The following is a 144,179-nucleotide window of genomic DNA, read 5'->3' as shown; positions in this document are numbered from 1 at the left end:
ATATGACCAGCCTTATCAGCTGGATAGTAATTAGTTAACTAGAGTTAATTATGAGCATTTCTATCAAGCTATCCATGTGTCCGTTGAACCATGGAAGTAATATTTAAATATTACCTCCATGGTTGAACCAGTACAGTAATCTGTTAGAATTACGGGCTAACACTGACCGGTTCTTTTTCTCATGAATGCTATGTAACACGTATTTGTAGTGTAGTGTAGTGTATGTATGCTCTTATTGTCTTTTAAAGTTATGTCGTATTTATTCTTGAGAAAACTTCTCTGATATTTGCTACATGTGCACCAATCTCTCAATTTAAAGCCATTTGTGTAATTTTAATAAGACGCACACCACCTATTCTTTGTCCCATTGCTTTCTTCGTTAAATTTTTCATTTTCAAAAAATTATGGGAACGAGGTCAATGCACGCTTCAGTGTGATTGTCGGGCTAAATTATAACAGTACATGCTTGATTTCTTTGCCAGATTTATTTACTGATATTACGCCATGGCTTTGTTCTTCAGTTCACAGTTCTGGCGAAATTGTCAGTTTGTAAAGAACAACGATCAAACTGGTGTTAGGGATCATCTTAAACTTGCAGTGAGGGGAGAGTTTTTTGGCTCCGTGTTGAAGAACTCACTGTGACTGAGATGAAGAACAGCAATCAATGCGCTGTTTCTTTGCTTTTTTGTGTTTTTTGCTGTGCACTTACTGATTTTGTGTTATGGATGGATCCCCCATATCCTTTCTTTTCTATTATGTAGTTTAATTCAGGCTATCATAATCTTTAATTAAACATTATTTATCCTTTAATAAACAAACAACTAAAAAAAGCAGCGTTTCCACATTAAACCTTCCTTTTTTTCATTATTGAGAGTTTTGTAAATGAAAAAAAGGTGATGTATATGTTTAAAAGGTACAGTGGACAACTTCTTCCTTTGGACTATGTGTATAAACTTTCAACTTGTTCGCTAATATTTGTCACATCAATCGGAACAATGCGTTTCCAAAATAATGGAGGTAAATATGTCTTTTTGTGTGAACTTGTGCTGTTGGGTTTTTATCCCAATAACCTTATCTTGAATTGATATAATTAAAAGGAGATGTGAGATTTATACACCAATAAGACGGCGTTCCAACACCGCAAATCTTGACACTTAGAGGTCAAGGTACGACCATTCTGAATTTTACTTTAAAATTACGATTTCTTATATTTTCACAGGTATTATGATTCAAAAGTTCTACGTGATATTGTTAATTTATTTTTGTATTGAGCAACAATCGTCCCAAAACGAATTTAGACAAGCTATTTAGGATTACGTCCAAAAATATTTGTTCTGGTTGATAATGCCCTTCTGATACAATTGTTTGGATAAATACTCAAAATTAGTCAAAATGTGTCAAAATTGCTGTTTTAAGCTTCCTTCAGGTGTTTGTTCACCTTGTTATAAATGAGCTCTTATATTATTAGAACCTAAAGGTACACACATGAAGCTATTATACTGCATGTGAATTTAAGTAAATGTTGAAAGAGCTTAAATTTGACTTTTTGAAAATGGCCTTAGTGCGAAATAATGTCTTTCTGGTGTATCATACATTTACAATGTGATTATGTTGGTGTAAAAAAAACGGAAATTCATTTAATCTTTTCCCTCTTTAATGGTAGCAATGAATTATGACAGGAACAATGATAATTTAATGCAACGGATTATATAACGAAAACATTTTGGACGATTTTATGCTAAAAAATCATGTAAATCGTGAATTCGAAAAACATGATATGATATTTTTTTTGGCGATCAAAGGGGGCGTACGCCCTCTATGCTCTCCTTTTGAATCCGCCATTGTATGTATGGTGTGTTATATTTGTTATATCTGAATAATTTTCATAGTATAGAACAATCACTGAGTCGCTTTACTCTACTGTTGTTTCAACCATGAAAGTATTGTTTTAATATAATACCGGAAGTCCATTTATACTAGGAGAACGCTATACGGTATACACGATCACGATGTCCCCGTACTTCCATGATTGAAACGGGATTCGAGCGAGATTTCTTATAAATGTAACAAAAATCTTAACCCGAATAATTCAGTCGTTATATTCCGCTGCACTAAGATGGCTACATTACATCCCTCGCGAGAGGGAGAGTCGATCACGGGGAGGGACTGAATTATTCGGGTTACAAAAATCTATGAACATTTTTTTTTTAACTATGCATTCTGGGTAGAGATAATTTGTGCAAAACGCTATATAACTTAATTAGCACACAGTTGAAAATAATGTAATACCATCGACGTGTTAATAAATGGCAGATCCTAGATGCTATATTATAACGGTGTCATGAGTTATGGTAGTTTTGATATTAGATAATAAAAATGTTAGTGTTTATCAATTCAAAAACTATTATTACCGTAGAAAAAATTGTCAGAATAAAAAAAAGCTTATACTTCTTAATACAATTAACACTTAGTTTCAGAGTAAATTGTGCAAAATTTGCCATTAAAAAGTTGACAAGAAAAAAAAGATCGGAAAATTGTGCATCCATATATAGATAGTACTAACACTTGATGAGAAATTTAAGAATTTGATAGGAATAAACATCCTATTATATTTATTTTAAGTATGCATGTTACGTTATACAATTTTTTTAGAAAAAAAAGAGTGTTTTTTTTTTAAAGTTGCACGGATATTCAATATTCATGCTGCAGATATAACCATTTTTGGCAAAATAACAAATTGTACCCTCAATTTGGAAAATAAAAAGAGGGGAAAATAATGTTTTGCCCTTTTCTCAATTTCGAATATCATCAATTTTGAGTAAGATCTCGGCGGTAATGCTGCCTCGGATAATGGTGTGGATGGACAAACGTTATCATTTCATTTGGATATTGTAACATTTATCAGTTAAAATACACGTTAAAAAATGCAGTTCGCAACACATGTGTTTGACAAACAAGAGTGCACACGCTGAAATGTCTCGCCTTCTTTACTAATCATTGATATTATGTTGATAGTCCTAAATATAAAGCTTTATTACAACTGTCACATAAACTTAACATTAACCAAGAAAACTAAACATTGACCAATGAACCATGAAAATGAGGTCAAGGTCAGATGAACCATGCCAGGCAGACATGTACAGTTTAACAATTCTTCCATATAACAAATATAGTTGACCTGTTGCTTATAGTTTAAGAAAAACAGACCAAAACACAAAAACTTAACACTGAGCAATGAACCGTGAAAATGAGGTCAAGGTCATATAAAACCTGCGCGACTGACATATAGATCATAAAATATTTCCATACACCAAATATAGTTGACCTATTGCATATAGTATTAGAAAAAAAGGCCAAAACTCAAAAACTTAACTTTGACCACTGAACCATGAAAACGAGGTCAAGGTCAGATGACACCTGCCAGCTAGACATGTACACCTTATAATCATTCCATACACCAAATATAGTAGACCTATTGCATACAGTATAAGAAAAACAGACCAAAACACAAAAACTTAACTATAACCACTGAACCATGAAAATGAGGTCAAGGTCAAATGACACCTGCCAGTTGGACATGTACACCTTACAGTCCTTCCATACACCGAATATACTAGACCTATTGCTTATAGTATATGAGATATGGACTTAACCACCAAAACTTAACCTTGTTCACTGATCCATGAAATGAGGTCGAGGTCAAGTGAAAACTATCTGACGGGCATGAGGTCCTTGCAAGGTACGCACATACCAAATATAGTTATCCTACTACTTATAATAAGAGAGAATTTAACATTACAAAAAATGTTAACTTTTTTTTCAAGTAGTCACTGAATCATGAAAATGAGGTCAAGGACATTGGACATGTGACTGACGGAAACTTCGTAACATGAGGCATCCATATACAAAGTATGAAGCATCCAGGTCTTCCACCTTCTAAAATATAAAGCTTTTAAGAAGTTAGCTAACGCCGCCGCCGCCGTAGCCGCCGCCGCCGCCGCCGGATCACTATCCCTATGTCGAGCTTTCTGCGACAAAAGTCGCAGGCTCGACAAAAACAGATATAGTTTGAAATTGTAGGAAGAGTTGCGATCACTATCTTTGTAAACAATTAACACTTAGAAATAAATTATATATAATCTTTATGTAAGTATACTTCGTACTGAATATGAACAAGTTTTAGTTCAAAAAACAATTTGATTTGATTTGATTTGTTTAAGTACTAAATCAATCTCAAAGGTTGAATTGGGTATAGAAATATGGTAATCCCTAGAAATGTCTGCCGCGTTCCAACAGTAAAACCTTTTCCTACGAGTTGGATGTATAAATTATCAGCCACGTCAGGTCGGAGGAGGGACGTAAAATTCAGTACCTCGCGTTTACAGGATTTGAATATAATTTCTTTGATGAAATAATTGCCACTGAACTTAAAGCGAGTAACACTCAATCAATAAAAACATAAATTTGCATGATATGCAAGTGTCCTCATGCTTGCGTTTATAAAAAGACATAAAAAATCCAGACTATATGGACGTTGTGCACAACGGTGACTAACGTACATATCATGAGGGCGAACGTAATGACGGACGGACAGGAGTAAAGTATGCCCTTACTTTGAAATAAATTAAAAACAAGAGACTTCTCAAATTCGAATTGTTTATTAACTATCTTAGCCAACAAATGTTCAGTTATTTCTTACAGAGGTATTTCTGAAGAAACAAAATAGAACCCCTTTCTTCGCTTATATATCACGGTATATAGCTCCCTTAAGCTTGATGCCGTAATTAACCGAGATATAATTCATCAACACAACGTTCTATTTAAAAAAGGAAGCAATTATGACTATATTTTGACAAAAACAACTATATCTTTTAAAAAGACGATACATTTTAGTCACGGCGGATTTAATATAATTTTAAAGTTCTCATTTGCCAGGCTTTGCGCAATCTAATGATAAATGGTACTAATGTATTCTTTTATAAAATCTTTTTCTAAATGTTGATAATGATGTTTCAAATAATTGGCAATAAGAAATCCACTGCACTAAGTCGACTCGCTTTAATTTCAACAAACTCACCCCGTATAACCCTGATACAAATGAATCCGGATGTTGGCGCGTTCGAATCGAACACACCGTGTACCACGGAGTTCAGACAGAGAAGAATTTATAATTTTAAGGAAATTCCAAAATTTATTCTCGGATATTTCTTCGTAAATATATTCTTTGCTGTATTACTCATCTCTTACTGCAAGGTTTTTTTTTTTAAACATTTTATATCTTTATAGACAAATATAAAAAACGCACGACCTTGCCACTGATAAAAGCATGCTCACTTTTTTTTATAGTTAAAAATTTCTGGTTACCCGTGCCTCATATCTTAAAACACATACATTTTTGATAATATAATAGTTAAGACTCATCAAAATTGTAAAGACTGTAGGTTTATGTGTTATCTAGAAACAAAAAATGCATGGTTTCACATGTTTTTATTTTCAAATTGTGTACGCTTCGTTATCTGTACACTTTTTTATACTGTACGATTCGTTGCGAAAACATTGTATTTGTCATACGAATTTTGCATGTATTAAAACATGTTGTCATATGTGGATAACAATATACATGTTAAAAAATGATTTACCACCATAAGCCAACATATAATCTCCGTCGCATAGTTGAAATACACTTGGAAGTCATAAGAAGTATTTGATTTTTTTTTGTACATGTAAGAAGTGTCATAACCATTAGAAAGTGTAAATTGGTTAAAAAATACAATCGCTCGACAAATTACAGATATCACTGGCTAAGCGAACAGATAGACGTGTGCGACTTCCCATTTAATAACATATTTTTAAACGTATAACCGTACGACATTCAGCCATAAGCAAATCCCCTACCGTATAGGATGAATAAACGTGAGCTAATTATAAAAAACAAGAGGCCTAATTTATACTACAACAAGAAATGAAAACAATTAAAACATGTCAGACAGCAATTAAAAAAACCGATCAAAACATGTCAAACAGCAATTAAACAAACAATAGATTATAAGCTCTTGACTTGGATCAGATTTTTTTTTACTTTTGCGCAATTTCCATAATAGGTAACGCAGGTAAATATATAGATAATTCATGATAGATTTGCCTAATGTTTTTAATATTAAACATAATTTATTTCTCAAAAATCATATTAAGTGATCAAGAGAAATCCCGTTATATCTTAAGACATACATGAATATTTATTGCGACGTACGGTGGCCTATAAAAATCTAACTCAGCTGTGTGTTTGTTTATTTCACATTGGCTAGTTAGGGGGTGGTTGAGATCTCAGAAAACATGTTTAACCCCGTCACATTTTTGCGTCTGTCCCAAGTCTGGAACTAGCCTTTGTTAGTCTTGTGTGTTTTATTAGTTTTGGTTCATTTGTATGATTCGCACTTAAGTGATGCGTTCATTTCGCTGAACTAGAATACATTATTGTTAATGGGCCAGCTGAAGCATCATGGTGCGAGATTTACCCGCTGCGTTGAAGACCCATATGTGGCCTTGGGATGTGTTCTGCTTTATAATCGGGTTGCTATTTCTTTGACACATTCCCTGTTTCCATTTCCTTTTCTAATTGCGAATATTGTATTCTGTTTCCTAATTTTACTGAAAATAAATTAAGTCAGTGTGTGTATTTGCGTCAGCGCACACCTTAAAAAATATTGTTATGATATTGTAATTATTATATTTATTTATCTTGGACTAATTTGTTTTGTGTGGCCTTATAACATGTATAATATATAGATATAAGAAGATGTGGTATGAGTGCCAATGAGACAACTCTCCATCCAAGTCAAAATTTATAAAAGTAAACCATTATAGGTCAAAGTACGGTCTTCAACACGGAGCCTTGGCTCACACCGAACAGCAAGCGATAAAGGGCCCCAAAAATCACTAGTGTAAAAACATTCAAACGGGAAAACCAACGGTCTAATCTATATAAAAAACGAGAAACGAGAAACACTTATGAACCACATCAATAAACGACAACTACTGAACAACAGATTCCTGACTTAGGACAGGTGCAAACAATTGCAGCGGGTTTAAACGTTTTAATGGTACCAAATCTTCACCCTTTTTCTGAAACAATAGTGTAACATCACAACATAGAAAGACACACTATTAAGTATCAACTGAAATGGCTTAACTCAATCAAAGGACATATTAACACCAGTGAACATACACTGAACAAATAAATTTGACCTATGATACAATGTAAATACAAAATAAATAAACTAAGGGAAGAATAATAAAAGTAACATGTTATACCGCTATGAAATGTTAAACAATTTAAGAAAAACAATATGCTAAAATATCAGCCATTTGCAATTACTTTAAACACAGGTAAATGAAAATAATTTTGTTGTTAGGTGTACGTGTACAGTTCAAATAGAGAAAGGAAATATTTTTACAAAATAAATAATTTTGATGTTCATAGTACGAAGTGAAAATTTATAGTAATACCAAACACTTATCAAAGCTGGTATATAGACCAGATATAACCCTGAATAACATTAAATAACAAAAAAGCATTACAATAAGTATCAACAGGTCAAATAAACAAGAAAGTACGATTTGAGAGTACTCGCAGTTACTGACAGCTAGTTAAAAGCCAAAAACAATTAATAATAAAAAATCATGCATCAGAGACTAAAATCAACTAAAACACATCCCAGGGATTTAGTATTTTAACGTCATGGACAGTCAAAGAAGACATGACTTGTGCAATGCCAAAAATAAATGTATCGACAGGCAGTAGGATAGTTAGGAGTTTAACCTCTTTATAGATCAAAATGAACGTGGTTGTGTCTTTATACATCCCGTTTGAAAAGAATACAAATTTAGTTATGTTTTAATTTGCTGATGACAAAATCGATATTAGTGCCAATGTAAACTACATTCAAAGATCTAATTACAACATTGGTAAGATAACCTTTACTAATAAGTTTGTTTAAAGGTTCGGTGAGTCTACATGGATCATATAGTGATTTCCGCGCTTTAAGTACAATATTACCGTAATATGTTTACATAATACTTATAGTTGTTTAAAAAATAACTGTGCAATTTAGAAATCACTGGAAAAAATCATAGATACTGATGGAATGATTAGAACTTTCAATTTGACTTACATAATAATTCTGGAATGATCATAATCTACGATGTGTAATTTAAACTTCTACCGTAGTCTAGAAGTTTCCGTTCTATAGTTTTCTAGGAGTTTCCCTTCTACAGTGTTCTAGAGATTTCCGTGACAACTATATATATACAGACACTAAAGTTAGACTTTCGGATTAGACATTAACATTCTTGGATTCTCAAAAGTTCTCTGCAGTTGTTGGATTGACACTTTTATTTACGTTAATTACATCATACTAGATTGTGACTTATTGGACGTAATATTCTGCTTGGATTCCCGCAACAGTGAAGAGAAGAATTTAAGATAAAGAAAAGACAGATGATCGGACATATATTTTAACAGTTAAGTTGACATTTCAATTTGTATAATATTCTTGTAAACTTGCGTATAATAAATCTGGTTAAATATTATTATTGATTTGTGTCTTTTGTTGGCTACAATTTAAAGGTGATTTCTGACCGTAACAGAAATTGGGGGCTCGTCCGGGAGAACGTTAATATCTTATTAAATTTGTTCAGTATTTTTATTAGAATTAGCCAACAAAATTCAACAAAATGGCATTTGATGCCGGTAAATTTTGAAAACGCCAGACCTGGAGAGGTTGGATAAATCAAAGAAAGAGGAATTAGTGTTGCTTGTTAAACATCTGAAATTAGTTTTTAGAGTATCTATGAGAAAAAAAAATAGACAAATTAGTTGATACAGAAATTTTAGGTGAAGAGGCTCTTGAACTTAAGGTCAAAAATGTTGATGCTATCAAATTAAAACAGCTTGAATTAGAACATGAATTTAAATTAAAACATTTTGAAAAAGAAGCTGAATTAAAACAATTGGAAAAAGAAGAAAGGTTAGAGATGGAGAAAAAAGAAGAAAGTTTAGAGATGGAGAAAAAAGAAAAAGAAGAAAGGTTAGAGATGGAGAAAAAAGAAAAAGAAGAAAGTCTAGAGATGAAGAAAAAAGAAAAAGAAGAAAGGTTAGAGATTGAGAAAGAAGAAAAAGAAGGTGAATTTAAATTAAAACAGGCAGAACTTGAAATGAGGGAAAGGTTAGAGATGGAGAAATGAAAATTGAAATGGTCAAAGAAGAAAACAAAACTAAAGTCCAGTCAAAATCAGAACATTTTGATGCAGAAAAAATATACGTTTGGTTCCCAGATTTTGAGAAAATTGCTCATAATTTGAGATGGCCAAAGCCTTATTGGTCTACGATGCTGCAAAGTGTTTTTGAGGGCAAGGCCGCTGAGTTTACTCAGCACTTTCTTCAGAAAAAAGTGCTGATTATGACACTGTTAAACAGGAAGTTTTGAAAGCTTATGAGCTAGTGCCAGAAACATATAGACAGAAATTTAGGTCTTATAAAAAGTTTGAATCACAAACCTATGTTGAATTTGCTCGGGAAAAAGAGGATCTATTTGATAAATGGCTTACGTCAAAGAAAATAGGTAACAATTTTGATAAAATAAGACAATTAATGTTATTAGAAGAGTTCAAGCAGTGTGTTCATTTAGACTTAAAAACACATTTAGATGACAAAACTGTTGAGACATTGCAAGATGCAGCTGTTGTTTCCGATAATTATACCCTTTCACATAAAAGAAGTTTCAAAGGTCAAAATTTTAATACTTGGAGCGGAAATTACAAAAATCAAAGTACTGAGCGTACTGATAGTAAGCCTGTTGCACAGAATAAGAGTCAGTCTAGTTATAATATGTCTAGTCTAAATTTGATACATTTGAGAAGAAGTCACTAACTTGTGCTTTTTGTACGAAAAATGGTCACCTGATGGCTGATTGTTTTAGACTCCATAAGAAGAATGAAAGAGATAATAAGCCCAAGTCCAGTGCTTGTACGACACCCCTTGTTACCAATAAGTTGGAATGTCCTGCGAGTCAGGCTTGTAAGTCCCGTTTTTGTGATTACATGGAAGATTATAAACCTTTATGTCTGATGGGTTTGTTTCTATTGTTGATAATACTACTCCTTAGCCTATTAAGATTTACGGGACACTGGAGCTTCTCAGACTTTATTGTTAGAAGGAGTGTTGCCTTTGTCCGAGGAGACTTCTGTTGGTGCCTCCGTTTTGATACAAGGTGTGGAGTTAATTTGTATAGATGTTCCCCTCCATCGTATTTATCTGAAGTCAGATTTGATTACTGGACCAGTTGTTGTGGGTGTTCGTCCTAATCTCCCTGTTGAGGGTGTTTCATTATTGCTAGGACATGATCTAGCTAGGAACAAAGTGGTAGCTGAACCAATTGCTACGAGTGAACCGTTGGTGGATGTTAAATCACCTGAAGATGATGCTGAACTGTATCCAGCTTGTGTTGTTACTAGGGCGATGGCAAGAAAACAACAAAATGAGGATTTACAAGAAGATCAGTTTGATTACATGAACCTTTCTGACACTTTCTTTGCCGACATTGACGGTTCCTGTAGCTCAGAAAAGGCCATAATAAGACCACCTAGTACTCACAAGCATGTAATTATGCCATGGCCAGACGTGAACAGCCATTCATCAGACAGAAGAAAATTTGTGGAAGAACAAAATAAAGACCCTGAGGTTCTTCAGCTCCGTAACAGGGCTTAACCACAGGAGGAAGTAGACAAAGTGGCCGAATGTTACTACCATCAAGACGGCATTTTAATGAGGAAGTGGAGGCCCCCTGATGCTACCCCAGATGAGGAATGGAGAGTAATATACCAAGTGGTGGTGCCTAAAGTCTATAGGCAAGAAATTATTGGTCTTGCCCATGACACCCCCTTGGCTGGACATTTAGGTATAAGGAAGACTTGCCTTACGATCTTGCTACATTTCTACTGGCCCAGACTTAGAAATGATGTCACAGAATATTGCAAATCATGCCATATATGCCAGGTTGTTGTTAAGCCTAAACAGAAAATACCACCAACACCACTTTTGCCAATTCTAATTGATTGCGTTGGACCTTTACCAAAGACCAAGACTGGAAATGCGTATTTATTGACGATCATGTGTACATTCACTCGCTCTCCTGAAGCTATTCCGTTAAGGAATATTAAGACACCAACTATTGTCAAAGCTCTTATCAATTTTTTCACGCTAGTAGGACTTCCGAAGTCTATACAGTCCGACCAGGGTTCAAATTTCATGTCAGGTTTATTTCAGCAGGTCGTTTACCAGTTAGGAATTGCTCAGTAAAAGGGTGAGGTGTTTCGTTCTTATGTGCTTTAATTCCCAAAACAAACAAAAAACCATCCTGCGTAAACTAAGAAATGTATGACATAACTTTACAAATTACACTTGAAGAAATAATAACAAGTGTTCTATATGTCCTTTTTGTCATATCACTCATCCTAGATAACAGACGGAAAAAAGATTTACGCCAGACATGCTTTTTGTCTACAAAAGACTCATTAGTGACGCTCTTTAACTTATACTCATTTATATCATTATTCATATCATTTTAAATGTCTTTTTGGAACATTTAGAGCATTTTTTTAGCTGGTCTTATAAAAATCTAATTTAGTTTCAGTCATAAAACTAATAAGAGTATTTCGATGATAAAAATTACTTTATCTTGGTTAGGCGGAGACGCTTACCCTGTCGATGCACCCGGTATCGCTCCTTTTGGAGGTCATGGAATTCCAATCGTAGATAGACAAATTAGGCAATGGACCAAAAGAAAAAGACCAACAAATGTTCACACCTTATCACACAATACTAAACAGAAAATACACCCAATTCTTTCAAATGCATAATCTTTGTTGTTGTTGTTGTCTGCGTTCGTCATTACTTTAAGGCTTTAACTAATTTTAAGATTTTGCAACCGTTCCTCAAGAAATGTTTCTTTTTATAATAAACTTGTAATAGCGACTGGTATATTCAACTTACAAGATACAAGATGCATACCAGATCGACGTTGTCAATAGATGGATAAAAGATAAATAGGAAAATACCAAAATGAGATCCTTAAAGACGGGTAAAGCAAAGAGTTACATGTAATCTCAAAGACATATGCACATGTAGAAACAAAATTTGTAAAAATCAAACACTTCAAAATACTTCGGCATGAAGAAAAAACTCGCAAAAACTGATGTTACTATGATACTCATATTCCGCACCGTATGCTACAGTCGTTGTTTTGCGTATTATTGACCCCTTTACTTTAAATATCAGGCATTGAGTCAAACCGTGTGTGAAAAACGCGGAGCATTTTATAAGGAGAAAAATCTTCAGTCGTTTTGGAGAACTGACTGTGTAATAGTTCTCCAATTCACAATAGAGACAAATTTTTAATATTTAGAATCATTATTATTTATTAAAAATAAGTGGATCTCTCCTGTAAATGTGCTTTACACTTTGGTGTGTCTAAATGACCTAAATATGAACAACAGTATAGATGTACATTGGGGATCCAGAAATTTTTAAGGGGGGGGGGGTAAGGTCCTCCCAGGTCCCCCTCCTGGATCCGCCTCTGGTATAGCTTGAAAATGGTATATCCCAATATACATATGACATTGTATTTACGTGGGAAAGACTTCCATAACGAATTTGTCAACAATTTGGAATCCCCCCTCCTGGATCCGCCTCTGGTTTATATGTAAATATATATTAATTTTTTTGTTATTAGAAAATAAGATATAAAACCTACATTTTAGAAATATCAGAGCAATAGAATTATTAACATACTATATAACAAAATATTAATTTTTCTGTCCACCGCGCGCGGAAGTAGACAAGAAGACATCATTATTTTTTCAGGGGTTGACAGGATACACGTCATCGTTATAAATTTTAACTTCACGCTTCTTATGCAAGCAAATTTAATAAACAATGATTTTATACAGTTGGGTTTTTGTCGAGCCTGCGACTTTTGTTGCAAAAGCGAGACATAGCGATCCTACATTCCGTCGGCGTCGTCGTCGTCGTCGGCGGCGGCGTCCACAAATATTCACTCTGTGGTTAAAGTTTTTGAAATTTTAATAACTTTCTTAAACTATCCTGCATTTCAACCAAACTTGGACAGAAGCTTGTTTATGATCATAAGATAGTATCAAGAAGTAAATTTTGTAAAAAAAATGTCCTGTTTATCCGTATTTTACTCATAAATGGACTTAGTTTTTCTGCCAGTTCACATTACATTAACTCTGTGGTTAAAGTTTTTCAAATTTTAATAACTTTCTTAAACTATCCTAGATTTGTACCAAACTTCGACAGAAGCTTGTTTATAATCATAAGATAGTATCCAGATGAAAATTTTGTAAAAAAAAATCCTGTTTATCCGTATTTGACTCATATATGGACTTAGTTTTTCTGCCAGTTAACATTACATTCACTCTGTGGTTAAAGCTTTCAAAATTTTAATAACTTTCATAAACTATCCTGGATTTGTACCAAACTTGGACAGAAGCTTGTTTATGATCAAAAGCTAGTATCTAGAAGGAAATTTTGTTAAAATTTATTTCCTGTTTTTCCGCATATTACTTATAAATGGACTTAGTTTTATTCCAGTTAACATTACGTACAGTCTGCAGTTAAAGTTTTTAAAACATTTATTAGATTCATAAACCTTCTTGGATTTTTACCAAACTTGAACAGAACTTCTTACAATCAAGATAGTATCTAGAGGAAAATTTTTAATAATTTTCTCCCCATTTTTGTTGAGACTGCGACTAACAGCAAAATTAGGCGAGACACTGGGTTCCGCGGAACCCTTACGAATTTTTTTGTTTTCACCTTACATAGGGCTTTATCTCTGATCTTATTTCTGTGTACACAATTCTAAATCTACATATTTCACCTTTATCAATATAAGGAAATCCGTTTGGATGATTCCATATACCATTATGTTTTAGGGGTTTTTAGCTTCAGTGTCGAGTTGCATTGGTGTATAGTATTAAGGGTTGTCTGCGAGAAATAAATCATTTTTCTGATAGATTAACTAAATTCAAAAACCAATATAAATATAGTTAACATAATTATATATTTTATTTAACTGTGTAAACTGATCGGAATGTGAATGATACATAGACCTAAAATTCTTTTTGGTCTATCCCAGTCATGACATTTGCGTGGGAATTTCTTCCATTGACATCGTAATATAATTTACTTTGGATTATTGTTATCTTTAAATGTAATGTGATAGGATCTGTTTTTCCTTTTTTTTAAACCGCAAAATATCCCTCATTTTTTTTTGGAGGGGGGGGGGGGGGGGGGGGGTTTCCAACCTGTTTATTAGTGGAATTGTGAATCAGGCCATTACTCCTCAATTGTATTGATGCATACTTTTCATGTCAGGACAGTTTTCCTCATTTTTATACGACTGCAAAAATTTTTGCGGTATATTGGTATGACGTTGGCGTCGTCCAGCGTCGTCGTCGTCCGAAGACACATTGGTTTTCGCACAGTAACTTTAGTTTAAGTAAATGGATCTCTATGAAATTTTACCATAAGGTTCAATGCCACAAAAGAAAGGTTGGGATTGATTTTGGGGGTTATGGTACTAACAGTTAAGGAATTAGGGGTCAAAAAGGGGCCAAAAATAAGCATTTTTGTAACTTCCAGACAATAACTTGTGTGTTAGTGTATGGATCTCTCTGACATTGTACCGCAAGGTTCCATATCACAAAGGAAATGCTAGGATTGATTTTGGGGGTAATTACCTCAAAATTTTAGGAATTAGGGGCCAACAAAGGGGCAAATAAGCATTTTTCTAGTTTCATGACAATAACTTGTGTGTAAGTGTATGGATCTTTCTGAAATTATACTACAAGGTTCCATATCACAAAGGGAAAGCTGGAATTGAGTTTGGGAGTAATTGCCCATAACTTTTTGGAATAAGGGGCCAAAAAGTGGCCAAAAATAAGCATTTTTCTAGTTTCCAGACAATAACTTGTGTTCAAGTGTTTGGATCTCTCTGAAATTGTACTGCAAGGTACCATACCACAAAGGGAAGGCTGGGATTAATTTTGGGGGTAATTGCCTCAAAATTTTAGGAATTAGGGGCCAAAAAGGGGCAAAAAACAAGCATGTTTCTAGTTTCAGGACAATAACTTGTGTGTAAGTGTATGGATCTTTATGAAATTGTACTACAAGGTTCCATATCACAAAGGAAAAGCTGGGTTTGAGTTAAGGGGTAATTGCCCTAAAAATTTAGGAATTTGAGGCCAAAAAGGGGCCAAAAACAAGCATTTTTACAGTTTCCAGACAATTACTTGTGTTCAAGTGTATGGATCTCTCTGAAATTGTACTGCAAGGTACCATACCACAAAAGGAAGGCTGGGATTGAGTTTGGGGGTGATGAATCATAAGGGGGTTCAAAAATTTGGGGGGGGGGGGGGTTTCTTTTTCCCTTTTTTCCTTTTTTTTTTCTTTAAAATTTTTCATTTTATGTTGGTTATTTTTTATTTATATATAAAAGCAAATAATAATGATATGGTTTGATTTCATCAAAAATTGAAATATTGGGGTTCTTTGATATGCTGAATCTAACCGTGTATTTAGATTCCTTATTTTTGGTCCCGTCAAATTGGTCTACATTAAGGTCCAAAGGGTCCAAAATTAAACTTAGTTTGATTTTAACAAAAATTGAATTCTTGGGGTTCTTTGATATGCTGAATCTAACCGTGTATGTATTTAGATTTTGGATATTGGACCATAATAGGTAAATAAAAAATTTTTAAGTTCTTAGACCACATTCATTCTGTGTCAGAAACCTATGCTGTGTCAAATATTTAATCACAATCCAAATTCAGAGCTGTATCAAGCTTGAATGTTGTGTCCATACTTGCCCCAACTGTTCAGGGTTCGACCTCTGCGGTCGTATCAAACTGCGCCCAGCGGAGCATTTTATTGAAGGCTGTATGCATGGTTGCCTATGATTGCTATGTCATTTGAACTTCTGTAGATAATTGTCTCATCATGCTCTGACATTGGCAATCATATATATTACATTCATGTATTGTAATTTTTATATGTACAATGTTTCCATCTTTTAGAAAAGTTGTTTCGAATGTAATGAATCCCCTCCAGATCCCCCTTTATAAGTTGAAAAGGCTACATCTTCTTTTTATCTTCTTTAGAACTTTTTTTTTGGGGGTGGGGGTGTGGGGTCCCAACCTGTTGTTTATGAGTTGTAAATCAGGCCATTACTTTTCTCAATTTTGTTGCATATTTAACATGTCTGGACTGTTTTTTTCTCATTTTTGAAGGCTGTATGGCTGCCTATAATTACTTTGTTATTTGAATCTCTGTAGATAGTTGTCTCATTGGCATATGACATATACTGATTTTTATATGGATTGCAGACCTGAAAAAGATGTTCAAAGTTGAATATGCTGCAAACTTCAAACAACCTATAACAACTTATTTACCATGAAACTGTTGATCAGAACTATATATAATTGATTTCATCCCAGTCCTCATACATGTACCACTATCAATCAACAGAACAAATGCAAATAATTATGATATTATGAAAGGTTTTTTTTTAATAAATCTTGAATCTTTATATCAATATAAACTGAATCCCAATATAAACATGTTGGGCGCTTTACAGCAGAATATACAGTATGGGGTTTTCTCATTTTTATACGCCTGTTTACGGGACGTATAATGGTATACCGTTGTCTGCCTGTCTGTCCGTCCGTTGTCAACATGTCAGACATAAACTTAAAAACGCTTTAATAAAATTGCATAAAACTTTGGTGAATTGTTTATATCTATTGACGTGAACTTCCTTTCTTTTTTTATAAATTTTAGATTTTACGTTTCCGAGTTTATTCTTAAAAAAAGGGGGATTTTCCAGTTTTCAGACTATAACTCAAACATCTTTCAGCAGTTCTCATGAAACATTGGTGAACTGTTTATATCTAGTGATGTAAGCTGCTGCCTTTAGAATTTTATAAATTTTACATTTTCAAGTTATGGGATTTTATATATTAAAAAGGGGGTATTTCCAAGTTTCGGATAATGCTTTCAGCAATTCTCATTAAACCTTGGTGAATTGTTTATATCTATTGATGTAAGCTCCCTTTTTGATTTTCATAAATTTCTAATATGACATTGATGAGAAGTAATTGAACTTTATTCTTTGTAAATGTGACGAGGGTATCATGCGCTTATGGCGCAGCTGTTTATTGAAGGTGGTATGCATATGGTTGCCTATAATTTCTTACATCCATTTTATTTGAATTTTAGGGAATAGTTGTTATTTATATAAACAAATCCCACGTTGATATATTACATGTACAACAATCAGACATCAACCCACGCCAACCTGGATGTAATTGAAAGACATCTAGAGGTCAATATAGAGTCTTATATATGTATACATATACATGTATTATTGATACCAGACTCAAGCTAGCGAACACTAAACCAGCGAACAATAAGATGCATCAAGCTAGCGAACAATAAGCCAGCGAACAATAAGAAAACGCGCCAACATGATCATGCCTAAAAACAGAAGACTTGCAATAACACAAAACGTCCTTTTAATTCTAATGACACTAATTTCCAGTAGGAGAACGAAATGCAATTCCATTTTAACACAGACAAAGTTAATTAGTTATTCGTGTATCTAATACAACTGTTTTTTAACCGGACATCTAAAATTCCTATTAGGTAATCCTTTCTCTTTTTAGTGCTCTCTGATTAGAGATGGGTTTGTTGTTTTTATAATAATGAAACTATTAATAACAATAGTTCACACTGACTAAACTAGTGTACATGTAACGATACAAATAAATCTTCTACTTTACATATGCGTTTGAAAAGAAAAGAAAAATAAATCATCTGATTTTGGAACGTCCAGTATTTTTTGTTAGATTTTCTTTAGAAATAAAAGCATTATACGCAGTTTTCTTCTTTTGTCAAAGAACTAGTTCATTTTTCTAATTATTCAAAAGTATGTCGTCACTCTGGTAATGTATTTACTATATTTCAATAGGAAGAGTGATAAGTGTAAGAGAGGCACCCAAATAGAACGAGAAAAGAATTTACATAAAGATTTTGGTCCAAAGTTGGGGTAGGGTGACCTTACCACCACCCAATTTTAATTCATAAAAAAGTCCCTACGGCAAAGGTTTTGTCCACACTAGGTACAAATGATAGGCAATTGCCTAAGGTTGCCTGGACCCAAAGACCCAGGTGGGTAAAGTTACGGAACTTTTTTAAATGAGGTCCAAAGTTGGGGTAGGGTGACCCAACCCCCTCCCTTCTTTAATTCATAAAAAAGTCCCTACGGCAAAACTTTTGTCCACACTAGGTACAAATGATAAACAATTGCCTAAGGTTGCCTGGACCCCAAAGACCCAGGTGAGTTAAGTTACGGAACTTGTTTAATTGAGGTCCAAAGTTGGGGTAGGGTGACCCTACCCCACCCAATTTTAATTCATAAAAAAGTCACTACGGCAAAGCTTTTGGCCATACTAGGTACAAATGATAGGTAATTGCCTAAAATTGCCTGGACCCAAAGACCCAGGTGGGTAAAGTTGCGGAACTTTTTTAATTGAGGTCCAAAGTTGGGGTAGGGTGACCCTACCACCACCCAATTTTATATCATTAAAAAGTCCGTACGGCAAAGCTTTTGTCCACACTAGATACAAATGATAAGCAATTGCCTAAGGTTGCCTGGACCTAAAGACCCAGGTGGGTAAAGTTACGGAACTTTTTGAATTGAGGTCCAAAGTTGGGGTAGGGTGACCCTACCACCACCCAATTTTAATTCATAAAAAAGTCCCTACGGCAAAGCTTTTGTCCACACTAGGTATGAATGATAGGCAATTGCCTAAGGTTGCCTGGACCCAAAGACCCAGGTGGGTAAAGTTACAGAACTTTTATAATTGAGGTCCAAAGTTGGGATATGGTGACCCAACCCCCTCCCTTCTTTAATTCATTAAACATTTCCTTCGGCAAAGCTTTTGTCCGCGCTAGGTACAAATGATAGGCAATTGCCTAAGGTTGCCTGGACCCCAAAACACAGGTGGGTAAAGTTACGGAACTTTTGTAATTGAGGTCCAAAGTTGGGGTAGGGTGACCCTACCACGACCCAATTTTAATTGATAAAAAAGTCCCTACGGCAAAGCTTTTGTTCACACTAGGCACAAATGATAGGCAATTGCCTAAGGTAACCTGGACCCAAAGACCTAGGTGGGTAAAGTTACGGACTTTTATTATTGAGGTCCAAAGTTGGGATATGGTGACCCAACCCCCTCCCTTCTTTAATTCATAAAGAGTCCCTCTGGCAAAGCTTTTGCCCACACTAGGAACAAATGATAGGCAATTGCCTAAGGTTGCCTGGACCCAACGACACAGGTGGGTAAAGTTACGGAATTTCTACAACTGAGGTCCAAAGTTGGGATATGGTGACCCAACCCCACCCAATTTTAATTTATAAAAAAGTCCCTACGGCAAAGCTTTTGTCCACACTAGGTACAAATGATAGGCAATTGCCTAAGGTTGCCTGAACCTAAAGACCTAGGTGGGTACAGTTACGGAACTTTTATTATTGAGGTCCAAAGTTGGGATAGGGTGACCCGACCCCCTCCCTTCTTTAATTCATTAAAAATGTCCTACGGCAAAGCTTTTGTCCACGCTAGGTACAAATGATAGGCAATTGCCTAAGGTTGCCTGGACCCAAAGACCCAGGTGGGTAAAGTTACGGAACTTTTGTAATTGAGGTCCAAAGTTGGGGTAGGGTGACCCTACCACCACCCTTCTTTAATTCATAAAAAAGTCCCTACGGCAAAGCTTTTGTTCACATTAGGCACAAATGATAGGCAATTGCCTAAGGTTGCCTAGACCCGAATACCCAGGTGGGTAAAGTTATGGAACTTTTTAAATTGAGGTCCATAGTTGGGGTAGGTTGACCCTACCACCACTCAATTTTAATTCATAAAAAAGTCCCTACGGCCAAGCTTTTGTCCACACTAGGTACAAATGATAGGCAATTGCCTATCATTTGAACCTAGTGTGGACAAAAGCTTTGCCGTAGGGACTTTTTTATGAATTAAAGAAGGGAGGGGGTTGGGTCACCCTACCCCAACTTTGGACCTCAATTAGAAAAGATCAACTTTGGACCGTTTCCCCGATTATAATTCCAATGTTAAAATGAAATAGTTTGTATTGTTGTGATTGCATCCTCTTCTTGTTGATTGAAATCAGTGTAAAGAAATTGTTCTTCTGATTTCGGTTTTTCCGTCTGTTTTCCGAGTTGTTTTTTAAATATGCCTCCTTGAAAAGCTTTGATTTGAAAATTTTGTCTGTTAAAGTAGCTAAAATCTTTATATCCATTCAGATATCGTGTCACGTGTGTCATTGTCACATAAAACACATTTCCTATTGAAATGTAATAAATAAATTGCCAGTTTTCAATCTTTCCTAACGAAAACTGTGGATATTTATTAGCTTTTATTTCAACTTATAATTCTGACTGCAAAATTCTGTACTTTACGTTCCAAAATCGATATTTTGTTTTCTTTTAAAAAAAATATAAGCATGTGGATTTAATTTTATCTTTACACTAGTTAAGTATGGTCTATTTTTTTTTATTTATTCACTATTATCATGATTATAAAGACAAACCGTTTCTACTCAAAGGTAATCAAAAAAGGGAGAGGAGAACCTAAAAGGAATTTTGAAAATCCTACAAGAGATGTCCTGTGGTCAAGAACAATTATGTTGTCTTGAATATATAAATAAATAAATAAATAAATAAATAAACAGTTTTCAATTAATAGACTTTTTGAAAATGTATTGCATTTCGTCTTCCTACTGGAAATGATTGTCATCAGATTTCAAAGAAGGTTTCATGTTATTGCAAGTCTTCGGTTTTTAGGCAAGATCAGTTTGGCGCGTATTTCTTATTGTTCGCTGGCTTATTGTTCGCTAGCTTGATACACCTTATTGTTCGTTGGCTTATTGTTCGCTAGCTTGAGTCTGGTTTATTGATTCAGTGGTGATGGTAAATAGACACTGACAAGTCTAATAGCATTTTATAGTTTTGAATGTTTCTTGATCAGTTAAATAAAATTAGGTGGAGGTATGTTCTTATTTCCGACAGAGGGGCACTCAACCTATATCAATTTGTGCATGAAGCAATTGATAATAGTTGCTAGATACTGAATGCTTTTACCACAAATTTGTGAAAGTTTTAACCGGTAAATACGATAATAAAATTCATGTCTTTTTCATGACTTCTGATCCAACCATCATGACCATGTAGTATGGCATGTTATTGAGATATGGTTTTGGTCGATGGATGTTCATGAAGGACCTGTAGTACAAAGTATATCACTGGATTGAGCTCTTTGTCTAAGTGTATTATGAAAGTGCTTTGCTTTGAGCTCAGTTCATTGTTATGCAATTCATTCTTTGTGAAATAAAGATTTGACAGAAAACTCTCATGTACAAGGAATTGTCAAAGTAGTATCCATTCTATGTACAATGTAAGTAATAGGGAGATAAAAGCATTTTATTTAGATTTGAACCAAACATTTTTTGTCCATTAGCCAAATTAAAAAAAACCCACAAATTTACCAAACAATGCTACTTGTGCTAGGTTGTTTTGTTACACTTTATTTTTATACATCTGTACTGCGTACTGACGACTCAGTCCTGAGTGTAAAGGGTCATTCAGTATGTTAAAAAAAGACCAAAATTCATAAGGCCTATCTGGCCTAATTGATTTCTAAAACTATATTTTATTGTACATGTTCAATATTTATCATTCATTTGTTTTTTTCTTAATTTGTGTGGATTAACAGTAAATGTTAATTACTACAGTACACTTTCATACCACAACAAAACTGCCTTACTGTATTGGTATCACTTATATTTGTATCCATATAACAAACAAAAAAATGAAAAGAGAATATTTTTGCAATACCTTTTTCATATTGAATACTACTACAACTTTTTAGATCTTTAGACATATTAAGTAGATGTTCATATCCACTTTAAATTTTATCAGATGACTTCTGTAGCAGTTATGAGTCTTTGAATCATACATGTACTCACAAAGGTTCTTTTGTTGATATCATTTTCATACTGGTCAACACTTTTTTTTGCTTTGACCAGCTTTGGAGGAGATATTTTCAAAGAATTAATAAAAAATAACACAGAGGTTTACTTTCTAGCTCATCTAGCCCCAAGCATCATGTCAGGCATTGTCATTACTAAAAACCATTAAATGTCTTCTAATCTGAGAAACAATTTCGACATTTAAACAGAATCTTTTACTTATGATACTGATGATCCACCACAAAGTAATATAAATAGAACCATACAAATAGTAAGCAAATACATGTTCTCAGATACCATCTCCCGTATGAAAAAAATCACATCATGGAAAAATGAACCTATTATGTGTTCCTCTCCTAGCTACAAAATATATCCAAAATCAAAGATGTGGAACATATTCTATCATCAATATTTGGTAATTAATCCAATTAGTGTCTCTTCCATGCCCGTCTTGAACATAAAAACTAAATATTAAATAAACAACACTCCTAATGCTCAGGTTGGTTGTCATTGTGCAACACAGTTAATAATATAGAACCCTATAGGAAAACATAGAACTTCCTTTGTCATATAAAACACAGTCAAACATCCAAACATACTATCCACACTGATCTGTGTCCACACTTGTTATATTATCAACATGCATATTATCATGTGTACTTTTCACAGGTTTGCACACTTCACACAACACAATGTGAAATTGTTTTTAATTTTCTAGAATTTACGAAAGGTAATTAGGAGAACGAACAATAAAATAAATTCACAAAAAGCACTCATGCTACAATATGTCTAGGTTAGTCTATGGAAAGGTATATACTATGAAATTTAGAGCGAGGGGCTTGCCCCGAGTTCTTAATTTCATAGTATATATCTTTCCATAGACTATCCAATTTAGCACATATTTACAACTCGAGTAATCTTTTAATTGGTCTATTGATAGTTTATTTTGGCTGACTACTTGTATCACAGGTGTTTGTAAAAAGGAGCTCATTAACGAAGTTTTGTAAATCTACTCACTAGTATTATTGTAAAATATGTGATTTCAAAAGGCCCTTCACTCCAGAATGAAAAGATGGTAGCTGCTGGTGTAAGTATGTATACTGATATAAAGCGGTGTTTTACTATACATGTTCTTCTTACATGGCAAGATGACAAAATAAATTGACCAAAAGCAGGCAATAATTAAATTGCAGTGGAAGCTTTACATGTTTTGAAAACATTTTTTAATTTCACAGTAAAACTAAAGCTATAATAAATTTGAAACATAGAGATAGTTTGTCCCCATAGATATAGTCTAGCAGATAGGCATTAAAAAGCAACTACCAATAGATCAGAGATTATAGGTTTTCTGTTTTGTGTTTTCTTTTTTTATCATTTCAAAGTAAAAACTAAAAGATTTATCAGAATATGTTTATATATGTATATAGGTGGCACATTATCTTCAGACATAATCACAGTTTTTCAATTCATGACATCGTCCTGAACATGCATGAAATATTTGCCACTGGACATTAAGCAACCAATAATCAATAAATCAATCAATTCATGACGAAATAGATCACCTTCCTTAAGAAAGTTTATCACCAAGTTGCTTTAATTTTCCTGCACAAGGTTTCATAGTACACACTTTTCTGTGTACAAAGTAATTGCATGGATGATACATTATCATAATTTTAAGATATCGTTGTACTCTAATCAAGGTATAAAGAACCATATGTATTACCCTTTATTTAAATGATAAAATTTGCAATTGTCAAAAACAATTTTTAGATCCAAAGATTTTAATAGCAGGATATTTAAAAATCAACGTGAAAACTAATTACAAACTATTTAATTTAATTTGGAACACAGCATTTTATTTCAATATCTTGAAATCTTACCCTTGTGGTCATTCATGCGTAGTTACTTAGTACACAGGAAAAGTATGTACTATGAAAATTAGAAGGCAAATATAAGCAATTTGATTGGACGAGAAGTTGTAAGTATGTGCTAACGGTATAATGGACTACAAAATACACAGGTGAGTATTCGTCACCTACCATTTTTGCTATAGATCTAAAAAAAAAATTTCCCAACAATATTATTGGGGCATTTCTGGTATCATTTTAATCAACTTTGTGCCAATAGAAGCAGAATTGTTACAGGTGTATTGTGTTTATTTGGTCTGTTGAGAAGCGTTCTCATTTTCTGATGATATAAATACAAGTTTTATTTTTTGTCCAGAAATTTGTTATATATTTCATTTACATTAAAATGTAAAAATTGTTATATATTTTCACAACTGGAGAAAATAAAAAAACAACTGACGAGAAATCTATTACCAAATAAACAAACATAATCCAGACAATTCTGCGTCTTTCAACATGTGGTTTGTTAAAATCCAATCATAAATGCCTTAAAATTCTTTTTGAAAAAAAACGTAGTTTTGTATGAAATATATAGCAAAAAATTGTAGGATACGAATACTTATGGCCATGTAATGTACATGCAACCGTTCCTCGATAAATGTTTTTTTTTTTATAATAAACTTGTAATAGCGACTGGTATGTTCAACTTACAAGATACAAGATGCTTACCAGATCGACGTTGTCAATAGATGGATGAAAGATCAATATGAAAATACACGAATGAGATTAAAGACAGATAAAACAAAGAGGTACATGTAATCTCAAAGAAATGTGCACATATAAGCACAAAATATGTAAAAAAATCAAACAACTTTTAAAAATATGGCATGAGAAAAGAAAAGTAATCGCCCAAAGCTGAAAGTGATACTCGTATTCTGCTACAACCACCGTTTTGTCTAATCTTGATCCCTTCAAGTTAAAATATCTGGTATTGAGTCGGAATATCTGTGAAAACGGGTAGCATTTTATAAGGAGAAATATCAAGAGTCGTTTTGGAGAAATTACTATGTTATGGTTCTCAAATGCACAGTATGGACCGTTTTTCGCTCATTTGTTCCTAATAATCAATTATTGCCAGGCATTATTAAAACGATCTCTTATGCAGATTTTTTGGATTTGGATATTAATAGGATTTTGAAGCTGCCTAATTCTTAGGCTCATGTTCAAATTATGCCGGTATAAAGGTTAAATTTCTCAGCAGTAGACTGCAACAAAAGGAAAATATCCTCTGCGTGAAATGAAGAAAAGATGATAACCGAAAAACCAATTAAGACAACTCACGAACACGAATTTGACTTTTAAAAATTGATAAGCTTAATTACATTTATCAATTATTGAATACATATTTCCACCGATAGATCTTTTTTCGATATTTTATTTTTCCAAGTAAGTGCATGTTATTTTGTTTTGATTTAAGGTGGATCATCGGTATATATTTCCTCAGATAGAAGTTTCTTATACTTTGCCAAAATGAAGATTTCACTATGCTTTTTTCAAAAATATAATAAAAATTATGGGTCACCGTGCTATTTTTCAAGCTACAAGTCGTGCAAAATTGCCCGAATTTGCATAGATTGTTCATGAAAAAAACACATTTTTGTGAATAAAAAGAAATCTATGGGATAGAATTTTGAAATAAAATATGAGAAGATAGGTTTTATAATATGCTTTAAGAAAATAAAAAGAAAAAATGGGGTCATCGAACTTGTTTTCTTGCTACAAGTATAAAATTTTTATTATACGAGTTATTTCCCCTTAAATGGCTAAGTTGAAAAATTGATTCTAAAAAACACAAATATTTGTTATTTGCTTAAACCTTTTGAATAATGCAATAAATCACTTATTTTCTTTATGCAAATAAATAGTCTTACACATTAATTGCAAATTTGTCTCAAAATTTGCAAATTAAGGCAAAGAACTAGACTGATAGTGTACTGCTATTGTACAATCCAAGATGGCGGTATACCTTAAAGCATACAATTAGGCACCTAATTCGGAAACTCCTTCAACTCTTAGTAAGCCAAACGGTTTTAATCTCTCAAATGATGTTATTTGAAATTTTATTTCATACATGTCATAGTTTATTCATATCGTTTTGCAGTAAGAAAAAACTATTTTCTAAACATTAGAAATTGATAAACAGCGCTCACAAACATGTTTAACTCCGCCACATTCTTTAAGTGTCTGTCACAAGTCAGTTGTCTGTAGTTCAGTGGTTGTCGTTGGTTTATATCTGTCATATTTGTTTTTTGTAAATTGTTTTGTTATAAATTATGTCTTCTCAAAGTTAACCACAAAAGATATTCCGGTAAAGAAATTAAATACGAGGTGCAAAGGTGCCTCATGTGAGCAAGATCCCGTGAAATGTTCACAAAATTATGTCCAGCGGATCAGGAACAGTTGCCAATACAAAATTTTAACAGAAGTACGAACAAACGAACGAACGGTAGAACGAACAGACAGACGGACTTCCCCATCGCTATATTCCTTCGGGAAGTATAATGATTCCGCAGAGAATTCTTATAGTCAAAAAAGCGGTTTAAAATTACTTTACAGCCTGCCTTTTAATTAACAAGCTGCATTAACTCTTATCTTAGTAATTCATACAGCTATATAATAAACGTAATACAAAGTAAACAGTGTTTGAAAACAATAAATTATGAAATGTCCAGAATAGATTTGACAAGAGTTTCAATGCAGGATTGTTAAAAAAACACATTTTGTTCTCTTAAACTACAATTTAGAATATTGAAGGTAATCGTATTTCCTACGCATTAATTTATAATCAAGGGTATGATTATAACCTCAAGACCGGTGACATACATTTCGTAATTTTCTTTTGGTTTGAGAAATTAAAAAAGAACCAAACAAAGGTATCAAATCTCTCAGTTACAATTGACCTTAGATCATCTTGGCTTTTCATATAAGGCCCATTCTCGTCATATTGCTCATCCGTGTTTGTGCAACGTTGGCTTTCAAAGTTTGGTTTTGAGGGTTTCTGTTTAAAGTTTATTCAGAAAAGCACTTCAGACAGAAAGAGTATCTTTAGAATTACTTCACTAGGAACGCCAAACCCAAATATGTGATGAACATTAAATGAAGTAACTTTTTTTTTATTGAGCGCTTTTCTGGATTTACCACCATGAGAAATATTTGAAAGCCTGGGATGCGTAAATACGATGCAACGTAATGAGCTATATGATCAAAAAGAACCTAAACAGAATAACCATATATATTAAAGGTCAACTTTGCTCAGTCTTTAGTTTTCTATGTTGTGTTTTGTATACTGTTGTTTGTCTTTTGGTCTTTTTCTTTTATTGCCATAGAGTTGTCATTCTATTTTCGACTTATGAGTTTGAATGTCCCTTAGGTATCTTTCGGCTCTCCTTTGCCTGCGGGAGTTGGAATTTTAGTTTCTAAATGATTTCTTAATTCATGAAAGGAGAATTTTGAATACGTATATGTGATTAATCATATTAGTACCGAAGCACTGAATACTGAGCTAGTGATACCATCGGGGACTAACAGTCCAATAGCAGTATTGACCCAGTATATACTTTATAAATCGGTAAAGAATTATTGTTATTATCAATACTTCTGTTAAGTAAAAAAAGAAAAAAAGAAATACAATTCCTTTACTTGTTTACTTTACAAATAGTAAAACCGTAAAAGTGTCTTAGGAAATGTCGATTTTCCTGCGGTTGGAATCATAATTCCACAATAAACTTTAAAATTAAACCAAAAAATAAAAAAAGCTTTCAAAAACCCTTATAAATCTTGGTTTTTGAATATCACATTTACTGTTTGGGACAGGAATATCAATAATGGCAAAATAGAGACATGTATATGTTGATAAATTCTGAATAGGCTTCATCAAAAGATCTAAAGCTTATGTTTATTTCTGAAAACCTAAGGGATGTAATGCTTCAAAAAGCCAAGGTTTAAATGTCACTTTTAGAAGATTAGCGGTAAGGAGTCAAAATACATTAGTATAGGATTTTGCTGAATTCTTTCCACATCAAATCGATGATCACGATTTAAGGTGTTGCAGCAGATTTTAATTATCATGTTTGGTCAGTATGCAAGTCAAATAGAGTTTGGTATGCAATTGATTCCCTAAATATAAGCTTAAGCAAGGTGATACCAAACTACTTTGAACGACTTGCAACAGTTTTATTACATTAAATGCTGTAGTCACGTCTTTGTTTATGTATGCTGCAAAGAATTGTCGCATCAGGCAAACGTTATTGAATTAGTTTGATACACGTAGTCCATACCAGTTATCAAGAACTTCCTTTTCGTGGATTTGCAAGTAGTTATCCGTAATATATAAAAATATGCGTACATATTTTCGTTCTCTATATTTGTGAAATTAAATTCAAATAGATTTTTTAAAATGATAATGCTACGTCAATTGAAATCTAAGACCTCACTGAAACCTTTTTTTTTTATAGCTGAAGTAAATTTAGAAAATATTTTAAAAAAAATGAGAATATTAACAAATAAGGTGCAGACAAGTGATTAGAGGGACACTATTGGTATCCTTCTATACACACAATTGCACTGATAGTTCCCTTAGTCTAGGTACACCAAATCTCATATGGTATTGCATATGTTAGAAAAATGGTGCTTCCAGATTCATGTGTGCTTTGTTTAAATACTGGAAATCAAAATTTAAAGGGTGGATAGTTTGTATCCTCCCAATGATACATGTAGGCAGTATTTAATGGATTCAAATGGTTTACTTTTATAAATTTTGACTTGGATGGAGAGTTGTCTCATTGGCACTCATACCACATCTTCTTATATCTATCTATGCACACGTTACCAATTTATCAAAAGATTTATTGTTAGTCAAATAATGCATATTCATACAACGAGATTGACCAACTGAATATCTGATACATATACATATTATCTAGTGACGTTAATACAGTCGATACTGCAACGAATGTTAGTCTTGCTATTAGGTCAGGAGACATGCAGTTCATTCCTTTAGAGTTTGCTTTTTTTGGTTTGGTATTCGTTTTATACAGGTGAGTTAATCATCATCACTTGATTGCAACGCATATACTTTTATTACATTAATTAAATTAATGAAATGGACTACCCTCAATTGTTTTGTTATTTTTTAACCCTTTGTTCTACTTCTATATTAGTAGTTATACTATGCATATTATTGAGATGTTTATGAATTTGTTATTTCTTTTTAACGGAGAGACAAGATTGCTGAATAAAGACAATATTACTACATACTTTTACCAGTAGTTGTGCTCATACAAAACACTATCATACCTGCACTATTTCAGCTCGCTATCTAATGTAATGATGTGAAATCGATAATTTCAGTTGAAAGAGATGTACGCCCTTTTGGGCGGATGAGAAAGATTCCATAAATCAAACGTGCAAGTAGGATAATATTATATAAGTAAATTAAAGTACATGTATGTATGCTCTTTGTGCTTTTTTAAAATTTAAAATGTGAATTCTGCTTATATCAATGACAGTAAAATTATAAAATCTTTCGTATAAATTTCAAAGGAAAGCAAAAGCAGGAAAAAGGTAAAATTTAAAGTTAAAAACATCAATAAAGTTAAAAATGCTACATGTTGAGAAACATAAGTGGTACCAATTTTACTGCACCAGATTTCGATATTGAACATGCAACTTTATCCTGATGTCGTGAGCTGTTACAGATGATGATAGTCTTGCGTGCCTACATTGTCAGATTATATTACACATTGCGATTTGATTTTATTTCTCTAAAAATTCGAATTTCTTCTAAGATAAAATGTTTTAATTATTGCATGATTTGTTTTGATAATAATAATAAAAATAATTAAATGAGATCACACTTGTACGACTATTTCAGAAAAAAAAGAAGAAAAGAAAGATCGATTTACTTTTGACTACTTTTCAGAATTGATTATTACAAAACTTCCCTATGAAACTTTCTTTAAAGCACAATATTGAAATATTTACTCACTAAATTTATTTATCATCTATATTTTCTCTTTGTCTTTGGGGGAATGTGCACACGAAGTTGAACTTGTTTAACCTTCCACATGTTGTGTTTATACAGGCTCTAAACATGTATAGGGGTTAAACAAATTTTACGGGTGCCCAACCCCCTTGCCTATCGAGGCCCTATGTTTTAAAGGTAAAACGCACAATACAAACTTCACAGTCCAACAGTTGAGGAAATTATTATCAACATATTTGAAAACAAAGCACTTTTAAAAAAAAAATACTGCATAACTTCCGTTACTTTTATAGTAGTGCGTTAACTGAATAGTTTTTCTTAGTCATTGCACTATCCAATCCCGCCATTGACCGCTTCTCATATGAAAAGCAATTGCCAACGCTCAGTACAAAGATATTGACAAATACAAGGCTTACATATGTTAAAATGAGCATGGAATGGCAGAATTATATCTTAAATAAAATAAAATGTTTTATCTCTGATAAATAGGCAAGACCCTAAAATTATTGTTTAAGGGAGAACATGTCCTCGTTTTTCCCTCCCTTTTCTAACGACCCTGCCCAGTGTATTTAAAAATAGAAGAAGACATTCACATCTGGTTTTAAACATGTTTCTAAGAGTTTCATGGTTTTTTATATTGTTTTGAAAATATTTTCAGATGGACGCATTTTCTTTTTTTTTCATTTCAATCTAACCAAATTATTTGTTTTATTACAAAGTCGAAGCAGAATACCTTTTCAATTATCAAAAAGTAAAAGGTGTGTACATTCCTATAAATATAGTACTATAAATTTGTTTTAATATGACATTTGACAGGACTTAAACACCTTATTTTTAATGGTATAAACATAATCCTTAGAATATCTTTTAAACATAGGGTTTACAGGGGTGGATCCAGGGTTAGAAGAAGGGAGCGTAATTGTCCGATATGAGAAAAAATACTGGCGAGTGCAGCGAGGCGAATTTTGTAATCAAAGGAAATATGGTCACTTAGTTTTTCTTCCGACCGGCAGTAAAAACCCTTGCCAAAGTAGGGGCGTCCGTTTGGCTGTGCGGGATGTACAAGTACGTAGCCACATCCGGTCAGAATGGAGACGTTAAATTTATTATTAATTTGTTTTCGTCCTTGACATGCATGAACTTTTTGCCACTGGACGTTAAGCAACCAACAATCAATTAATCAATTAATCATTCGCTATTAACACACCATCTTGAAATTATTACGTAACAAAAGTAAGTTCTGATTGGTCTATTGACAATGTTGATTACATTCTATTGGTTTAAATGGGTTATAGAATTGTGAATACCTAATGGAAAGTAGAAGATAAATTACAATAGTATAAAATTATGGTTTTTCTAGACAAGGGTACGCGCATAAGGTGGGGCGGGAGGGGGGTGGGGTGGGTGTGGTGGTATTTGGTTGGGGGGCTCTTTATATATATAGTTTAGAATGTCAAATATATAAATGGGGTGCAATTACACGGAGGCAATATCTGGGAAATATTAATTGATGGGTTTATGATTTTCCTATGAAATATTTGTATGGGTAGGGATTTTCGAATAATTCAATACATGAATTGGGGTGGATTTTAAACCTCGGTCGGACATCTGTACCCATATTTTTAATATTAGTTCACAAATTGAATCTTCTCTGCATATATATCAGGATAGCGATATAGGGTCATCCAAGGAATCTCTAATCCGAAAAAATACTCTTTTTATAAAACAAAAACAAATTATATCCCATTAAATTGTTCACTTATTACATTTTGAAAGACTAGTAGCTTTATCTCGTCAGTTTATATTTCTAACTATTTATATATCATAGATCCATTAAAAAATGGATAAGGCAAGTTCAAGCGTATTATAGAAAACAATAGAACACTTTTCGCACAGCCTTTATTTCAGTGGTACAGGTATACGTACGCATTAGTGCAACATAAAAAAAATAAATTTGATAAAGTCACAATACGATTGTGTCACCAAGACTACTACCCTATTTTCTAAAAAAAAATCCGTTTGATAAGAGGATACTATTTTTTATCAGTCCTAATATCATATGGATTTCTTTTTTCGTAAACTTATGAGACCAAAACGTACATCATACGTTTAAAAAAATGTCGACAAAAATGGTGATTATCATAATGCTAATACTCTTTATTTTAGTGAAGGACGATGTACAGGGAATTACAGGATTAGTTTTCCCTGTTACAGAACACAACAGCAGAGAATAACACACTATCGTGCATGTGGTTGGCTTTGGCGAAAAAGATGCCAGAGACATGTGACGTAAGTATATAGTGCAGCTATAATATCAAGTAATTCAGTGCAATGCACATAAATTATAATTCTTCAAATCTATTGAGAAATTTAATACGGCAAATACAAAGTACACTAAAAAAGTCGTGGCTAAATTTTATCAGGGTATATTTGCTCGTTTGAGATATTCAATTGTTAAATAATACTAAAGTCACATCAGTTTTTTCCATGATTCATTGACATATTCCAAACCAATAACTCGTTCATCTTTCTTAAAACTCGGATAATCCAGGTTTGTTCCAACATTATAAAATCCGGTATATAAAAAGGAATGTAGAAAAAAAGTCACAGAAAACAAAGTCACAATAATAAAAAAAGAAGAAGTAAATCTGGTATATATATTAAATTTTTGAGTATCCATATTTTCTAAATAGATTTTTATTAAGATGTAGGCAGAAACATATAACTGTATTATATGACTCTAATGTATAGAACAAGTCACAGGGAAACTATTTGAAATTATATGTAGTTAATATCAACTGAATAATAATTGAATGATAATTCTCATGAGTTTTTAATTGTATTTAGAATGATGAAACAATACTTGTATAAAATAGAAATAAACTAAAAAAATGCAAATTTGCTGGTGATAAAACTTGAGCAGTAAAAATAAACCTAATCTCCTTTCTCTTTGAGTCTTTCACTCTTACCTTTTTATTTAATGCCTCTCCATTTAAAACAATGCTTAATGTAATGAATCAATAAACCATATTTCTTTCTTTTCTCTTTTTTAATGCAACATCCTGTTTTGGAAATCTAAATTTTGTTTATGACTTATAATCTCAACTCTAATTATAAGTATTACCTACTATAGTATTTTTATTTCATATCTGCGTTACAATAAAAATTCGTATTCAGTTAATATACTATATGCTTTTTTTTTACATAGAAATTGTATTCTAAAATTAAGGCAACATTAGTTACCCGATGTTCAAATCTCGTAATTCGATTAAGGAGAGACATTTAACAGATACTTTACATTATGTTATGATATATTTGTTTTGTTAAATAATTGTTTGTGTTATTGTGCTACGGTCAATTTTGCATTCTTGTCTCATTTTTGCTTATGCATTTTGTCTATAGAGTGTCTGTATGCCAATTTGTTTTTCTTTGTTGAAATAGTTATTTGTTTTTATTGTGATTAGAATATATTACAATGTGTACTGCTGTACCCCAATTTTTGACATCTTTACCTATTATGTCTTTTTGTTTTGCGCACACGTTGTTGTCAATATAATGGTATTCTATGCAACTGTCATACAAGTGAGAGGTTTAGCTAGCTATAAAACCAGGTTTAAATCCACCATTTTCTACATAAGGAAATGCCTGTACCAAGTCAGGAATATGACAGTTGTTTTCCATTGAATTTTCCTTGGAGTTCGAAATTTTTGTTATTTTACTTTTGATTATTGAAAAAGTACTCTGTGTCAAATTGGGAGTTAAAAAAAAAGTGTTAAATGATAATTGATGAAAAATAAAAACACATTGATCTTGTTTCTGTATGTTATTGAAAATGAACTAGTATGTTCTTATTATAGCCGAAACAAAAGTTAATACCAAAAAAAAAAAAACCCATAATTATGAATAGTTTAAAAAAAATAATTATTCATTTCAATCAAAATGATATTTGTATCATACCAAAACGGCATATGCGAAAAGCAATAAAATATTTTAATATATTTTTTTCAATCTAAATTTATAACACAATTTAAGATATTTCTAGACAAATTCAGGATGTCAACAGGGAGCTATAAAACGAGGAGTTTCAAGTGGACAAGTTGAAATCATCCCATCGAAAATTTTACGGACGCAATCACGAGTTGGTTGACCGTTACGGAATACCTGTTTCGTTTCGCAGATGACGATGTTTCAAATGTCGTAACCATAATCTTGTTCTTTTTTCCTCGAATGTAACCTACCGAAGTAGACTTGTCACCGGGTACTTGCAACACGACGGGTGCCACATGTCGAGCAGGATATCTGCTAACCCTTCCAAAGCACTTGAGATCACCATCGTTTTTTGTTGGGTTCGTGTTTATTTAGTCTTTAGTTTTCTATGTTGTGTTTTGTGTACTGATGTTTGTCTTTTTGTCGTTTTTCGTATTTTTGCCATTAAATTGTCAGTTTTTTCGAATAATACATTTGAATATTCCTTTGGTATCTTTCGCTTCTCTTTCTATGATCTGTTAAGACATATCTATAATGTTACAAAAAAATCAAAATGTTATGGATATGTTGGGACAAAATCAGAATATTAAGAATCTTTTAAACAAAGGGACATTAGCTGTCAAATTTAGCTTCACCGATTTGATTCAAATTTTGACATTTAATTTATAACATACTAAAACGTATATCCAAATTACAAAAAATCGAGAATAAACAATAAACAATGCATGGACTCGATAATATGTATCAGCATTTCGTGTGTATTTTAGTGTAGACGCCATCAATTAACCATTGATATGACCCCTAAGGACTACCGACAGTCATATAATCCGATATAAACATAAACATCGATATAAAAAGATAGCGAGCACGTGCAATTTGATTTTTCTAGGTCTGTTTGATTTCATGGTATTGGTTAAAAGAATATGCTAATCATCGTTTTATCTGTATAAGAATCATTCCTTTGTGGATCGCATCAGTCAACGAAACGGTTCACCCTTGTTTCTCTTTCTATGTTGACATTCTTTTCTTTTTCATAACTGAACACGCCTAGTACATTCGTAACCCATCTCCAGCTAAGGGGTTAAATTGAAGGTCACATGAATACGAATTCAAATGAGGTTAAATTATTCACTTGCAAGTCAATAACACCTCAGCGATGATTTTAATCTTTTTTACTTTTTTGCTAGACTTGCATTTGTCATACGATTAAAAAATATCAAATAGTAAATTTCAAATCAAGGAACACATCAAAAACTGTTCGTACTATTCATCGCTTGTAGGGATATTGTTACTTATTGATAAATGTCAAATATCATTAATGAAAAAATGAGAAGATACCAAGGTGACAATGAAAACCTATCAGTCAAAGTCAACATCAGTCTTGAGAAAACAAAAAAGACGAACAAACCAATAGTCCATAAAACACTACACAAGGATACAAACAAAAACCTAGGGTGGATTCAGGTCATACAGAAGAATCATCGACTCCTACTCCATCAATGACACCGCCCTGTTACCCCAGAACAACTACGTTGGTAAGTACCTCGGTACTGGCATGCGCATATAGATAATGTTACATTAGAATTTGCTGTTATAAATTTGGAATCGATCTAAAATGAAGGAATATATCTCGATCATGCAAAGTTCTGTTTGACTTGTCCGAATTAGGCTATACTTTAGATCCTTTTTGGTTTGATCAGCTCTTCAACGTTTTAAATAGATTTTTTATTTTCAAATATTCGGCCTCTATACAAAAATTATACAAAAGCAGTTCGGTAAATTTCTTTCGCCTAACCATACGACAACACCAAATAACCAACGATCAATCAAAAGCCTTTGATGCATCTTAATGATTTAACCCTTAACATGACCGAAAGTTTGAAATAAATACATGTTTTCGATGACAAATTAAATGATAAACTAGCACATAAATACAACACTGAAAACTTAAACTGAAAAGAAAACACAAACCCGTTTAAAACAAAAAAGAGGGTGCTTTGGAAGGAAAAGCAGTTCTTCATGTGTCCAAATTGTATTTATTTTAATATTTTTTTTCAAATTGCATTCCCTGTTTAATTTATCCAGTTGCACTTCCATGCCAGATTGAGATAATACTACATATGCTTTAGTCACCAAAATAAAAAAAAAGATTTGCATTTTGAAATTTAAATGTATGTGAAGAAAAAGGTATCTGGTCATTAGTTCCAAAAAGATTGAAGTCCCCGTTTCATCAGCATAGGGGATATGTGAGATATTAAACAGCGATAATTTCAAAAATTTGTTGAGAATTAACCATGTAACTATCATTCATCTTGTAATGGCAACGTTAAACCTTGTGACGTAATAATATGAGTGTTCTTCCTTATTACATTTTTTAACTGCCTTTATGTAAGAATATAATCAGATAGTGACATTGCAATAATTGAAATAAGCGCTGGAATATAGTTCTATCGGATATATATATAGAAACAGATGGCTTTGATAGAAAGTAATTTACAATATAAGAATCAGAAGTTGACAGTAGGAAAATGAACTTATGAGTTTGTCATAGAACATAGTGTATTTATTTTTTACTGCAGTGCAAATTCCAAGAAAACGATCTAGATACGAAAAGGGTCTTTTTCCCACCGTAGTATTTTTCATTTCAAGTTCATACAGAGACATGCAATGTCATCAATCACTGGGAAAGGAAAGCAAAATGACATAATTAACTATATATCTGAAATCAAAACTAGATGAGTATGTTGGATATATTCTTGTTGTGTTTAATGATCTTTTTTTTTTATTGATTCTGTTAAATATGAGTGCAAAAACAATCCGACTTATAAAGAAGCACAATTGGTAACATCGGGAATATAACTTTGTATTCGTATTGTGCAAACCAAAAACGTAAGCTTGCATTATTTTTGTAAACAGCGAATATAGTGCTTTCATATTTCAGCTACATCAACAAATATACCAAGAGTACTTGCTACAAATTGCAATCGTGTCCAAGTAAGTTAAAGATATTTTTTCACTGCATTGGATTATCGTACGAATCAATGGCCTGTCTATCTTTCTCCATATGTTATTCTTAAATGTTATAGTGAACTGTGTATCATTGCTATACTTTGTTATTTTTTGTGCATTTAATAGTATTATGTGTGTGAGAACGGTTTAAAAAAGAAGTCACATGAAAACAAACGATAACATAAAAAATGAAAATATATCCGATGAGAAAAGAAAAAAAAAATAGTCTTCAATCTTTTTTTGATGTTTTTGATAAATAACAATACAACGATTAATAAATCTAAAAGAGGAGATATGATAAAAGCCATAATATGGCATCTGAAAATGTATAAATAGTATAATTGTTCAAGACTTTCAAAATTATATTAATTTCATTGATAATTTGAAAGGTTATTATAGGTTACTATTATAATCTAGATATTTTTGTGCAAAACGATTACTTGTGATGTCAAAATGACATTTACATAGTTTTCGGACAAAATATTGCTATTAAATGGATAAAAATACTGGATTTAACAATCAACCCAGTTACAGTAATGTAAACGTTCAATTCCACCGACCGTGGTGATTCCGAACCTACTATCGAAATCAGAATCTCGGAGCTCAACTATATAAAATGATAAAAAAAAAAAAAAACAAAGAACAATAAAAATAATCTTTTGTGTTTCATTCAGATGAATGCGGAACTGAAGTTAAAGAACTTGCTTGCAAAATTTCAAGGCTACACACAAGAGGAACAATAAAACTGGCGTCTGGTCATCCATCTAAAGTGCAAGATAATGCTTTTGCTATAAATAATATCGAAGACTCATGCAATGGGGGAAAAGCTAAAAGATCATCGTAAGTAGTGGGGTTTCATTGATGGGGATGAAAATCCCTTGCATGTACATTGAATTTCTTAAGTCTTCTAATTTTTCTTCGTTGTTGTTATTATCCAAATACCTCAAATTTAAAATCCTTCTTTCTATCTTTATTACTTATTCTTAACCATCAAATTTTCTTCTAGCTAATAAGCATCATTTATATGCTTTTGGCCTTTTGTCAAGTTAAAATTATTGTCTGATTGGTTGTCAGGGAAATTTCCGAAGGTTCATCACTAAAAAAATATATTTGACTATTTTGTGAAAGGGAAGAAATCTTACATAGATACAAAGATTTGGTTAAGATTGGCTGTAGAATTATTATCAAAAACGGGATATCACATCCTAATTTTTTACGGTGGTGTTTTTTAAACTATAATATTTAGCCCGTAAATTTAGATACGATCCATGAAAAATTCACTGATTTAAATAAACATATTTTTAAAGGTTATCAATTTAACACCATAGCAAAATCTTTCAAATATTGTTTTTTTCGATATTAGTCAGTTTATTTTCGACTTGTGAGTTTGAATGTCCCTTTGGTATCCTTCGCCTCTCTTTTAACATTGATTTTGTTTTTGAAAAATTAAAACATAACTAAATATATATATATATATTTACAGTTATGAAAACTCATGATCTTACATCTTGTCAGTGCTGTTTACTTCTATTTTGACATTGTACAAGGTCATGCATTTATCAGACTGTTTATGACGTCTTTACACTAAATCCGTTGGAAGTGTACTTATTAATACTTAATTTGTGGAAGAACATGGATTATTCAACAATTGTATTTGGCTTTGAACTAGCTTTAAGTATGAACTAGCTTTCAGTAACTGCGAGTACTCTTATATCTGACTATACGGTATTGGTTTTTCTCAAAGTTGTAGGCCGTACAGTAACCAAAACTGGTTATATTTTCGTCATTTGAACTCTGGTAGATAGTTGTATAATTGACAATCATACCTTTTATATAAAAATCTGCAAAGATCGAAGATTACTGACCCTTTACAACATGCACAAAAGGATTTTTTTCAAAGTTATACCTTTTTAAGAGCCAAAAGTAAAGTCTGTCGTCAAGGGTTTCTGACAAAAAATTAATGGTGTGCACGTTAACGATGTACCCGAATTTTCTTTTTCTAGTACATTTTCATGAAAAAATAATTAATACGCCCAAATCTTGACTTAAAAATTAATGGAAAATAAAAGAAAAAAAATACAAGTAAGAAATACACTTAAATTTTAACCTTTTTTTGTTTTTTTGTTTGTTTTGTTATTGAAACACGCCTACTCTGTTGTGATGACTCATTACGCACTTATTTTACTTGCCCATTCAGTTTGATATTAAGTGCTGTGAATATTTTATGTTTTTGTATCAATATGTAGCCTTCAAGTTAAAGGGGCATTAGCTGTCCAATTCGTGTTCACCGATTTGACTCAAATTCTAATATTTGATTTATAACATACTAAAACGTATATCCAAATTACAAAAAGCATAAAATAAACAATTAACAATGCATGGACTTGATAATATGTATCGAACTTTTGTGTGTATTTTTGTCTAGATGTCATCAAATTACCATCGAGATGACCTCCGAAGACTGTCGACGGTCATATAATCCTATATAACCATAAATATAAATAGATAGCGACCACGTGTAATTGGATTTTTCTAGGTCTGTTTTATTTCATATTGGTTGTTAAAAAGTATGTTTACCATCGTTTTTACCTGTATAAGAATGATTTTTTTGTAGATTGAATCAGTCAACCAAATGGTTCATCCTTGTTTCACTTTCAATGTTGACATTCTTTTCCTTTTAATAGCTGAATACATGCGTAACCCATCTCCAATTAAGGGGTTAAATTGAAGGTCATATCAATACGGATTCAATGAGGTCGAATTATTCACTTGCAAGTGAATAATTCATCAACGATGTTTCTCGTCTTATTTTGACAAAACTTAACCAAATTGGATGCTCAAAACGAATTATTATTCCACTTTCATTAATGATTGCACCAAAAAAAAAAAAAAATTTTTTATATCTCGTAGCCAATGTCACTTTAATATGTAAAAATAATGGAATCTGAAACGAGATGATAATTCATATGATAATATTTGGTTTTTTTTATACGGTTTTTGAACAAAACAGTCAACTAAAACACATCTGAACGTAAAGATGTATCCGACTTTCTATTTGCGATAAGATTATTGCCCATTTTTATGATTTTAATCAAAAGGTCAATTTATTATCTTTCTTTTGATTTTTTCAGTGAAATTAATGCAGTCTTTGAACTTACCATCGTTTCTTTTTAATTGAAAAAAAAATATCTCGTAGCTCCATACTATAATTTGAGTATAAATAAGTATATAAGATGCAAACAATCTTTACTTATACACCTACATTAATAATTTTAAAGGCCATAGAAAACAATCGAAATATACAAACTTGGCCATATTTACCTTCTGTGATCGAGATGTGTATTTCTTTTGTTTAATATCAACTGGATATCCACCCTGTTATGTGTCGTATCTCACTTTCTTCTCCGATCTGTTGGATTACCGAAAAAATCTGCAGTTCAATTGAATTATTTACCATATTCATACATTATATCTCGCCAAGTTATATAACAAATATGTTGATCTGTACCGTTGTTGATTAAATGTTCGTGTTTTGGTTTTTCTATAATGATATTGTCGGACAAATTATTTGAAATTTGTTTGATTCGTTCCATTCCGTTACTCGTTGTTGTTTGTTTTTGTTGATATCACCACTCATCTTGTTCTTCAATCACAGGAGTAGTGTGATCAACATCAATCAACGGATTTCAAACGTAGGGACCGTCTGAAACTTCTAGTAAGTTGTGAGATTTTGCTCGATTTTGAATACCTTGATTTAGATATGAAGAACAGCAATACAAGTAGTGTTCCTTTGCTTTTGATTTTGTCAAATTTGTGTGATGAAGTAATACACCATATCCCTTTTTTTCCATTGCGTCGTCCTACAAACCGCTTTTCAGATCATACAAATCGAAGTAATATACATGGATAATATCAATCACAGTTATATGATTTATTTTGTTATATACGTTTTCAAATTATGCGTATAAGTTTGAAGAAGAAAGCCAAAAATGAGTTAAAATGTGTTTGCTTTTGTAGCTATGATTGTAAAAATGGACATTGGGCGCCTGGTGACTCTGTCTGCCTAAATCCAATTCTGCTAAGATATATTTACAACATAGGTAGCAGAGGAAATGTTAAAGTGAGTATCAAACAAAAGAAAATATTGGATAAACGTCCATTGACTCAGCTTTTCAACAACACAAACACAAATACGTCTTTTAACGAATGATTATACTTCCGCTCTAAAGAAGTGGATATACTGGTTTACGTTTGTCTGTGTTTTCCATAAAATTTTAATCTCTCTTTTTACAGGAAATGCACATCAGAGCTTCTTTAAATTTGGTATCAAGCGTTATGGGACATTGCTATACTATGGATTTCAGATTCATCGCCCTTCAACTTCCTGTTTACCGAATTCTTCAATATTCTTACACATAATGGCTATATATGAAAGTTTTGTCGCATTTTCATCAAGATCTATAAAACAAAGGTTTTTAAAATTTATCATCAAGCTTCATGTGAGCATGCTATACCATGCATGTGATGCTTTTTTTTTTTACATTAGCTACTCATTGAATTCCTGTTTACCGAATACAAATTGCGGGGATAACATAAGTGAGCATAGCTCACAGTTCAAGTCATTTTAAACATTAATGAGATAAGAGAGCATAGATAAATTCACAAAAAAAAACCTAAAATGCCTAGGAACAGTAACAAAAGGTATATACTAGTATAAACTTGACTAAGTTATGGCAGATTGATTTAACAAATCGTTTTATGCATTGATTAGCTCAAGGTTCAAGAGTTTAAGATGTTTATATATATAAATGCATTTGTTGTACAAGTCTATAAATCTAAGATTTGTTTTAAGATATTGTTTACAAATAGATTCATCGAATATGGATTAAGATATTCGTTAACTAATCAATTTTCTAAATATACTGCCGAAATTTACACAAAGAAACTTACTTTAAATGAACCAAATATAAACGGTAATAACTGTCTTTTCCTAGATCTGGATATTTCAATTTTACACGGGAAACTCTACACTAAAATTTACGACAAAAGGGACGATTGTTCGTTCCCCATTGTTAATTTTCCTTTTTTGGACGGTGATGTTCCTTTGGCACCATCTTACGGTGTTTATATATCACAATTTGTTCGCTATTTAGATGTGATCCGGATAAACTTTTCGACACTTTAAATAAACTTATTCTTAAAGGTTACCAATTCAACACTATAACCTAGATCTTTGAATATTGTTTTTATTGGTATTAATATTAATTTTGTTATCAGTAAATTAAGATCAAACTAAATATTATTTTTTATGAACATTCTTGGCTCTACAATCTGTTTTTATAGTGTATTCTTATGTCGTACTGTTACACAACTGTCCCAGGTTAGGGGGAGTGTTGGTGCACCTTCAAACTAGTTTAATCCCGTCGCATTCTGTACGTGCCTGTCCCGAGTCAGGAGCCTGTAATTCGGTGGTTGTCGTTTGTTGCTGTATATCATATTTGTTTGTCGTTCATTAATTTGTTTATAAATCAGGCCGTTAGTTTTTCTCGTTTGAATCGTTTTACATTTCGGGGCCTCTTACGTCAAGTATGTACCGACCTACTTTAAAATGAGAATTACCACAGGGAATAAAAGCCGTACAGTTGATTCGGGACTTTGCTGCGTAGTGAATAATGGCAAATAGATTAAACGTCCAAATATTTATATTCAAAGGCTAATATTTAAGTAAAAATAAGTATTTAATGTTCATGAAAACAAAGTAGACTGTTTCCTGGCAAGCATATTAGTGTTCTATTTCTTATTTACATGAACACCAATCATGTATTTTATACAAGAAAAAATCATAAAACGCACGGTCACATTTAGTTTTCGACTGCATCAACCATGCTTTAGGTAGCAATATATAAAGTCAGTAAAAAAAAAAATTTGCCCTCATAAGTTTTACCATCCCTTTTTCTTTGCTTTCTTACAAATTAAGCTTACTGTTTGTGTCATAAGTGTGCATCAGTATCTTCCGTAGATTTGATTTCCGGTAGTTCAAATAGTTAAATATAATTTCTTTTTGATGTATCCATGGCAACAATCTGTATTTATTTGTTGTAAAATATTGCAAAAAGGGGTGCGAAGATGTCATATATCTCCCCAAGTTTTGGCCAAAAGTAAAATATTTCAATCCCTTAAAATGATACCTTTTTAAAAACTGGTACCATAAATCTATCATCAGATCAAATAAAAATTATATGTCTTTCGTCTAATTTTTTCGTAAAATCGTGTCAAAAAGTTCGTGTGAAATAAAATGTTTGTAATTATAAATATTACAATAATTTCAGGACCAATGGCCGGGCTGTATATAAAAATACAGACAGTCAGCCAGAAAATAGTCAATATAACATGTAAACTAATTTTGATGTTCCTATAAACCCACTTTGAAAGCTTAATTAGTCATCAGCTGTATAAAAACTAATTTTATTGCACAATAACTTTCATATTTTAAAAATCCACCGGGGCCAAAAAGAGGAACTACACTCGCAACTGTGTATTGCTACCTTAATAGTAATTTTTTTTCCTTCAAATTCCTCCTTTTGATCAATTATCTGTGTTTTGAGAGCTAAAACGGGTAAAATGGCCTTTTTCAAAATTGGTTGAGTAATAAGTATTTTATAAAGGATAGCAGTTGACACTGAAATGCCATAAAAACTGATTTAAAGAAAAGTGCCAAGTCAAAGTGTAAACGCTCATATCTGCCTCAATATTTAGTTAGTTTTTAAAAAATTTACCTCTTGTTTCTTTTTTCTAATATTGGAAATTTTAATAAGATGCAAAATTGTACAAAATTAAGCAATATAAAGCACAAAAATGTATTTTTTTTAATGTCTATTGCATACCAAATGTTTGATTAAGGAACTTGGCAAGAGGGAATCAATTTCTAACAGCAAAAACAACTATACATTTAGTTTATGCCAAAACGTAACATGACACCTTGCTAGAAATAATAATTTGTTGTTTTCGCATGAAAAAATACAAAGCGTTTAATACTAAGGGTATTACATACAGCGCAATCCTTCGGTAGCGAAGTTTAAGCCAATATAGTACAAATATAAGCTTTGTGTCAAAATGTATATCTTTTGTTGCTAAGGACAATTAATAATAAAATTGACATGTATTGTCATTCTAAAACACTTTAATTCCCTCAGAAATTGATTTAGAATCTAAAAATCAATACATTTGTGGTATGAATAGATTTTAATAATGGAATTCTGTAAGCCATAAGGTAGCAGTATACAGTTAGGAAAAAAAAATCAAAATTTGCCCTCATAAATTTTACCATCCCCTTTTCATTGCTTTCTTACAAATTAAGCGTCCTGACCATGACTTTTTTATCTTTTGAATTTGGCTTATGATATTTGGCATGAACGGATATTGCCGCAAAACGGTGTGACGCATATCATCCTCATCTTCATGTGACCTTGACCTTTGACCTAAAGAACAAGTTCCGGATTTTTTGGGGGCCTTTTCAAGCCCGGAATAGAACCTTTTTTTATCCTTTTGACATGTGTCTTTTTTTATTTGACATATGATGGCACCACCTCAAGACGATTTGTCATGCACTGTGGAATATTATCTTTCACCTATATGTTCTTCCAAAAACAAAATGTATTTTTGCCTGCCATTACATGATCTTTTCAGTTCAAATAAGGCTTTTTCAACTCTTTCAATACATTTTAAACAGTTACAAATACATATCAAAATGTCATATACATATGTTTTCAATGAACTAAAGACATAAGAATACTTAGGATTCGCTCCAATCACCACTAGTCATGTTTATTAAATGTTTGGTGACGTTTAAACCACCGTGAAAGCTCAAGTAGTGGGTTTTGTTATCTGTGTGTACATCGCTAGAACAAGAAACAAACTCCTTCTGCTTTACTTTATTTTGATTCAGTTTAAAAACCTGCCATTTTCGTTCATTCCTGCAAAAGGTCATATTTTTCTTTCCAAATTGATTTGCCTTGATTGTCCCAGAGATCTAAATGACTAAGAGCTATTCAGCATCTTTACATTAAGACATCATATATAATCTGGGTTATGTGTAGAGAGTGTCTAGCCTGGTAGGTCTTACATTAGGGTTAAGGTTAACCTCATAAACAGGACTTGGCATTTTACCGAGGACACTTCTGTCAGACACAGCCAAATTCATTTTGGAATTTTCTGGATCGTATACTCATCTTATGTATCATCACTTATAATGCTTTACTTTTAAGACTTTTCAATACTTCAGTCCATTATTTTTCTTCATATATGATATCAATTGTAAGTCTCCTTTATAATCAGGACTAATTGGTTTATTATATACTTAGTAAGTAGTAAATACAGATAAATTGTATGTGTAATATGATCATTGGCAATCGATATCAGTCACGGTTGCAAAGGCTTTATCACACCCTTAAAAGAGGGACGAAAGATACCAGAGGGACAGTCAAACTCATAGATCGAAAACAAACTGACAACGCCATGGCCAAAAATAAAAAGACAAACAGACAAATAATAGTACAGATGACACAACATAGAAAACCAAAGACTAAGCAACACGAACCCTACCAAAGACTGGGGGTGATCTCAGGTGCTCCGGAAGGGTAAGCAGATCCTGCTCCACATGTGGCACCCGTCGTGTTGCTTATGTTATTACAAATCCGGTAAATAGTCTAATTCGGTAAGTCACATTCATGAAAAGGGAGGGTATTGTAGTTACGACATAAGGAACATATCCGATATCATCTGTGAAACGGTTATTCCATAACGGTCAACCAACTCGTGATGGCGTCCGTAAAATTTACGAAGGGGTGACTTCAACTTCACCATTTGGAACTCTTGGTTTAATAGCTTACTTGTGAGCAGCAATCCTCTATCAAGGAAATCATGATAGGAAACACAAGCCCGGGAATATCGTATCAATTGGGAGATATATACTCCGTATGCAGGCGCTGCTGGAATGTTGCTACATAGAAATGGAAAGTTCACAATTGGGAAGCTGAAATCATCTCTTTTGTCGTAAAGTTTTGTTTTCAACCGACCCTCATTGTCAATTTCTAGATGTAAGTCAAGATATGAGGCAGACTTAACTGTATCTGTAGTATCCTTTATCTCTAGTTCGATGGGATAGATTCGTTCAACATAGTCACCAAATTTTGTATTATTTAGTGAGAGAACATCATTTATGACGTCACGTTATCGATATCAGTCACGGTTGCAACGGCTTTATCAAACTCCTAATCTGTATTACGTTATGTCACGTGAAAAACATCTACCAGGAGTATATAATAAAGTGTATATGATATGGCTTTTCAATATCTCACACCATATCAACCCTCAACCAATATAATCCCTCGAGCAGAGCTCTTTGGATTGTATTGGTGTCTCGGGTTGATACGAGTGCGATATTGGAGAAGCCATATGATATTCTCTATCTATTGACATCAAAGGACGAGTTAAGGCAAAGATGTATCATATAATGGTCAATTTCTACTGAATATATTTCACACCAGGTCGTTTTCAAAAAGTTTGTCAATCTCTACAGTATTTATTGTATTATAGCTCTATGCATGTGCTTTAATGTTTTTATAATATCATTTGGCTAATTTTTTTTATATGTAACCAAATTATAAACGCCTGAAGGTAGCACAAAGCCGCTATTTTGACAGATTTGGGAAAACTTTTAGTATTTCTTCAAAAAGTGTAAAAGAAGTACATCGTTAATCAAGTCTAAATTTCTGTTGGAAGTAAAGCTATGTATTGGCTTTCTGATACAATTAATTCATTTTTGTTATCGATGTCCTTCAATACAATGTTTTATAAAAACATGTAAAATTTGCAATTTTTGTATCAAAATGCCTTCAACAGGAACATCTAGCCATGGAAAATATTTTGAGTTTATGAAATATGTCATATTGTTAACAAATGATATGAAGTCTTTGATGTAATAAAAAAAATATTCAATTTCAAGTAGTGTTAGGCACTTTTAGATTTGGTTTTGAGAGTGAAATAAATACAGGGGAAATTGGCCCTACCTTTTCAAAACTAACCCACTGGTCAACGAGGAATATATACTAAGTCTATACAACGAACTCTTAAAAATAAATAATTGCGGCAGTGTCTCTTTGAATTAATTCTGCTTCTCTCACCAACTCCCATTAGCGCCATGTGTCTCTTAGGGCACCAATTTTAGTCCGTATAAAAATAAGGAGATGTGGTATGATTGCTAATGAAACAACTTTCCAGATGGATATAAGCAATTATGGGGGCCACCGTACAGCCTTTAGCAATGAGAAAAACCAATACCGTATAGTCAGCCAAAAAGGCCCCGACATGAAAAATTGTGAAAAAGTTTACCAAAAAAAACAAATATGACAGATTTGAACTATCGACAACCGCTGAATTAGAGGCTCCCGACTCGGGACAGACACATAAAACATGGGACGGGATTACACATGTTTGTGATCGCTCAGCCCTCCCCTTACCTTGACGCATAAATATTTTGCAAATTATCATAAATATCATGCCAATCTTTTGATGTGCAATGCGCTTTGGGGCTTTAAAGATCCCTATCTTTTTTGGGCCGGAACACTAGGTTGAAGTGAAAGATCAGAGCAACTAGAGAGAATAAAAATGGTACATCATTTTGGTTTCCAGATGATTTCTTTTGAACCATACGACCAACCGTCTTCCCACTTAGCTTAAAATATTTTTTGAAAAGACCAAAAACCATATCAATGTTTTGGGTAAGTTGGTCAAAGGTCAACGTCACAGCACCTATGAATAAACATAGGTTGAAAAAATTCCGTTTCGGGATATCTTTACAGCCATTTGGTTTTCCCGTTTGGATGGTTTTACATTAGTAATTTTTGGGGCCCTTTATAGCTTGCTGTTCGGTGTGAGCCAAGACTCCGTGTTGAAGACCGTACTTTGACCTATAATGGTTTACTCTTATAAATTTTGACTTGGATGGAGGGTTGTCTCATTGGCACTCATACCACATTTTCTTATATCTATTTATAAGATAATAACACGACAGGCTATACGCCGCTAAAGGGGGCAAAATTATTCGAGTTACTACAAACTGTGTATTTAAAATCAACCACGCCCACTGACCGTGTATTAAAATTGAAACACGCCCACTGACCTAATATCAAACATACACGGTTTCCACGTGTTCGATTTTAACCAATGATATTCCTAGAAGTGTATATATGTGGTAAGATCATTATATCTATGAACAACAGCAAAAAAAAAACCCACACTTTTTAATTAACAGTTAATTAATTGCAATCTAAGACTATTACAGCAGTGAAATTGAAGAAAATAGAAATAACCCAAAACAACTTTGGAAAAGTTTTAAAAATTTAGGATATCAAAAAGATCCTAAATCAAATCCTAATATAGTATTAAATATTGATGGGCAAAACTGTCACGATAACAAAAAAATATCAAATAATTTTAACATGTTTTTTACAACCATAGCTGCAAAACTGGTAGAAAAACTACCAACTGCAAAGGGTTTATATAGTGCCACTACAAATATTGTTAGATCCTTTTATGTTCAGAGAAGGAAATCAGATATTTTTTTTAACCTAAAGCATGTAACAGAGGAATTTGTGTATAAAGAACTATGCAGTTTAAATATAAGTAAGAGCATGGGCCTAGATGGTATTCCAGCAAGGTTTCTTAAGGATGCAGCCCCAATTCTGAAAATACCCATTACTTTCTTGATAAATTTATCTATCTCTGAAGGTACGGTACCTGACGATCTGAAAATGGCTAAGGTCAAGCACCTATTTAAGAAAAATGACAGACTTAAGCCTGAAAATTACAGGCCTGTTAGCATTTTAAGTATTGTTTCTAAAATTCTAGAAAAAGCTGCCTATTAGCAACTTGAAAAATTTTTGATTTCAAATAATTTATTATTTGAGTTTCAATCAGGATTTAGAAGTTCATATTCAACTGATTCTTGTCTCATTCACTTGATAGATCACATTAAAACTCAAACAGCCAAAGGTCTTTTTACAGGCATAGTCCTATTAGACCTATAGAAGGCATTTGAGACAGTAGATCACAAGATATTATGTGACAAATTAGAAGTAATTGGGGTAGATCTATACCTTGGTTTGAGTCATATTTGACAAACAGAAAACAGGTTGTAAATATAAATGGGGTGATTTCAGAAGTATGTAATATTACATGTGGTGTCCCTCAAGGTAGCTTTCTGGCCTGGGTCCACTATTGTTTTTGATCTATGTCAATGATGTTCAAACTAGCATCGACTCAGATTGTAAAGTTTTGATATATGCAGATGATACTGCAATTTTATTTTTCCATATAGACCCTAGGGCCATCTCTCATAAATTATCCAGAATGCTGGAATCATGCCATGAGTGGTTAACTGACAATAAATTGTCCCTACATTTGGGAAAGACGGAGAGTATAATTTTTGGTCCTGGTCGAAAACTTCGGTCTTTAATACCAGGTGATTTTGCTATCTCCTGTAATGGTATTAATATTGAATCCAAAACTTTTGTAAAATATTTGGGAATAATAATTGATCAGTTTCTAACTGGTGATTTTATTGTCAACTCTATAGTGAAAAAAGTCAATCAAAGGCTTAAATTTTTATATAGAAACAAAGAGTGTCTAAATTTTCAATCTAGGAAAACATTGTGCTCTTCTCTGATTCAATGTCATTTTGACTATGCATGTGCATGCTGGTATGAAGGTATATCAAAACAAATGAAGAATAAACTTCAAGTGGCACAAAATAAGATTGTGAGATTTATTCTGCAATTACATCCCAGAAAGAGTGTGACATATATTATATTTTTAAGAAATTGGGCTTTTTAAATATTAGTAATAGAGTCAAATAACTAAGACTCAATCATGTTTTCACCATTTTTAACAATATATGCCCAAATTATTTACATACTAATTTTGTTAGAAATGAAACAGCTTTCAATACAAGATCTAGTAGTAAAAACTTTTATATACCAGGAATTAAAGGGTATGAATCCACCACTTTCTTTTATAATGGAATAAAAGACTGGAATTCGTTACCAGACATGATTAAAAAGTGCTCTAAAAAATATAATTTTAAAGTACAAGTGAAAAAGTTTTTGATGGATAAATTTAAATCAATCTTTGATAGTGAATTTGTTTTTTTATTAATTATACTTGGGCTTTGACCATTTATCTGTGATAAATTCTAAATGATTTGTGTTTGTATTTCCTATGTGTCAACCCTTGGTGTAAACTGGAAGTATCGTCATAAAAGGACCCCACTGGAAATAAGTTTTAATAACTTTTGTGGGTCATCCTAAGATATTATGCTACAGTGAAAATCTAGTCAATTTAAATTTCACTCATTATTTAATCTAGTCTAATCATATTATCAAAATACCATGAAAATTTTCATAATTTTATTTTTTTAAATTAAAATTTTTAGTAAACATGTAAATCATTTTAGTGTCTATAAACTATGTCTAGTGCTATATCTGTGTCTTTGTAATATATTGTATCTGTCAAATTCATGCCTTTTATCTTGAATAAATATATATATATATATATATAACAATTAACAGTTTCACAAGCTTTAAGGTGAAAAGCATTTCTAACATTTTCATGATGTTTGGTTTAATTTGAACGAACTTATATATGTTCTCATAACCAAGTATGACTTTAAATTATTCCGATTTAAAATATATTTACAGTTCATGAATAAATGGTAAACGTTTCCTTTGAAGGTGAATGAAATTGCTGGTGCATGCCACAGCAAAATTACTTCTTGGCATTATAAAGGCAGAGCTGTAGATATAAGTAAAAGAGGTGTATCCAGAATGAGACAGCAGAACTATATGGATTCGTGTAGGAGATATGGTGGACAATCATTTGATGAAAAATATCATATTCACTGCCAAATAGTAAAATAGAATTTTAAAAAATCGTTTGTATTAATTGTTTAAAAATGGAGTGTAATGAAAAATTTCTTTATTCTCGTAAATTATTTGAAAAATCCAAAAGTTATAAATTGTTAGTTTAGTTATATGTTAATTGTGGTACATGAACCATCAATAAATGCAAAACACGTTAAGAACTTTATTGTTATTTTCATATATTTGTATGTCTGAATAATTATGTTGATCCTGACTTGTGTAGCAAAGGGGATGAATCGCAATCTAAGGCAAACTATAAAGAAAACAACTTGTAATTGAAGGTTGTTACTTATAACTCCACCAGAAGTTACAGTACTTGTTTGTTCGTGTGTTCGTTTGATGCTCCGGAAGTGTAAGCAGTTCCTGCTTCACATATGGCACCCGTCGTGTTGCTCATGTAAGTACAAACCCGGTGATCAGTCTAATTCGGTAGGTCACATTCGGGAAAAAGGGACGGGATTGCAGTTACGACAATTGGAACATATCCGTTGTCATCTGTGAAACGAATATTCCATACCGGTCAACCAACTCGTGATGGCGTCCGTAAAATTTACGAAGGGACGATTTCAACTTCACCACTTGGAACTCTTGGCTAAATAGCTTCCTTGTGAGCAGCAACTCAACTGGGAGATATATACCCGGTATGCAGGTGCTGTTGGAATGTTGCTAAGCAAAGTACATAATTATTTGTGATGTATTCCCCTTTTATTCAGGAACTCTAAAATCTAAACAATACTTCTTCATGAATGTAAAAATTCTTCATTTTGAAAAATTGGTCATTGTTGTCTAAGTACGCATTTGGTGCAGTTAAATTGTTGCCGTTTATGTTCTATAGTGTTATCGAACAAGTTTATTTGTTAATTGTAACTGTTTATTTTGCATAGCATCGAACCGATGAGTGGAGCCTTTTTCAACTGATTCTTATCGTTTGCTCTTTTGTCGTGCTGTTACACCACTGTCCCAGGTTCAAACTCATAAGTCGAAAATAAACTGACAACGCCATTGCAAAAAAAGAAAAAGACCAAAAGACAAACGACAATACACAAAACACAAACCACCCTGAGCAACACGAACCCCAACAAAACACTGGGGGTGACCTCAGGTGCTCCGGAGGGATAAACAGATCCTGCTCCACATGTGGCACCCGTCGTGTTGCTCATGCAAGTACAAACTTGTTGATAAGTCTAATTTGGTAGGTCACATTGGGGGAAAAGAGAACGGAAGTGAGGTTACGACAAATGGAGCATTTCCGTCGTCATCTGTGAAACAGATATTCAATAACGCTCTACTAACTCTACTAACTCGTGATGGCGTCCGTAAAATTCACGAAGGGTAGATTTTAACTTTACCACTTAGAACTCTTGTTGCAATAGCTTCCTTGTGAGCAGCAACCCTCTGTCAAGGAAATCATGATAGGAAATGCAAGCCCCTAAAAATTGTATAAACTGGGAGATATATACTCCATATGCATGCGCTGCTAAAATTTTGCTACATAGAAATAGAAAGTTCACGAAGGTGAAATCATCTTTATTCTCGTAAAGTTTTGTTTCAACCGACCCTAGCCTTATTGTCAATTTCTAGATGTCAGTCGAGATTTGAGGCAGACTTAACTGTATCTGTTGGATCCTTTATCTCAAATTCGATTGGATAGATGCGTTCAACATAGTCACCAAACTTTTAATTGAAATTTTCAGTGAGAGAACATCATCTATATAGCAGAAAGTGAAGTTAAAGGATAATGCTAACTTCTTTTCTTTCTTCCTAAGAAGCTCCTGTATAAAACCTGCCTCATATGAATAAAGAAACAAGTCGGCAAGAAGAGGAGTTGGTTCCCCTGGAAATGCCGATTGTTCGTTGAAAAACACGTCCTCCAAACATAACAAATATGTTGTCAATCAAGAAATCAAGCATCTTTTAGCATCCACATCTGATTCACGCCACCTCTAGAATAGGTAGTTTCACAATAACTTTGAAACCCGGCTTTGATTGCTGATAAAATTAATGTTAATAATTTAGAAAGAGGTTACGTAGAGCACTTGGAAGACAAAGCAATATAACGTTGTTTGTAAAGACACTTATGTAATTTAGGTATCCAAAACAGTGAAGAAAGATCCAGTTCTTCATCTTTGTTTGAAATTCAAAAGAAAAATAGAACAGACCTATGATTATCCAGGATTTTCAACTTGGAAAGTGTCGTGGGGGTATATGTTGAGTTTCCAAGTGAATTGTCAATACCTAATTCATTTATCAAGCAGTTTACGTGATGTGATTTACACACAAAAACGATGCTGTTTGGGGTTTATCTGCGGGGACAATAACATATTTGTCATGGAGGTTGGACAGGTGTTTTGCAACATTTGGGTTTTTAAAGATTGATATAGCACGGGTATTTATAGTCCCGTTCAGTTTTTTTTAATTCTGATTTGTACCAACGACCTCGCAGCCTTAATCCATTCGGAAAGAGTATAGATACGTCTTCTTTCTCGCGTTTAACCGATTACCTGGCATAGTCTTCGACTGAATCCATCAGTATTTTGAAGTTGTGTTCCAACTGATGAATTTAGGTTCGTGATATTTCGAGCTTTCGGATAACACTTTTCTCAGAGAAGTGTTAAAGACAATGTTTAGGTCACCAGTAGTAACATGGCCAGTCGGATTATAAATGAATGGGGAACCAGCACAGGTGCAGTCAGGAGGTATAGACTTCAAGTCAGAAATATTGATATCCTGCAAAATGTGTTTGTAATTGAACATTTTGGTTGCAATTGGTTTGGTATAGGTATAAGAAATGATAGGTACAGACTGATCTTTAAAATATGGAGGTATTTTTGGGTGAACCGATTTATGATGAAGGATATTGCCCAAGTTGATGGCATCGATACCTTTGTTGTTTGTCTTGGATGGCTAGTTGTCTTATTGGCAATCATACCACATCTTCTTATTTTTATATCAAACGTTAAACTAGATAATCAACAAACAAACGCCAGCGTAAGTAAGAACGAACAAGAAACACCCAGAGACAAAATCAAAGAATTCAAAACCCGACAATATTAGTAATACAAATAACCTAACTTATATACCTTAAAATCTACAGAGAGATCAGATGCGCTTGTTATGGTTAAAATCTCTTGTGAAAGTGTCAAATCCGATTGGGGACGATTATCATGATTATTAAACTAAGTTATATAAAGAGATCGGTTACTACTTGGAAACAAATACAATTAAACATACCGGCCTTACAACCCAAAATACAAAAAAAAAGATATGCAGGACAAGAGAGGTTGATGAAATACACAGGTTAAAAACAATCTTTAGGACAGACAAGAAGTGTTAGATGACTAGTTTAAAGGATTCTGGAATACTCAGGTGTCGCATTAGACAGGTTCTACTGTATATGCATTCCATACCGATCAACATATTGGTGGTGGCGGCAATGTAGATCGAATTCTTTTGTTTCTTATTTAGCATATATTTTCTGATCTTCATTTTCGTTACATTATTATTGCTTTTCTCTGGATTTTTTTATGTATCGAAAAAAAAAAAAAAAAATAAATAAAAAAAATAAACTAGATATGCACGATACCCCCTCTGCTCTGCCATATGCATGAGTATAGTTCCACATACTTCAGATTTGACAAACAGTGGTGTTGAAGTACAACTTGAAAGTGTTGCGATGTCTGTAAGACACAAACGATGCCCCCGCTTGACCACAATAAATTATAAATTTAACACTATGTATGATGATCTATCTTTTATTTTTATTCTGAATGCCTACACTTGCGTGACTGAAAAGGCTTCAACTTTCCAGTTTTAGTAGTCACCAAGTTCAACTTTCTATTTCCAGTGGTCATCAAGTTCAACTAGATACTACTAAAATGTCTTATTTATTGCAATAAGGACATTAAACTGTAGTAGTACAAAACATGTTTTCAATTATATAGCAAGTGAGAAGGAAATGAAGTCCAACTACCGGTTTTTGTGAATATCTAACATACCGCTTTCTGACTTTTTATACCTGGCATTTTGAGAATATTTGAAAAAAATCTAAATCCTGTGGACATGCACAAATCTATTATGTTGAAAAACATCTTACAAAATATTAAAGCTGTAGGAGGAGATTACCGGACAAACCATGTATCTATATCCGGACGGACGACTGGATGGACGAACGGACAGGTGTAAATTAATATGCCATTTTGTCAAAAAATTCGATCTAGCGGTTATGAATCACTATAATACCACTGAACCGTCGGACTATCGAACCGTCGGACCATTGAACCGTCGAACCATCGAACCGTCGGACCGTTAGACCGTCGGACTATTGAACCGTCGGATTACCACTACGGCCCCTTTTACATACAGGACTGAGGTGAAAATGAAATTTTGAGAATTAAAAAAAAAAAATTGTATTCATTGCATGATAAAGTACCTAAAAGCACTAGTGGTTTTAGTTTTATAAAGATTGCAGTAAAAGTAAACATATTCAAATTTATTTCTGAATATATTATTGAAAGTACTTCAGTTAACTGTGTATGTAGGTTCTGGGTCAGTGTTAGAAAGTGGTGAAAATTCTAAAAAGGCTAACACTATCCCTATGGGCCAGGAAATACTACCGTGCCACCTTAACTTGTATATATATGATGTACACTAAATAAATTAAGATAGCTTTTTCCCAATTCAATTTGTAAATTTATTAATAAAATTTTGATTAAGGGCAACTAGAATAAAACTTTTATAAAATTGCACAATTTTGCCTTATCTGTGGGTTATAATGTCAAAATGTACCTAGAAAGTAGAACTTTATAATCTTAATGTAACTTGAAATAGTGTTAAAATCAGAGGTTTCTTTGCATAGATAAGACAATTTTTTTTGGACAAAGAATGTGATTTCCATCTTATGTCAGAGTGATAGGATTCTTTATTTTTTTCTATGCAAATGTCAGGAATAGTTTTTTGATCCTGAAAAGCACAGAAAATAAATTGATTATGTACGGGGATATATTTTAATCTAAAGCATACATAAGAAAGAGACAAACATCCAACTTAGAGATATATTCTAGTACATGAATTGTCAAAGGATTTAAATAGAGGCTCTAATGAACCTGTGACGCTCAACTGAATCTTCAACAATTACCACTTTTTTGGTAAAAATCTTCATTAAAGGGGAATAAAAGTATTGAGAGTTAACTGACAATTTCAGTCATGTTGACGTATTTATAGATCTTATCCTGCTGATCATATTTCTGTTTTAAAGTTTCTTTTAATTTATTGTAGTTTTAAGATAATAGGCAAAAAAACGCCAAAATAGGCGGACGTGGCTATTAGGTACTTTCTAACATTCAACATTCAGTTCAAAGTGTCATTATTTAATGGTATAGGTGTAAATATGTGATTGCAGCATTATCCCCAGATTACAAGAAACAATGTTTCTTTTTGAAAAGAAGGGAGGCACAATCGAGAGCATCGCATATACTATCCCCTTTTACTGCAACATACTTTTCTTTTATAAAATATTGCCGGGAAAAGATTATTGACATTGAAGTCTTAAACCAGACCAATTAAGATGAAGGTATGATCTTAATAAGTATAGCATAGTCTTAACAGTCTTAACAGTATATCTGTTAAGAGTTAATAAGTTTTAGTTTTTCTCTATATAGTGATCCGTCTCTTCAGGGCGGAAAGTTGACGGGGGCGGAGGAATTGCATATTTTTTGGGTAGTTTTGCAAAAGCAGCTGTTGTTCGAAATTCCGTCAAATGAGTTCTCACTCTTATTTCCGGGATAAGAGTATTGACATATAGTAGAATATTGGACTATATTCAGAAGCAGCTATCTAGTAAGTCATGTATTTTCATCAAACTAAATATGCAAGCTACCTAAAATGAACAAGTGGCTCTTAAGAGCCTGAATAGCTCACCTTTCAAAAATATATCTGGCATTGCTGGTTTCGACTTGTCCTTTATGGTCTTAGAAAAAGTGTACGAAGTTGACGACTTGTTGAAGGAAATACGATTTCATTTGGGTTTCATTTATCTTTAAATATTTATCATATACATGATATAATTGATTCAATCTTGGCTTGAATTTTTGTGTTGAAATATGCAGTTGTATTCTATAATAACTAAACTCATTAAAGGCTGTGCATTCCATAGTAAAATCTTGTTTGTATTTTCTAGATAAAGAGTAAATACGGTTCCGTTTAAGAGTAACACGTTGCAGTTATCTCCCTTTGCATTAAATACAATTTTTAATGAATTCTCCCTTCACAAATAAGGATTAATTCAATTTTTGTGCATTTCCTTTAACTATTATAATACTACATATCCAAAAAAATTTACCCCGTTACTATAAATCCTATCAAAAGAATTACTATAAAATATTTTGCTTTGTTGAAAAATATTTTAGAAATGTATTGTTTTCTGGATAATATATAAGTGTAATACTATGACAAACGTCATTCATAGAAATAATATTTATTGTTTCATTGCATTTAATAAAAAATGTGAACTTTGTGGCAAAAAAGAGGGACGAAAGATACCAGAGGGACAGTCAAACTCATAGATCGAAAACAAACTGACAACGCCATGGCCAAAAATAAAAAGACAAACAGACAAATAACTTTTTTTAAAGTTTACCCTGACTTTTTTTTACCTAAATTGTCATCCTGACTTTTTTTTTTGCAAGTGTCTCATCCTGCCTTTTTTTTTTTATCAAAACTCCTGTCCTGCCTATTTTTTCAAATTTCATCCTAGCCCCCCCCCCCCCCCCCCCCCCCTCCCCCATAAAGATCAAATGGTAGCTCCCTTAGTAGGATAACTTTATGATAATTATGATTGATAGGGTAAATATATTTGATATATGGGGTCCTTCCAAGTTATACTTGTCCGTCAGACAGGTTCACCTCACCTTGACCTAATTTTAAGGGTCAGTGATCAAAATGAACTTTTCGTGGTCAAGTCTGTATCCCTGACACAGAAGTAAAAGTTCAACTATACTTGGTGTATGGTGCACATGTCTTTCTGGCAGGGTTCATTCGACCTTTACCTCATTTTCATGTTTTTTTTGTCATTATGATGTTGGTATCGTTTAAAGCTATAGCAGCACATGAGTTTTCATTAATGAGCTCATGAAATGATTTATCTGCTTCCTCAATTGTCACGTCCCTTGTCATCTGAAATTTTTTGGAGGAGTTATATCTAACAATATGGTAAATACATTCTTAGGGAATCGTAATTTTATAACAAAGTTAAGAGGTTATCATAGAAAAGATACAACTTTGAGCACCAATGGTACATTTCCTGTACAGGTTCGATGCAGTCGCCATTACATACTAGTACAAAATGCAGATATACATACACATTTTCATTATAACAGAATTAATTATAAATGCTATGATGTTTTTGTATTCCACTACAACTTAGTTCGTAGATAAGTATAATAAGGTATGCTTATAACGTTTTGATAACGCAAGATGTGTTATACTCCTTGTTTCGAAAAGTTCCCAGAAAATTATACACAAGGAAATGCCTGTACCAAGTCAGGAATATGACAGTTGTTTTCCTATTCGTTTTGGTGTGTTTAGGCTTTTGATTTTGCCATTTGATAAGGGACTTTCCGTTTTGATTTTCTTTGGAGTTCGATATTTTTGTTATTTTACTTTTTATATCTTTTACACACTTTCATATACTAGTATATTAAATTTCTTTCGACGGAAACTGTTCAGATCTGTGCTGCTTTTCATAAATTTGTGATCCATAACCGGATCCTTTATAAATACAAAACCCGGACCTCATTTTGTAAACTACATTGATACAACGGGGTCCTTCATTTTTGACCTGACCCATTTCTTTCGTTCCATGCATACACATACAACTATTGAGGTACTCAAAGTGTCTAATTCTGCAGTCTCCTTGAATAGATCTTTCTTTCTGTACGTTTCTTCCCGTACAATGTACAAAATTAATGTAATGAGAAATTAAACAATTTCGATGTAAGGTCCACTCTAATCATCATTTTGACGTGCAATTTTACATATTTCTCCATTAGTCTAGAACGGTTGTAGAAAATATTACATCTCACAATCGAAAATAATTATCCATCAATTTCATACAAATAACAAATCTAAAAAAAGAAATCTTACCTTTTCTCTGTTTGTAGTTTTCCGTCACCGTATTGGATATTAGATAATACCGAGACTAAACATTATACGGATATTGTTTGATTGATATTTTCTGCTATAAATTTTAGAAATTACTTTTAATTAAGGAATATATCTTCCTCATGCAAAGATCTGATTCCTAGTCCTGATTTCGTTCTTATTTAGGTCCTCTTTGATTTGATCGGCTCTTCAACCTTTGTATTTTATTTTGGATTTTAAGATATTTTGGCCTCGAGCATCACTGAAGAGACAATTATTGTCATAATACAGCTAAAATGGTACCGTTTATGTTATCTTAACAATATCTTTTCTAATCCACGGATGAACACGGTGGTTGATTCTGAGCAGTAATTCTTTACCCTTACGGAACACCTGCCTTCATAACTGTGATAGATATTATAGAAACTGTAAATGATAAATATGATCAGCAGGACAAGATTTACGAATAAGTCAAGTGATAGAAATAGTCAGTCGACTCCTAATCCTAATTTTGCACTTTGGTTAAGATTTTATCTTTTTTTTGTGTTTTGTTAAGCTTCCTCAGACAGAAAGGCACTGTTAACAGCAGAACCTGATATATAATTCAAGGTCTTCAAATATCCAACATGACCAAAATCGTCAGTCGATTCTGAATAGGAGTCACTTCATCTAAAAAACGATTTTTTACTATTTTTTTTTAAATAATCTATATTGCCCGGTATCAATTTGATGCAAAATTGCCAGGGAAACGGAACAGGCTCTTTGGAGCTTATTGTTTGTACTTGAATCAATTAAAGAATATCTATAATATTCTTCAGTTGGGCGATACATACCCTCAAGGAGACTGCATTGACTATCAGAGATATGATAAATTCAGAGAAATCGCTGAAAAGTATACTCATTTTCTTTGTAGGGTTATAAAAAGCTCCGAATATCTTCTAGTGTGATTTGTTTTTACAGCCGATAAAATTGATTACGTTTTACTATCACAATTAATGCGCGGTGAAATTCAACAACTTAAAGGTTGAACAAAAAGAATACATTTTGTTTTGTATCATAATGCAATCAAATGTGTAAATACGATGAGCCTACATCATAAAAAATGTGGAAGATGCCAAAAGGAGAATCAAAAACGCATCAGTCGAAGGGAGACTGACAAAATCATGGCAAACAAAACAAAATAAACAGCAAAGGACAAACACCCTTTTACAAAACACTACATGAAAACTTAATCTTAAGCAACATGAGTCCCACTTAAACCAAGGCTGATCTCAGGTCCCCCGGAGGTGTTATAATATCCTGCTTCTAATGTTGTTGTAGTTGTAAGTAGAACTTCTATTTTTTTTTTCAAATAGTTTTGAATCACCTAATTGGTAACACATTACAATATTTAGTTTCTAGTTGTATAAAAAATACGTATAAAATGTTACGCTTGCAAATCATCAGTACTAATTCGATTGAATTGTTTTACATTTGTCATTTCGGGGCTTTTATAACTGACTATGCGGTATGGGTTTTACTCATTGTTGAAGGCCGTACGGTGACCTATAATTGTTAATTTCGGTGTCATTTGGTCATTTTGTAATCGCAATTTGTAATATAAACGTTTTGATCTAATCATATGATTTTGCAGCTTTGGCGTGTGTTTACGCACCTGCGGTATCGGTTTCAATAATTATTTACTTGTATACTTTTATAATTGTTTTAGTGTACATAATACTATTTTATTTTCTATTTCTTAATTAATTTTCCATGTTTTAAGGTATAAGCATCGGAAAGCAAGACGGAATCAGCCACAAGTTCAAAACATAATGATTTAAAGTGATCGATCACAGTTTAAAAAAAACACAGGATACTTTTGTATTAACATTTGGAGCAACACCAGCTAATACACCATACAAAACATTTAAACATGGAATTCTTGCTAACACAACATCCCTACCAGAGGACATCACTAGCGAATTAAGAAAATCAAAAATCTTACCAGAGAAAACAACAATAGCAAATATCTTCACATTAGAAGATAGCAAAACAAATTATTATACCAAAGATATCTTTACAACTGTGCCAACTGCAACAAGAAAATCAGAAAACTATCTTCAAAGTAATTCGGAACCTGATGAAATCACTGAAGAATTAAAACTGAATTATATCAAAACAGCGACGGAAAAATCAACCTCAGAAGGGATGACAGCTGAAAGATTCGTACAGGAAGACGACAGATAATGCTAAAACCAAACAGTAGCAAAACCGATTTCCCAGACACAAAATCAGTTTTGGATACAACCACCTTACCAAGTGTTATGGACGAAACTACCATTTAAGTGAATGATATACTAGTACTAGACAAATTTACGGCGATGTCCGATAAAACTACAAAATCAAATATATGTAATGCAATGTTAACTACCCCGAGATCTAATACACAGGGTTAGGAGAATTTGTTTTCAACCACATCCAGAAGTATAACTGGAGATAAGTTATACATAACAACACCAAGTTCTAATGAAACGGTGACGGAAAAACACAAAAGTTTGGAGGTTGAACCGACTTCAAAAGTTGATAATTTGCAAGCTTCTACAAGTGCAATGGCTGCAGATTCACTCGTTACCATTCCAAACGCTTTCAATAAAGAGGAAGCTACCGTTTATAAAACAGAAATTACCACTGCAAAGCCTTCAAACATAAACAAAAGTCATAATTTAATAGCTGATACAACGAGTCAATCAAATAATGTTCCAACACAATCATCTTCAACAGATAAAATCTATACTACTAAAGGAAGAGACCGATTTCATTGAGCCGCAACTCATACAAAGTCGGAAATATTTGTGATATGACGTTTAATGTGGTGTTTTGTACTTCCTAAATTTGTCTTTGAAACAATCTTTTTTCCACAGAAAACGCCAATTTTTGAGAAAATATCCAAATTCGGAGACCGTTATTGATCCGTGTCTTATACGCTTTTGTGCATGCTTAGTCGACGTACTGCCCGACAACTCGGCCCACGGCCAATTAGCACTACTAAAACACTCTCACTAATTATTAAAAAAATACTACAAACTAGCACCACTGAGAAATGTTTTAATCATCAGTGCTCTAGGTTGTCTTCTTCTTCTCTGAGTTATTTCCTCCGTTCTAGGGGCACCTGTGTAACACCGATACAGAAGCTACTAATTGGACATTCAAACTCCTATGGAAGAAGAACTGACAAACTAATAAAAACTATCAACATAATGCATCAGTGCATAAAAACAGTTTGAGAAACACGAACCCAAGCTGTGTATCACCATAAACATTTCAAGTAGTCTTCAAGGTTTTTTTCTAGTGCTAACAAAGGCTACCACAGCAAATGATATTAGTCCCGTTGATAAAGAATCATCACATGAAAACACAACAGTTAACCATGGAGGTAAATACAGAACACTGGACACTTTTAATTTGCAAAACACTCATTTGCAAATCCGCCGCCGCCTCTCCTTACACCTACAGTGTCGTGTATATAACCAAAATGTGCAGAATTACATGGGATTCAATAATTTCATTGCTTTTCTGCTGTTATTATTATATATATTTTGTAATTTGATTTAGAAAAACATGGGATTTTCAATATCCCATGGGATACGGCAATTCCCATGGGATTGACCATTATCCCATGGGATTTTGGTTAAATCCCATAGGATTTTTTTGGGTCCCATGGGATAATTGTAGTCCCATGGGATATTTGTTGTCCCATGGGACCAAAAAAATCCCATGGGACTGTAATTATCCCATGGGATTTTTAATATCCCATGGGACAAAATAAAATCCTATGGAATTCAAATTATTAATATACAGTAATGTGTATGTTACAATGAATTCTGTTTGGTAGTAAAAAGTTTATAATATAAATATTAGTGTATTTTGGGTTTTTTCATTTTGTCACAAACATGTTTTTAATTTGTTTATATGACAATAAAGATTATTATTATTTTGGAAAGTATAATAATATTTAAAGTTAAAAAATAAAATCCTTTAACTGAAATAAAATGATGACATGTCTTAATAAAAGAAAAAAATATTGATTTGAAATCTTTGTCTTGTTTGTTTTATTATGAAAAATAGAACTGAAAAACTGACTGAATAAATTGACAAAGCACAGTTAATAGTTTACTCTTTTAATGAGGTAAAGTTTTCTTTGTTATAGTTCCATTGCAATACATGAATATGCAAACAATTTGAATCTTATACCTTTGTGGTGTTCATAATATTACGTTTATATTTGCAAATTTATAAAATAAACACTTTTCCTGTTAAGTTTTAGTTTTCTTGTTTCAGCTTGCTATGTACAATTATTCAGTCCACTACATAAGAGTCAAGTAAATAAATTATTTCATCCACTAGAATATTCCTACAATTCTTAGACAAAACATTTTTGCAATCTGTTCTTCAATAATCCTCCTCCGTACATCTTTATTGGATGGAGCGATTTAAATGAGTGGACAAAGCAAGTTCATTTGGACAACAAATTACTAATATATTTTTTCATTCCTCCCTTCTTTCAATTGATAATTACGTTGTTGCATTTACATGATTTAGTTCTTGTGCATCTATGATCATGATAATATGACTCCTTTTTGTTTATAGTCATTATGTTGAAATTTCCTCTTTCTTATGTAGGAAAAAAACACATTCCATTTCAAATTAATAAAAAAGTCACACTATATAGAAAAATATCAACTTTAAGTTTTCTGTTCAGTATTGACCTGTTGAATGATGATCATGAAAACCAAGATGTCTGACCTACAAATACACAAAACTCAAAAATTATAAATGAAGAGAAATACAGCAATAAAATGGCTACTTTATCATGTTTATGTACATTTTGATAAAACTTTCATTTGAATATTTAAAATTGTAAGTACTCTTATTTCAGTGCTTTGTGTCTATGGTTTTCATATTAGTTGTTTTTGTGCCTTGTTGCAGTCTTTTGAGTTAAGCCAATTGCAACAAATGTTTACAGTTTGTTCAAAGCTTGTGCTGTTATTAAAACCACTGTCCTAGGTTAGGGGTGGGATGGGTGCTCACAAAATGTTTATTTTATTAGTTGATATTTGCTATGAATTAGCTGTCAGTAACTGTGAGTACTAATAGATCTGTATGTTGAGTCTTTTTTGTTACAGGGAAAGAATAAATGTCCAGCCACATCCGGTCTGTGTTTTTGATAGCTGTTTTTCTGCTTTGTTGCATTCTAATGAGTTAATAAAATTGAGAATGAAAACGGGAATGTATAAAAATAACCTGACCCAAGAGCAGAAAAAAACCCTTTTCAACTGATTTTATAGTTTTTATATTGAACTGACACTTACACCACTGTCCTTAATTAGAGGGGGATTTGGTGCCAGCAAACATGTTAAACCATGCCACATTTTGTAAGTGTCTGTCCCAAGTCAGGGGTCTATTATTCAGTGGTTGTCAATTGTTGCTATATATCATATTTGTTTTTTGTTTATTGTTTTGTGCAAAACTCAGGCACTTAGCTTTCGCCTTTGTGGTGTATCCCCCAAGCATGTTTAGTATGGATAGACATTATGCCCTTTTTAAATGACGCCATGCCCTTTTTGAATTGTTTTACATTTGTTTTTTTGAATTTCATGGCCTTTTATAGATTACTATGCAGTATAGGGTTTGCTCATTGTCGAAGGCTGTACAGCGAACTAATTTTGTTAAATTTCATGTCATTTTATCCTTATTGGAGAAAAGTCTCAATGGCAATCATACCGCTTCTTATTTTCATATCAACCCTGCCATATTTTGCCTGTCCGAAATCAGGAGCCTGTACATAGTTCAGTGGTTGATGTTGGTTCACGTCCGTCATATTTGTTTTTTCATAACTTGTTCATTTTTATGAATTAGTCTGGTATATTTGAAGTTTGAATTGATGTTTTGTTCCAAATTTTGTTTGTGGTGTCTTTTATAGATGACTATATCATGTATAGGTTATGGGTTTTCTCATTATTTACAGGTCATCATTGGCCTCTAATAAGTAATTGCATTGCTTTCATCCACTTAATTGAACTCTGGTGGATAGTTTTCTCATTTACCATACCACATCTTATTTTCATAATAATCATTATTCAAGGGCAATAACTTTTATAGAAGTGGACTTACCATTTAGGCTTTGTTGACGTCTGAAATCTATTTTTGTTGATAATCTCTTTTGTTTATAGTTTCCCTTTATCTTTAATGTTCTTGCCCTACACATAAAAGGGTAAACATTATCATTTAATGACAATAACTACTATTACATAATTAGTAGGCAACTGACAATTTTGGATCATTTGTATATCTTGTCATGCTCATCATTTTTTTTGTTTAATATTGTCAATATTCTATGAAAATGAGGTCACAGTAATATTAACCTTGGCAGACAGACTTCTTATTTTTATATGACACCTTGCAGTCATTCCATACACTTACAAGTAGACATATGCTTATAATATCTGATAAAAAGAAAAAACCAAGAAAACTTAGCATTGACCAAAGAACCATAAAATACGGTCATGGTTATATAAATCTGCCAGACAGACATGCACACCTTACAATCGTTACATCCGCCAAATATAATTTACCTGTTGCTTAAAGCATATGATAAACTGACAAAACAATGCAAACTTTTCATTGACCAATGAACCATGAAAATGAGGTCAAGGTCATATAAAACATGCCAGACAGACATGTGCATCTTACAATCATTCCATTCACCAAATATAGGGGCCTTATTGCTTACAGTATCCGAAAAATAGACCAAACCACAAAAACTAAACATTGTCCAATGTACTATGAAAATAAAGTCAAGGTAAGACGAAACTTCTGAGTCAAACATATCATGATATGCACCTTACTATCATTCCATACACCAAATATAGTTGACCTATTGCTAATTTGAAAATAAGAAAATAGAAAAACTGACCAAAAAACAAAAAAATAACATTGAGCAATGAACCATAAAAATGAGGTCAAGGTCGAATAAAACATGCCAGACTAACATGTACATCCTTAAAAATTTTCATACACCAAATATACTTGACATGTTGCATACAGTATTAGAATAAAATGCTCCGCTAGGTGCAGCTTGATACGACCGCAGAGTTAGAACCCTGAACAGTTGGGGCAAGTATGGACACAACATTCAAGTTTGATACAGCTCTGAATTTGGATTGCGATTAAATATTTGACACAGCATAGGTTTCTGACACAGAATGAATGTGGTCTAAGAACTTAAAATTTTTTAATTTACCTATTATGGTCCAATATGCAAAATCTAAATACATACACGGTTAGATTCAGCATATCAAAGAACCCCAAGAATTCAATTTTTGTTAAAATCAAACTAAGTTTAATTTTGAACCCTTTGGACCTTAATGTAGACCACTTTGAAAAGGGGACCAAAAATTAAGAATCTAAATACACGGTTAAATTCAGCATATCAAAGAAGCCCAATATTTCAATTTTTGATGAAATCAATCATATCATTATTATTTGCTTTTATACATAAATAAAAAATAACCAACTTAAAATGGAAAATTTTAAAGAAAAAAAATAGGAAAAAAAAATCCCCCCCCATTTTTTTAATCCCCTTATGATTCATCACCCCCAAACTCAATCCCAGCCTTCCCTTTGTAGTATGTTACCTTGCAGTACAATTTCAGAAAGATCCATACACTTGAACACAAGTTATTGTCTGGAAACTAGAAAAATGCTTGTTTTTTTGCCCCTTTTTGGCCCCAAATTCCTAAACGTTTAGGGCAATTACCCCCAAACTCAAACCCAGCTTTCCCTTTGAGATATGGAACCTTGTAGTACAATTTCATAAAGATTCATACACTTACACACAAGTTATTGTCCTGAAACTAGAAAAGGCTTGTTTTTTGCCCCTTTTTGGCCCCTAATTCCTAATATTTTAAGGCAATTACCCCCAAAATCAATCCCAGCCTTCCCTTTGTGGTATGGTACCTTGCAGTACAATTTCAGAGAGATCCATATACTTGAACACAAGTTATTGTCTGGAAACTAGAAAAATGCTTATTTTTAGCCCCTTTTTGGCCCCTTATTCCTAAACGTTTTGGGAAATTACCCCCAAACTCAATTCCAGCTTTCCCTTTGTGATATGGAACCTTGTAGTACAATTTCAGAAAGATCCATACACTTACACACAAGTAATTGTCATGAAACTAGAAAAATGCTTGTTTTTTGCCCCTTTTTTGGCCCCTAATTCCTAAAATTTTGAGGCAATTACCCCCAAAATCAATCCCAGCATTCTCTTTGTGATATGGAACCTTGTGGTACAATGTCAGAGAGATCCATACACTAACACACAAGTTATTGTCTGGAAGTTACAAAAATGCTTATTTTTGGCCCCTTTTTGGCCCCTAATTCCTTAACTGTTGGTACCATAACCCCAAAAATCATTCCGAACCTTCTTTTTGTGGTATTGAACCTTATGGTAAAATTTCATATAGATCCATTCACTTTAACTAAAGTTCTTGTGCGAAAACCAATGTGTCTTCGGACGAAGACGCCAATGTCATACCAATATACGACCGCAAAAATTTTTTGCGGCCGTATAAAAACTGGACATTTTTACCTAGGAATAGTGATGTCTTGGACTAGGAAAATTAGTCTGGGGACATAAATTACTGACATCAGACTAAATATACTAGTAAATTCTGTATCCATGGACTTTTTATACTAGTTATATTTGTCTGACCAGACAATTTTTACAAGGACTAATTTATCTCTTACACTAGTTCTCAGAGAGACATGTCACCTTACCTTGACACATAATTCTGACTCTGAACAAACCAGTATTTGCTCTTACTCCTTAATAATACTGCGTGCTTAGGGGAGAAGCAGCAAATACCAACTTTAAAGTCTTTGGTTTTACCCTGTTGGGTTCAAAATAAACAACCTTCTGCACTTGAGGTTAACACGCTACCACGAGACCAGGCAGTATAATATAAGGAGTTTACCCAAGATTTAAAGTTTCCAAGTTTTTGCAAAAACTGGATCAAAATCATCATTGAAAAGCAATAACTTTTTAATAAGATTTACAAATGTAAGTTTCTCTTTAAATATTACAGTTTTAGAGATAAAAAGGCAAATTCAAGAAATATGAAGAAAAAAAAAAGGTAAAAATCTGTATTTAAGGCAACAACTCCTATGAGTCAGCTGCCAGTTTTGATGCCATTTAAAATGGACAGTAGATTTTATTTTTCAACATTCTGATCATTTCTACCCTTGTCAGATATCGTCTATCTATTTTGGCCTTTTGTAGCTTATTACGCAGTTTGGCTTTTTAGCCCATTGTTGAAATCTGTACGGTGACCTATATAGTTGTTAACTTCTGTCTTTAGTTTCTGTTGAAGAGCCTACGGTGACCTATATAGTTGTTAACTTCTACGTCTTTAGTTTCTGTTGAAGAGCCGTCACATTGGCAATGTCCAATGATACCATATTTGTATATGTTTTTGTCATGTAGGTGTAAGGGAGTTACCATTTGATTTTTATGGGGGGGGGGGGGGGGGGGTAGGATGAAAAATGTTGTCCTGCATTTTTTTTAAGTTGTAATCTCTGTCCTGCCTTTCTATTTTTCACTCTATTCGATCCTGCCTTTTTTTTTTATTAGTTTATCCTGACTTTTTTTTACATAAATTGTCATCCTGCCTTTTTTTTTTTTTTGCCATGTTGCTCATCCTGCCTTTTTTTTTTACTCAAAACTCCTGTCCTGCTTTTTTTTACAAATTTCATCCTAGCTTCCCCCCCCCCCCCCATAAAAATCAAATGGAAACTCCATAAGGAGACAACCTTTTGATGTTCTGGTGGGATAAAAAGTGGACACAGATTTTTCATCACCTGGCCTGGTTATTTTTTCAGGGTTCGTAAGGATAGAAAATCCGGCAAATTGTAACAATTAAACCCCTGTTGTACGACCATATTTGCCAAAAGATTAGTCCAAAAATTTATGACGTCTTGCAAGGCTATTTTAACTTTTTTCTGGCCACATAATAGTCAAAGTTGTGACTGAGTGCGGAAATATGAAGATAGATGGATAGAAAAAAATTAAAATAGTCTTGCAAGACGTCATAATCATTTTGACTACCTAAAGATGTAACCTTATTCTTACTTGTTTGGGGAAAAGGAGAATTAACCGAACCACTATACAATCTAAATCAGTGAACTGAATTATTGTCTTTTGCAGTAGTCCGAGTCGACATCTGTAACTAATCATGCAAATTGATAGTCAACAGTATCGTCGATATACCTTTTTCAAAATGTCAGCTTACGACAAAGAATCACTGGTGATAGGGGAGTGTAACCAATAAATTGATCCTAAATCAGATAAGATTTTCCCAGTAACGGAGAACCCCTTTCTTTGAGTGACTCTTGAGTGAATATAAATAGTGACGGGGGTCTCACAAATAAATATAAATCTGAATTTCAGGAACATCGATAAGCAAAGTAAACTTACATATTTATCTCGAAGTTATTTACGTTAAAGACAGACTGTGCTCCTGAATTAATGTATTAACTTATACATTTGCGTATATTACTCGGGGGGGGGGGGGGGGGGGCACTTCCTATATACAAGGTGATAGGACGTGCCGCTGGAATAGGTCACTTTTTCTAGCTTGAAAATATGGGAATAGGTAGGGAAAACTGTCAGAAATATATGATAAGGTCGATAAAGTTCCAATTACTTGTATATGTACTTGTATATGCAAAGCCCTGTCATTTTTTCACAGCCGAAAGTCTCGCCGTAAGTAAACATTACACACAGAATCTTAGCCTTAAATATTCCACTTTTCCAACACACCCCACGAAACCCAACCAATATGGGAAAAGGTTACAATTTTACCGACGCAATATATGAAAAGGTATACATTTTTAAGATCTAAATTATATGAAAAGGGTGGGGTAATAGAACCCAAGCGAAACCCCTATCAATTAAGTATTGAAGTGCCCCTCCCCGTCCCCACCCTCCGATGTATTTTACTGCTACAATCACGCGACCGTTGCTGAGCAGAGAACCATACTTTCAAGCCAGGGTCAGTCTATACTAACAGTTATAGTATAGAAAGTCCCTGTAAAAAGACAGGCAAATCCTAACAGTACTGTAACTTAATGATACATGTATATCAAGTTACAGCACCTTACCCAGCACAGTTAGCACACTGCATGGTGTGTGTGTCAGTCTTATAATTAAAACTGTGTAGGTTCATATCGTTTGATTCAACGTTTTTTCGGATATTTTTAGGACCGTTGTCAACATGGTCAAATCCGACCTGCCACTTTGCAACCTGACCTGCAAAAATATAATTCGACTAAAAACAAAGCCAGTCAAAATTGCTTTTTGAGACTGGGCGACTGAAAAAGTTTTAAAATGTGACCTTGTGACCCTACTTGAAATTCTCCATTCATCGGCGTGTGTCGGTGTGGCTAAAAAAGGGGGCATTGGTTTTTTTTCTTGGGACAAAAAATTGTTTCTATCTTTGTTAAAAAAAATCAAGACCAATCATAAACTTTTTTTTCAAAACTCAGTGTCGTATTTTATTGTTTTCCCAACAATGTTTAATAAAAGCTTAAAATGTTTGTTTCACTTCCCTCTGACTTCCCTCCTGATTTTTTTTCTCAAGAAATTATAGAATCTGTAAATGGATATATGTCTGTAGTCACAGTCATGCATTTAGATAAGAAATTCCAGCATGCATCATCAAATAATTCATGTGTATTTGTGACATCAACAAAACTGAAACATTATATTATTTCCCAGTAATTATGTAAATCATTTTGATTTACAAGTATATATGTCTGTATATATCTCACCCAGCACAGTTAGCACACTAATATATAATGCATGTATATATCTCACAGGCACTTGTCTCAGAAAAAAAATCTATATACTTCAATTAAGGTATATAGGGGAAAAAATCTGAGACAAGTGCCTGTGATATATCTGTCAGTCCTAGAATAATAAATATAATAATTGTATCTTAATCTTTGGAAAAATCCAATTATTAAATTGTTAAATTCTTTTACTTCATAATTATGTCAAAGTATACTTTTTAAAGTTTTAAATTTTAAAGTTAAAATAAATATTCCGTTTTGATCTAAGGAAAAAAAAAATTAACTGTAATGACATGGTCAGTCAACGGATTTGTTGCATGGCTGATTACAGGTAATTAAAGCATGCAGTAATTTTCCATTACGACAGTGCGTGTACCCTGGGGTGTGTATAACGTTTTAGAAATACCATAGTTTTCTAGAGAACATCCTGTCGATGTGTAATACAGATTGATGACATTACACAAAATTTATTTCGTTAAATATAGTTAAGTATCTGTGTCCATTCCCTGTTGCAACACTACAAATTTTTCGAAGAAAAAAATGTTAAAATTTGAAGAAAAAAAAATCATTTATATAAAATAAAGAAGAAAAAAAGTAGCAAATAAACTTATGTTATTTGCCTATCCTGCAGTAGACAAGAAATTGAGGATGAATACCATTTCTTCTCAGTCTGTCCATGCTATACATCATTGAGGGATACCTATATACAAAATATTAATAAAAATCTTAATTTCAATTTTATTAAATTGCAGTCACCTATAACACTGAGGCATATGACCGCACTTTTAAATAGCAGTCTGCCAGTCATTATAAATATCACCATAAAGTATATTAATGATTGTTTTTTATTGAGAACATCTGTATAACTTATGTTTCTAAAAATACATGAATATTGTTTTTACAAAAAGAAGTTTAATACATTTTTCATTTTGTATGTAATAATTGAAGCCATTTCGAAATATAAGAAATCTTCACATAGTCGGGAAATTTTCAATTCAAGTTATTTCATTTGAAAACGTTAAAAAATATAGATCTTATTCGATGTATAATGTGGCGTTCTTGGATATCAAAACCCCGTTTAAATAGGGTTTGTCTACTTTCGTCTATTGTCGAACATTCTATAATCAAGGATTTGTACAAATCCTTGCTATAATATAATGAATCGCGTCGCCAATATCACCACAATTACATAAATTACAAATACAATCTTCTCCTAAATATTTCTAACAATTTCAATAGGAAATTTTGAGTCGAAACTGAAGAACCAAATCTACAAAAAGAATCACTATTTTTTATAGTAGTAGGCGACGAAAACTAAACTGTTTATAATCTTTTTTTTCTCCTAAATTTATTGAAACTCTTGAAATGATTTAACATTATCTATAGACAGCTTACAAATTCAAATCTTTTTAGAAGTATATGAGTGTATAGTAATAATTTGTTCATTAACCCCCCTTTTTTCTTCTATAAAATTACATTGTAATCGATTTTATTTCCAAATTTGTGTTTGCTAGGATTGACACTTAGAACGTACAACATAAAGTAACAAGTAAAAAGTCACGATTCAGTTTTGGGATATTTTTTTCTTTGAATAAACTTAATTGTAAAAACGTTTCAGCATTTTTCTGAAATATTTTTAAAAGGAAACGGACTTGTAAACAAAATTTATTTTTTAATATTAATATTGAACAATGATTGTTAAGAAAACAATCTGCCAAAGTGGTTTGGTAATTAACTGGTTTCATGCTTTCAAAAATGTCTCCTTTTTATAAATTTTTGATAAAAAAAAAAAAACTATTTGAAGGCGAATTAATCATTTCCTCAACTAAATACATTTATCTATAAATAAAGTCAATTTGTCAAGAACTTTCTCTCATATATTTAAACAATTGTAAAATAATTAATTTAAACTTTTGTACTGCGACTTTCGGTCCGTTTACCAATACTTATTCCTTGTTAGGTTTTTTCATATCCATTTACGAATACTTATAATGTGATAATTTTCGGAAGCTTTTATCCTATTTTCATATCAAACAACCATGTTACCCGTAGAACGGAGTTAAGTACAAATTTAGGAATTTAGTACTTAAAATTTTCAACAACAAAATTTTATACTTTCATTTACCTGGATTTTGTTCTACGCTTCGAAGCCGCCACCCTGTATCAAACATAGCAAACACCTCGCATGGCGTATTCACGATGTTGAGGGATTGACAATATACAATCAAAGTTAGCAATATACAGCAAGTAAGTAATTGGGTGTTGAATGCCAGTAGATCTGAATTTGTAAATTGAATTTAACCTGTTTAGAATGTATATTGGTGAATTGTTTAATAAAATTACACACATATGATAATCTGGGCTGATATGCATAAAACCACTTTAAGTTCAAAGTATCAATGAAACTGGGTCTGCATGAAAAAATGACTTATCACATAATACCAGAACCTATGTTTACTGTTAGATGATAAGAAAATATAACTGTAGGCCTAGTTTACAAATTATTTATTCTTTTAATTTCTATTTGACTGTCTGGGTGCTTCTTATGTGTTTTAAATATTTGCGTTTTGTATGCTATAGTTAAGTTTTATAGACTGTTGTACGTCATTTGGTCGTTTTTAAGTTTTTGCCATGGCGTTGTCAGTATGTCTTCGACCTATAAGTTTTATATAATCTGCATCTCTTGTGCTGTATTTTAAAATGTATCTTTACACATTCATCAATACACCAAAAAATATGAATAAAGCTTTCGTATATATAAAAATAAGGAGATGTGGTATGATTGGTAATGAAACAACTATCCGGGATATTTTGAGACAAAGTGCACGTATCAGCAGTCAGCCGAAACCACTAAGCGTTTTGCATCCATACGTTGTTTTTTTTCGGGATACTGACTGCATAGTAAATTATCAATGTACTAGTTAGTTAATGTTCTCGAGGGATGACCCTATTACAGAGACATATATACCATGTGTTATAGTAGTCTCAGATATATACACATATGTGTATATATGTCTCTGCCCTATTACGTGTCAGTAACATTCTCGACACGGTCCATTTTTACGGCGGCTCAGTTTTGTCTTAAGAATAAACATAATTGATAAGTTTCTTTCCCCTGCATTCCTCGATCGCACTTGTAAATAGCACATTGGGTCCAAGGACACAGTTATCGTCCTTTGGTTTTCGTTGTCTACAAATATAGTCCCTAGTGTGAACAGTGTATAACTTGCATTTTTTTTTGATACACTTTCCCAATTTATTTCTTGATATTTTATGCATGAAATATTGAGTAAGGGGATGAAATTACATGTTAAAAAAATTTGGGTGCTGAATCTTTATGTTAAGTAGTGATTTGGTCCAGTTAAAAAAGGTCAAAAATTAGAATGTCTGAAGCTGTCAAACTGAATTTTAGCCCCCCTTAACACAGAATTGTCAATATTTTGAGTTAGAGCTGGTAGAAGTTTCTATAATTTTGATATTATTTGTATCAATAGTAGTACACTACACTGTAAAAATCTTTTTGAGATAGAGCAGGTGCGATTTTTTTAATTTGAATTTATTGTCTAAAAGAAATGCACTACGAAATAACTGTGTTCTCGGGCCTAAGAGATGAATTCCGTAAATGTAGATTCTGTACTTTGGCAACTTTCCTGAATGGTTTGCTGGTTTCAATTTGTCAAACTCAATAAATGTAAAGGATTTACATCGTTGTTTGACAGAAATTCTGTTAAAATGTCCCATTTTGGCATTATACGGCTAAAATAAGCATTTTAAAGCAGTTTCCATTTTATGCCTAAGAGCCATGCTGACTTTCTATCTGACAGCTTTTTATGTTCCTGATATTTGTGTTTCTATGCTTAAATCAAATTTAATTAACCATTTGTGAACTCGGAATCTAGAGAAAAGTAGATTATCACAGAAAAAATGTGCAGAATATTTGTATTTATGTCCCTGGTTAAACGGCCTGTTTGATGTATGTGAAATGTGAAGAGCTTTGTACATAAAATCTGTAGTCCATCACAAATATTTCACTAAATCTGTAAAAAAAACACTTTACAATGATCAGTACACCCTATTCATTTCATATGCTACCATAATTTTCTTCTTTAGGATAGTAAGTGGTTCAAATATATGCCAAATGAGACTAAAACTACATGCAAGTTTTCCATTGAAAAGTGAAAAACTGGTCATCAGACCATACTGTCTGCAAAAAAAAGTTGAATTCAAGAGTCCTTTTGCAATTAGACTTCTTGTATCATGACATCTTAGCATAGAAATGAGCAAAAAGTAACAAATTTCAATTTCTTATAGCCTCTGTGTGCATTTTTATATGTAAATATGGGCTACGGCCTAAATCGACTCTAAATAATTCTCAGTCTTACATGGCCTAAGACTATTTTATACTCATGTGGTATGCTTTTTGTAACTTTTCTTTATATTCAAAGTACATTTAATATATATGGAAGAATAATGTATGGTTAAAAAACTTCAAAAACTTCAAATTTGTTGAAAAAAATGCATGTCTATGTAAGGCTTCCCTTAATTCGAAAATCTCTATTTTCAGGCACAGGCTCATATAAATTTGACTTTTGAATAACTGTAATAAATCTGATAAATCAAATGAGTGTTCCGTTGCTTTTAATACTTATTATATTAAATTCAAGAGTATTTAAAAAGCAAATTTTTGCAATATTTAAATTTTTTAGGCCAAAATCTTGACAGTTGAAAATATTTGATTTAAACGTCAAAAATAAACATCCAAATTTCAATATTAAAATGGCCCTAGTTTCTATAATATATATCCTATGGCCATGAAACTTGGCCAACTATCTTATAATTGCCTAAGCTTAGGTCATGCCAAGTTTTATTAACATTGGTCAAGTCTTTCTATCCTATTAGGTCCAAGGACACAGTTATCGTCCTTTGGTTTTCGTTGTCTACAAATATAGTCCCTAGTGTGAACAGTGTATAACTTGCATTTTTTTTTGATACACTTTCCCAATTTATTTCTTGATATTTTATGCATGAAATATTGAGTAAGGGGATGAAATTACATGTTAAAAAAATTTGGGTGCTGAATCTTTATGTTAAGTAGTGATTTGGTCCAGTTAAAAAAGGTCAAAAATTAGAATGTCTGAAGCTGTCAAACTGAATTTTAGCCCCCCTTAACACAGAATTGTCAATATTTTGAGTTAGAGCTGGTAGAAGTTTCTATAATTTTGATATTATTTGTATCAATAGTAGTACACTACACTGTAAAAATCTTTTTGAGATAGAGCAGGTGCGATTTTTTTAATTTGAATTTATTGTCTAAAAGAAATGCACTACGAAATAACTGTGTTCTCGGGCCTAAGAGATGAATTCCGTAAATGTAGATTCTGTACTTTGGCAACTTTCCTGAATGGTTTGCTGGTTTCAATTTGTCAAACTCAATAAATGTAAAGGATTTACATCGTTGTTTGACAGAAATTCTGTTAAAATGTCCCATTTTGGCATTATACGGCTAAAATAAGCATTTTAAAGCAGTTTCCATTTTATGCCTAAGAGCCATGCTGACTTTCTATCTGACAGCTTTTTATGTTCCTGATATTTGTGTTTCTATGCTTAAATCAAATTTAATTAACCATTTGTGAACTCGGAATCTAGAGAAAAGTAGATTATCACAGAAAAAATGTGCAGAATATTTGTATTTATGTCCCTGGTTAAACGGCCTGTTTGATGTATGTGAAATGTGAAGAGCTTTGTACATAAAATCTGTAGTCCATCACAAATATTTCACTAAATCTGTAAAAAAAACACTTTACAATGATCAGTACACCCTATTCATTTCATATGCTACCATAATTTTCTTCTTTAGGATAGTAAGTGGTTCAAATATATGCCAAATGAGACTAAAACTACATGCAAGTTTTCCATTGAAAAGTGAAAAACTGGTCATCAGACCATACTGTCTGCAAAAAAAAGTTGAATTCAAGAGTCCTTTTGCAATTAGACTTCTTGTATCATGACATCTTAGCATAGAAATGAGCAAAAAGTAACAAATTTCAATTTCTTATAGCCTCTGTGTGCATTTTTATATGTAAATATGGGCTACGGCCTAAATCGACTCTAAATAATTCTCAGTCTTACATGGCCTAAGACTATTTTATACTCATGTGGTATGCTTTTTGTAACTTTTCTTTATATTCAAAGTACATTTAATATATATGGAAGAATAATGTATGGTTAAAAAACTTCAAAAACTTCAAATTTGTTGAAAAAAATGCATGTCTATGTAAGGCTTCCCTTAATTCGAAAATCTCTATTTTCAGGCACAGGCTCATATAAATTTGACTTTTGAATAACTGTAATAAATCTGATAAATCAAATGAGTGTTCCGTTGCTTTTAATACTTATTATATTAAATTCAAGAGTATTTAAAAAGCAAATTTTTGCAATATTTAAATTTTTTAGGCCAAAATCTTGACAGTTGAAAATATTTGATTTAAACGTCAAAAATAAACATCCAAATTTCAATATTAAAATGGCCCTAGTTTCTATAATATATATCCTATGGCCATGAAACTTGGCCAACTATCTTATAATTGCCTAAGCTTAGGTCATGCCAAGTTTTATTAACATTGGTCAAGTCTTTCTATCCTATTAGGTCCAAGGACACAGTTATCGTCCTTTGGTTTTCGTTGTCTACAAATATAGTCCCTAGTGTGAACAGTGTATAACTTGCATTTTTTTTTGATACACTTTCCCAATTTATTTCTTGATATTTTATGCATGAAATATTGAGTAAGGGGATGAAATTACATGTTAAAAAAATTTGGGTGCTGAATCTTTATGTTAAGTAGTGATTTGGTCCAGTTAAAAAAGGTCAAAAATTAGAATGTCTGAAGCTGTCAAACTGAATTTTAGCCCCCCTTAACACAGAATTGTCAATATTTTGAGTTAGAGCTGGTAGAAGTTTCTATAATTTTGATATTATTTGTATCAATAGTAGTACACTACACTGTAAAAATCTTTTTGAGATAGAGCAGGTGCGATTTTTTTAATTTGAATTTATTGTCTAAAAGAAATGCACTACGAAATAACTGTGTTCTCGGGCCTAAGAGATGAATTCCGTAAATGTAGATTCTGTACTTTGGCAACTTTCCTGAATGGTTTGCTGGTTTCAATTTGTCAAACTCAATAAATGTAAAGGATTTACATCGTTGTTTGACAGAAATTCTGTTAAAATGTCCCATTTTGGCATTATACGGCTAAAATAAGCATTTTAAAGCAGTTTCCATTTTATGCCTAAGAGCCATGCTGACTTTCTATCTGACAGCTTTTTATGTTCCTGATATTTGTGTTTCTATGCTTAAATCAAATTTAATTAACCATTTGTGAACTCGGAATCTAGAGAAAAGTAGATTATCACAGAAAAAATGTGCAGAATATTTGTATTTATGTCCCTGGTTAAACGGCCTGTTTGATGTATGTGAAATGTGAAGAGCTTTGTACATAAAATCTGTAGTCCATCACAAATATTTCACTAAATCTGTAAAAAAAACACTTTACAATGATCAGTACACCCTATTCATTTCATATGCTACCATAATTTTCTTCTTTAGGATAGTAAGTGGTTCAAATATATGCCAAATGAGACTAAAACTACATGCAAGTTTTCCATTGAAAAGTGAAAAACTGGTCATCAGACCATACTGTCTGCAAAAAAAAGTTGAATTCAAGAGTCCTTTTGCAATTAGACTTCTTGTATCATGACATCTTAGCATAGAAATGAGCAAAAAGTAACAAATTTCAATTTCTTATAGCCTCTGTGTGCATTTTTATATGTAAATATGGGCTACGGCCTAAATCGACTCTAAATAATTCTCAGTCTTACATGGCCTAAGACTATTTTATACTCATGTGGTATGCTTTTTGTAACTTTTCTTTATATTCAAAGTACATTTAATATATATGGAAGAATAATGTATGGTTAAAAAACTTCAAAAACTTCAAATTTGTTGAAAAAAATGCATGTCTATGTAAGGCTTCCCTTAATTCGAAAATCTCTATTTTCAGGCACAGGCTCATATAAATTTGACTTTTGAATAACTGTAATAAATCTGATAAATCAAATGAGTGTTCCGTTGCTTTTAATACTTATTATATTAAATTCAAGAGTATTTAAAAAGCAAATTTTTGCAATATTTAAATTTTTTAGGCCAAAATCTTGACAGTTGAAAATATTTGATTTAAACGTCAAAAATAAACATCCAAATTTCAATATTAAAATGGCCCTAGTTTCTATAATATATATCCTATGGCCATGAAACTTGGCCAACTATCTTATAATTGCCTAAGCTTAGGTCATGCCAAGTTTTATTAACATTGGTCAAGTCTTTCTATCCTATTAGGTCCAAGGACACAGTTATCGTCCTTTGGTTTTCGTTGTCTACAAATATAGTCCCTAGTGTGAACAGTGTATAACTTGCATTTTTTTTTGATACACTTTCCCAATTTATTTCTTGATATTTTATGCATGAAATATTGAGTAAGGGGATGAAATTACATGTTAAAAAAATTTGGGTGCTGAATCTTTATGTTAAGTAGTGATTTGGTCCAGTTAAAAAAGGTCAAAAATTAGAATGTCTGAAGCTGTCAAACTGAATTTTAGCCCCCCTTAACACAGAATTGTCAATATTTTGAGTTAGAGCTGGTAGAAGTTTCTATAATTTTGATATTATTTGTATCAATAGTAGTACACTACACTGTAAAAATCTTTTTGAGATAGAGCAGGTGCGATTTTTTTAATTTGAATTTATTGTCTAAAAGAAATGCACTACGAAATAACTGTGTTCTCGGGCCTAAGAGATGAATTCCGTAAATGTAGATTCTGTACTTTGGCAACTTTCCTGAATGGTTTGCTGGTTTCAATTTGTCAAACTCAATAAATGTAAAGGATTTACATCGTTGTTTGACAGAAATTCTGTTAAAATGTCCCATTTTGGCATTATACGGCTAAAATAAGCATTTTAAAGCAGTTTCCATTTTATGCCTAAGAGCCATGCTGACTTTCTATCTGACAGCTTTTTATGTTCCTGATATTTGTGTTTCTATGCTTAAATCAAATTTAATTAACCATTTGTGAACTCGGAATCTAGAGAAAAGTAGATTATCACAGAAAAAATGTGCAGAATATTTGTATTTATGTCCCTGGTTAAACGGCCTGTTTGATGTATGTGAAATGTGAAGAGCTTTGTACATAAAATCTGTAGTCCATCACAAATATTTCACTAAATCTGTAAAAAAAACACTTTACAATGATCAGTACACCCTATTCATTTCATATGCTACCATAATTTTCTTCTTTAGGATAGTAAGTGGTTCAAATATATGCCAAATGAGACTAAAACTACATGCAAGTTTTCCATTGAAAAGTGAAAAACTGGTCATCAGACCATACTGTCTGCAAAAAAAAGTTGAATTCAAGAGTCCTTTTGCAATTAGACTTCTTGTATCATGACATCTTAGCATAGAAATGAGCAAAAAGTAACAAATTTCAATTTCTTATAGCCTCTGTGTGCATTTTTATATGTAAATATGGGCTACGGCCTAAATCGACTCTAAATAATTCTCAGTCTTACATGGCCTAAGACTATTTTATACTCATGTGGTATGCTTTTTGTAACTTTTCTTTATATTCAAAGTACATTTAATATATATGGAAGAATAATGTATGGTTAAAAAACTTCAAAAACTTCAAATTTGTTGAAAAAAATGCATGTCTATGTAAGGCTTCCCTTAATTCGAAAATCTCTATTTTCAGGCACAGGCTCATATAAATTTGACTTTTGAATAACTGTAATAAATCTGATAAATCAAATGAGTGTTCCGTTGCTTTTAATACTTATTATATTAAATTCAAGAGTATTTAAAAAGCAAATTTTTGCAATATTTAAATTTTTTAGGCCAAAATCTTGACAGTTGAAAATATTTGATTTAAACGTCAAAAATAAACATCCAAATTTCAATATTAAAATGGCCCTAGTTTCTATAATATATATCCTATGGCCATGAAACTTGGCCAACTATCTTATAATTGCCTAAGCTTAGGTCATGCCAAGTTTTATTAACATTGGTCAAGTCTTTCTATCCTATTAGGTCCAAGGACACAGTTATCGTCCTTTGGTTTTCGTTGTCTACAAATATAGTCCCTAGTGTGAACAGTGTATAACTTGCATTTTTTTTTGATACACTTTCCCAATTTATTTCTTGATATTTTATGCATGAAATATTGAGTAAGGGGATGAAATTACATGTTAAAAAAATTTGGGTGCTGAATCTTTATGTTAAGTAGTGATTTGGTCCAGTTAAAAAAGGTCAAAAATTAGAATGTCTGAAGCTGTCAAACTGAATTTTAGCCCCCCTTAACACAGAATTGTCAATATTTTGAGTTAGAGCTGGTAGAAGTTTCTATAATTTTGATATTATTTGTATCAATAGTAGTACACTACACTGTAAAAATCTTTTTGAGATAGAGCAGGTGCGATTTTTTTAATTTGAATTTATTGTCTAAAAGAAATGCACTACGAAATAACTGTGTTCTCGGGCCTAAGAGATGAATTCCGTAAATGTAGATTCTGTACTTTGGCAACTTTCCTGAATGGTTTGCTGGTTTCAATTTGTCAAACTCAATAAATGTAAAGGATTTACATCGTTGTTTGACAGAAATTCTGTTAAAATGTCCCATTTTGGCATTATACGGCTAAAATAAGCATTTTAAAGCAGTTTCCATTTTATGCCTAAGAGCCATGCTGACTTTCTATCTGACAGCTTTTTATGTTCCTGATATTTGTGTTTCTATGCTTAAATCAAATTTAATTAACCATTTGTGAACTCGGAATCTAGAGAAAAGTAGATTATCACAGAAAAAATGTGCAGAATATTTGTATTTATGTCCCTGGTTAAACGGCCTGTTTGATGTATGTGAAATGTGAAGAGCTTTGTACATAAAATCTGTAGTCCATCACAAATATTTCACTAAATCTGTAAAAAAAACACTTTACAATGATCAGTACACCCTATTCATTTCATATGCTACCATAATTTTCTTCTTTAGGATAGTAAGTGGTTCAAATATATGCCAAATGAGACTAAAACTACATGCAAGTTTTCCATTGAAAAGTGAAAAACTGGTCATCAGACCATACTGTCTGCAAAAAAAAGTTGAATTCAAGAGTCCTTTTGCAATTAGACTTCTTGTATCATGACATCTTAGCATAGAAATGAGCAAAAAGTAACAAATTTCAATTTCTTATAGCCTCTGTGTGCATTTTTATATGTAAATATGGGCTACGGCCTAAATCGACTCTAAATAATTCTCAGTCTTACATGGCCTAAGACTATTTTATACTCATGTGGTATGCTTTTTGTAACTTTTCTTTATATTCAAAGTACATTTAATATATATGGAAGAATAATGTATGGTTAAAAAACTTCAAAAACTTCAAATTTGTTGAAAAAAATGCATGTCTATGTAAGGCTTCCCTTAATTCGAAAATCTCTATTTTCAGGCACAGGCTCATATAAATTTGACTTTTGAATAACTGTAATAAATCTGATAAATCAAATGAGTGTTCCGTTGCTTTTAATACTTATTATATTAAATTCAAGAGTATTTAAAAAGCAAATTTTTGCAATATTTAAATTTTTTAGGCCAAAATCTTGACAGTTGAAAATATTTGATTTAAACGTCAAAAATAAACATCCAAATTTCAATATTAAAATGGCCCTAGTTTCTATAATATATATCCTATGGCCATGAAACTTGGCCAACTATCTTATAATTGCCTAAGCTTAGGTCATGCCAAGTTTTATTAACATTGGTCAAGTCTTTCTATCCTATTAGGTCCAAGGACACAGTTATCGTCCTTTGGTTTTCGTTGTCTACAAATATAGTCCCTAGTGTGAACAGTGTATAACTTGCATTTTTTTTTGATACACTTTCCCAATTTATTTCTTGATATTTTATGCATGAAATATTGAGTAAGGGGATGAAATTACATGTTAAAAAAATTTGGGTGCTGAATCTTTATGTTAAGTAGTGATTTGGTCCAGTTAAAAAAGGTCAAAAATTAGAATGTCTGAAGCTGTCAAACTGAATTTTAGCCCCCCTTAACACAGAATTGTCAATATTTTGAGTTAGAGCTGGTAGAAGTTTCTATAATTTTGATATTATTTGTATCAATAGTAGTACACTACACTGTAAAAATCTTTTTGAGATAGAGCAGGTGCGATTTTTTTAATTTGAATTTATTGTCTAAAAGAAATGCACTACGAAATAACTGTGTTCTCGGGCCTAAGAGATGAATTCCGTAAATGTAGATTCTGTACTTTGGCAACTTTCCTGAATGGTTTGCTGGTTTCAATTTGTCAAACTCAATAAATGTAAAGGATTTACATCGTTGTTTGACAGAAATTCTGTTAAAATGTCCCATTTTGGCATTATACGGCTAAAATAAGCATTTTAAAGCAGTTTCCATTTTATGCCTAAGAGCCATGCTGACTTTCTATCTGACAGCTTTTTATGTTCCTGATATTTGTGTTTCTATGCTTAAATCAAATTTAATTAACCATTTGTGAACTCGGAATCTAGAGAAAAGTAGATTATCACAGAAAAAATGTGCAGAATATTTGTATTTATGTCCCTGGTTAAACGGCCTGTTTGATGTATGTGAAATGTGAAGAGCTTTGTACATAAAATCTGTAGTCCATCACAAATATTTCACTAAATCTGTAAAAAAAACACTTTACAATGATCAGTACACCCTATTCATTTCATATGCTACCATAATTTTCTTCTTTAGGATAGTAAGTGGTTCAAATATATGCCAAATGAGACTAAAACTACATGCAAGTTTTCCATTGAAAAGTGAAAAACTGGTCATCAGACCATACTGTCTGCAAAAAAAAGTTGAATTCAAGAGTCCTTTTGCAATTAGACTTCTTGTATCATGACATCTTAGCATAGAAATGAGCAAAAAGTAACAAATTTCAATTTCTTATAGCCTCTGTGTGCATTTTTATATGTAAATATGGGCTACGGCCTAAATCGACTCTAAATAATTCTCAGTCTTACATGGCCTAAGACTATTTTATACTCATGTGGTATGCTTTTTGTAACTTTTCTTTATATTCAAAGTACATTTAATATATATGGAAGAATAATGTATGGTTAAAAAACTTCAAAAACTTCAAATTTGTTGAAAAAAATGCATGTCTATGTAAGGCTTCCCTTAATTCGAAAATCTCTATTTTCAGGCACAGGCTCATATAAATTTGACTTTTGAATAACTGTAATAAATCTGATAAATCAAATGAGTGTTCCGTTGCTTTTAATACTTATTATATTAAATTCAAGAGTATTTAAAAAGCAAATTTTTGCAATATTTAAATTTTTTAGGCCAAAATCTTGACAGTTGAAAATATTTGATTTAAACGTCAAAAATAAACATCCAAATTTCAATATTAAAATGGCCCTAGTTTCTATAATATATATCCTATGGCCATGAAACTTGGCCAACTATCTTATAATTGCCTAAGCTTAGGTCATGCCAAGTTTTATTAACATTGGTCAAGTCTTTCTATCCTATTAGGTCCAAGGACACAGTTATCGTCCTTTGGTTTTCGTTGTCTACAAATATAGTCCCTAGTGTGAACAGTGTATAACTTGCATTTTTTTTTGATACACTTTCCCAATTTATTTCTTGATATTTTATGCATGAAATATTGAGTAAGGGGATGAAATTACATGTTAAAAAAATTTGGGTGCTGAATCTTTATGTTAAGTAGTGATTTGGTCCAGTTAAAAAAGGTCAAAAATTAGAATGTCTGAAGCTGTCAAACTGAATTTTAGCCCCCCTTAACACAGAATTGTCAATATTTTGAGTTAGAGCTGGTAGAAGTTTCTATAATTTTGATATTATTTGTATCAATAGTAGTACACTACACTGTAAAAATCTTTTTGAGATAGAGCAGGTGCGATTTTTTTAATTTGAATTTATTGTCTAAAAGAAATGCACTACGAAATAACTGTGTTCTCGGGCCTAAGAGATGAATTCCGTAAATGTAGATTCTGTACTTTGGCAACTTTCCTGAATGGTTTGCTGGTTTCAATTTGTCAAACTCAATAAATGTAAAGGATTTACATCGTTGTTTGACAGAAATTCTGTTAAAATGTCCCATTTTGGCATTATACGGCTAAAATAAGCATTTTAAAGCAGTTTCCATTTTATGCCTAAGAGCCATGCTGACTTTCTATCTGACAGCTTTTTATGTTCCTGATATTTGTGTTTCTATGCTTAAATCAAATTTAATTAACCATTTGTGAACTCGGAATCTAGAGAAAAGTAGATTATCACAGAAAAAATGTGCAGAATATTTGTATTTATGTCCCTGGTTAAACGGCCTGTTTGATGTATGTGAAATGTGAAGAGCTTTGTACATAAAATCTGTAGTCCATCACAAATATTTCACTAAATCTGTAAAAAAAACACTTTACAATGATCAGTACACCCTATTCATTTCATATGCTACCATAATTTTCTTCTTTAGGATAGTAAGTGGTTCAAATATATGCCAAATGAGACTAAAACTACATGCAAGTTTTCCATTGAAAAGTGAAAAACTGGTCATCAGACCATACTGTCTGCAAAAAAAAGTTGAATTCAAGAGTCCTTTTGCAATTAGACTTCTTGTATCATGACATCTTAGCATAGAAATGAGCAAAAAGTAACAAATTTCAATTTCTTATAGCCTCTGTGTGCATTTTTATATGTAAATATGGGCTACGGCCTAAATCGACTCTAAATAATTCTCAGTCTTACATGGCCTAAGACTATTTTATACTCATGTGGTATGCTTTTTGTAACTTTTCTTTATATTCAAAGTACATTTAATATATATGGAAGAATAATGTATGGTTAAAAAACTTCAAAAACTTCAAATTTGTTGAAAAAAATGCATGTCTATGTAAGGCTTCCCTTAATTCGAAAATCTCTATTTTCAGGCACAGGCTCATATAAATTTGACTTTTGAATAACTGTAATAAATCTGATAAATCAAATGAGTGTTCCGTTGCTTTTAATACTTATTATATTAAATTCAAGAGTATTTAAAAAGCAAATTTTTGCAATATTTAAATTTTTTAGGCCAAAATCTTGACAGTTGAAAATATTTGATTTAAACGTCAAAAATAAACATCCAAATTTCAATATTAAAATGGCCCTAGTTTCTATAATATATATCCTATGGCCATGAAACTTGGCCAACTATCTTATAATTGCCTAAGCTTAGGTCATGCCAAGTTTTATTAACATTGGTCAAGTCTTTCTATCCTATTAGGTCCAAGGACACAGTTATCGTCCTTTGGTTTTCGTTGTCTACAAATATAGTCCCTAGTGTGAACAGTGTATAACTTGCATTTTTTTTTGATACACTTTCCCAATTTATTTCTTGATATTTTATGCATGAAATATTGAGTAAGGGGATGAAATTACATGTTAAAAAAATTTGGGTGCTGAATCTTTATGTTAAGTAGTGATTTGGTCCAGTTAAAAAAGGTCAAAAATTAGAATGTCTGAAGCTGTCAAACTGAATTTTAGCCCCCCTTAACACAGAATTGTCAATATTTTGAGTTAGAGCTGGTAGAAGTTTCTATAATTTTGATATTATTTGTATCAATAGTAGTACACTACACTGTAAAAATCTTTTTGAGATAGAGCAGGTGCGATTTTTTTAATTTGAATTTATTGTCTAAAAGAAATGCACTACGAAATAACTGTGTTCTCGGGCCTAAGAGATGAATTCCGTAAATGTAGATTCTGTACTTTGGCAACTTTCCTGAATGGTTTGCTGGTTTCAATTTGTCAAACTCAATAAATGTAAAGGATTTACATCGTTGTTTGACAGAAATTCTGTTAAAATGTCCCATTTTGGCATTATACGGCTAAAATAAGCATTTTAAAGCAGTTTCCATTTTATGCCTAAGAGCCATGCTGACTTTCTATCTGACAGCTTTTTATGTTCCTGATATTTGTGTTTCTATGCTTAAATCAAATTTAATTAACCATTTGTGAACTCGGAATCTAGAGAAAAGTAGATTATCACAGAAAAAATGTGCAGAATATTTGTATTTATGTCCCTGGTTAAACGGCCTGTTTGATGTATGTGAAATGTGAAGAGCTTTGTACATAAAATCTGTAGTCCATCACAAATATTTCACTAAATCTGTAAAAAAAACACTTTACAATGATCAGTACACCCTATTCATTTCATATGCTACCATAATTTTCTTCTTTAGGATAGTAAGTGGTTCAAATATATGCCAAATGAGACTAAAACTACATGCAAGTTTTCCATTGAAAAGTGAAAAACTGGTCATCAGACCATACTGTCTGCAAAAAAAAGTTGAATTCAAGAGTCCTTTTGCAATTAGACTTCTTGTATCATGACATCTTAGCATAGAAATGAGCAAAAAGTAACAAATTTCAATTTCTTATAGCCTCTGTGTGCATTTTTATATGTAAATATGGGCTACGGCCTAAATCGACTCTAAATAATTCTCAGTCTTACATGGCCTAAGACTATTTTATACTCATGTGGTATGCTTTTTGTAACTTTTCTTTATATTCAAAGTACATTTAATATATATGGAAGAATAATGTATGGTTAAAAAACTTCAAAAACTTCAAATTTGTTGAAAAAAATGCATGTCTATGTAAGGCTTCCCTTAATTCGAAAATCTCTATTTTCAGGCACAGGCTCATATAAATTTGACTTTTGAATAACTGTAATAAATCTGATAAATCAAATGAGTGTTCCGTTGCTTTTAATACTTATTATATTAAATTCAAGAGTATTTAAAAAGCAAATTTTTGCAATATTTAAATTTTTTAGGCCAAAATCTTGACAGTTGAAAATATTTGATTTAAACGTCAAAAATAAACATCCAAATTTCAATATTAAAATGGCCCTAGTTTCTATAATATATATCCTATGGCCATGAAACTTGGCCAACTATCTTATAATTGCCTAAGCTTAGGTCATGCCAAGTTTTATTAACATTGGTCAAGTCTTTCTATCCTATTAGGTCCAAGGACACAGTTATCGTCCTTTGGTTTTCGTTGTCTACAAATATAGTCCCTAGTGTGAACAGTGTATAACTTGCATTTTTTTTTGATACACTTTCCCAATTTATTTCTTGATATTTTATGCATGAAATATTGAGTAAGGGGATGAAATTACATGTTAAAAAAATTTGGGTGCTGAATCTTTATGTTAAGTAGTGATTTGGTCCAGTTAAAAAAGGTCAAAAATTAGAATGTCTGAAGCTGTCAAACTGAATTTTAGCCCCCCTTAACACAGAATTGTCAATATTTTGAGTTAGAGCTGGTAGAAGTTTCTATAATTTTGATATTATTTGTATCAATAGTAGTACACTACACTGTAAAAATCTTTTTGAGATAGAGCAGGTGCGATTTTTTTAATTTGAATTTATTGTCTAAAAGAAATGCACTACGAAATAACTGTGTTCTCGGGCCTAAGAGATGAATTCCGTAAATGTAGATTCTGTACTTTGGCAACTTTCCTGAATGGTTTGCTGGTTTCAATTTGTCAAACTCAATAAATGTAAAGGATTTACATCGTTGTTTGACAGAAATTCTGTTAAAATGTCCCATTTTGGCATTATACGGCTAAAATAAGCATTTTAAAGCAGTTTCCATTTTATGCCTAAGAGCCATGCTGACTTTCTATCTGACAGCTTTTTATGTTCCTGATATTTGTGTTTCTATGCTTAAATCAAATTTAATTAACCATTTGTGAACTCGGAATCTAGAGAAAAGTAGATTATCACAGAAAAAATGTGCAGAATATTTGTATTTATGTCCCTGGTTAAACGGCCTGTTTGATGTATGTGAAATGTGAAGAGCTTTGTACATAAAATCTGTAGTCCATCACAAATATTTCACTAAATCTGTAAAAAAAACACTTTACAATGATCAGTACACCCTATTCATTTCATATGCTACCATAATTTTCTTCTTTAGGATAGTAAGTGGTTCAAATATATGCCAAATGAGACTAAAACTACATGCAAGTTTTCCATTGAAAAGTGAAAAACTGGTCATCAGACCATACTGTCTGCAAAAAAAAGTTGAATTCAAGAGTCCTTTTGCAATTAGACTTCTTGTATCATGACATCTTAGCATAGAAATGAGCAAAAAGTAACAAATTTCAATTTCTTATAGCCTCTGTGTGCATTTTTATATGTAAATATGGGCTACGGCCTAAATCGACTCTAAATAATTCTCAGTCTTACATGGCCTAAGACTATTTTATACTCATGTGGTATGCTTTTTGTAACTTTTCTTTATATTCAAAGTACATTTAATATATATGGAAGAATAATGTATGGTTAAAAAACTTCAAAAACTTCAAATTTGTTGAAAAAAATGCATGTCTATGTAAGGCTTCCCTTAATTCGAAAATCTCTATTTTCAGGCACAGGCTCATATAAATTTGACTTTTGAATAACTGTAATAAATCTGATAAATCAAATGAGTGTTCCGTTGCTTTTAATACTTATTATATTAAATTCAAGAGTATTTAAAAAGCAAATTTTTGCAATATTTAAATTTTTTAGGCCAAAATCTTGACAGTTGAAAATATTTGATTTAAACGTCAAAAATAAACATCCAAATTTCAATATTAAAATGGCCCTAGTTTCTATAATATATATCCTATGGCCATGAAACTTGGCCAACTATCTTATAATTGCCTAAGCTTAGGTCATGCCAAGTTTTATTAACATTGGTCAAGTCTTTCTATCCTATTAGGTCCAAGGACACAGTTATCGTCCTTTGGTTTTCGTTGTCTACAAATATAGTCCCTAGTGTGAACAGTGTATAACTTGCATTTTTTTTTGATACACTTTCCCAATTTATTTCTTGATATTTTATGCATGAAATATTGAGTAAGGGGATGAAATTACATGTTAAAAAAATTTGGGTGCTGAATCTTTATGTTAAGTAGTGATTTGGTCCAGTTAAAAAAGGTCAAAAATTAGAATGTCTGAAGCTGTCAAACTGAATTTTAGCCCCCCTTAACACAGAATTGTCAATATTTTGAGTTAGAGCTGGTAGAAGTTTCTATAATTTTGATATTATTTGTATCAATAGTAGTACACTACACTGTAAAAATCTTTTTGAGATAGAGCAGGTGCGATTTTTTTAATTTGAATTTATTGTCTAAAAGAAATGCACTACGAAATAACTGTGTTCTCGGGCCTAAGAGATGAATTCCGTAAATGTAGATTCTGTACTTTGGCAACTTTCCTGAATGGTTTGCTGGTTTCAATTTGTCAAACTCAATAAATGTAAAGGATTTACATCGTTGTTTGACAGAAATTCTGTTAAAATGTCCCATTTTGGCATTATACGGCTAAAATAAGCATTTTAAAGCAGTTTCCATTTTATGCCTAAGAGCCATGCTGACTTTCTATCTGACAGCTTTTTATGTTCCTGATATTTGTGTTTCTATGCTTAAATCAAATTTAATTAACCATTTGTGAACTCGGAATCTAGAGAAAAGTAGATTATCACAGAAAAAATGTGCAGAATATTTGTATTTATGTCCCTGGTTAAACGGCCTGTTTGATGTATGTGAAATGTGAAGAGCTTTGTACATAAAATCTGTAGTCCATCACAAATATTTCACTAAATCTGTAAAAAAAACACTTTACAATGATCAGTACACCCTATTCATTTCATATGCTACCATAATTTTCTTCTTTAGGATAGTAAGTGGTTCAAATATATGCCAAATGAGACTAAAACTACATGCAAGTTTTCCATTGAAAAGTGAAAAACTGGTCATCAGACCATACTGTCTGCAAAAAAAAGTTGAATTCAAGAGTCCTTTTGCAATTAGACTTCTTGTATCATGACATCTTAGCATAGAAATGAGCAAAAAGTAACAAATTTCAATTTCTTATAGCCTCTGTGTGCATTTTTATATGTAAATATGGGCTACGGCCTAAATCGACTCTAAATAATTCTCAGTCTTACATGGCCTAAGACTATTTTATACTCATGTGGTATGCTTTTTGTAACTTTTCTTTATATTCAAAGTACATTTAATATATATGGAAGAATAATGTATGGTTAAAAAACTTCAAAAACTTCAAATTTGTTGAAAAAAATGCATGTCTATGTAAGGCTTCCCTTAATTCGAAAATCTCTATTTTCAGGCACAGGCTCATATAAATTTGACTTTTGAATAACTGTAATAAATCTGATAAATCAAATGAGTGTTCCGTTGCTTTTAATACTTATTATATTAAATTCAAGAGTATTTAAAAAGCAAATTTTTGCAATATTTAAATTTTTTAGGCCAAAATCTTGACAGTTGAAAATATTTGATTTAAACGTCAAAAATAAACATCCAAATTTCAATATTAAAATGGCCCTAGTTTCTATAATATATATCCTATGGCCATGAAACTTGGCCAACTATCTTATAATTGCCTAAGCTTAGGTCATGCCAAGTTTTATTAACATTGGTCAAGTCTTTCTATCCTATTAGGTCCAAGGACACAGTTATCGTCCTTTGGTTTTCGTTGTCTACAAATATAGTCCCTAGTGTGAACAGTGTATAACTTGCATTTTTTTTTGATACACTTTCCCAATTTATTTCTTGATATTTTATGCATGAAATATTGAGTAAGGGGATGAAATTACATGTTAAAAAAATTTGGGTGCTGAATCTTTATGTTAAGTAGTGATTTGGTCCAGTTAAAAAAGGTCAAAAATTAGAATGTCTGAAGCTGTCAAACTGAATTTTAGCCCCCCTTAACACAGAATTGTCAATATTTTGAGTTAGAGCTGGTAGAAGTTTCTATAATTTTGATATTATTTGTATCAATAGTAGTACACTACACTGTAAAAATCTTTTTGAGATAGAGCAGGTGCGATTTTTTTAATTTGAATTTATTGTCTAAAAGAAATGCACTACGAAATAACTGTGTTCTCGGGCCTAAGAGATGAATTCCGTAAATGTAGATTCTGTACTTTGGCAACTTTCCTGAATGGTTTGCTGGTTTCAATTTGTCAAACTCAATAAATGTAAAGGATTTACATCGTTGTTTGACAGAAATTCTGTTAAAATGTCCCATTTTGGCATTATACGGCTAAAATAAGCATTTTAAAGCAGTTTCCATTTTATGCCTAAGAGCCATGCTGACTTTCTATCTGACAGCTTTTTATGTTCCTGATATTTGTGTTTCTATGCTTAAATCAAATTTAATTAACCATTTGTGAACTCGGAATCTAGAGAAAAGTAGATTATCACAGAAAAAATGTGCAGAATATTTGTATTTATGTCCCTGGTTAAACGGCCTGTTTGATGTATGTGAAATGTGAAGAGCTTTGTACATAAAATCTGTAGTCCATCACAAATATTTCACTAAATCTGTAAAAAAAACACTTTACAATGATCAGTACACCCTATTCATTTCATATGCTACCATAATTTTCTTCTTTAGGATAGTAAGTGGTTCAAATATATGCCAAATGAGACTAAAACTACATGCAAGTTTTCCATTGAAAAGTGAAAAACTGGTCATCAGACCATACTGTCTGCAAAAAAAAGTTGAATTCAAGAGTCCTTTTGCAATTAGACTTCTTGTATCATGACATCTTAGCATAGAAATGAGCAAAAAGTAACAAATTTCAATTTCTTATAGCCTCTGTGTGCATTTTTATATGTAAATATGGGCTACGGCCTAAATCGACTCTAAATAATTCTCAGTCTTACATGGCCTAAGACTATTTTATACTCATGTGGTATGCTTTTTGTAACTTTTCTTTATATTCAAAGTACATTTAATATATATGGAAGAATAATGTATGGTTAAAAAACTTCAAAAACTTCAAATTTGTTGAAAAAAATGCATGTCTATGTAAGGCTTCCCTTAATTCGAAAATCTCTATTTTCAGGCACAGGCTCATATAAATTTGACTTTTGAATAACTGTAATAAATCTGATAAATCAAATGAGTGTTCCGTTGCTTTTAATACTTATTATATTAAATTCAAGAGTATTTAAAAAGCAAATTTTTGCAATATTTAAATTTTTTAGGCCAAAATCTTGACAGTTGAAAATATTTGATTTAAACGTCAAAAATAAACATCCAAATTTCAATATTAAAATGGCCCTAGTTTCTATAATATATATCCTATGGCCATGAAACTTGGCCAACTATCTTATAATTGCCTAAGCTTAGGTCATGCCAAGTTTTATTAACATTGGTCAAGTCTTTCTATCCTATTAGGTCCAAGGACACAGTTATCGTCCTTTGGTTTTCGTTGTCTACAAATATAGTCCCTAGTGTGAACAGTGTATAACTTGCATTTTTTTTTGATACACTTTCCCAATTTATTTCTTGATATTTTATGCATGAAATATTGAGTAAGGGGATGAAATTACATGTTAAAAAAATTTGGGTGCTGAATCTTTATGTTAAGTAGTGATTTGGTCCAGTTAAAAAAGGTCAAAAATTAGAATGTCTGAAGCTGTCAAACTGAATTTTAGCCCCCCTTAACACAGAATTGTCAATATTTTGAGTTAGAGCTGGTAGAAGTTTCTATAATTTTGATATTATTTGTATCAATAGTAGTACACTACACTGTAAAAATCTTTTTGAGATAGAGCAGGTGCGATTTTTTTAATTTGAATTTATTGTCTAAAAGAAATGCACTACGAAATAACTGTGTTCTCGGGCCTAAGAGATGAATTCCGTAAATGTAGATTCTGTACTTTGGCAACTTTCCTGAATGGTTTGCTGGTTTCAATTTGTCAAACTCAATAAATGTAAAGGATTTACATCGTTGTTTGACAGAAATTCTGTTAAAATGTCCCATTTTGGCATTATACGGCTAAAATAAGCATTTTAAAGCAGTTTCCATTTTATGCCTAAGAGCCATGCTGACTTTCTATCTGACAGCTTTTTATGTTCCTGATATTTGTGTTTCTATGCTTAAATCAAATTTAATTAACCATTTGTGAACTCGGAATCTAGAGAAAAGTAGATTATCACAGAAAAAATGTGCAGAATATTTGTATTTATGTCCCTGGTTAAACGGCCTGTTTGATGTATGTGAAATGTGAAGAGCTTTGTACATAAAATCTGTAGTCCATCACAAATATTTCACTAAATCTGTAAAAAAAACACTTTACAATGATCAGTACACCCTATTCATTTCATATGCTACCATAATTTTCTTCTTTAGGATAGTAAGTGGTTCAAATATATGCCAAATGAGACTAAAACTACATGCAAGTTTTCCATTGAAAAGTGAAAAACTGGTCATCAGACCATACTGTCTGCAAAAAAAAGTTGAATTCAAGAGTCCTTTTGCAATTAGACTTCTTGTATCATGACATCTTAGCATAGAAATGAGCAAAAAGTAACAAATTTCAATTTCTTATAGCCTCTGTGTGCATTTTTATATGTAAATATGGGCTACGGCCTAAATCGACTCTAAATAATTCTCAGTCTTACATGGCCTAAGACTATTTTATACTCATGTGGTATGCTTTTTGTAACTTTTCTTTATATTCAAAGTACATTTAATATATATGGAAGAATAATGTATGGTTAAAAAACTTCAAAAACTTCAAATTTGTTGAAAAAAATGCATGTCTATGTAAGGCTTCCCTTAATTCGAAAATCTCTATTTTCAGGCACAGGCTCATATAAATTTGACTTTTGAATAACTGTAATAAATCTGATAAATCAAATGAGTGTTCCGTTGCTTTTAATACTTATTATATTAAATTCAAGAGTATTTAAAAAGCAAATTTTTGCAATATTTAAATTTTTTAGGCCAAAATCTTGACAGTTGAAAATATTTGATTTAAACGTCAAAAATAAACATCCAAATTTCAATATTAAAATGGCCCTAGTTTCTATAATATATATCCTATGGCCATGAAACTTGGCCAACTATCTTATAATTGCCTAAGCTTAGGTCATGCCAAGTTTTATTAACATTGGTCAAGTCTTTCTATCCTATTAGATGAATTCCGTAAATGTAGATTCTGTACTTTGGCAACTTTCCTGAATGGTTTGCTGGTTTCAATTTGTCAAACTCAATAAATGTAAAGGATTTACATCGTTGTTTGACAGAAATTCTGTTAAAATGTCCCATTTTGGCATTATACGGCTAAAATAAGCATTTTAAAGCAGTTTCCATTTTATGCCTAAGAGCCATGCTGACTTTCTATCTGACAGCTTTTTATGTTCCTGATATTTGTGTTTCTATGCTTAAATCAAATTTAATTAACCATTTGTGAACTCGGAATCTAGAGAAAAGTAGATTATCACAGAAAAAATGTGCAGAATATTTGTATTTATGTCCCTGGTTAAACAGCCTGTTTGATGTATGTGAAATGTGAAGAGCTTTGTACATAAAATCTGTAGTCCATCACAAATATTTCACTAAATCTGTAAAAAAAACACTTTACAATGATCAGTACACCCTATTCATTTCATATGCTACCATAATTTTCTTCTTTAGGATAGTAAGTGGTTCAAATATATGCCAAATGAGACTAAAACTACATGCAAGTTTTCCATTGAAAAGTGAAAAACTGGTCATCAGACCATACTGTCTGCAAAAAAAAGTTGAATTCAAGAGTCCTTTTGCAATTAGACTTCTTGTATCATGACATCTTAGCATAGAAATGAGCAAAAAGTAACAAATTTCAATTTCTTATAGCCTCTGTGTGCATTTTTATATGTAAATATGGGCTACGGCCTAAATCGACTCTAAATAATTCTCAGTCTTACATGGCCTAAGACTATTTTATACTCATGTGGTATGCTTTTTGTAACTTTTCTTTATATTCAAAGTACATTTAATATATATGGAAGAATAATGTATGGTTAAAAAACTTCAAAAACTTCAAATTTGTTGAAAAAAATGCATGTCTATGTAAGGCTTCCCTTAATTCGAAAATCTCTATTTTCAGGCACAGGCTCATATAAATTTGACTTTTGAATAACTGTAATAAATCTGATAAATCAAATGAGTGTTCCGTTGCTTTTAATACTTATTATATTAAATTCAAGAGTATTTAAAAAGCAAATTTTTGCAATATTTAAATTTTTTAGGCCAAAATCTTGACAGTTGAAAATATTTGATTTAAACGTCAAAAATAAACATCCAAATTTCAATATTAAAATGGCCCTAGTTTCTATAATATATATCCTATGGCCATGAAACTTGGCCAACTATCTTATAATTGCCTAAGCTTAGGTCATGCCAAGTTTTATTAACATTGGTCAAGTCTTTCTATCCTATTAGGTCCAAGGACACAGTTATCGTCCTTTGGTTTTCGTTGTCTACAAATATAGTCCCTAGTGTGAACAGTGTATAACTTGCATTTTTTTTTGATACACTTTCCCAATTTATTTCTTGATATTTTATGCATGAAATATTGAGTAAGGGGATGAAATTACATGTTAAAAAAATTTGGGTGCTGAATCTTTATGTTAAGTAGTGATTTGGTCCAGTTAAAAAAGGTCAAAAATTAGAATGTCTGAAGCTGTCAAACTGAATTTTAGCCCCCCTTAACACAGAATTGTCAATATTTTGAGTTAGAGCTGGTAGAAGTTTCTATAATTTTGATATTATTTGTATCAATAGTAGTACACTACACTGTAAAAATCTTTTTGAGATAGAGCAGGTGCGATTTTTTTAATTTGAATTTATTGTCTAAAAGAAATGCACTACGAAATAACTGTGTTCTCGGGCCTAAGAGATGAATTCCGTAAATGTAGATTCTGTACTTTGGCAACTTTCCTGAATGGTTTGCTGGTTTCAATTTGTCAAACTCAATAAATGTAAAGGATTTACATCGTTGTTTGACAGAAATTCTGTTAAAATGTCCCATTTTGGCATTATACGGCTAAAATAAGCATTTTAAAGCAGTTTCCATTTTATGCCTAAGAGCCATGCTGACTTTCTATCTGACAGCTTTTTATGTTCCTGATATTTGTGTTTCTATGCTTAAATCAAATTTAATTAACCATTTGTGAACTCGGAATCTAGAGAAAAGTAGATTATCACAGAAAAAATGTGCAGAATATTTGTATTTATGTCCCTGGTTAAACGGCCTGTTTGATGTATGTGAAATGTGAAGAGCTTTGTACATAAAATCTGTAGTCCATCACAAATATTTCACTAAATCTGTAAAAAAAACACTTTACAATGATCAGTACACCCTATTCATTTCATATGCTACCATAATTTTCTTCTTTAGGATAGTAAGTGGTTCAAATATATGCCAAATGAGACTAAAACTACATGCAAGTTTTCCATTGAAAAGTGAAAAACTGGTCATCAGACCATACTGTCTGCAAAAAAAAGTTGAATTCAAGAGTCCTTTTGCAATTAGACTTCTTGTATCATGACATCTTAGCATAGAAATGAGCAAAAAGTAACAAATTTCAATTTCTTATAGCCTCTGTGTGCATTTTTATATGTAAATATGGGCTACGGCCTAAATCGACTCTAAATAATTCTCAGTCTTACATGGCCTAAGACTATTTTATACTCATGTGGTATGCTTTTTGTAACTTTTCTTTATATTCAAAGTACATTTAATATATATGGAAGAATAATGTATGGTTAAAAAACTTCAAAAACTTCAAATTTGTTGAAAAAAATGCATGTCTATGTAAGGCTTCCCTTAATTCGAAAATCTCTATTTTCAGGCACAGGCTCATATAAATTTGACTTTTGAATAACTGTAATAAATCTGATAAATCAAATGAGTGTTCCGTTGCTTTTAATACTTATTATATTAAATTCAAGAGTATTTAAAAAGCAAATTTTTGCAATATTTAAATTTTTTAGGCCAAAATCTTGACAGTTGAAAATATTTGATTTAAACGTCAAAAATAAACATCCAAATTTCAATATTAAAATGGCCCTAGTTTCTATAATATATATCCTATGGCCATGAAACTTGGCCAACTATCTTATAATTGCCTAAGCTTAGGTCATGCCAAGTTTTATTAACATTGGTCAAGTCTTTCTATCCTATTAGGTCCAAGGACACAGTTATCGTCCTTTGGTTTTCGTTGTCTACAAATATAGTCCCTAGTGTGAACAGTGTATAACTTGCATTTTTTTTTGATACACTTTCCCAATTTATTTCTTGATATTTTATGCATGAAATATTGAGTAAGGGGATGAAATTACATGTTAAAAAAATTTGGGTGCTGAATCTTTATGTTAAGTAGTGATTTGGTCCAGTTAAAAAAGGTCAAAAATTAGAATGTCTGAAGCTGTCAAACTGAATTTTAGCCCCCCTTAACACAGAATTGTCAATATTTTGAGTTAGAGCTGGTAGAAGTTTCTATAATTTTGATATTATTTGTATCAATAGTAGTACACTACACTGTAAAAATCTTTTTGAGATAGAGCAGGTGCGATTTTTTTAATTTGAATTTATTGTCTAAAAGAAATGCACTACGAAATAACTGTGTTCTCGGGCCTAAGAGATGAATTCCGTAAATGTAGATTCTGTACTTTGGCAACTTTCCTGAATGGTTTGCTGGTTTCAATTTGTCAAACTCAATAAATGTAAAGGATTTACATCGTTGTTTGACAGAAATTCTGTTAAAATGTCCCATTTTGGCATTATACGGCTAAAATAAGCATTTTAAAGCAGTTTCCATTTTATGCCTAAGAGCCATGCTGACTTTCTATCTGACAGCTTTTTATGTTCCTGATATTTGTGTTTCTATGCTTAAATCAAATTTAATTAACCATTTGTGAACTCGGAATCTAGAGAAAAGTAGATTATCACAGAAAAAATGTGCAGAATATTTGTATTTATGTCCCTGGTTAAACGGCCTGTTTGATGTATGTGAAATGTGAAGAGCTTTGTACATAAAATCTGTAGTCCATCACAAATATTTCACTAAATCTGTAAAAAAAAACACTTTACAATGATCAGTACACCCTATTCATTTCATATGCTACCATAATTTTCTTCTTTAGGATAGTAAGTGGTTCAAATATATGCCAAATGAGACTAAAACTACATGCAAGTTTTCCATTGAAAAGTGAAAAACTGGTCATCAGACCATACTGTCTGCAAAAAAAAGTTGAATTCAAGAGTCCTTTTGCAATTAGACTTCTTGTATCATGACATCTTAGCATAGAAATGAGCAAAAAGTAACAAATTTCAATTTCTTATAGCCTCTGTGTGCATTTTTATATGTAAATATGGGCTACGGCCTAAATCGACTCTAAATAATTCTCAGTCTTACATGGCCTAAGACTATTTTATACTCATGTGGTATGCTTTTTGTAACTTTTCTTTATATTCAAAGTACATTTAATATATATGGAAGAATAATGTATGGTTAAAAAACTTCAAAAACTTCAAATTTGTTGAAAAAAATGCATGTCTATGTAAGGCTTCCCTTAATTCGAAAATCTCTATTTTCAGGCACAGGCTCATATAAATTTGACTTTTGAATAACTGTAATAAATCTGATAAATCAAATGAGTGTTCCGTTGCTTTTAATACTTATTATATTAAATTCAAGAGTATTTAAAAAGCAAATTTTTGCAATATTTAAATTTTTTAGGCCAAAATCTTGACAGTTGAAAATATTTGATTTAAACGTCAAAAATAAACATCCAAATTTCAATATTAAAATGGCCCTAGTTTCTATAATATATATCCTATGGCCATGAAACTTGGCCAACTATCTTATAATTGCCTAAGCTTAGGTCATGCCAAGTTTTATTAACATTGGTCAAGTCTTTCTATCCTATTAGGTCCAAGGACACAGTTATCGTCCTTTGGTTTTCGTTGTCTACAAATATAGTCCCTAGTGTGAACAGTGTATAACTTGCATTTTTTTTTGATACACTTTCCCAATTTATTTCTTGATATTTTATGCATGAAATATTGAGTAAGGGGATGAAATTACATGTTAAAAAAATTTGGGTGCTGAATCTTTATGTTAAGTAGTGATTTGGTCCAGTTAAAAAAGGTCAAAAATTAGAATGTCTGAAGCTGTCAAACTGAATTTTAGCCCCCCTTAACACAGAATTGTCAATATTTTGAGTTAGAGCTGGTAGAAGTTTCTATAATTTTGATATTATTTGTATCAATAGTAGTACACTACACTGTAAAAATCTTTTTGAGATAGAGCAGGTGCGATTTTTTTAATTTGAATTTATTGTCTAAAAGAAATGCACTACGAAATAACTGTGTTCTCGGGCCTAAGAGATGAATTCCGTAAATGTAGATTCTGTACTTTGGCAACTTTCCTGAATGGTTTGCTGGTTTCAATTTGTCAAACTCAATAAATGTAAAGGATTTACATCGTTGTTTGACAGAAATTCTGTTAAAATGTCCCATTTTGGCATTATACGGCTAAAATAAGCATTTTAAAGCAGTTTCCATTTTATGCCTAAGAGCCATGCTGACTTTCTATCTGACAGCTTTTTATGTTCCTGATATTTGTGTTTCTATGCTTAAATCAAATTTAATTAACCATTTGTGAACTCGGAATCTAGAGAAAAGTAGATTATCACAGAAAAAATGTGCAGAATATTTGTATTTATGTCCCTGGTTAAACGGCCTGTTTGATGTATGTGAAATGTGAAGAGCTTTGTACATAAAATCTGTAGTCCATCACAAATATTTCACTAAATCTGTAAAAAAAACACTTTACAATGATCAGTACACCCTATTCATTTCATATGCTACCATAATTTTCTTCTTTAGGATAGTAAGTGGTTCAAATATATGCCAAATGAGACTAAAACTACATGCAAGTTTTCCATTGAAAAGTGAAAAACTGGTCATCAGACCATACTGTCTGCAAAAAAAAGTTGAATTCAAGAGTCCTTTTGCAATTAGACTTCTTGTATCATGACATCTTAGCATAGAAATGAGCAAAAAGTAACAAATTTCAATTTCTTATAGCCTCTGTGTGCATTTTTATATGTAAATATGGGCTACGGCCTAAATCGACTCTAAATAATTCTCAGTCTTACATGGCCTAAGACTATTTTATACTCATGTGGTATGCTTTTTGTAACTTTTCTTTATATTCAAAGTACATTTAATATATATGGAAGAATAATGTATGGTTAAAAAACTTCAAAAACTTCAAATTTGTTGAAAAAAATGCATGTCTATGTAAGGCTTCCCTTAATTCGAAAATCTCTATTTTCAGGCACAGGCTCATATAAATTTGACTTTTGAATAACTGTAATAAATCTGATAAATCAAATGAGTGTTCCGTTGCTTTTAATACTTATTATATTAAATTCAAGAGTATTTAAAAAGCAAATTTTTGCAATATTTAAATTTTTTAGGCCAAAATCTTGACAGTTGAAAATATTTGATTTAAACGTCAAAAATAAACATCCAAATTTCAATATTAAAATGGCCCTAGTTTCTATAATATATATCCTATGGCCATGAAACTTGGCCAACTATCTTATAATTGCCTAAGCTTAGGTCATGCCAAGTTTTATTAACATTGGTCAAGTCTTTCTATCCTATTAGGTCCAAGGACACAGTTATCGTCCTTTGGTTTTCGTTGTCTACAAATATAGTCCCTAGTGTGAACAGTGTATAACTTGCATTTTTTTTTTATACACTTTCCCAATTTATTTCTTGATATTTTATGCATGAAATATTGAGTAAGGGGATGAAATTACATGTTAAAAAAATTTGGGTGCTGAATCTTTATGTTAAGTAGTGATTTGGTCCAGTTAAAAAAGGTCAAAAATTAGAATGTCTGAAGCTGTCAAACTGAATTTTAGCCCCCCTTAACACAGAATTGTCAATATTTTGAGTTAGAGCTGGTAGAAGTTTCTATAATTTTGATATTATTTGTATCAATAGTAGTACACTACACTGTAAAAATCTTTTTGAGATAGAGCAGGTGCGATTTTTTTAATTTGAATTTATTGTCTAAAAGAAATGCACTACGAAATAACTGTGTTCTCGGGCCTAAGAGATGAATTCCGTAAATGTAGATTCTGTACTTTGGCAACTTTCCTGAATGGTTTGCTGGTTTCAATTTGTCAAACTCAATAAATGTAAAGGATTTACATCGTTGTTTGACAGAAATTCTGTTAAAATGTCCCATTTTGGCATTATACGGCTAAAATAAGCATTTTAAAGCAGTTTCCATTTTATGCCTAAGAGCCATGCTGACTTTCTATCTGACAGCTTTTTATGTTCCTGATATTTGTGTTTCTATGCTTAAATCAAATTTAATTAACCATTTGTGAACTCGGAATCTAGAGAAAAGTAGATTATCACAGAAAAAATGTGCAGAATATTTGTATTTATGTCCCTGGTTAAACGGCCTGTTTGATGTATGTGAAATGTGAAGAGCTTTGTACATAAAATCTGTAGTCCATCACAAATATTTCACTAAATCTGTAAAAAAAACACTTTACAATGATCAGTACACCCTATTCATTTCATATGCTACCATAATTTTCTTCTTTAGGATAGTAAGTGGTTCAAATATATGCCAAATGAGACTAAAACTACATGCAAGTTTTCCATTGAAAAGTGAAAAACTGGTCATCAGACCATACTGTCTGCAAAAAAAAGTTGAATTCAAGAGTCCTTTTGCAATTAGACTTCTTGTATCATGACATCTTAGCATAGAAATGAGCAAAAAGTAACAAATTTCAATTTCTTATAGCCTCTGTGTGCATTTTTATATGTAAATATGGGCTACGGCCTAAATCGACTCTAAATAATTCTCAGTCTTACATGGCCTAAGACTATTTTATACTCATGTGGTATGCTTTTTGTAACTTTTCTTTATATTCAAAGTACATTTAATATATATGGAAGAATAATGTATGGTTAAAAAACTTCAAAAACTTCAAATTTGTTGAAAAAAATGCATGTCTATGTAAGGCTTCCCTTAATTCGAAAATCTCTATTTTCAGGCACAGGCTCATATAAATTTGACTTTTGAATAACTGTAATAAATCTGATAAATCAAATGAGTGTTCCGTTGCTTTTAATACTTATTATATTAAATTCAAGAGTATTTAAAAAGCAAATTTTTGCAATATTTAAATTTTTTAGGCCAAAATCTTGACAGTTGAAAATATTTGATTTAAACGTCAAAAATAAACATCCAAATTTCAATATTAAAATGGCCCTAGTTTCTATAATATATATCCTATGGCCATGAAACTTGGCCAACTATCTTATAATTGCCTAAGCTTAGGTCATGCCAAGTTTTATTAACATTGGTCAAGTCTTTCTATCCTATTAGGTCCAAGGACACAGTTATCGTCCTTTGGTTTTCGTTGTCTACAAATATAGTCCCTAGTGTGAACAGTGTATAACTTGCATTTTTTTTTGATACACTTTCCCAATTTATTTCTTGATATTTTATGCATGAAATATTGAGTAAGGGGATGAAATTACATGTTAAAAAAATTTGGGTGCTGAATCTTTATGTTAAGTAGTGATTTGGTCCAGTTAAAAAAGGTCAAAAATTAGAATGTCTGAAGCTGTCAAACTGAATTTTAGCCCCCCTTAACACAGAATTGTCAATATTTTGAGTTAGAGCTGGTAGAAGTTTCTATAATTTTGATATTATTTGTATCAATAGTAGTACACTACACTGTAAAAATCTTTTTGAGATAGAGCAGGTGCGATTTTTTTAATTTGAATTTATTGTCTAAAAGAAATGCACTACGAAATAACTGTGTTCTCGGGCCTAAGAGATGAATTCCGTAAATGTAGATTCTGTACTTTGGCAACTTTCCTGAATGGTTTGCTGGTTTCAATTTGTCAAACTCAATAAATGTAAAGGATTTACATCGTTGTTTGACAGAAATTCTGTTAAAATGTCCCATTTTGGCATTATACGGCTAAAATAAGCATTTTAAAGCAGTTTCCATTTTATGCCTAAGAGCCATGCTGACTTTCTATCTGACAGCTTTTTATGTTCCTGATATTTGTGTTTCTATGCTTAAATCAAATTTAATTAACCATTTGTGAACTCGGAATCTAGAGAAAAGTAGATTATCACAGAAAAAATGTGCAGAATATTTGTATTTATGTCCCTGGTTAAACGGCCTGTTTGATGTATGTGAAATGTGAAGAGCTTTGTACATAAAATCTGTAGTCCATCACAAATATTTCACTAAATCTGTAAAAAAAACACTTTACAATGATCAGTACACCCTATTCATTTCATATGCTACCATAATTTTCTTCTTTAGGATAGTAAGTGGTTCAAATATATGCCAAATGAGACTAAAACTACATGCAAGTTTTCCATTGAAAAGTGAAAAACTGGTCATCAGACCATACTGTCTGCAAAAAAAAGTTGAATTCAAGAGTCCTTTTGCAATTAGACTTCTTGTATCATGACATCTTAGCATAGAAATGAGCAAAAAGTAACAAATTTCAATTTCTTATAGCCTCTGTGTGCATTTTTATATGTAAATATGGGCTACGGCCTAAATCGACTCTAAATAATTCTCAGTCTTACATGGCCTAAGACTATTTTATACTCATGTGGTATGCTTTTTGTAACATTTTTCTTTATATTCAAAGTACATTTAATATATATGGAAGAATAATATATGGTTAAAAAACTTCAAAAACTTCAAATTTGTTGAAAAAAATGCATGTCTATGTAAGGCTTCCCTTAATTCGAAAATCTCTATTTTCAGGCACAGGCTCATATAAATTTGACTTTTGAATAACTGTAATAAATCTGATAAATCAAATGAGTGTTCCGTTGCTTTTAATACTTATTATATTAAATTCAAGAGTATTTAAAAAGCAAATTTTTGCAATATTTAAATTTTTTAGGCCAAAATCTTGACAGTTGAAAATATTTGATTTAAACGTCAAAAATAAACATCCAAATTTCAATATTAAAATGACCTTAGTTTCTATAATATATATCCTATGGCCATGAAACTTGGCCAACTATCTTATAATTGCCTAAGCTTAGGTCATGCCAAGTTTTATTAACATTGGTCAAGTCTTTCTATCCTATTAGGTCCAAGGACACAGTTATCGTCCTTTGGTTTTCGTTGTCTACAAATATAGTCCCTAGTGTGAACAGTGTATAACTTGCATTTTTTTTTGATACACTTTCCCAATTTATTTCTTGATATTTTATGCATGAAATATTGAGTAAGGGGATGAAATTACATGTTAAAAAAATTTGGGTGCTGAATCTTTATGTTAAGTAGTGATTTGGTCCAGTTAAAAAAGGTCAAAAATTAGAATGTCTGAAGCTGTCAAACTGAATTTTAGCCCCCCTTAACACAGAATTGTCAATATTTTGAGTTAGAGCTGGTAGAAGTTTCTATAATTTTGATATTATTTGTATCAATAGTAGTACACTACACTGTAAAAATCTTTTTGAGATAGAGCAGGTGCGATTTTTTTAATTTGAATTTATTGTCTAAAAGAAATGCACTACGAAATAACTGTGTTCTCGGGCCTAAGAGATGAATTCCGTAAATGTAGATTCTGTACTTTGGCAACTTTCCTGAATGGTTTGCTGGTTTCAATTTGTCAAACTCAATAAATGTAAAGGATTTACATCGTTGTTTGACAGAAATTCTGTTAAAATGTCCCATTTTGGCATTATACGGCTAAAATAAGCATTTTAAAGCAGTTTCCATTTTATGCCTAAGAGCCATGCTGACTTTCTATCTGACAGCTTTTTATGTTCCTGATATTTGTGTTTCTATGCTTAAATCAAATTTAATTAACCATTTGTGAACTCGGAATCTAGAGAAAAGTAGATTATCACAGAAAAAATGTGCAGAATATTTGTATTTATGTCCCTGGTTAAACGGCCTGTTTGATGTATGTGAAATGTGAAGAGCTTTGTACATAAAATCTGTAGTCCATCACAAATATTTCACTAAATCTGTAAAAAAAACACTTTACAATGATCAGTACACCCTATTCATTTCATATGCTACCATAATTTTCTTCTTTAGGATAGTAAGTGGTTCAAATATATGCCAAATGAGACTAAAACTACATGCAAGTTTTCCATTGAAAAGTGAAAAACTGGTCATCAGACCATACTGTCTGCAAAAAAAAGTTGAATTCAAGAGTCCTTTTGCAATTAGACTTCTTGTATCATGACATCTTAGCATAGAAATGAGCAAAAAGTAACAAATTTCAATTTCTTATAGCCTCTGTGTGCATTTTTATATGTAAATATGGGCTACGGCCTAAATCGACTCTAAATAATTCTCAGTCTTACATGGCCTAAGACTATTTTATACTCATGTGGTATGCTTTTTGTAACTTTTCTTTATATTCAAAGTACATTTAATATATATGGAAGAATAATGTATGGTTAAAAAACTTCAAAAACTTCAAATTTGTTGAAAAAAATGCATGTCTATGTAAGGCTTCCCTTAATTCGAAAATCTCTATTTTCAGGCACAGGCTCATATAAATTTGACTTTTGAATAACTGTAATAAATCTGATAAATCAAATGAGTGTTCCGTTGCTTTTAATACTTATTATATTAAATTCAAGAGTATTTAAAAAGCAAATTTTTGCAATATTTAAATTTTTTAGGCCAAAATCTTGACAGTTGAAAATATTTGATTTAAACGTCAAAAATAAACATCCAAATTTCAATATTAAAATGGCCCTAGTTTCTATAATATATATCCTATGGCCATGAAACTTGGCCAACTATCTTATAATTGCCTAAGCTTAGGTCATGCCAAGTTTTATTAACATTGGTCAAGTCTTTCTATCCTAAGAGATGAATTCCGTAAATGTAGATTCTGTACTTTGGCAACTTTCCTGAATGGTTTGCTGGTTTCAATTTGTCAAACTCAATAAATGTAAAGGATTTACATCGTTGTTTGACAGAAATTCTGTTAAAATGTCCCATTTTGGCATTATACGGCTAAAATAAGCATTTTAAAGCAGTTTCCATTTTATGCCTAAGAGCCATGCTGACTTTCTATCTGACAGCTTTTTATGTTCCTGATATTTGTGTTTCTATGCTTAAATCAAATTTAATTAACCATTTGTGAACTCGGAATCTAGAGAAAAGTAGATTATCACAGAAAAAATGTGCAGAATATTTGTATTTATGTCCCTGGTTAAACGGCCTGTTTGATGTATGTGAAATGTGAAGAGCTTTGTACATAAAATCTGTAGTCCATCACAAATATTTCACTAAATCTGTAAAAAAAACACTTTACAATGATCAGTACACCCTATTCATTTCATATGCTACCATAATTTTCTTCTTTAGGATAGTAAGTGGTTCAAATATATGCCAAATGAGACTAAAACTACATGCAAGTTTTCCATTGAAAAGTGAAAAACTGGTCATCAGACCATACTGTCTGCAAAAAAAAGTTGAATTCAAGAGTCCTTTTGCAATTAGACTTCTTGTATCATGACATCTTAGCATAGAAATGAGCAAAAAGTAACAAATTTCAATTTCTTATAGCCTCTGTGTGCATTTTTATATGTAAATATGGGCTACGGCCTAAATCGACTCTAAATAATTCTCAGTCTTACATGGCCTAAGACTATTTTATACTCATGTGGTATGCTTTTTGTAACTTTTCTTTATATTCAAAGTACATTTAATATATATGGAAGAATAATGTATGGTTAAAAAACTTCAAAAACTTCAAATTTGTTGAAAAAAATGCATGTCTATGTAAGGCTTCCCTTAATTCGAAAATCTCTATTTTCAGGCACAGGCTCATATAAATTTGACTTTTGAATAACTGTAATAAATCTGATAAATCAAATGAGTGTTCCGTTGCTTTTAATACTTATTATATTAAATTCAAGAGTATTTAAAAAGCAAATTTTTGCAATATTTAAATTTTTTAGGCCAAAATCTTGACAGTTGAAAATATTTGATTTAAACGTCAAAAATAAACATCCAAATTTCAATATTAAAATGGCCCTAGTTTCTATAATATATATCCTATGGCCATGAAACTTGGCCAACTATCTTATAATTGCCTAAGCTCAGGTCATGCCAAGTTTTATTAACATTGGTCAAGTCTTTCTATCCTATTAGGTCCAAGGACACAGTTATCGTCCTTTGGTTTTCGTTGTCTACAAATATAGTCCCTAGTGTGAACAGTGTATAACTTGCATTTTTTTTTGATACACTTTCCCAATTTATTTCTTGATATTTTATGCATGAAATATTGAGTAAGGGGATGAAATTACATGTTAAAAAAATTTGGGTGCTGAATCTTTATGTTAAGTAGTGATTTGGTCCAGTTAAAAAAGGTCAAAAATTAGAATGTCTGAAGCTGTCAAACTGAATTTTAGCCCCCCTTAACACAGAATTGTCAATATTTTGAGTTAGAGCTGGTAGAAGTTTCTATAATTTTGATATTATTTGTATCAATAGTAGTACACTACACTGTAAAAATCTTTTTGAGATAGAGCAGGTGCGATTTTTTTAATTTGAATTTATTGTCTAAAAGAAATGCACTACGAAATAACTGTGTTCTCGGGCCTAAGAGATGAATTCCGTAAATGTAGATTCTGTACTTTGGCAACTTTCCTGAATGGTTTGCTGGTTTCAATTTGTCAAACTCAATAAATGTAAAGGATTTACATCGTTGTTTGACAGAAATTCTGTTAAAATGTCCCATTTTGGCATTATACGGCTAAAATAAGCATTTTAAAGCAGTTTCCATTTTATGCCTAAGAGCCATGCTGACTTTCTATCTGACAGCTTTTTATGTTCCTGATATTTGTGTTTCTATGCTTAAATCAAATTTAATTAACCATTTGTGAACTCGGAATCTAGAGAAAAGTAGATTATCACAGAAAAAATGTGCAGAATATTTGTATTTATGTCCCTGGTTAAACGGCCTGTTTGATGTATGTGAAATGTGAAGAGCTTTGTACATAAAATCTGTAGTCCATCACAAATATTTCACTAAATCTGTAAAAAAAACACTTTACAATGATCAGTACACCCTATTCATTTCATATGCTACCATAATTTTCTTCTTTAGGATAGTAAGTGGTTCAAATATATGCCAAATGAGACTAAAACTACATGCAAGTTTTCCATTGAAAAGTGAAAAACTGGTCATCAGACCATACTGTCTGCAAAAAAAAGTTGAATTCAAGAGTCCTTTTGCAATTAGACTTCTTGTATCATGACATCTTAGCATAGAAATGAGCAAAAAGTAACAAATTTCAATTTCTTATAGCCTCTGTGTGCATTTTTATATGTAAATATGGGCTACGGCCTAAATCGACTCTAAATAATTCTCAGTCTTACATGGCCTAAGACTATTTTATACTCATGTGGTATGCTTTTTGTAACTTTTCTTTATATTCAAAGTACATTTAATATATATGGAAGAATAATGTATGGTTAAAAAACTTCAAAAACTTCAAATTTGTTGAAAAAAATGCATGTCTATGTAAGGCTTCCCTTAATTCGAAAATCTCTATTTTCAGGCACAGGCTCATATAAATTTGACTTTTGAATAACTGTAATAAATCTGATAAATCAAATGAGTGTTCCGTTGCTTTTAATACTTATTATATTAAATTCAAGAGTATTTAAAAAGCAAATTTTTGCAATATTTAAATTTTTTAGGCCAAAATCTTGACAGTTGAAAATATTTGATTTAAACGTCAAAAATAAACATCCAAATTTCAATATTAAAATGGCCCTAGTTTCTATAATATATATCCTATGGCCATGAAACTTGGCCAACTATCTTATAATTGCCTAAGCTTAGGTCATGCCAAGTTTTATTAACATTGGTCAAGTCTTTCTATCCTATTAGGTCCAAGGACACAGTTATCGTCCTTTGGTTTTCGTTGTCTACAAATATAGTCCCTAGTGTGAACAGTGTATAACTTGCATTTTTTTTTGATACACTTTCCCAATTTATTTCTTGATATTTTATGCATGAAATATTGAGTAAGGGGATGAAATTACATGTTAAAAAAATTTGGGTGCTGAATCTTTATGTTAAGTAGTGATTTGGTCCAGTTAAAAAAGGTCAAAAATTAGAATGTCTGAAGCTGTCAAACTGAATTTTAGCCCCCCTTAACACAGAATTGTCAATATTTTGAGTTAGAGCTGGTAGAAGTTTCTATAATTTTGATATTATTTGTATCAATAGTAGTACACTACACTGTAAAAATCTTTTTGAGATAGAGCAGGTGCGATTTTTTTAATTTGAATTTATTGTCTAAAAGAAATGCACTACGAAATAACTGTGTTCTCGGGCCTAAGAGATGAATTCCGTAAATGTAGATTCTGTACTTTGGCAACTTTCCTGAATGGTTTGCTGGTTTCAATTTGTCAAACTCAATAAATGTAAAGGATTTACATCGTTGTTTGACAGAAATTCTGTTAAAATGTCCCATTTTGGCATTATACGGCTAAAATAAGCATTTTAAAGCAGTTTCCATTTTATGCCTAAGAGCCATGCTGACTTTCTATCTGACAGCTTTTTATGTTCCTGATATTTGTGTTTCTATGCTTAAATCAAATTTAATTAACCATTTGTGAACTCGGAATCTAGAGAAAAGTAGATTATCACAGAAAAAATGTGCAGAATATTTGTATTTATGTCCCTGGTTAAACGGCCTGTTTGATGTATGTGAAATGTGAAGAGCTTTGTACATAAAATCTGTAGTCCATCACAAATATTTCACTAAATCTGTAAAAAAAACACTTTACAATGATCAGTACACCCTATTCATTTCATATGCTACCATAATTTTCTTCTTTAGGATAGTAAGTGGTTCAAATATATGCCAAATGAGACTAAAACTACATGCAAGTTTTCCATTGAAAAGTGAAAAACTGGTCATCAGACCATACTGTCTGCAAAAAAAAGTTGAATTCAAGAGTCCTTTTGCAATTAGACTTCTTGTATCATGACATCTTAGCATAGAAATGAGCAAAAAGTAACAAATTTCAATTTCTTATAGCCTCTGTGTGCATTTTTATATGTAAATATGGGCTACGGCCTAAATCGACTCTAAATAATTCTCAGTCTTACATGGCCTAAGACTATTTTATACTCATGTGGTATGCTTTTTGTAACTTTTCTTTATATTCAAAGTACATTTAATATATATGGAAGAATAATGTATGGTTAAAAAACTTCAAAAACTTCAAATTTGTTGAAAAAAATGCATGTCTATGTAAGGCTTCCCTTAATTCGAAAATCTCTATTTTCAGGCACAGGCTCATATAAATTTGACTTTTGAATAACTGTAATAAATCTGATAAATCAAATGAGTGTTCCGTTGCTTTTAATACTTATTATATTAAATTCAAGAGTATTTAAAAAGCAAATTTTTGCAATATTTAAATTTTTTAGGCCAAAATCTTGACAGTTGAAAATATTTGATTTAAACGTCAAAAATAAACATCCAAATTTCAATATTAAAATGGCCCTAGTTTCTATAATATATATCCTATGGCCATGAAACTTGGCCAACTATCTTATAATTGCCTAAGCTTAGGTCATGCCAAGTTTTATTAACATTGGTCAAGTCTTTCTATCCTATTAGGTCCAAGGACACAGTTATCGTCCTTTGGTTTTCGTTGTCTACAAATATAGTCCCTAGTGTGAACAGTGTATAACTTGCATTTTTTTTTGATACACTTTCCCAATTTATTTCTTGATATTTTATGCATGAAATATTGAGTAAGGGGATGAAATTACATGTTAAAAAAATTTGGGTGCTGAATCTTTATGTTAAGTAGTGATTTGGTCCAGTTAAAAAAGGTCAAAAATTAGAATGTCTGAAGCTGTCAAACTGAATTTTAGCCCCCCTTAACACAGAATTGTCAATATTTTGAGTTAGAGCTGGTAGAAGTTTCTATAATTTTGATATTATTTGTATCAATAGTAGTACACTACACTGTAAAAATCTTTTTGAGATAGAGCAGGTGCGATTTTTTTAATTTGAATTTATTGTCTAAAAGAAATGCACTACGAAATAACTGTGTTCTCGGGCCTAAGAGATGAATTCCGTAAATGTAGATTCTGTACTTTGGCAACTTTCCTGAATGGTTTGCTGGTTTCAATTTGTCAAACTCAATAAATGTAAAGGATTTACATCGTTGTTTGACAGAAATTCTGTTAAAATGTCCCATTTTGGCATTATACGGCTAAAATAAGCATTTTAAAGCAGTTTCCATTTTATGCCTAAGAGCCATGCTGACTTTCTATCTGACAGCTTTTTATGTTCCTGATATTTGTGTTTCTATGCTTAAATCAAATTTAATTAACCATTTGTGAACTCGGAATCTAGAGAAAAGTAGATTATCACAGAAAAAATGTGCAGAATATTTGTATTTATGTCCCTGGTTAAACGGCCTGTTTGATGTATGTGAAATGTGAAGAGCTTTGTACATAAAATCTGTAGTCCATCACAAATATTTCACTAAATCTGTAAAAAAAACACTTTACAATGATCAGTACACCCTATTCATTTCATATGCTACCATAATTTTCTTCTTTAGGATAGTAAGTGGTTCAAATATATGCCAAATGAGACTAAAACTACATGCAAGTTTTCCATTGAAAAGTGAAAAACTGGTCATCAGACCATACTGTCTGCAAAAAAAAGTTGAATTCAAGAGTCCTTTTGCAATTAGACTTCTTGTATCATGACATCTTAGCATAGAAATGAGCAAAAAGTAACAAATTTCAATTTCTTATAGCCTCTGTGTGCATTTTTATATGTAAATATGGGCTACGGCCTAAATCGACTCTAAATAATTCTCAGTCTTACATGGCCTAAGACTATTTTATACTCATGTGGTATGCTTTTTGTAACTTTTCTTTATATTCAAAGTACATTTAATATATATGGAAGAATAATGTATGGTTAAAAAACTTCAAAAACTTCAAATTTGTTGAAAAAAATGCATGTCTATGTAAGGCTTCCCTTAATTCGAAAATCTCTATTTTCAGGCACAGGCTCATATAAATTTGACTTTTGAATAACTGTAATAAATCTGATAAATCAAATGAGTGTTCCGTTGCTTTTAATACTTATTATATTAAATTCAAGAGTATTTAAAAAGCAAATTTTTGCAATATTTAAATTTTTTAGGCCAAAATCTTGACAGTTGAAAATATTTGATTTAAACGTCAAAAATAAACATCCAAATTTCAATATTAAAATGGCCCTAGTTTCTATAATATATATCCTATGGCCATGAAACTTGGCCAACTATCTTATAATTGCCTAAGCTTAGGTCATGCCAAGTTTTATTAACATTGGTCAAGTCTTTCTATCCTATTAGGTCCAAGGACACAGTTATCGTCCTTTGGTTTTCGTTGTCTACAAATATAGTCCCTAGTGTGAACAGTGTATAACTTGCATTTTTTTTTGATACACTTTCCCAATTTATTTCTTGATATTTTATGCATGAAATATTGAGTAAGGGGATGAAATTACATGTTAAAAAAATTTGGGTGCTGAATCTTTATGTTAAGTAGTGATTTGGTCCAGTTAAAAAAGGTCAAAAATTAGAATGTCTGAAGCTGTCAAACTGAATTTTAGCCCCCCTTAACACAGAATTGTCAATATTTTGAGTTAGAGCTGGTAGAAGTTTCTATAATTTTGATATTATTTGTATCAATAGTAGTACACTACACTGTAAAAATCTTTTTGAGATAGAGCAGGTGCGATTTTTTTAATTTGAATTTATTGTCTAAAAGAAATGCACTACGAAATAACTGTGTTCTCGGGCCTAAGAGATGAATTCCGTAAATGTAGATTCTGTACTTTGGCAACTTTCCTGAATGGTTTGCTGGTTTCAATTTGTCAAACTCAATAAATGTAAAGGATTTACATCGTTGTTTGACAGAAATTCTGTTAAAATGTCCCATTTTGGCATTATACGGCTAAAATAAGCATTTTAAAGCAGTTTCCATTTTATGCCTAAGAGCCATGCTGACTTTCTATCTGACAGCTTTTTATGTTCCTGATATTTGTGTTTCTATGCTTAAATCAAATTTAATTAACCATTTGTGAACTCGGAATCTAGAGAAAAGTAGATTATCACAGAAAAAATGTGCAGAATATTTGTATTTATGTCCCTGGTTAAACGGCCTGTTTGATGTATGTGAAATGTGAAGAGCTTTGTACATAAAATCTGTAGTCCATCACAAATATTTCACTAAATCTGTAAAAAAAACACTTTACAATGATCAGTACACCCTATTCATTTCATATGCTACCATAATTTTCTTCTTTAGGATAGTAAGTGGTTCAAATATATGCCAAATGAGACTAAAACTACATGCAAGTTTTCCATTGAAAAGTGAAAAACTGGTCATCAGACCATACTGTCTGCAAAAAAAAGTTGAATTCAAGAGTCCTTTTGCAATTAGACTTCTTGTATCATGACATCTTAGCATAGAAATGAGCAAAAAGTAACAAATTTCAATTTCTTATAGCCTCTGTGTGCATTTTTATATGTAAATATGGGCTACGGCCTAAATCGACTCTAAATAATTCTCAGTCTTACATGGCCTAAGACTATTTTATACTCATGTGGTATGCTTTTTGTAACTTTTCTTTATATTCAAAGTACATTTAATATATATGGAAGAATAATGTATGGTTAAAAAACTTCAAAAACTTCAAATTTGTTGAAAAAAATGCATGTCTATGTAAGGCTTCCCTTAATTCGAAAATCTCTATTTTCAGGCACAGGCTCATATAAATTTGACTTTTGAATAACTGTAATAAATCTGATAAATCAAATGAGTGTTCCGTTGCTTTTAATACTTATTATATTAAATTCAAGAGTATTTAAAAAGCAAATTTTTGCAATATTTAAATTTTTTAGGCCAAAATCTTGACAGTTGAAAATATTTGATTTAAACGTCAAAAATAAACATCCAAATTTCAATATTAAAATGGCCCTAGTTTCTATAATATATATCCTATGGCCATGAAACTTGGCCAACTATCTTATAATTGCCTAAGCTTAGGTCATGCCAAGTTTTATTAACATTGGTCAAGTCTTTCTATCCTATTAGGTCCAAGGACACAGTTATCGTCCTTTGGTTTTCGTTGTCTACAAATATAGTCCCTAGTGTGAACAGTGTATAACTTGCATTTTTTTTTGATACACTTTCCCAATTTATTTCTTGATATTTTATGCATGAAATATTGAGTAAGGGGATGAAATTACATGTTAAAAAAATTTGGGTGCTGAATCTTTATGTTAAGTAGTGATTTGGTCCAGTTAAAAAAGGTCAAAAATTAGAATGTCTGAAGCTGTCAAACTGAATTTTAGCCCCCCTTAACACAGAATTGTCAATATTTTGAGTTAGAGCTGGTAGAAGTTTCTATAATTTTGATATTATTTGTATCAATAGTAGTACACTACACTGTAAAAATCTTTTTGAGATAGAGCAGGTGCGATTTTTTTAATTTGAATTTATTGTCTAAAAGAAATGCACTACGAAATAACTGTGTTCTCGGGCCTAAGAGATGAATTCCGTAAATGTAGATTCTGTACTTTGGCAACTTTCCTGAATGGTTTGCTGGTTTCAATTTGTCAAACTCAATAAATGTAAAGGATTTACATCGTTGTTTGACAGAAATTCTGTTAAAATGTCCCATTTTGGCATTATACGGCTAAAATAAGCATTTTAAAGCAGTTTCCATTTTATGCCTAAGAGCCATGCTGACTTTCTATCTGACAGCTTTTTATGTTCCTGATATTTGTGTTTCTATGCTTAAATCAAATTTAATTAACCATTTGTGAACTCGGAATCTAGAGAAAAGTAGATTATCACAGAAAAAATGTGCAGAATATTTGTATTTATGTCCCTGGTTAAACGGCCTGTTTGATGTATGTGAAATGTGAAGAGCTTTGTACATAAAATCTGTAGTCCATCACAAATATTTCACTAAATCTGTAAAAAAAACACTTTACAATGATCAGTACACCCTATTCATTTCATATGCTACCATAATTTTCTTCTTTAGGATAGTAAGTGGTTCAAATATATGCCAAATGAGACTAAAACTACATGCAAGTTTTCCATTGAAAAGTGAAAAACTGGTCATCAGACCATACTGTCTGCAAAAAAAAGTTGAATTCAAGAGTCCTTTTGCAATTAGACTTCTTGTATCATGACATCTTAGCATAGAAATGAGCAAAAAGTAACAAATTTCAATTTCTTATAGCCTCTGTGTGCATTTTTATATGTAAATATGGGCTACGGCCTAAATCGACTCTAAATAATTCTCAGTCTTACATGGCCTAAGACTATTTTATACTCATGTGGTATGCTTTTTGTAACTTTTCTTTATATTCAAAGTACATTTAATATATATGGAAGAATAATGTATGGTTAAAAAACTTCAAAAACTTCAAATTTGTTGAAAAAAATGCATGTCTATGTAAGGCTTCCCTTAATTCGAAAATCTCTATTTTCAGGCACAGGCTCATATAAATTTGACTTTTGAATAACTGTAATAAATCTGATAAATCAAATGAGTGTTCCGTTGCTTTTAATACTTATTATATTAAATTCAAGAGTATTTAAAAAGCAAATTTTTGCAATATTTAAATTTTTTAGGCCAAAATCTTGACAGTTGAAAATATTTGATTTAAACGTCAAAAATAAACATCCAAATTTCAATATTAAAATGGCCCTAGTTTCTATAATATATATCCTATGGCCATGAAACTTGACCAACTATCTTATAATTGCCTAAGCTTAGGTCATGCCAAGTTTTATTAACATTGGTCAAGTCTTTCTATCCTATTAGGTCCAAGGACACAGTTATCGTCCTTTGGTTTTCGTTGTCTACAAATATAGTCCCTAGTGTGAACAGTGTATAACTTGCATTTTTTTTTGATACACTTTCCCAATTTATTTCTTGATATTTTATGCATGAAATATTGAGTAAGGGGATGAAATTACATGTTAAAAAAATTTGGGTGCTGAATCTTTATGTTAAGTAGTGATTTGGTCCAGTTAAAAAAGGTCAAAAATTAGAATGTCTGAAGCTGTCAAACTGAATTTTAGCCCCCCTTAACACAGAATTGTCAATATTTTGAGTTAGAGCTGGTAGAAGTTTCTATAATTTTGATATTATTTGTATCAATAGTAGTACACTACACTGTAAAAATCTTTTTGAGATAGAGCAGGTGCGATTTTTTTAATTTGAATTTATTGTCTAAAAGAAATGCACTACGAAATAACTGTGTTCTCGGGCCTAAGAGATGAATTCCGTAAATGTAGATTCTGTACTTTGGCAACTTTCCTGAATGGTTTGCTGGTTTCAATTTGTCAAACTCAATAAATGTAAAGGATTTACATCGTTGTTTGACAGAAATTCTGTTAAAATGTCCCATTTTGGCATTATACGGCTCAAATAAGCATTTTAAAGCAGTTTCCATTTTATGCCTAAGAGCCATGCTGACTTTCTATCTGACAGCTTTTTATGTTCCTGATATTTGTGTTTCTATGCTTAAATCAAATTTAATTAACCATTTGTGAACTCGGAATCTAGAGAAAAGTAGATTATCACAGAAAAAATGTGCAGAATATTTGTATTTATGTCCCTGGTTAAACGGCCTGTTTGATGTATGTGAAATGTGAAGAGCTTTGTACATAAAATCTGTAGTCCATCACAAATATTTCACTAAATCTGTAAAAAAAACACTTTACAATGATCAGTACACCCTATTCATTTCATATGCTACCATAATTTTCTTCTTTAGGATAGTAAGTGGTTCAAATATATGCCAAATGAGACTAAAACTACATGCAAGTTTTCCATTGAAAAGTGAAAAACTGGTCATCAGACCATACTGTCTGCAAAAAAAAGTTGAATTCAAGAGTCCTTTTGCAATTAGACTTCTTGTATCATGACATCTTAGCATAGAAATGAGCAAAAAGTAACAAATTTCAATTTCTTATAGCCTCTGTGTGCATTTTTATATGTAAATATGGGCTACGGCCTAAATCGACTCTAAATAATTCTCAGTCTTACATGGCCTAAGACTATTTTATACTCATGTGGTATGCTTTTTGTAACTTTTCTTTATATTCAAAGTACATTTAATATATATGGAAGAATAATGTATGGTTAAAAAACTTCAAAAACTTCAAATTTGTTGAAAAAAATGCATGTCTATGTAAGGCTTCCCTTAATTCGAAAATCTCTATTTTCAGGCACAGGCTCATATAAATTTGACTTTTGAATAACTGTAATAAATCTGATAAATCAAATGAGTGTTCCGTTGCTTTTAATACTTATTATATTAAATTCAAGAGTATTTAAAAAGCAAATTTTTGCAATATTTAAATTTTTTAGGCCAAAATCTTGACAGTTGAAAATATTTGATTTAAACGTCAAAAATAAACATCCAAATTTCAATATTAAAATGGCCCTAGTTTCTATAATATATATCCTATGGCCATGAAACTTGGCCAACTATCTTATAATTGCCTAAGCTTAGGTCATGCCAAGTTTTATTAACATTGGTCAAGTCTTTCTATCCTAAGAGATGAATTCCGTAAATGTAGATTCTGTACTTTGGCAACTTTCCTGAATGGTTTGCTGGTTTCAATTTGTCAAACTCAATAAATGTAAAGGATTTACATCGTTGTTTGACAGAAATTCTGTTAAAATGTCCCATTTTGGCATTATACGGCTAAAATAAGCATTTTAAAGCAGTTTCCATTTTATGCCTAAGAGCCATGCTGACTTTCTATCTGACAGCTTTTTATGTTCCTGATATTTGTGTTTCTATGCTTAAATCAAATTTAATTAACCATTTGTGAACTCGGAATCTAGAGAAAAGTAGATTATCACAGAAAAAATGTGCAGAATATTTGTATTTATGTCCCTGGTTAAACGGCCTGTTTGATGTATGTGAAATGTGAAGAGCTTTGTACATAAAATCTGTAGTCCATCACAAATATTTCACTAAATCTGTAAAAAAAACACTTTACAATGATCAGTACACCCTATTCATTTCATATGCTACCATAATTTTCTTCTTTAGGATAGTAAGTGGTTCAAATATATGCCAAATGAGACTAAAACTACATGCAAGTTTTCCATTGAAAAGTGAAAAACTGGTCATCAGACCATACTGTCTGCAAAAAAAAGTTGAATTCAAGAGTCCTTTTGCAATTAGACTTCTTGTATCATGACATCTTAGCATAGAAATGAGCAAAAAGTAACAAATTTCAATTTCTTATAGCCTCTGTGTGCATTTTTATATGTAAATATGGGCTACGGCCTAAATCGACTCTAAATAATTCTCAGTCTTACATGGCCTAAGACTATTTTATACTCATGTGGTATGCTTTTTGTAACTTTTCTTTATATTCAAAGTACATTTAATATATATGGAAGAATAATGTATGGTTAAAAAACTTCAAAAACTTCAAATTTGTTGAAAAAAATGCATGTCTATGTAAGGCTTCCCTTAATTCGAAAATCTCTATTTTCAGGCACAGGCTCATATAAATTTGACTTTTGAATAACTGTAATAAATCTGATAAATCAAATGAGTGTTCCGTTGCTTTTAATACTTATTATATTAAATTCAAGAGTATTTAAAAAGCAAATTTTTGCAATATTTAAATTTTTTAGGCCAAAATCTTGACAGTTGAAAATATTTGATTTAAACGTCAAAAATAAACATCCAAATTTCAATATTAAAATGGCCCTAGTTTCTATAATATATATCCTATGGCCATGAAACTTGGCCAACTATCTTATAATTGCCTAAGCTTAGGTCATGCCAAGTTTTATTAACATTGGTCAAGTCTTTCTATCCTATTAGGTCCAAGGACACAGTTATCGTCCTTTGGTTTTCGTTGTCTACAAATATAGTCCCTAGTGTGAACAGTGTATAACTTGCATTTTTTTTTGATACACTTTCCCAATTTATTTCTTGATATTTTATGCATGAAATATTGAGTAAGGGGATGAAATTACATGTTAAAAAAATTTGGGTGCTGAATCTTTATGTTAAGTAGTGATTTGGTCCAGTTAAAAAAGGTCAAAAATTAGAATGTCTGAAGCTGTCAAACTGAATTTTAGCCCTCCTTAACACAGAATTGTCAATATTTTGAGTTAGAGCTGGTAGAAGTTTCTATAATTTTGATATTATTTGTATCAATAGTAGTACACTACACTGTAAAAATCTTTTTGAGATAGAGCAGGTGCGATTTTTTTAATTTGAATTTATTGTCTAAAAGAAATGCACTACGAAATAACTGTGTTCTCGGGCCTAAGAGATGAATTCCGTAAATGTAGATTCTGTACTTTGGCAACTTTCCTGAATGGTTTGCTGGTTTCAATTTGTCAAACTCAATAAATGTAAAGGATTTACATCGTTGTTTGACAGAAATTCTGTTAAAATGTCCCATTTTGGCATTATACGGCTAAAATAAGCATTTTAAAGCAGTTTCCATTTTATGCCTAAGAGCCATGCTGACTTTCTATCTGACAGCTTTTTATGTTCCTGATATTTGTGTTTCTATGCTTAAATCAAATTTAATTAACCATTTGTGAACTCGGAATCTAGAGAAAAGTAGATTATCACAGAAAAAATGTGCAGAATATTTGTATTTATGTCCCTGGTTAAACGGCCTGTTTGATGTATGTGAAATGTGAAGAGCTTTGTACATAAAATCTGTAGTCCATCACAAATATTTCACTAAATCTGTAAAAAAAACACTTTACAATGATCAGTACACCCTATTCATTTCATATGCTACCATAATTTTCTTCTTTAGGATAGTAAGTGGTTCAAATATATGCCAAATGAGACTAAAACTACATGCAAGTTTTCCATTGAAAAGTGAAAAACTGGTCATCAGACCATACTGTCTGCAAAAAAAAGTTGAATTCAAGAGTCCTTTTGCAATTAGACTTCTTGTATCATGACATCTTAGCATAGAAATGAGCAAAAAGTAACAAATTTCAATTTCTTATAGCCTCTGTGTGCATTTTTATATGTAAATATGGGCTACGGCCTAAATCGACTCTAAATAATTCTCAGTCTTACATGGCCTAAGACTATTTTATACTCATGTGGTATGCTTTTTGTAACTTTTCTTTATATTCAAAGTACATTTAATATATATGGAAGAATAATGTATGGTTAAAAAACTTCAAAAACTTCAAATTTGTTGAAAAAAATGCATGTCTATGTAAGGCTTCCCTTAATTCGAAAATCTCTATTTTCAGGCACAGGCTCATATAAATTTGACTTTTGAATAACTGTAATAAATCTGATAAATCAAATGAGTGTTCCGTTGCTTTTAATACTTATTATATTAAATTCAAGAGTATTTAAAAAGCAAATTTTTGCAATATTTAAATTTTTTAGGCCAAAATCTTGACAGTTGAAAATATTTGATTTAAACGTCAAAAATAAACATCCAAATTTCAATATTAAAATGGCCCTAGTTTCTATAATATATATCCTATGGCCATGAAACTTGGCCAACTATCTTATAATTGCCTAAGCTTAGGTCATGCCAAGTTTTATTAACATTGGTCAAGTCTTTCTATCCTATTAGGTCCAAGGACACAGTTATCGTCCTTTGGTTTTCGTTGTCTACAAATATAGTCCCTAGTGTGAACAGTGTATAACTTGCATTTTTTTTTGATACACTTTCCCAATTTATTTCTTGATATTTTATGCATGAAATATTGAGTAAGGGGATGAAATTACATGTTAAAAAAATTTGGGTGCTGAATCTTTATGTTAAGTAGTGATTTGGTCCAGTTAAAAAAGGTCAAAAATTAGAATGTCTGAAGCTGTCAAACTGAATTTTAGCCCCCCTTAACACAGAATTGTCAATATTTTGAGTTAGAGCTGGTAGAAGTTTCTATAATTTTGATATTATTTGTATCAATAGTAGTACACTACACTGTAAAAATCTTTTTGAGATAGAGCAGGTGCGATTTTTTTAATTTGAATTTATTGTCTAAAAGAAATGCACTACGAAATAACTGTGTTCTCGGGCCTAAGAGATGAATTCCGTAAATGTAGATTCTGTACTTTGGCAACTTTCCTGAATGGTTTGCTGGTTTCAATTTGTCAAACTCAATAAATGTAAAGGATTTACATCGTTGTTTGACAGAAATTCTGTTAAAATGTCCCATTTTGGCATTATACGGCTAAAATAAGCATTTTAAAGCAGTTTCCATTTTATGCCTAAGAGCCATGCTGACTTTCTATCTGACAGCTTTTTATGTTCCTGATATTTGTGTTTCTATGCTTAAATCAAATTTAATTAACCATTTGTGAACTCGGAATCTAGAGAAAAGTAGATTATCACAGAAAAAATGTGCAGAATATTTGTATTTATGTCCCTGGTTAAACGGCCTGTTTGATGTATGTGAAATGTGAAGAGCTTTGTACATAAAATCTGTAGTCCATCACAAATATTTCACTAAATCTGTAAAAAAAACACTTTACAATGATCAGTACACCCTATTCATTTCATATGCTACCATAATTTTCTTCTTTAGGATAGTAAGTGGTTCAAATATATGCCAAATGAGACTAAAACTACATGCAAGTTTTCCATTGAAAAGTGAAAAACTGGTCATCAGACCATACTGTCTGCAAAAAAAAGTTGAATTCAAGAGTCCTTTTGCAATTAGACTTCTTGTATCATGACATCTTAGCATAGAAATGAGCAAAAAGTAACAAATTTCAATTTCTTATAGCCTCTGTGTGCATTTTTATATGTAAATATGGGCTACGGCCTAAATCGACTCTAAATAATTCTCAGTCTTACATGGCCTAAGACTATTTTATACTCATGTGGTATGCTTTTTGTAACTTTTCTTTATATTCAAAGTACATTTAATATATATGGAAGAATAATGTATGGTTAAAAAACTTCAAAAACTTCAAATTTGTTGAAAAAAATGCATGTCTATGTAAGGCTTCCCTTAATTCGAAAATCTCTATTTTTAGGCACAGGCTCATATAAATTTGACTTTTGAATAACTGTAATAAATCTGATAAATCAAATGAGTGTTCCGTTGCTTTTAATACTTATTATATTAAATTCAAGAGTATTTAAAAAGCAAATTTTTGCAATATTTAAATTTTTTAGGCCAAAATCTTGACAGTTGAAAATATTTGATTTAAACGTCAAAAATAAACATCCAAATTTCAATATTAAAATGGCCCTAGTTTCTATAATATATATCCTATGGCCATGAAACTTGGCCAACTATCTTATAATTGCCTAAGCTTAGGTCATGCCAAGTTTTATTAACATTGGTCAAGTCTTTCTATCCTATTAGGTCCAAGGACACAGTTATCGTCCTTTGGTTTTCGTTGTCTACAAATATAGTCCCTAGTGTGAACAGTGTATAACTTGCATTTTTTTTTGATACACTTTCCCAATTTATTTCTTGATATTTTATGCATGAAATATTGAGTAAGGGGATGAAATTACATGTTAAAAAAATTTGGGTGCTGAATCTTTATGTTAAGTAGTGATTTGGTCCAGTTAAAAAAGGTCAAAAATTAGAATGTCTGAAGCTGTCAAACTGAATTTTAGCCCCCCTTAACACAGAATTGTCAATATTTTGAGTTAGAGCTGGTAGAAGTTTCTATAATTTTGATATTATTTGTATCAATAGTAGTACACTACACTGTAAAAATCTTTTTGAGATAGAGCAGGTGCGATTTTTTTAATTTGAATTTATTGTCTAAAAGAAATGCACTACGAAATAACTGTGTTCTCGGGCCTAAGAGATGAATTCCGTAAATGTAGATTCTGTACTTTGGCAACTTTCCTGAATGGTTTGCTGGTTTCAATTTGTCAAACTCAATAAATGTAAAGGATTTACATCGTTGTTTGACAGAAATTCTGTTAAAATGTCCCATTTTGGCATTATACGGCTAAAATAAGCATTTTAAAGCAGTTTCCATTTTATGCCTAAGAGCCATGCTGACTTTCTATCTGACAGCTTTTTATGTTCCTGATATTTGTGTTTCTATGCTTAAATCAAATTTAATTAACCATTTGTGAACTCGGAATCTAGAGAAAAGTAGATTATCACAGAAAAAATGTGCAGAATATTTGTATTTATGTCCCTGGTTAAACGGCCTGTTTGATGTATGTGAAATGTGAAGAGCTTTGTACATAAAATCTGTAGTCCATCACAAATATTTCACTAAATCTGTAAAAAAAACACTTTACAATGATCAGTACACCCTATTCATTTCATATGCTACCATAATTTTCTTCTTTAGGATAGTAAGTGGTTCAAATATATGCCAAATGAGACTAAAACTACATGCAAGTTTTCCATTGAAAAGTGAAAAACTGGTCATCAGACCATACTGTCTGCAAAAAAAAGTTGAATTCAAGAGTCCTTTTGCAATTAGACTTCTTGTATCATGACATCTTAGCATAGAAATGAGCAAAAAGTAACAAATTTCAATTTCTTATAGCCTCTGTGTGCATTTTTATATGTAAATATGGGATACGGCCTAAATCGACTCTAAATAATTCTCAGTCTTACATGGCCTAAGACTATTTTATACTCATGTGGTATGCTTTTTGTAACTTTTCTTTATATTCAAAGTACATTTAATATATATGGAAGAATAATGTATGGTTAAAAAACTTCAAAAACTTCAAATTTGTTGAAAAAAATGCATGTCTATGTAAGGCTTCCCTTAATTCGAAAATCTCTATTTTCAGGCACAGGCTCATATAAATTTGACTTTTGAATAACTGTAATAAATCTGATAAATCAAATGAGTGTTCCGTTGCTTTTAATACTTATTATATTAAATTCAAGAGTATTTAAAAAGCAAATTTTTGCAATATTTAAATTTTTTAGGCCAAAATCTTGACAGTTGAAAATATTTGATTTAAACGTCAAAAATAAACATCCAAATTTCAATATTAAAATGGCCCTAGTTTCTATAATATATATCCTATGGCCATGAAACTTGGCCAACTATCTTATAATTGCCTAAGCTTAGGTCATGCCAAGTTTTATTAACATTGGTCAAGTCTTTCTATCCTATTAGGTCCAAGGACACAGTTATCGTCCTTTGGTTTTCGTTGTCTACAAATATAGTCCCTAGTGTGAACAGTGTATAACTTGCATTTTTTTTTGATACACTTTCCCAATTTATTTCTTGATATTTTATGCATGAAATATTGAGTAAGGGGATGAAATTACATGTTAAAAAAATTTGGGTGCTGAATCTTTATGTTAAGTAGTGATTTGGTCCAGTTAAAAAAGGTCAAAAATTAGAATGTCTGAAGCTGTCAAACTGAATTTTAGCCCCCCTTAACACAGAATTGTCAATATTTTGAGTTAGAGCTGGTAGAAGTTTCTATAATTTTGATATTATTTGTATCAATAGTAGTACACTACACTGTAAAAATCTTTTTGAGATAGAGCAGGTGCGATTTTTTTAATTTGAATTTATTGTCTAAAAGAAATGCACTACGAAATAACTGTGTTCTCGGGCCTAAGAGATGAATTCCGTAAATGTAGATTCTGTACTTTGGCAACTTTCCTGAATGGTTTGCTGGTTTCAATTTGTCAAACTCAATAAATGTAAAGGATTTACATCGTTGTTTGACAGAAATTCTGTTAAAATGTCCCATTTTGGCATTATACGGCTAAAATAAGCATTTTAAAGCAGTTTCCATTTTATGCCTAAGAGCCATGCTGACTTTCTATCTGACAGCTTTTTATGTTCCTGATATTTGTGTTTCTATGCTTAAATCAAATTTAATTAACCATTTGTGAACTCGGAATCTAGAGAAAAGTAGATTATCACAGAAAAAATGTGCAGAATATTTGTATTTATGTCCCTGGTTAAACGGCCTGTTTGATGTATGTGAAATGTGAAGAGCTTTGTACATAAAATCTGTAGTCCATCACAAATATTTCACTAAATCTGTAAAAAAAACACTTTACAATGATCAGTACACCCTATTCATTTCATATGCTACCATAATTTTCTTCTTTAGGATAGTAAGTGGTTCAAATATATGCCAAATGAGACTAAAACTACATGCAAGTTTTCCATTGAAAAGTGAAAAACTGGTCATCAGACCATACTGTCTGCAAAAAAAAGTTGAATTCAAGAGTCCTTTTGCAATTAGACTTCTTGTATCATGACATCTTAGCATAGAAATGAGCAAAAAGTAACAAATTTCAATTTCTTATAGCCTCTGTGTGCATTTTTATATGTAAATATGGGCTACGGCCTAAATCGACTCTAAATAATTCTCAGTCTTACATGGCCTAAGACTATTTTATACTCATGTGGTATGCTTTTTGTAACTTTTCTTTATATTCAAAGTACATTTAATATATATGGAAGAATAATGTATGGTTAAAAAACTTCAAAAACTTCAAATTTGTTGAAAAAAATGCATGTCTATGTAAGGCTTCCCTTAATTCGAAAATCTCTATTTTCAGGCACAGGCTCATATAAATTTGACTTTTGAATAACTGTAATAAATCTGATAAATCAAATGAGTGTTCCGTTGCTTTTAATACTTATTATATTAAATTCAAGAGTATTTAAAAAGCAAATTTTTGCAATATTTAAATTTTTTAGGCCAAAATCTTGACAGTTGAAAATATTTGATTTAAACGTCAAAAATAAACATCCAAATTTCAATATTAAAATGGCCCTAGTTTCTATAATATATATCCTATGGCCATGAAACTTGGCCAACTATCTTATAATTGCCTAAGCTTAGGTCATGCCAAGTTTTATTAACATTGGTCAAGTCTTTCTATCCTGGTCCAAGGACACAGTTATCGTCCTTTGGTTTTCGTTGTCTACAAATATAGTCCCTAGTGTGAACAGTGTATAACTTGCATTTTTTTTTGATACACTTTCCCAATTTATTTCTTGATATTTTATGCATGAAATATTGAGTAAGGGGATGAAATTACATGTTAAAAAAATTTGGGTGCTGAATCTTTATGTTAAGTAGTGATTTGGTCCAGTTAAAAAAGGTCAAAAATTAGAATGTCTGAAGCTGTCAAACTGAATTTTAGCCCCCCTTAACACAGAATTGTCAATATTTTGAGTTAGAGCTGGTAGAAGTTTCTATAATTTTGATATTATTTGTATCAATAGTAGTACACTACACTGTAAAAATCTTTTTGAGATAGAGCAGGTGCGATTTTTTTAATTTGAATTTATTGTCTAAAAGAAATGCACTACGAAATAACTGTGTTCTCGGGCCTAAGAGATGAATTCCGTAAATGTAGATTCTGTACTTTGGCAACTTTCCTGAATGGTTTGCTGGTTTCAATTTGTCAAACTCAATAAATGTAAAGGATTTACATCGTTGTTTGACAGAAATTCTGTTAAAATGTCCCATTTTGGCATTATACGGCTAAAATAAGCATTTTAAAGCAGTTTCCATTTTATGCCTAAGAGCCATGCTGACTTTCTATCTGACAGCTTTTTATGTTCCTGATATTTGTGTTTCTATGCTTAAATCAAATTTAATTAACCATTTGTGAACTCGGAATCTAGAGAAAAGTAGATTATCACAGAAAAAATGTGCAGAATATTTGTATTTATGTCCCTGGTTAAACGGCCTGTTTGATGTATGTGAAATGTGAAGAGCTTTGTACATAAAATCTGTAGTCCATCACAAATATTTCACTAAATCTGTAAAAAAAACACTTTACAATGATCAGTACACCCTATTCATTTCATATGCTACCATAATTTTCTTCTTTAGGATAGTAAGTGGTTCAAATATATGCCAAATGAGACTAAAACTACATGCAAGTTTTCCATTGAAAAGTGAAAAACTGGTCATCAGACCATACTGTCTGCAAAAAAAAGTTGAATTCAAGAGTCCTTTTGCAATTAGACTTCTTGTATCATGACATCTTAGCATAGAAATGAGCAAAAAGTAACAAATTTCAATTTCTTATAGCCTCTGTGTGCATTTTTATATGTAAATATGGGCTACGGCCTAAATCGACTCTAAATAATTCTCAGTCTTACATGGCCTAAGACTATTTTATACTCATGTGGTATGCTTTTTGTAACTTTTCTTTATATTCAAAGTACATTTAATATATATGGAAGAATAATGTATGGTTAAAAAACTTCAAAAACTTCAAATTTGTTGAAAAAAATGCATGTCTATGTAAGGCTTCCCTTAATTCGAAAATCTCTATTTTCAGGCACAGGCTCATATAAATTTGACTTTTGAATAACTGTAATAAATCTGATAAATCAAATGAGTGTTCCGTTGCTTTTAATACTTATTATATTAAATTCAAGAGTATTTAAAAAGCAAATTTTTGCAATATTTAAATTTTTTAGGCCAAAATCTTGACAGTTGAAAATATTTGATTTAAACGTCAAAAATAAACATCCAAATTTCAATATTAAAATGGCCCTAGTTTCTATAATATATATCCTATGGCCATGAAACTTGGCCAACTATCTTATAATTGCCTAAGCTTAGGTCATGCCAAGTTTTATTAACATTGGTCAAGTCTTTCTATCCTATTAGGTCCAAGGACACAGTTATCGTCCTTTGGTTTTCGTTGTCTACAAATATAGTCCCTAGTGTGAACAGTGTATAACTTGCATTTTTTTTTGATACACTTTCCCAATTTATTTCTTGATATTTTATGCATGAAATATTGAGTAAGGGGATGAAATTACATGTTAAAAAAATTTGGGTGCTGAATCTTTATGTTAAGTAGTGATTTGGTCCAGTTAAAAAAGGTCAAAAATTAGAATGTCTGAAGCTGTCAAACTGAATTTTAGCCCCCCTTAACACAGAATTGTCAATATTTTGAGTTAGAGCTGGTAGAAGTTTCTATAATTTTGATATTATTTGTATCAATAGTAGTACACTACACTGTAAAAATCTTTTTGAGATAGAGCAGGTGCGATTTTTTTAATTTGAATTTATTGTCTAAAAGAAATGCACTACGAAATAACTGTGTTCTCGGGCCTAAGAGATGAATTCCGTAAATGTAGATTCTGTACTTTGGCAACTTTCCTGAATGGTTTGCTGGTTTCAATTTGTCAAACTCAATAAATGTAAAGGATTTACATCGTTGTTTGACAGAAATTCTGTTAAAATGTCCCATTTTGGCATTATACGGCTAAAATAAGCATTTTAAAGCAGTTTCCATTTTATGCCTAAGAGCCATGCTGACTTTCTATCTGACAGCTTTTTATGTTCCTGATATTTGTGTTTCTATGCTTAAATCAAATTTAATTAACCATTTGTGAACTCGGAATCTAGAGAAAAGTAGATTATCACAGAAAAAATGTGCAGAATATTTGTATTTATGTCCCTGGTTAAACGGCCTGTTTGATGTATGTGAAATGTGAAGAGCTTTGTACATAAAATCTGTAGTCCATCACAAATATTTCACTAAATCTGTAAAAAAAACACTTTACAATGATCAGTACACCCTATTCATTTCATATGCTACCATAATTTTCTTCTTTAGGATAGTAAGTGGTTCAAATATATGCCAAATGAGACTAAAACTACATGCAAGTTTTCCATTGAAAAGTGAAAAACTGGTCATCAGACCATACTGTCTGCAAAAAAAAGTTGAATTCAAGAGTCCTTTTGCAATTAGACTTCTTGTATCATGACATCTTAGCATAGAAATGAGCAAAAAGTAACAAATTTCAATTTCTTATAGCCTCTGTGTGCATTTTTATATGTAAATATGGGCTACGGCCTAAATCGACTCTAAATAATTCTCAGTCTTACATGGCCTAAGACTATTTTATACTCATGTGGTATGCTTTTTGTAACTTTTCTTTATATTCAAAGTACATTTAATATATATGGAAGAATAATGTATGGTTAAAAAACTTCAAAAACTTCAAATTTGTTGAAAAAAATGCATGTCTATGTAAGGCTTCCCTTAATTCGAAAATCTCTATTTTCAGGCACAGGCTCATATAAATTTGACTTTTGAATAACTGTAATAAATCTGATAAATCAAATGAGTGTTCCGTTGCTTTTAATACTTATTATATTAAATTCAAGAGTATTTAAAAAGCAAATTTTTGCAATATTTAAATTTTTTAGGCCAAAATCTTGACAGTTGAAAATATTTGATTTAAACGTCAAAAATAAACATCCAAATTTCAATATTAAAATGGCCCTAGTTTCTATAATATATATCCTATGGCCATGAAACTTGGCCAACTATCTTATAATTGCCTAAGCTTAGGTCATGCCAAGTTTTATTAACATTGGTCAAGTCTTTCTATCCTATTAGGTCCAAGGACACAGTTATCGTCCTTTGGTTTTCGTTGTCTACAAATATAGTCCCTAGTGTGAACAGTGTATAACTTGCATTTTTTTTTGATACACTTTCCCAATTTATTTCTTGATATTTTATGCATGAAATATTGAGTAAGGGGATGAAATTACATGTTAAAAAAATTTGGGTGCTGAATCTTTATGTTAAGTAGTGATTTGGTCCAGTTAAAAAAGGTCAAAAATTAGAATGTCTGAAGCTGTCAAACTGAATTTTAGCCCCCCTTAACACAGAATTGTCAATATTTTGAGTTAGAGCTGGTAGAAGTTTCTATAATTTTGATATTATTTGTATCAATAGTAGTACACTACACTGTAAAAATCTTTTTGAGATAGAGCAGGTGCGATTTTTTTAATTTGAATTTATTGTCTAAAAGAAATGCACTACGAAATAACTGTGTTCTCGGGCCTAAGAGATGAATTCCGTAAATGTAGATTCTGTACTTTGGCAACTTTCCTGAATGGTTTGCTGGTTTCAATTTGTCAAACTCAATAAATGTAAAGGATTTACATCGTTGTTTGACAGAAATTCTGTTAAAATGTCCCATTTTGGCATTATACGGCTAAAATAAGCATTTTAAAGCAGTTTCCATTTTATGCCTAAGAGCCATGCTGACTTTCTATCTGACAGCTTTTTATGTTCCTGATATTTGTGTTTCTATGCTTAAATCAAATTTAATTAACCATTTGTGAACTCGGAATCTAGAGAAAAGTAGATTATCACAGAAAAAATGTGCAGAATATTTGTATTTATGTCCCTGGTTAAACGGCCTGTTTGATGTATGTGAAATGTGAAGAGCTTTGTACATAAAATCTGTAGTCCATCACAAATATTTCACTAAATCTGTAAAAAAAACACTTTACAATGATCAGTACACCCTATTCATTTCATATGCTACCATAATTTTCTTCTTTAGGATAGTAAGTGGTTCAAATATATGCCAAATGAGACTAAAACTACATGCAAGTTTTCCATTGAAAAGTGAAAAACTGGTCATCAGACCATACTGTCTGCAAAAAAAAGTTGAATTCAAGAGTCCTTTTGCAATTAGACTTCTTGTATCATGACATCTTAGCATAGAAATGAGCAAAAAGTAACAAATTTCAATTTCTTATAGCCTCTGTGTGCATTTTTATATGTAAATATGGGCTACGGCCTAAATCGACTCTAAATAATTCTCAGTCTTACATGGCCTAAGACTATTTTATACTCATGTGGTATGCTTTTTGTAACTTTTCTTTATATTCAAAGTACATTTAATATATATGGAAGAATAATGTATGGTTAAAAAACTTCAAAAACTTCAAATTTGTTGAAAAAAATGCATGTCTATGTAAGGCTTCCCTTAATTCGAAAATCTCTATTTTCAGGCACAGGCTCATATAAATTTGACTTTTGAATAACTGTAATAAATCTGATAAATCAAATGAGTGTTCCGTTGCTTTTAATACTTATTATATTAAATTCAAGAGTATTTAAAAAGCAAATTTTTGCAATATTTAAATTTTTTAGGCCAAAATCTTGACAGTTGAAAATATTTGATTTAAACGTCAAAAATAAACATCCAAATTTCAATATTAAAATGGCCCTAGTTTCTATAATATATATCCTATGGCCATGAAACTTGGCCAACTATCTTATAATTGCCTAAGCTTAGGTCATGCCAAGTTTTATTAACATTGGTCAAGTCTTTCTATCCTATTAGGTCCAAGGACACAGTTATCGTCCTTTGGTTTTCGTTGTCTACAAATATAGTCCCTAGTGTGAACAGTGTATAACTTGCATTTTTTTTTGATACACTTTCCCAATTTATTTCTTGATATTTTATGCATGAAATATTGAGTAAGGGGATGAAATTACATGTTAAAAAAATTTGGGTGCTGAATCTTTATGTTAAGTAGTGATTTGGTCCAGTTAAAAAAGGTCAAAAATTAGAATGTCTGAAGCTGTCAAACTGAATTTTAGCCCCCCTTAACACAGAATTGTCAATATTTTGAGTTAGAGCTGGTAGAAGTTTCTATAATTTTGATATTATTTGTATCAATAGTAGTACACTACACTGTAAAAATCTTTTTGAGATAGAGCAGGTGCGATTTTTTTAATTTGAATTTATTGTCTAAAAGAAATGCACTACGAAATAACTGTGTTCTCGGGCCTAAGAGATGAATTCCGTAAATGTAGATTCTGTACTTTGGCAACTTTCCTGAATGGTTTGCTGGTTTCAATTTGTCAAACTCAATAAATGTAAAGGATTTACATCGTTGTTTGACAGAAATTCTGTTAAAATGTCCCATTTTGGCATTATACGGCTAAAATAAGCATTTTAAAGCAGTTTCCATTTTATGCCTAAGAGCCATGCTGACTTTCTATCTGACAGCTTTTTATGTTCCTGATATTTGTGTTTCTATGCTTAAATCAAATTTAATTAACCATTTGTGAACTCGGAATCTAGAGAAAAGTAGATTATCACAGAAAAAATGTGCAGAATATTTGTATTTATGTCCCTGGTTAAACGGCCTGTTTGATGTATGTGAAATGTGAAGAGCTTTGTACATAAAATCTGTAGTCCATCACAAATATTTCACTAAATCTGTAAAAAAAACACTTTACAATGATCAGTACACCCTATTCATTTCATATGCTACCATAATTTTCTTCTTTAGGATAGTAAGTGGTTCAAATATATGCCAAATGAGACTAAAACTACATGCAAGTTTTCCATTGAAAAGTGAAAAACTGGTCATCAGACCATACTGTCTGCAAAAAAAAGTTGAATTCAAGAGTCCTTTTGCAATTAGACTTCTTGTATCATGACATCTTAGCATAGAAATGAGCAAAAAGTAACAAATTTCAATTTCTTATAGCCTCTGTGTGCATTTTTATATGTAAATATGGGCTACGGCCTAAATCGACTCTAAATAATTCTCAGTCTTACATGGCCTAAGACTATTTTATACTCATGTGGTATGCTTTTTGTAACTTTTCTTTATATTCAAAGTACATTTAATATATATGGAAGAATAATGTATGGTTAAAAAACTTCAAAAACTTCAAATTTGTTGAAAAAAATGCATGTCTATGTAAGGCTTCCCTTAATTCGAAAATCTCTATTTTCAGGCACAGGCTCATATAAATTTGACTTTTGAATAACTGTAATAAATCTGATAAATCAAATGAGTGTTCCGTTGCTTTTAATACTTATTATATTAAATTCAAGAGTATTTAAAAAGCAAATTTTTGCAATATTTAAATTTTTTAGGCCAAAATCTTGACAGTTGAAAATATTTGATTTAAACGTCAAAAATAAACATCCAAATTTCAATATTAAAATGGCCCTAGTTTCTATAATATATATCCTATGGCCATGAAACTTGGCCAACTATCTTATAATTGCCTAAGCTTAGGTCATGCCAAGTTTTATTAACATTGGTCAAGTCTTTCTATCCTATTAGGTCCAAGGACACAGTTATCGTCCTTTGGTTTTCGTTGTCTACAAATATAGTCCCTAGTGTGAACAGTGTATAACTTGCATTTTTTTTTGATACACTTTCCCAATTTATTTCTTGATATTTTATGCATGAAATATTGAGTAAGGGGATGAAATTACATGTTAAAAAAATTTGGGTGCTGAATCTTTATGTTAAGTAGTGATTTGGTCCAGTTAAAAAAGGTCAAAAATTAGAATGTCTGAAGCTGTCAAACTGAATTTTAGCCCCCCTTAACACAGAATTGTCAATATTTTGAGTTAGAGCTGGTAGAAGTTTCTATAATTTTGATATTATTTGTATCAATAGTAGTACACTACACTGTAAAAATCTTTTTGAGATAGAGCAGGTGCGATTTTTTTAATTTGAATTTATTGTCTAAAAGAAATGCACTACGAAATAACTGTGTTCTCGGGCCTAAGAGATGAATTCCGTAAATGTAGATTCTGTACTTTGGCAACTTTCCTGAATGGTTTGCTGGTTTCAATTTGTCAAACTCAATAAATGTAAAGGATTTACATCGTTGTTTGACAGAAATTCTGTTAAAATGTCCCATTTTGGCATTATACGGCTAAAATAAGCATTTTAAAGCAGTTTCCATTTTATGCCTAAGAGCCATGCTGACTTTCTATCTGACAGCTTTTTATGTTCCTGATATTTGTGTTTCTATGCTTAAATCAAATTTAATTAACCATTTGTGAACTCGGAATCTAGAGAAAAGTAGATTATCACAGAAAAAATGTGCAGAATATTTGTATTTATGTCCCTGGTTAAACGGCCTGTTTGATGTATGTGAAATGTGAAGAGCTTTGTACATAAAATCTGTAGTCCATCACAAATATTTCACTAAATCTGTAAAAAAAACACTTTACAATGATCAGTACACCCTATTCATTTCATATGCTACCATAATTTTCTTCTTTAGGATAGTAAGTGGTTCAAATATATGCCAAATGAGACTAAAACTACATGCAAGTTTTCCATTGAAAAGTGAAAAACTGGTCATCAGACCATACTGTCTGCAAAAAAAAGTTGAATTCAAGAGTCCTTTTGCAATTAGACTTCTTGTATCATGACATCTTAGCATAGAAATGAGCAAAAAGTAACAAATTTCAATTTCTTATAGCCTCTGTGTGCATTTTTATATGTAAATATGGGCTACGGCCTAAATCGACTCTAAATAATTCTCAGTCTTACATGGCCTAAGACTATTTTATACTCATGTGGTATGCTTTTTGTAACTTTTCTTTATATTCAAAGTACATTTAATATATATGGAAGAATAATGTATGGTTAAAAAACTTCAAAAACTTCAAATTTGTTGAAAAAAATGCATGTCTATGTAAGGCTTCCCTTAATTCGAAAATCTCTATTTTCAGGCACAGGCTCATATAAATTTGACTTTTGAATAACTGTAATAAATCTGATAAATCAAATGAGTGTTCCGTTGCTTTTAATACTTATTATATTAAATTCAAGAGTATTTAAAAAGCAAATTTTTGCAATATTTAAATTTTTTAGGCCAAAATCTTGACAGTTGAAAATATTTGATTTAAACGTCAAAAATAAACATCCAAATTTCAATATTAAAATGGCCCTAGTTTCTATAATATATATCCTATGGCCATGAAACTTGGCCAACTATCTTATAATTGCCTAAGCTTAGGTCATGCCAAGTTTTATTAACATTGGTCAAGTCTTTCTATCCTATTAGGTCCAAGGACACAGTTATCGTCCTTTGGTTTTCGTTGTCTACAAATATAGTCCCTAGTGTGAACAGTGTATAACTTGCATTTTTTTTTGATACACTTTCCCAATTTATTTCTTGATATTTTATGCATGAAATATTGAGTAAGGGGATGAAATTACATGTTAAAAAAATTTGGGTGCTGAATCTTTATGTTAAGTAGTGATTTGGTCCAGTTAAAAAAGGTCAAAAATTAGAATGTCTGAAGCTGTCAAACTGAATTTTAGCCCCCCTTAACACAGAATTGTCAATATTTTGAGTTAGAGCTGGTAGAAGTTTCTATAATTTTGATATTATTTGTATCAATAGTAGTACACTACACTGTAAAAATCTTTTTGAGATAGAGCAGGTGCGATTTTTTTAATTTGAATTTATTGTCTAAAAGAAATGCACTACGAAATAACTGTGTTCTCGGGCCTAAGAGATGAATTCCGTAAATGTAGATTCTGTACTTTGGCAACTTTCCTGAATGGTTTGCTGGTTTCAATTTGTCAAACTCAATAAATGTAAAGGATTTACATCGTTGTTTGACAGAAATTCTGTTAAAATGTCCCATTTTGGCATTATACGGCTAAAATAAGCATTTTAAAGCAGTTTCCATTTTATGCCTAAGAGCCATGCTGACTTTCTATCTGACAGCTTTTTATGTTCCTGATATTTGTGTTTCTATGCTTAAATCAAATTTAATTAACCATTTGTGAACTCGGAATCTAGAGAAAAGTAGATTATCACAGAAAAAATGTGCAGAATATTTGTATTTATGTCCCTGGTTAAACGGCCTGTTTGATGTATGTGAAATGTGAAGAGCTTTGTACATAAAATCTGTAGTCCATCACAAATATTTCACTAAATCTGTAAAAAAAACACTTTACAATGATCAGTACACCCTATTCATTTCATATGCTACCATAATTTTCTTCTTTAGGATAGTAAGTGGTTCAAATATATGCCAAATGAGACTAAAACTACATGCAAGTTTTCCATTGAAAAGTGAAAAACTGGTCATCAGACCATACTGTCTGCAAAAAAAAGTTGAATTCAAGAGTCCTTTTGCAATTAGACTTCTTGTATCATGACATCTTAGCATAGAAATGAGCAAAAAGTAACAAATTTCAATTTCTTATAGCCTCTGTGTGCATTTTTATATGTAAATATGGGCTACGGCCTAAATCGACTCTAAATAATTCTCAGTCTTACATGGCCTAAGACTATTTTATACTCATGTGGTATGCTTTTTGTAACTTTTCTTTATATTCAAAGTACATTTAATATATATGGAAGAATAATGTATGGTTAAAAAACTTCAAAAACTTCAAATTTGTTGAAAAAAATGCATGTCTATGTAAGGCTTCCCTTAATTCGAAAATCTCTATTTTCAGGCACAGGCTCATATAAATTTGACTTTTGAATAACTGTAATAAATCTGATAAATCAAATGAGTGTTCCGTTGCTTTTAATACTTATTATATTAAATTCAAGAGTATTTAAAAAGCAAATTTTTGCAATATTTAAATTTTTTAGGCCAAAATCTTGACAGTTGAAAATATTTGATTTAAACGTCAAAAATAAACATCCAAATTTCAATATTAAAATGGCCCTAGTTTCTATAATATATATCCTATGGCCATGAAACTTGGCCAACTATCTTATAATTGCCTAAGCTTAGGTCATGCCAAGTTTTATTAACATTGGTCAAGTCTTTCTATCCTATTAGGTCCAAGGACACAGTTATCGTCCTTTGGTTTTCGTTGTCTACAAATATAGTCCCTAGTGTGAACAGTGTATAACTTGCATTTTTTTTTGATACACTTTCCCAATTTATTTCTTGATATTTTATGCATGAAATATTGAGTAAGGGGATGAAATTACATGTTAAAAAAATTTGGGTGCTGAATCTTTATGTTAAGTAGTGATTTGGTCCAGTTAAAAAAGGTCAAAAATTAGAATGTCTGAAGCTGTCAAACTGAATTTTAGCCCCCCTTAACACAGAATTGTCAATATTTTGAGTTAGAGCTGGTAGAAGTTTCTATAATTTTGATATTATTTGTATCAATAGTAGTACACTACACTGTAAAAATCTTTTTGAGATAGAGCAGGTGCGATTTTTTTAATTTGAATTTATTGTCTAAAAGAAATGCACTACGAAATAACTGTGTTCTCGGGCCTAAGAGATGAATTCCGTAAATGTAGATTCTGTACTTTGGCAACTTTCCTGAATGGTTTGCTGGTTTCAATTTGTCAAACTCAATAAATGTAAAGGATTTACATCGTTGTTTGACAGAAATTCTGTTAAAATGTCCCATTTTGGCATTATACGGCTAAAATAAGCATTTTAAAGCAGTTTCCATTTTATGCCTAAGAGCCATGCTGACTTTCTATCTGACAGCTTTTTATGTTCCTGATATTTGTGTTTCTATGCTTAAATCAAATTTAATTAACCATTTGTGAACTCGGAATCTAGAGAAAAGTAGATTATCACAGAAAAAATGTGCAGAATATTTGTATTTATGTCCCTGGTTAAACGGCCTGTTTGATGTATGTGAAATGTGAAGAGCTTTGTACATAAAATCTGTAGTCCATCACAAATATTTCACTAAATCTGTAAAAAAAACACTTTACAATGATCAGTACACCCTATTCATTTCATATGCTACCATAATTTTCTTCTTTAGGATAGTAAGTGGTTCAAATATATGCCAAATGAGACTAAAACTACATGCAAGTTTTCCATTGAAAAGTGAAAAACTGGTCATCAGACCATACTGTCTGCAAAAAAAAGTTGAATTCAAGAGTCCTTTTGCAATTAGACTTCTTGTATCATGACATCTTAGCATAGAAATGAGCAAAAAGTAACAAATTTCAATTTCTTATAGCCTCTGTGTGCATTTTTATATGTAAATATGGGCTACGGCCTAAATCGACTCTAAATAATTCTCAGTCTTACATGGCCTAAGACTATTTTATACTCATGTGGTATGCTTTTTGTAACTTTTCTTTATATTCAAAGTACATTTAATATATATGGAAGAATAATGTATGGTTAAAAAACTTCAAAAACTTCAAATTTGTTGAAAAAAATGCATGTCTATGTAAGGCTTCCCTTAATTCGAAAATCTCTATTTTCAGGCACAGGCTCATATAAATTTGACTTTTGAATAACTGTAATAAATCTGATAAATCAAATGAGTGTTCCGTTGCTTTTAATACTTATTATATTAAATTCAAGAGTATTTAAAAAGCAAATTTTTGCAATATTTAAATTTTTTAGGCCAAAATCTTGACAGTTGAAAATATTTGATTTAAACGTCAAAAATAAACATCCAAATTTCAATATTAAAATGGCCCTAGTTTCTATAATATATATCCTATGGCCATGAAACTTGGCCAACTATCTTATAATTGCCTAAGCTTAGGTCATGCCAAGTTTTATTAACATTGGTCAAGTCTTTCTATCCTATTAGGTCCAAGGACACAGTTATCGTCCTTTGGTTTTCGTTGTCTACAAATATAGTCCCTAGTGTGAACAGTGTATAACTTGCATTTTTTTTTGATACACTTTCCCAATTTATTTCTTGATATTTTATGCATGAAATATTGAGTAAGGGGATGAAATTACATGTTAAAAAAATTTGGGTGCTGAATCTTTATGTTAAGTAGTGATTTGGTCCAGTTAAAAAAGGTCAAAAATTAGAATGTCTGAAGCTGTCAAACTGAATTTTAGCCCCCCTTAACACAGAATTGTCAATATTTTGAGTTAGAGCTGGTAGAAGTTTCTATAATTTTGATATTATTTGTATCAATAGTAGTACACTACACTGTAAAAATCTTTTTGAGATAGAGCAGGTGCGATTTTTTTAATTTGAATTTATTGTCTAAAAGAAATGCACTACGAAATAACTGTGTTCTCGGGCCTAAGAGATGAATTCCGTAAATGTAGATTCTGTACTTTGGCAACTTTCCTGAATGGTTTGCTGGTTTCAATTTGTCAAACTCAATAAATGTAAAGGATTTACATCGTTGTTTGACAGAAATTCTGTTAAAATGTCCCATTTTGGCATTATACGGCTAAAATAAGCATTTTAAAGCAGTTTCCATTTTATGCCTAAGAGCCATGCTGACTTTCTATCTGACAGCTTTTTATGTTCCTGATATTTGTGTTTCTATGCTTAAATCAAATTTAATTAACCATTTGTGAACTCGGAATCTAGAGAAAAGTAGATTATCACAGAAAAAATGTGCAGAATATTTGTATTTATGTCCCTGGTTAAACGGCCTGTTTGATGTATGTGAAATGTGAAGAGCTTTGTACATAAAATCTGTAGTCCATCACAAATATTTCACTAAATCTGTAAAAAAAACACTTTACAATGATCAGTACACCCTATTCATTTCATATGCTACCATAATTTTCTTCTTTAGGATAGTAAGTGGTTCAAATATATGCCAAATGAGACTAAAACTACATGCAAGTTTTCCATTGAAAAGTGAAAAACTGGTCATCAGACCATACTGTCTGCAAAAAAAAGTTGAATTCAAGAGTCCTTTTGCAATTAGACTTCTTGTATCATGACATCTTAGCATAGAAATGAGCAAAAAGTAACAAATTTCAATTTCTTATAGCCTCTGTGTGCATTTTTATATGTAAATATGGGCTACGGCCTAAATCGACTCTAAATAATTCTCAGTCTTACATGGCCTAAGACTATTTTATACTCATGTGGTATGCTTTTTGTAACTTTTCTTTATATTCAAAGTACATTTAATATATATGGAAGAATAATGTATGGTTAAAAAACTTCAAAAACTTCAAATTTGTTGAAAAAAATGCATGTCTATGTAAGGCTTCCCTTAATTCGAAAATCTCTATTTTCAGGCACAGGCTCATATAAATTTGACTTTTGAATAACTGTAATAAATCTGATAAATCAAATGAGTGTTCCGTTGCTTTTAATACTTATTATATTAAATTCAAGAGTATTTAAAAAGCAAATTTTTGCAATATTTAAATTTTTTAGGCCAAAATCTTGACAGTTGAAAATATTTGATTTAAACGTCAAAAATAAACATCCAAATTTCAATATTAAAATGGCCCTAGTTTCTATAATATATATCCTATGGCCATGAAACTTGGCCAACTATCTTATAATTGCCTAAGCTTAGGTCATGCCAAGTTTTATTAACATTGGTCAAGTCTTTCTATCCTATTAGGTCCAAGGACACAGTTATCGTCCTTTGGTTTTCGTTGTCTACAAATATAGTCCCTAGTGTGAACAGTGTATAACTTGCATTTTTTTTTGATACACTTTCCCAATTTATTTCTTGATATTTTATGCATGAAATATTGAGTAAGGGGATGAAATTACATGTTAAAAAAATTTGGGTGCTGAATCTTTATGTTAAGTAGTGATTTGGTCCAGTTAAAAAAGGTCAAAAATTAGAATGTCTGAAGCTGTCAAACTGAATTTTAGCCCCCCTTAACACAGAATTGTCAATATTTTGAGTTAGAGCTGGTAGAAGTTTCTATAATTTTGATATTATTTGTATCAATAGTAGTACACTACACTGTAAAAATCTTTTTGAGATAGAGCAGGTGCGATTTTTTTAATTTGAATTTATTGTCTAAAAGAAATGCACTACGAAATAACTGTGTTCTCGGGCCTAAGAGATGAATTCCGTAAATGTAGATTCTGTACTTTGGCAACTTTCCTGAATGGTTTGCTGGTTTCAATTTGTCAAACTCAATAAATGTAAAGGATTTACATCGTTGTTTGACAGAAATTCTGTTAAAATGTCCCATTTTGGCATTATACGGCTAAAATAAGCATTTTAAAGCAGTTTCCATTTTATGCCTAAGAGCCATGCTGACTTTCTATCTGACAGCTTTTTATGTTCCTGATATTTGTGTTTCTATGCTTAAATCAAATTTAATTAACCATTTGTGAACTCGGAATCTAGAGAAAAGTAGATTATCACAGAAAAAATGTGCAGAATATTTGTATTTATGTCCCTGGTTAAACGGCCTGTTTGATGTATGTGAAATGTGAAGAGCTTTGTACATAAAATCTGTAGTCCATCACAAATATTTCACTAAATCTGTAAAAAAAACACTTTACAATGATCAGTACACCCTATTCATTTCATATGCTACCATAATTTTCTTCTTTAGGATAGTAAGTGGTTCAAATATATGCCAAATGAGACTAAAACTACATGCAAGTTTTCCATTGAAAAGTGAAAAACTGGTCATCAGACCATACTGTCTGCAAAAAAAAGTTGAATTCAAGAGTCCTTTTGCAATTAGACTTCTTGTATCATGACATCTTAGCATAGAAATGAGCAAAAAGTAACAAATTTCAATTTCTTATAGCCTCTGTGTGCATTTTTATATGTAAATATGGGCTACGGCCTAAATCGACTCTAAATAATTCTCAGTCTTACATGGCCTAAGACTATTTTATACTCATGTGGTATGCTTTTTGTAACTTTTCTTTATATTCAAAGTACATTTAATATATATGGAAGAATAATGTATGGTTAAAAAACTTCAAAAACTTCAAATTTGTTGAAAAAAATGCATGTCTATGTAAGGCTTCCCTTAATTCGAAAATCTCTATTTTCAGGCACAGGCTCATATAAATTTGACTTTTGAATAACTGTAATAAATCTGATAAATCAAATGAGTGTTCCGTTGCTTTTAATACTTATTATATTAAATTCAAGAGTATTTAAAAAGCAAATTTTTGCAATATTTAAATTTTTTAGGCCAAAATCTTGACAGTTGAAAATATTTGATTTAAACGTCAAAAATAAACATCCAAATTTCAATATTAAAATGGCCCTAGTTTCTATAATATATATCCTATGGCCATGAAACTTGGCCAACTATCTTATAATTGCCTAAGCTTAGGTCATGCCAAGTTTTATTAACATTGGTCAAGTCTTTCTATCCTAAGAGATGAATTCCGTAAATGTAGATTCTGTACTTTGGCAACTTTCCTGAATGGTTTGCTGGTTTCAATTTGTCAAACTCAATAAATGTAAAGGATTTACATCGTTGTTTGACAGAAATTCTGTTAAAATGTCCCATTTTGGCATTATACGGCTAAAATAAGCATTTTAAAGCAGTTTCCATTTTATGCCTAAGAGCCATGCTGACTTTCTATCTGACAGCTTTTTATGTTCCTGATATTTGTGTTTCTATGCTTAAATCAAATTTAATTAACCATTTGTGAACTCGGAATCTAGAGAAAAGTAGATTATCACAGAAAAAATGTGCAGAATATTTGTATTTATGTCCCTGGTTAAACGGCCTGTTTGATGTATGTGAAATGTGAAGAGCTTTGTACATAAAATCTGTAGTCCATCACAAATATTTCACTAAATCTGTAAAAAAAACACTTTACAATGATCAGTACACCCTATTCATTTCATATGCTACCATAATTTTCTTCTTTAGGATAGTAAGTGGTTCAAATATATGCCAAATGAGACTAAAACTACATGCAAGTTTTCCATTGAAAAGTGAAAAACTGGTCATCAGACCATACTGTCTGCAAAAAAAAGTTGAATTCAAGAGTCCTTTTGCAATTAGACTTCTTGTATCATGACATCTTAGCATAGAAATGAGCAAAAAGTAACAAATTTCAATTTCTTATAGCCTCTGTGTGCATTTTTATATGTAAATATGGGCTACGGCCTAAATCGACTCTAAATAATTCTCAGTCTTACATGGCCTAAGACTATTTTATACTCATGTGGTATGCTTTTTGTAACTTTTCTTTATATTCAAAGTACATTTAATATATATGGAAGAATAATGTATGGTTAAAAAACTTCAAAAACTTCAAATTTGTTGAAAAAAATGCATGTCTATGTAAGGCTTCCCTTAATTCGAAAATCTCTATTTTCAGGCACAGGCTCATATAAATTTGACTTTTGAATAACTGTAATAAATCTGATAAATCAAATGAGTGTTCCGTTGCTTTTAATACTTATTATATTAAATTCAAGAGTATTTAAAAAGCAAATTTTTGCAATATTTAAATTTTTTAGGCCAAAATCTTGACAGTTGAAAATATTTGATTTAAACGTCAAAAATAAACATCCAAATTTCAATATTAAAATGGCCCTAGTTTCTATAATATATATCCTATGGCCATGAAACTTGGCCAACTATCTTATAATTGCCTAAGCTTAGGTCATGCCAAGTTTTATTAACATTGGTCAAGTCTTTCTATCCTATTAGATGAATTCCGTAAATGTAGATTCTGTACTTTGGCAACTTTCCTGAATGGTTTGCTGGTTTCAATTTGTCAAACTCAATAAATGTAAAGGATTTACATCGTTGTTTGACAGAAATTCTGTTAAAATGTCCCATTTTGGCATTATACGGCTAAAATAAGCATTTTAA

General features: G+C 31.6%; 1 protein-coding gene and 1 long non-coding RNA gene across 3 annotated transcripts; one reads left to right on the top strand and one right to left on the bottom strand.

Moving 5' to 3' along the window:
* Positions 1-28,968: 28,968 nt before the first annotated feature.
* On the top strand, positions 28,969-51,203 carry LOC127705246 (uncharacterized). Its single transcript, XM_052209592.1, has 6 exons — positions 28,969-29,123; positions 32,237-32,359; positions 36,999-37,051; positions 37,741-37,906; positions 41,084-41,186; positions 50,854-51,203. The coding sequence occupies exons 1-6, from the start codon at positions 29,068-29,070 to the stop codon at positions 51,037-51,039; spliced, it is 687 nt and encodes a 228-aa protein (XP_052065552.1). The 5' UTR covers positions 28,969-29,067; the 3' UTR covers positions 51,040-51,203.
* Positions 51,204-63,319: 12,116 nt separating this feature from the next.
* On the bottom strand, positions 63,320-69,786 carry LOC127705317 (uncharacterized). 2 transcript variants are annotated; one of them, XR_007983830.1, is made up of 3 exons: positions 69,482-69,786; positions 65,329-65,414; positions 63,320-63,960 (listed from the first exon to the last, which is right to left on the bottom strand). It is a non-coding gene; the product is annotated as an uncharacterized LOC127705317 (long non-coding RNA). The 2 variants fall into 2 exon arrangements; XR_007983826.1 differs by lacking the exon at positions 69,482-69,786 and having other exon boundaries at positions 65,329-68,982.
* Between the last annotated feature and the right edge of the window lie 74,393 nt (positions 69,787-144,179).

This window comes from Mytilus californianus, unplaced genomic scaffold (assembly GCF_021869535.1).
Source record: "Mytilus californianus isolate M0D057914Y unplaced genomic scaffold, xbMytCali1.0.p SCAF_1, whole genome shotgun sequence".
Taxonomy (NCBI): domain Eukaryota; kingdom Metazoa; phylum Mollusca; class Bivalvia; order Mytilida; family Mytilidae; genus Mytilus; species Mytilus californianus.
This window is presented reverse-complemented; position numbering and strand designations above follow the sequence as displayed.

Excerpts from the sequence above, each read along its gene's own strand:
- LOC127705246 (XM_052209592.1), top strand. The coding sequence starts at position 29,068 with ATGCAGTTCATTCCTTTAGAGTTTGCTTTTTTTGGTTTGGTATTCGTT. Across the intron at positions 32,360-36,998 it reads AGATGCCAGAGACATGTGAC|CTACATCAACAAATATACCA; the intron begins GTAAGTATATAG and ends TTCATATTTCAG. Across the intron at positions 37,052-37,740 it reads CAAATTGCAATCGTGTCCAA|ATGAATGCGGAACTGAAGTT; the intron begins GTAAGTTAAAGA and ends TGTTTCATTCAG.